General features: G+C 43.2%; 1 protein-coding gene across 4 annotated transcripts; it reads right to left on the minus strand.

Moving 5' to 3' along the window:
- Positions 1 to 321: 321 nt before the first annotated feature.
- Cpped1 (calcineurin like phosphoesterase domain containing 1) lies at positions 322 to 113,427 on the minus strand. Of its 4 annotated transcripts, none has more exons than XM_021658821.2 (4): positions 113,264 to 113,423; positions 93,654 to 93,872; positions 25,767 to 26,189; positions 322 to 2,355 (listed from the first exon to the last, which is right to left on the minus strand). In XM_021658821.2, exons 1-4 carry the CDS (start codon positions 113,331 to 113,333, stop codon positions 2,129 to 2,131), a joined length of 939 nt encoding a protein of 312 aa, XP_021514496.1. In that variant the 5' UTR covers positions 113,334 to 113,423; the 3' UTR covers positions 322 to 2,128. The 4 variants fall into 4 exon arrangements, with proteins under 4 accessions (XP_021514496.1, XP_021514498.1, XP_060220183.1 ...); XM_021658823.2 differs by lacking the exon at positions 113,264 to 113,423 and adding an exon at positions 112,897 to 113,038; XM_060364200.1 differs by lacking the exon at positions 25,767 to 26,189 and having other exon boundaries at positions 113,264 to 113,427.
- Positions 113,428 to 144,179: the final 30,752 nt, after the last annotated feature.

Below are 144,179 nucleotides of genomic sequence, written 5' to 3' on the forward strand. Positions count from 1 at the left end.
AGGTTTCTTGGTAGAGGATATCACAATGGCCAGAAATCACACTGTAACATAGAAAGTCAGAGAGCAACTGGGGCCCAAGGATGACCTTGGCCTTCGTCTAGGACTTTGTCACAACTTCATAATGAGGATCAAACTTCCCACTCTAGACTCATATGAGGACAAGCTGTATCCAAATCAAAAGCACAGCAACAGCAAAGAACAGCTCTCATCTACACAACCCTGTCCTTCCATTCCACGGATTGGCTGGTACCTGGGTACCCAATCTGGGCATCTGAGAGCTAAAATGCAGAAGACATTTAAGGAGCATTCAGAAACAGCACGTGTATGTAGGAAGGCTTTATTATTTTTTAATGAGTTTTTTTTAACAAGAGAAAAAGGAGTGAATGGAATAGTGGCATACTGCCTGAATTACATGGATACATTTGTGTTCCCTACAGCAGCAAGCCCCACCTGGACGCAGCTGCTCCACTGAAAACTTAGATGCCACGCCATTGCTCTCCTTAGCGTAGTCATGGGTTTCTGAACCAGCTCCTTCAATTTATGTGTTTTAGGAATAAGGATTTACTTACTTCATTTCCATTGCTTTATCCCATATCCTTGTCCTTATTCTGGGGCTGTGTCTTTTGTATGTAACTTGGACAAAGGGCATGCCTTCAGCCCACTTTGATTAAACTTTCTCCCATGATGGAGTCAAGCCCATACATGCTTTGGGCCCAGGGATCTCAGATCTAGATTTGGAACAGGTGGACTAATTTCATGCCCCTCACCCAAATCCTCTCTTGACTCCTTATTCTGCTGTAAAAAACAAACCAGTCAGGAACATGGCAAAGCACACAAGATCACTCCGGTCTGAAAAATTTAATTTTCTTGTGCTTCCTAACAATGAGCTCTGGTGTGTCACCAGTCTGTAACATAATTAACTTCTTGTATCTTTTGTTCCTTATGAATTTACATATCCAATTATCTTTTCATTTAATTTCTCATGGTTTTGCTATTTTGACTAAAACTTTTTAACATGAAAGTTTTTAATTTAATGGGCTTTGCAGTTCATTTTTAGCCAGTGAGTTTTTAAAGTCAGTCTGGGATTCCCCAGTGCCACTGCAGGGCACTGTAAAACTTCCCTGGCAGGATGGAGGGGCCCTCAATCCTGGAGCACCAGGACAGCTGATGCACAGAAGAAAATCCACAGAGGTCAGAGCTCCCAGAGGAGCAGCTGAGCAGGTTCCATGGTGAAAGGGATTTTAAGTAACTCACACTGGCTTCTCTCCAGGGATATTGCACATCAGTGGCATTAATGTGCTATAATTTGCCCACTGTCACAGTTCTGTGTTCTCAGACTTCTGTGTTCTCAGAAGTCTGTGTTGGTCCAGCTTTCCCAGCAGCCAGAGTGATCTGATGATGCTGTGGGCTGCCTGCAGCAGAATAAAGACAAACAGTGGGCTGTGCAGGTCTCATGCTACAGCCCCCACTTGGGTCTTCTGGAACACACAGTCTATACATGCCAGAAGGTGACGTTTGGCATCAGAAGGCAGGCACACGCTCACATGGACTACCTGCATCATGCTCATACCATTGGCAGTTACATGAGTCCTGACGTTCACAGCCAATGTGGCTGTGCAGTTCCTTGTTATGACCAATCCATGTGGCCCCGGGATGGAGTGGTGCTAATTTGGTCTGCCAGGAAGGAGGGGGTGCTTTGTTTTCTTAGCACTCGGGGAGTCATGACCACAATTTAAGAAAAGCAGATGCAGTTTGTTGGAGGAATTATTAAACATCACACTTGGGAACTGGGTTGTGATGGAGGGCAGTAGGTGGATATTGATTGTAAGTGCTCAGAAACAGCGGGATTCAAGGGCAGAACTGCGCAATGAGGAGAATTTACCCAAACATCCTCTGGAAAGTCTCACACCATAATTAGAAAATACCTACGGCCTTCATTTCTGGATTTTTAAAAGGAAAGACAGTCTTTTTTGAATATAATTGAGGACAGGACCACGTACTTTGATTTATGTAAAAGGACATCTGTTCACAAACCTGCCTGTCTACTCAAACATTTCTATAAGGGGCTATGAATATTTTGGCGAAATGGAAGACCATGAGCTTGAAAACTGGTGGATTTTGTGGGGAATCACTCCTTCAGCAGCTGCTTCAGGTCCTCATCCAGCCCTCTCTTGCTCAGCTCATCTAAACTATAGTAGCGGTGAACAATTTTCTCAGCAGTGATGACCACCACACGGAGCCCGTGGGTGTCTTTGCCTAGCTGGCACCCGATGGCAGATGAAACCACCATGTCAAGATCCTGGTAGGATCCTCCAGCATTCCTGTGATAGTGGCCTGAGAACACAGCTCTGATACCTGCAGGGAAGGGAAAAAAAAAACATTAAGGGGGCCAAGGATTTCCATGGTCACCTGTGGGCTTCAAAGTTGAATTCTGTGAGTGATATTAACACAACGCTGACAGCCAGAGAATGCATTGGTTGAACTTTTCATAGCAGCTAATGAACAAGGAGTTCACAAAGCTCCTTAGAGTGCACTAACAGTCATGGGGCCAGGAGTGAGCTCAACAGTAGAGCGCGCATATGGGAGCCCGGAGTATAATTCTCAGTGCGTACAGGGGCTTGTGTACCTAAGAGTTCTTCAGTGTACCTCTGAACTTGAGTATCAATCTGAGGAAAGGACAGCAGATGCAGGCCCTGTCCAGGAACCAATACAGAATATAGGTGTTCCCACATTTTACAGTGGATTGCTAAATGGCCATTAGGAAGTCAGGTGTGGATAATGGAGTGTGTGTGTGTGTGTGTGTGTGTGTGTGTGTGTGAACTAAACCAGAAGACAGGGAGCATAAAGCAAGAACAAAAACAAAGTCCTTATTACTCATACTAAACCAGAAAAAAAGAAACATCTTATAGCCTGTGAAGAAATCAAATGCTAAGCAAGGCTGTCCAGACTCCTCAGTCAGCAGTGTGAGTTCACCCAGGTGTAACTAATTATAAGAAAGGGTCTTGTAACTAATTACAAGAAAGTATTTAAAGCAAATGCTTTTTTGTATGTACTTAAGAAAGACTAAGAAATCTTTTGACAGAAAACAGGAAAAAAATTGAACAGCAGGAAGCAAAAAAAAAAAAAAAATCAAAACACTCAGAAATGGTGTTACTAAAATACACACTGAAAGTTACACTAAAAAAGCCTCAGTGAAACAAATGGAGCAAATTCTATTAGGTAACAACCCAAGAAGAAATAAGCAAACTGAAGAAAAAAATAAAGGAATGAATCAGAAGGCACAGTAGGTACAAAGCAGTGAGCATGCTGTCCTCAGAGCCCCAAGAAGTAAAGAGAAATTTGGGAGGTAAGTAACAGAAACTGGAAAAAGAGAAAGAAGAAAAATAATGCACAAAACAATGAGAATATTAGCTGAAAGTTTTCTAGAAAGGATAGAGACATGGGACCTCAGAGAAAAATGTCCAGTATAACAACATAACAACACAATTTCCACATTGATACACAGCACAGAAAACTGGAAAGAGTAAAAAACCCCGAGAAAGACAGCATGGTGACACTACTACAGCAGACCAACCAGCAGATAAAAGGACCAGCATCATCAAAATCCTGACAGTAAGGAGCCAGGAACCTCCCATTGTATACCTAGCTCACCTGACACCTGAGAGAAAAAGAAAAGACACTTCTAGAAATGTGGGTGAAAAATCAGATTTTACCATTTCCAAAATCTTTACTTATAAATTATCAAGAGAAATAGTTCAGCAAAGGATGAGATGAAAAATGAAAAAGAGAAACACCGATGACTGAGTCCTGAGAAACCACTTTGGTAACTACAAATTGTTTGTTGATTAAAAACATGCAACAAGACAAAACTCCAGTTTTTACTGTTAAAAGCTGGGCAATGGTGGTACACGCTTTTAGTTCCAGCACTCAGGAGGCAAAGGCATGCTGATTGACTTTGAGGCCAGCCTGGTCTTCAGAATGAGTTCTAGGAGCCAGGGATACATAGAAACCCTGTCTCAAAAAACAAACAAACAAAACCAACAGCAACAATAACAACAAAAAAATATGAAACTAAGCAATGTCACACGCAGTATAATAACGCCTATAATTAAAAAAGAAAAGACAGAAAGCAATAAGAATTCACGTCTTTCAAGATATGAGAACTCTCATGTAGTGCTGATGTGAAACACTTTGCAATTCCTCAAAAATGTTAGACATATAGCTAACACAGCCCTGAAATTCTGCTCTAGATAAAAACCCAAGAGAAATGAAAGCACACATTTATGCTGATGGCATTTACAACAGCCACTGGGAATGAATGAATGTAGGAATGAACTGAATGTCTGTCACACAACACAACGGTGCTCAGCCACAAAAGGAACAAAGCATGAGTACCTGCTACGGTGTTATGCACCCTGAAAACATGTAGGTGAATCACTCACAGAGGCTGAGAGTACTCTCAGAGCACAGACAGAATGTATGGGTACAGGGATTCTCTGTGAAATGGTTAAAAATGGTCAGCTCTTAGAAAATGGTGATGGTGAGAACCTCCTGAAAATATTTAAACCGCTGAATTTTATTTTGAAAGAGAGAATTTCATAATGTGGATTTCAGATCAAAACCAAACCAAACCAAACCAAAAAAGAACAAAAACAATTTATGGGAAAGACAGGAAGAAGCTGGTATTCCAGAGGCCCCCAGAGGAGGAAGCAAAGCTGTGTGTGTTGGGGGAAGCAGTACGATGCTGATTAAAGCTGCCTGTAATGCTCATTTTCAGGTCATGGTTACATTGTACACAGATGCCCCCTTTAACCCATGAGCAAGACAGCTACCATAATCCCCAGTGGGTACTTAAAACTAGCTGTACCAACCCTGGAACTCTTGTTTTCCCTGTATATATAGATACCACTAATATCATGATTTTCCTGTGTACACTGACCCCATGAACTCTTATGCTTTTCCTATGGCACCTGAGGTGTTGCCATACAGCAGTGGAGTTCGTCTGTCCTTCCCCATGTTCTGCCTCACTGCCAGTCTTGTACTTTGGGGACTATGAAGCAAAAGCATGGTTGCTTGAATGTCAGCTGTGATTCTGTGACAGCCAACTTGAGACTGAGAAGGCTACACATGACTCCATGGGTGGGTATGTAGTATGGATACTGCACAAAAAGGACAATCCGCAGGGAGACAGAGTCGGGTCACAGCAGGTGATGCTTCAGGATGTTACTCAGAATAGCAGAGTTTACAACTTACAAGCTGTTTATTCCTGGAACTTTGCAGTTAATGTTGATAGGAGGTAGCTGTGGACAGCAAGCCTCTAGATGGGGAAGGTTCCTGAGTATGTATTAAAAAAAGGAGGTAGTTTTACAGGTGTTGGTATTGCAAGGCATCCGATACACTGTGTGAGTATCAAGCTACAACAAAGAATTATATGCTTTTGTGTTTGTAGACTACTACGTAAGTACTAGGATAGGCATGCACTGCCCTTACTCCAGTGGAACTGGGGGCTTCTTAGCAAGGGATGCCGCTCTCCTGTAACTGTAGACAAGCACTCACAGTGATCATGACTTGATCTTTTAGTCAGGGGCAGCACATTAAGGAGATGTGAATGGGACAGTGGCCAGATGGACCTAGCAAGGGCAGTAGGGAGTCAGGTACTGTCATGCTAGGGTGAGTTGTGTGGTTCAAAAGCTCTAGTGGGACCCACTGGGCTACGCACCTGAAGAGTCTTTACTGTACAGAGAACCAAATGTTCCTGATTGTACTGGCCTGAGGCTATGGACATTAGTGCTTCCTTGAAATCTGAAGGCTCATGTCATTTGAGGCCTAATCAAGAGCTTGTGAAATTCACCTTCCCTTGGGGACTCTCAGAAGCTGCACACAACACACTTCACATTATTCTTTGTGTATGCTAAATGTTAATGAAATCTGACTCTTTATGCATAATTTACAGTTGTGAACAGCACTGTTTGGGGGGGTGCTTGGTAATTTTGAGAAGGGCTCACAGTAGCAATGGTTAGGTCTAAAGACTCATTTTGCTGAAGTTTCAAGCCATGTTTCAAGCATTCACAGACATGGGAGCAGACAGTCAAGGGGCCCATGTGACTTTCAGAGTAGAATTTACTGGGCCTCAGTCATCTGCTCTGCAACCTGTTTGTCCCCCTTTCTGACCCCCAACACCCTTAGGTCTCAACACTTACTATTAGTGTCTCAAGACAAAGAAAATGACCAAAGGAGAATTTTTACAGGACTAGAAATAAATTGTGTGAGAAAGAACACTCCTATGACAACAAGGAACTAATGTTTGGGGTCCTGAATGAGAAAACAAGCCATGGCAATGTGACGCTTACAAAGGAAGGGTCTGGAAGGCAGGTGAAGTCTGTCTTGCTGCATTTAGACTCTGGTGGCATTCTCAGAAGCTGGGGTCTCCTGGCTGGCCGGGTGACCACCAAGACAGGAAGGATGAGATGCGCAGTAGGCAGTGAAGGAGTGTCATGGATCAGAATTAGATTCGCAGGAAGCTGAGGGAGGCTGGCCAGTGGGAGATGCTGGGTCTCTCTGACTTTCTTTGCACGGCCTTGTTAAGGGGGTGAGGTGGGTACAGAAGAAAGGCAGGCCAGGTTCCTTTTGTTCTTCATCCTGGTGCTTCCTCCCAATGGTCCTGTGGCCACTCATCATTTCCACGGCCCAAGTGAAAAGAGAAAGGCCCAAACTGGCTAAGAAACCAACAGAGCACCAGCTCTAAGACACCTTTAGACTCAGTTTCATTTCTATATGGGGCCTCAGGCACATTTCTGACCTTTGTGGCTGATTCTTACCTAGGATGAATGCTAACAGCATCACCTCTGGGTAGGCCAGATGTCTAGAGAGAAGCAGGAATGTGTTAACAAGCTTACTGCTGCCCAGCTTCACCTCCTGCCCAGCAGCTGATCTTGCTGAGCCAGGGCCCAGCTCTGGGCTGGCATCTGAGCTCTGCAATGTGCAATCTGAGTGTTGACCTAACCACATTCATGTCTATAGGCTGAGGAGCCTAATCAGAAGTTTCATGGCCTTGGCTCTTGAGTGGCCTCTGATAGAAAAGCTTTTCCCATATGCAATGGTGCAAAAGAATATATGGATACACCCTAGTTTCCCTGACGTGGATTGATGGTAGTGGAGCTCCCAGCAGTTAGGCAGAAGCTCCGCTCTGCCTGGCCTTCAGCTGCCTGTGCTGACAAACTTCTGTGGTTCCTTCACTGGGAAGTATGGCTAGACTGATCTGAGTTATGAACCACCAGAGAAAGGATTCACCACAAAGGCACCCTGCATCTGTGGGGACCTCATGCGTGGGTGTTGTTGTACAGTTTATTCTCCTTGATATTAAGTTGTAAAAAGACAAAAAACATTTTTTAAGTTGCCTTGACACAAATTCATTTGGAATCAGAGGATTGGGATATAATCTCTGTATAATTTAATATGTTAACTTAATGTTGGAAACTTGCCATAAATTAGTGAGATACAACCAGCACAATTCTGGTCTGTAAGGTGTGTGCCCTCAAGCTGAGGTGCTGCCAACTTTGGTCTGAAACGTGCTGAGTTCTAATTGGGCAGCTTTCATTTTTATTCTGTGTTGAGTACATATTTATGAAATGCTATGCGTCTTTATACTGCTAGCTGTAACAGTGAAAACTGCATAAATCATCAGACACTCTTGATTTATTCTTCCTCGGTGGTGAGGAAAAATATAACAAGAAAGAGAGACAGAGACAGAGACAGAGATAGAGATAGAGAGACAGGGGAGAGAGACAGCAGAAGGACAGACATAGATGTGACCCTGCAGAGGGCAGGTGCGCATACATAATCTCTCAAGGAGTGAGGTTTCCTCAGCAAGCATCCAGGCTGCCAAATGGACAGTCATGATTGGTGACCCCACTCTGGGTTCTTAAAAGTAAGTGTTCCGGGGGTTTATGGTCTGGTAAGTCTCCACTTCTTCATTCTCATCTTTCCGGTTGGGGAATGTGGGGATGGGGGGGTGGTGGTTAACTACAGGCTCTCAGGGAAGGTAGTTTCTTCAGTCAGTCTGAGGCAGTTACAAGTCCCCTCTTGAAGACACACACTGGCAATGCACAACAGGACACTGAGATAGCCTTCCTAACAGTTGCTCAAGGTTCACACAGGGCCAGGTAGCAATGGAGGGAACTAACTGCCTGTGGGAGAGTGCAGGGACTGACTGCAGTTGAGCAGGGCTCCACTGACCTGCTGCTGAGTGGAGCACTCTGCAACAGACCATGTCACACACCATTAGGAGCCCCAGGGAGGACACCACGCAGGACACACAGCAAGGTCGTGGCTTGTTTGGGGTTCACAGCTCAGATATGAATCTGGTTCAGGCTGATGTAGGTATGCCCAAAATGCTAAAGATCACAGAGCTGGAATCCCCACGAGGCTTCGTGGAGACTGTGGATTTGACTTTTGACAGAGACTTTTACTTCTCTGATCCTGTCTGAGCTGGCTTCTGAAGGAAGAGACTGTAGTGACAGTGCAGAGGGTGAGTTTATGACAGACACTGTTGCAGGTACACAGTGTGCTTTCACCTAACGAGGGATGAGATGCAGTTATAAACTCAGGTTTACAGATGAGAAAAGGAAGACCTTGAAACATCCAGCATTTACTTAACTTGAATGAACCAAATTGTGACTGGTAGGGTATGGCTCAGGGACAGGCGCTTAACCACCACCAACTGGACCAAACAGATTAAGTCTGGGGAAGACCAGAGACAAAGAAAGAGGGCCAAAGAGGGCTTCAGAAGCCACAGGGACCACACCTTGACAAAGGCTCACTGGCCTCCTGGGAGCTTCTGAATGCCCTTCCATTTGGGAAAGGAGCTCTTCTGAGCAGGGCCAGGGGGTAGAGTCTGCACTTGGGTACAGCAGCAGCTCACCAGCTGGGATTCTGCGGTGCTGGAGAGCAGGGAAAAGGCTGGGGAAAGGCTGACTGCAGCAACCCACACCTGTCTTCTTGCCAGAAATATGGAAGAGGCATTGCAACACCCAGGTCAACCCCCCCTCCGCCTCCCAGAACTCTCTCCAGCCTCAGAGCTTCTGAGGATTGTCCCTAACTTCACTGACCTGCACCTTCCAGCATACGTAGGGATTTCAGCTTTTGTGGACCCCGTGGACCACTCCTTGTAGTATGGAAGCAGAGGACTTTTGGATGTGAGCCTGAGGGCATGGCTGTGAGCCAAGAGAACTAACACTATTAAAAAGATATTCTGTCCACTGAAGCTCAGCCAAGATTTCAAGATTCTGCAAAACCTGCAGGCCCCTGTGCTTCTCAGGACTAATGGAAATGACAAATGGAATACTGAGCACAGCTTATGAAAACATGGGTGCTGTTCATTAGGTGGTACTAGTGTACGAGGCCCACAGAGAACGCGCCTTCAGTGAACACACCCGTGCAAGCTAGCTCCCAAGGTCTATTCCCTTATTTGGCCCCTGACTTATCCCTGAGACTAAGCAGCAAGATCCAGCTATCAATATTCATTGTTTGGCTGCACTGGCTAACCTGTCCAATTAGGACTCACAACTCACACTACCACAGCTTCCCCTTTTCTCCTTAAAAACCTTCCCATAGAGCTGCCTGCTGCTTGCTGTCTGCTTTTGTCTGACCCAGAGGTGGCTTGCCTCCACCTTGCTTGCCCCTTCAGGGTGATAAATCTCTTTTGTGCTGAGAATTTGGTATCTGGGTGTGTCCTGCACAGATTCTGAGGGGCCTCCAACCCCTTCAACCTCATCCCATACCCATGAGCAGATCTGTTGGTTGTTAGAGAAATACAGAAATGTACAAAGAATCATAAAAGCTGGCTGGACTTGGTGGTGCACAGCTCTAACCCCAGCACTCAGAAGGCAGACAGATCTTTGTGAGTTTAAGGCTGGTCTGGTCAACATAACAAGTTCCAAGCCTGCCAGGGCTACATAGTGAGACACCATCTTAGAAACAATTTCCGAAATTTTGGCTGAATCTCTATACTAATTTTGGGAAAATGCCATATTGTCTGTCTACAGAGCCACGGACATGTTTCACCTTCCCGTTCCCTAAGCCGTCTTTGCTTTCACTGGGGTTTTCAGGCAGAGTCTGAGACATCATGATACTCTAGGGGCTGCTTTTCTTTCAGTGGTGCTGGAGATTAAGTACTTCCCACAATCTTACTTAGCAACTGTTTGCTAAGAGTATGTAAGAATACAATTGGTTTTTGCCTATGATTAGCCTTATAGTCTTGGGGTCTTACTAAATAAGCCACCAGTAACTGTTTTGTAGATTTCTGGGATTTGCTAAATTACAAAAAAACAGCAACCAACTGGCACTATTTTAATTCTGCTCTTTATGCTTTTCCTATTGTTTGCCCTTTACAAGGGTAAAGATGTCCAATAAAATTTAAAGAGATGTGTGTGTAAGAGCTTTAGCATCCTTCTTTGATGGGAACTTAGTCTTCTTACTGCTATTTTTGTCAGACTTGATACAATTAAAAAATTTAAATTATTCTTCAGAAAAATTAAATTAACTACAATTCCCAGCAAGGTTGTGATTTTGGTCACTGAGGTTTCTGTAGTGGCAATCTCACAAGGAAGGGATTCGAAGGACAGCACACAGCAGGTCCCTATTACCAGGGACAGGCACGTGCTGCTGCCCCATGGCCACTCCTGTAGCATGCTGACAGCCACTGTCTTACTCCTGGCAGAGCCCACCACTCACTGTGGTGGACACCATGCTATCCAGCTCCTGGACAGGCTGATGGCTGAGGCGTCCACTCTCTGCTGTTGGGAGGGTGGGCTGCTGAGAACACAAAGCCGCTTCTTTCTCAGGAGGTTCCCTTTCTTTGCAGGCCTGAAGGAGGTACAGTCATTCAAGCAGTATGCTGTGTGGAAACATTTAAACAAACTGTTCAGAACAGACCAATCCCCTGGCTGGGATTTCTAGAGCTGGGGTGAAGTAGGAAGAAATGCAGGGGTAACTGCCAGAAGGTTGCAAGGTTGTTTCATGGGAAAAAGAAAGTACAGAGAGTGGCATGCATAGACTTTTAATAAACTGAATTGCATGATATTATGCGAATATCTCACAGTGTTATCAGAAAAAGGGAATCAATAATAGTAGCTGGAGACACACTTTGGTCCAGGCACTGTGAAAAAGCTTCAGGACACGTAATTTAAAATTCCTTAACATTCTTTTTTTCTTTTCTTTGCTAAACAGTCTTAACATGTACTGCTATACGTAGCTTGAACATCTGTCTCTGCATGGGTCCCCCAAGCATCTGGCGGAGTCAAGTGATGGACAAGGCCATACCTTTCTTGGCTTTGCTGCAGTGCCACTTCACTTCCCTGGCCCCCAGAGCCATCTCTCATCCTTGTCCTGTGGTTTCCTGCTCAGGAGATCACCTAACACAGCCATCGGCTAGACCTCATGGGATCACCATGCTGTGAATGTGGGGTACACCCACAACCCACAGGAGGTAAGCGACAGGCCCAAGGGCTCTGAGGCCATCTGGCTTCTTCCTCAGCTAGGCCTCAGTTAAATACAACAGAGGAGGAAAGCTCTCCCTTTCAGTGGACTAGGGGAAGGGGATGGGGGGAAGAGGGAGGGAAGGTAGGACTGGGAGGAGTTGAGGGAGGGGGCTTCAATCAGGATATATGATGAATAAATTGTAAAAAAATTAAAATAAAAAACCTGCTGTCACTTCAGCCTGTTCTCTTCACTACTATTTTTACTGCCTGAAAAAGTAAACCATGCCTCAAGGGAGGTAAGTAAATCATGGCTCGCACTAGCGCATGCACGTACACACACACACACACACACACACAGCAGCTGGAAAACAGAAAAAGAACCACCACCATGGGTTGGTAAGGGAGTGACTGCTAAAAAACGTGGCTAAGTTAACAAACAGAAGATAGTGGACTCATAAGATAGGCTATTATTTTTGTATGATGCATGCAACTTGTTCTCAAATGGATTTGTGCCATGTATGTATATATATCATATAGATACACAATATCTTTGCAAAACAATCAAAATAATAAAGCAATGGGGTGCATGTTCAGGTCAAATCCCAGTAAAGGGTAGAGGCAGTCCTTTCATTACCATAGTCTAGCAACTTTACTGTAAGCCTAAGAGTATTTCTCGATGGAAGGTTAAAAAGAACAACAGAGGTCCATTAGAAATGAAAGCAAATATCAGAAATATCAACTGTCAAGGCAACAACAGCATGAAGGCACAAGGAAGCGATCTCTTAACCCCCCTCCAACTTCAGGAGCTCAGCATGTGCTTTCCAGATTATCTGACTACCTTAGGGGTGACAGGACTATATATGAAGACATAGAGATTTCACAGTGGGATATGCTATGTAGGCAGGAGTGACCTGGTGCCCTACATTTAACAAGGCAGTTTTTAGGTGCTCCATGCAGAACATACAGCTTATGTCAGAGCTACCTCTAAAATACTGAAAACCTAGGGAGTCAGGATGATCTTTTTGTATTTTAATAAAAACTGTCATCATGGAAGGCAGGTGGTCTAAGGGTCTTTTAGACCCTCAGGAACTACCCAGACACAGGAACCTATGTAGTTGGTGCCAACTCTCAGGGAGGCCAGGGCTCTTGGGTAGAAGTTCCTCTTTAGGTGTGGGGGTGGGGCCGTGTGTCAGGGAGGAGCTCCTTGTCCAATTCACTGATCACCATCAGCATAGGAGTCTCTGGGTTTCTGGAAGCACACCCCACCCAGCTGTTTCACTTTTGCATGACCGAGGGCACAGCAGAGGGGTGGGGGCAAGATGTACTGCAGAGACTGCAAGGCAGGTTCTCCAGTGGGTGCCCTGTGTCCCAAATGTTTATACTGGTCACATCAGGCAACTACTTGGATGTTGGGTCTGTGACATAGAGGTAACCGGCTTCTCTGGGACTCAGCCTCCTCTTGGCGGCATCCTCTCCCTCGCTCCTTCTCTATCTTCACCATTCTCTCCTCTCTTTACTTTCTGGCTTTCATCTTGGTAGGAAGAAATGACACAATTGTTGCAATGACCTTCACCCAAGGCCATCTCATCCCGTATAACCTACTGGAATTCCTTCTCTTTCTTTCAAAGATTTCCGCCATTTTTTCATCTAAGAATCAGCTATGGAAATTATCCTTATCTTGCCTCATTTAAATATTAATCAAGTTACATTTTTAATGGCTACTAGCCAAGGGTGACATGTTTCTTGGTGACAGACAAGCAGTGAAGAGAGAGAAAAGTAAGACCACTGTATGTACAGTTTACCTACGACACTGCATGTTCTTCTGTAGAAGTTTCTAGAAAAGAGTAGACAAAAGTTCAAGTTAGTGCCATCCCAGTGACCCTGGGGTGGTTACCAGGGGCTAATGCTCCTGTTTGTAGCATGGCATTTCCCATGCCAGGCCACAGTACACTTTATGATGCAGAATATAGCCTGCTCTACCCTCTTCTGCAGCCTGCAAACTGTCAGCTCCAGGGTAAAGAGTGGTGTTGGGAAATAATTACTCTCCAGAGCCCAGAGGTGCTTGGCAGCTGCCAAGAGTCTGCTGCCCAGGAAGCGTGATCAGCACCCAGCACTACTCCCTGGCCTGGCTCTCAGATAATTACAGTCCTGCAACCTGCAGCCTTGCCACCCTGAATCCTCTTCTCCACAGCAGATGATGCTCAGCTTTTAAACCGATTTCCTCCGAGATGAGCTGGGTACTCAAAACCTGTGGAGACTATACAAGAAGCTTCTTGGTCTTTTTTTTTTTTTCATTCATATCAGCACTCGATCAGTAGATTAAGCCGTGTCAGTAAGGCAGGCTCTCTGCTTACTTCTGTGGAGCCCAGCTGAATAATGTGGCATGTGCTTCAACATCTCCAAGCCTTGGTTTCCTCATTTGGAAGGCCAGCTCAGCACAACCACCCACTGTCACTGAGGAAATCAAGCAATAATCAAATGACATGTGGTTGGGGGTCAGGGGAATGTGTCGCACGGCAGGAAGCTATGTGTCACATATTTAAGCCTTTCTCAATAATTATATTTTTCATCTTCTTCCTATTTCCTATCTATCTGATCAGGAGATTTTTTTTCTTCATTTGCATAAATCACATCTTTCTCGCTATTCATAATGTCCTCTTTATTTTTAAAAGAAGATAGCAGGCTTGGGAGAGAGATGGCTTGTGGGCCAGGCATTAAGTTTCAACCCAGAATGGACAATTTCCCACAGTTGTGTTACGCTTCCCATGCCTGTCTTAAACACAGCTGTCAGGACAAGAGGCTCATTAAAAAGATTGTTTTGACTGATGGAATGTTCCTGTATCAAATTGGAAATCTATCCAAAAATACTAGAGGGAGGTAACAGAGGTGCCTGTGAGCCGTGACGGGAACCGTCTGCAGAGCGTGAGAGGTGCGTGTGCCAGATGTGAGTGCCCTGCCTGGATCCAGGGAAGCCTCTAGCCATGGAAGGTGAGCACCTTGGCTAAGTCCAGTTCAGTTTTAAAACCGAGGGAAAGACAGACTCCTACCAGGAGCCCCTTAAAGAACACATTACGATCCTATGCACTGGAGTGCCTACCACACAGTGGCTTGACTTAGGGATGAGAGTTATCCTAATGTCCCTCCCCGCTCCATTCTCCTGTTTGAACTCACTCACTAGCTTCTTCTTCATTCTCAGAGTGTTCCTTGTGAACTCCTGTCTGTGTTCTCTCTAACTCCAGATGTATTAGGATAATAGGCAGCTTTTAGTGGCTGTTGTGTCTCAACCAAAGCAAAGCTTTTGTCCGGGCTTAACTGTGATCTGTTTATCCCATAAATGAAAGGGAAGCAGGTGGGACAGCTAGGTTAGGTGGGTGCAATTTCTTGAAGATTTCCTCTGTGGACTCTGCTCACTGTGGGCAGAGATGCTAGGTTGTATAAAAGGAGAAAGGGAGCCAGGCACTTCTCACTCTGCTTCCTGATTGTGGACTGGATGTGGACGCTGTTCCAAGCTCATGTTGCCTGGCCCCCATGATGAACTGTCGCCCTGAACCAGGAGCCACAATAAGCCCTTTTAGTTGCTTTTGCCAGGGTTTTAACACAGCAGCAGATAAAGAACCTAACACACATATACTTGTCTCTCAAGATGTCTCAAGGCCACATTTTAAATTCTTTTTATTTTATTTCTATTTTCTGGAGCCACAGTTCCCATTTTAAATGACCTTTCCTGAAGTCCATAATCCTCAGCTAATGTAACCACCAGGATTTATACCACCCAGGAGGACCAGGCCTGTATCTATGGGGACTGGAATCCTGGATCCTTCCATTTCAACAGAAAGCAGCCCTAGCACAGCTTGTTCACATGCTCAAGGTGACAGGAGAAAAAGGTTCAATCTGAAGGGGAAAGAAGAAGAAAGAAGAAAGAAGAAAGAAGAAAGAAGAAAGAAGAAAGAAGAAAGAAGGAGAAGAAGAAGAAGAAGAAGAAGAAGAAGAAGAAGAAGAAGAAGAAGAAGAAAAAGAAGAAGAAGAAGAAGCAGCAGCTGCTGCTGCTGCCTGCTGCCTGCTGAGCCCACAGGGTAGTTACAAGTACCCACAGATATCCTAGAGCCTCCTCCAGTATAGTCTTTAGTCTTTGGAACATTCACACATTCACATGCTCAGCTTCTCTGGCCGGGTGGACCAGCTCCTTTCCTGGTACAAGAGCTAACCACATACTGCTGTGCCTCCTTCCCCACTCCTGCTGGCCACTGCCGTGCCACTAAAGATGCTCATTAATGCCCTTGGTATTCAAATTGACTCAGGGCAAGCCCCAAGTCCAGCCTTGCTACTTCCTTCCTAGAGAGCTCACTTGACCTCCTGCCCTTTAGGGTTTCCATGTCTGTATAAAGTCTCAATGGCACTTGCCATATAGCATTTATTAAATGGTAACTAGTAATATTCTGGTCATTGTTTTAAATGTGCACATTAGAACTCATCCTCAAGGCTGTCTATTCTGTGAATTTAACTATCCACTGAAGACACCATGAGGCCATTGCAGGGACAGGGACTCCCCCGACCCCAGCCAGGCAGTAGAGAGGGATAGAATCAACACTTTCAGACAGAGAAGTATCCAATCATTATGTCAGTATGCTAAAGGTAGTGAAAAGAAAATGTGTTTCCTAAGTCTCAATTTATCTAATGTTAAGTCATTTCAGTTGTTTCTCACTAATAATAATGAGGAGACTGATGAAAATGAGAAGGACAATGTTTACAGCCATAGTCTGCATTAGTGAGCACCAGCCAGAAGCAGACACTGGGTCAAGATATTGGATCATTTCACCAAGCTCAGGGACCAGCACCTCGCTCCACAGCTTTGCAACCTCAATGAGAATTCTGCCTCTAGGAGCTGAGTTTGCATGCCAGTGCAACAGAGAAAATGTCACTTCAGAAGTGGCTTGTGAGGATGTGCCAACAGTGACAGTAACATGCATACACTTAGCTATGGCTCTTAAGAAACCCATTCACCCACTGTACTTTTGGGGAGAAAAGTTCCTCCTTTAGGTGTCTTGGCATTGAGGAGACGAAGTTGGAAATTAAAGTCTCCCAAGTAAATGGGAAGTTCAGACTGAGGCCCCATCCTAGCAGGACAGACCAGTGCTAAGGTGTGCCAGACTGCCCTGGCAAGGCCTCTTCTACCTGAAATGCTGCTGCTACAAGGATGGTCCTCACCCAGACATCTTCACAGGGGACAGAGCCCTATGGAGGTACTGCAGGGAAAGTGTTTCCTTCTTCTGCACCTATGGAATTATAAGCAGACACAGGCTTGGACAGACCCTATCCTAATTATTGATGTGCTTTGGGTGGCTCCCTCACCTGTACTGTGGCATCTGATGTGTGGATGAGTGGGCATGGAGGACAGCCTTAGTTACTTTTCAGTTGCTGTGGTAAGATACCATGACCAAGGAAACTTATAAAAGAAACTTTAATTTGGGGCTTGTGTTTCTAGACGGTTAGAGTCCATGACCATCATGGCAGGGAACATGGTAACAGGCAAGTAGTCACAGTGTGTGCTTACATTCTGATTCACAAGCAGGAGGGAGGGAGGGAGAGAGACAGAGATGGAGAGAGAGACAGACAGAAAGGGACAGAGAGAGAAAGAGCACTAACTGGGAAAAGAGTGGGCATTTGAAACCACAAAGGACACATCTCTTAATTCTTCCTAAACAGTTCCACCAACTGGTGATGAAGCATTCAAACATATAAGCTTATAGAGGCCATTCTCATTCAAACCATGTCAAGGACCAGGACTGTGTCTGACCCAATTATGTTACTGTCGAACTATGCTGTTATCTCATTTCCAAGGCCATCATCAATGTGCAAATACTTTACATTTTGTACATTTATTTATTTAGCGTGTGCATAAGCATGTGTGCAAATACCATGGTACATGTGTGGATGTCAGAGGATGACGTCGAGTATTCAATTCTCTCCTTCCACCATGTGGGTCCCAGGACTGAAACATGTTATCCAGCTGGGTGACCACTGCCAATACCTACTGAACCATCCATCTTCTTGGCCCTGCAAATGCTTACATAAAACCAAAGACAAGCAGCAACATTTAAACAACTCTAGCTGATTCTGTGCAGTGGAGCCCTAGACCTAGGCTGTACTGCCAAGAAGCAGCCATGAATACAGGCAATGAAGGAGAATCTGAACTACAGAGGCAATTAGGGTATTCTGCTCAAAAAGGGGTAAAATTTCCCCACAAAGAAGTCATGCTATGGTTTCATCCTCATTTTGAGGTATCAAGAGAGTGGGAACATAAGGATGGGCCTGACTTTATAGGAGAGACCTGGAATGGGATGCTACAGCCATACTGCCTTAGGACTGTGGGAAATCCTTACCAGCAGTGAAGACTTTGGCAGATGTGGACCCCTGATCTTGAACTTACTCAATTTCAGAACTATGAGCCAAATGAATTTTTATTCCTTATAAATGTCAGCCTGTGCTGTTCATTTATGGCAACAGAAAACAGACTTTTGGATATCAAGATTTTATAAATGAGTCTCACTAATCATTTCAGAAGATGTTAAGTGCTATTTTAAAAGCATGACCTGAAAGAGCAGACAGAATATTCTTATTTCATAAATCTCAGAGTGTTTCTTTCCAGGTGTAACACGTTTACCTTGCCCTTTAGAATGATCTAAAGTAGGCTGGGAAGATGGCTCAGCCCCTGCTTGTTGTATAAGAATGAGAACCTGAGTTCAATCCCTAGAGCCTACATTTAAAAAAAGAATCCAGATGTGGTGGTATGGCTTTGCAATTCCAGAACTGGGGCTCGCTAGCCAGCTAGCATAGCCTGATCACTAAGCATCCAGGCCAAGGCAGACTGCGTCAAATAACATGGATAGCGCTTGAGTTCCAACACTCAGAATTGACCTCTGGCCTCCACATGCATGTGCATATATATGCACTCTACACACACACACACACACACACACACACACCCCTCACCCTCTCACACACATGCACGGAGAAGGAACCTTTTGTTTATTCCTCTGGCCTGAGGGCAACTGAGGAGCCTGCCCTGTTTGCTGACTGAATATGGACTGACTTAACAACGTCAGTAGAACACATTCACACGCCAGATTCTCGATTTATAAATATTTACCATCAAGACTCGATTTCAACTTTAATTAGCCCAACTGTTAAGGATACCTCCAAAGTGAGAAATGAAATCCACCACTTCACACCAGATGTAGCATCCGCAGTTGGTCTTTTATCGTTTATGGTGAAGGAGATGCAGGCACCAAATGATTAAAGTGTGATGTTTTATAGTGAATGGATCAAAACACAACTGACCAGAAAAATGAATGCATGACTAGATGGTAGAAGAAAAAGAGGGAAATTCATGAAGCTGATATGGTTCCAGAAACTTGGAGTTCTATGATGCTTTAAAAACAGACACTTGTTTGCTCCTTTATGAAGTTAGCAGAAAAGAAAAGCCACCGAGATAAAGTTCTTAAAAATGCACATCAGACAGAGGGCTCTGAGGGTCCTTCTTTATTTGGAAATTCTATGGAACTCTGCACCCAAAGGTTGTTCACTAGAACATTGGTGAAGTGTGTGCTTTAACGAATGGTCACATTTAGATGTTAAATTCCAAAGGAATTTTGAATCTACTTTTGTGGCTCGCCTCCTTCTAAACTAGCGGTCCCTTTTCATAAAACTAAAAACAGCATGCATTCCTTACCTATTCTAAAGAATCTCAAGCTCAGAGTAGTCTAACTTCCTACACACTCCAGGAGCCAAAGGGCTTTGGTATAGCTTTTGCATGATGCACAGACTGCAGGCTAGTCTCCTATTCCACCTGCCTCCACATCAGCCACCCTGGACCACTTTTGTAAGTCTTCCCTTGTTGGCATCCTAGCTATATTCATTACTTACTAGGACCCATGTTTAAATTATTAAATAGCTTATGTCTTTTTAGAATGTTAAAGTCAGCATCAACCACCACACACTTTAAGTGTCCCCATGGGTGTTCCCACCGCATTTCTACTCTAGGCTGCATCACAGGCCCCAGGCATAGTGCTGGGCTCACCCAGGTACGATCTACTGAGAAGCAGAGGAGGCCCTCTGAAAGCATGCTCCACAGTGAGGCAGCTGCATTACGACAGCTGCTCTCAGGAAGCACACTGCAGTCTCATGCACACTGTCTGCCAAGGGCTCAGAAAGCAAACGTGCCTGTTGCCAGGGAACATGTCATGGAGACAGGGGCAGGTCCACCAGCTATTTTTTTAATAGTTGGAACATGGCTAAAACCAGTTATATTACATGTTATGTCTTAATAATTCCATATTATAAAAGCATTGCTGATTAGCCCTATGGAGATCTCAGGTCAGTAAAGCCAAAATATTTATAGCCTAATGTTTTTCAAGAAAAGTCTTATAGATATCTACTCTAGGCTAGTGCTTCTTGACTTTTTCTACTTAGAACAGTTTCACTTGAGACATTTTTATACAACCCTGTTTTATACAAAACAGATATGCAAATAAAAATCGCTGAAAACAAAGCAGTTATTTATCATAATTCTTTGTATATGTATAATTTTATCATTTATTAAAAACAAAAACAAATCTACACACTAATGAGATAGATGTGCTTGCTTATTTAACATGAGGAATTATATCTTGGGGCTGGAGAGATGGCTCAGCTAAAGTTAAGAGCACTGGCTGCCCTTTCTAGAGGACCTGGGTTCAGTTTCTAACACTCACATAATGTCTTACAGCCATCTGTAAGTCCAATCCTAGGGCATCTGATGCCCTTCTGGACTCTGTGGACACCAGGCATGCACGTGATACAGACACACATGCAGGCAAAACACCTGCACACATAAAATAAATAAGTTAATTTTAAAGAGAGAATTACCATGTTGAAGAGATACGGAGAGAGTTAAATTTCTCTTTGTTTAGTTTGATGTTGGCTATAGGCTTGCTGTATATTGCCTTTACTATGTTTAGGTATGTGCTTGTATCCCTGATCTCTCCAAGACTTTAAACATGAACGGATGTTGGATTTTGTCAAAAGTCTCCATGGGGGTTTCCTAGTAAAGGGAGCAGGCCGTCTCCTGAAATCAGTTGCCTGCTCTTTGATTTCCTCCCCCTGGCAGGATGGCCTTACTAGGCCACAGAGAAAGAGGATCCAGACAGACCTGATGAGACCTGATAGGCTAGGGTCAGATAGGAGGGGAGGAGGACCTCCCCTATCAATAGACTAGGGGAGGGACATAGTGGGGGAAGAAAGAGGGAGGGTGGGACTGGGAGGAGATGAGGGAGGGGACTACAGCCAGGATACTAAGTGAATAAGTAGTTGTAATAATAATAATAAAAATTAAAAAAGAATTAAATACTGGATAAATATTTGATAGGGCATTTTACAGAGCAGACATTTTGACTTTATAACTATAATGCTGAGAATGTCAATTCACAGAAACATAAAGTATGAAATGACAGAAGCACACTTAGGGTCATTTCAGAAACTGCTACAAATTCTGTCCTAATTACAACCCAAACCATTAACATATATTAAAGGAAACTCAAGCCAGAAATTCAAACAACAGTTTTTAAAATAAAACATCCTAACACCATCCAAAGATATACTACTGTGGTTCTTGCGTGCTAAGGGATGACTGTGGGAGACATCGTCTTTGTTTTCTGCAATTAAGCTATGATGTTTCTACAAGAGCAGACATTTTGTATGTACATTTAAAAGCAACCTGCAATTCATAACATGTAATAATCTCAACTCTGAGGAAAGATACTTCAGGCAACAACACTTGCAGGTGTTGCATGGAGTGATGATAGATGCAATGCCGAGTGCACACACATTAAGTGTTTGGAAGCAAGGCTGCAACGATGCTGTGCACTGCAAGCAACACCACACAGTAGCAATGCTGCCAGAAACACTTCCAGTTGTGATGGGCTTGATTTTGAGTTAATTTTTGATCACTGTGCGTTCAGCAACGTTTTCCTGTCTCCCAGCCCCATAGCCAGTTGTGTGACTCCACATATGGGCATGACTCAGTTTAAGAAACAGAGCTCCAGGAAGTACGTTTCTATCTAGAACTCAACTGGCCATTACAGGCAGTGTGGCCATCCCCAGTAACACAGCTGTTGGGCTGCTCGAGAGATGTGAATCAAGCCAGGTTTCTCCCAGTTAATCAGTATGCCTTTTTTTTTTTTTTTTTTTTTTTTTTTTTTTTTTAATCAAGGGCTCACTACTGTGCAATAGGCTCAGGGGTGGCCTTCCATTAGTGAAGTAAGCTGGGACCTTACTTCCTGGTGGCACCAGGACATAAATTCCTTCAATCTAGTGGTGAGACAGAGGACACCCAACCTTCTCTTATTCCTGTAATGTGGACCTGGAAACCTAACCTCTATGTTCTTTAAAAACCTGAAATCCTAAAACCACAACCAAGGACTAAGAGCCCGATTGTTCTTTCTGTTTCTTTGTTAAAAAGGATACAAATGCTAGAGATGAAACTAATTCTGTGAAATTACCCATTAACTTTTGCAGGAGAGATCAACTTGCTGGACTTTTTCATAATTGCCAAATGTGCCCGGGTCCTTTAATACATAGCCCTTAAGCTCTGTACTGAGAATGAGGGGAAAGAAAGGTATCGAGACATCAAGGGGAAACACAGGCAGTCAAAAGCTTCCTTTTTTTTCTTTAAGATTGAAATTTTAAGCTGCAATCCACATTAACTGGGTCACATATTAACCTTCTGCTGAGAGAAGCCTGAGGGACGCGACTACGTCCAGCTTCCACCCAGATTTCATTATCTAACGATCCGTCTTTGCAACTCCAACTACGTATCAGGTGAATTAAGGGGAAAACCAATTTCTACATCCCTTGGATGTGATGAAATTGATTATCCCCAGGCAGAGAGAGAGAGAAAAAAAAAAGACTGGAAATAACCAGTGCTGCTTCGTATTTTGTGCATCTGTCCCACCTTGGTATCTGTTTATTTCTACCAGTTATTGACAATGTTTTTGTACCATACAAAGAAGCCCCCACCTCCACCCCCACTTTCACTGACTTCAAAAGTAGAAACAGGAAGCATCTGTTTCTAGGGAAACCTGAGGTTGGAAGCTCTTGGTTTTTGGATCACAGAATGCATTCCTACACAAATGGTGGTCTATTGTATGGTGACAGCCCTTCCTCCTCATTTACCTCATCCCATTTACAGAAATTAATGCAACAATGGGAGATGATTGTTGATGCTCATTATTAAATCATTTATTCATCCCACACAATGATTCAGAATTATTCATTAAACTTGCTAGAAGGAAGCAGGGTTTTATCTCCACAGTGGCTTGGGGAGGGATGTGTTCTTTAAAAGGATATTTTATAACAACACAATTATCGTAATTAAAAGCTACCCTGATCATCTGATGAGCTTCTGACATATTTTTGAGCACTGGCATTTTAGCACAAGGGGAAAAATGAGACTGAACTAGTATTAGGAAATAGTATTGCTGAGGGGGACAAAAGCTAGAGGCCACATTAAATACTACCTGCCACCATCATCCCAGCTTTATCAAGGTCTTTAAGTTAATTATTTTTACAAAAGATCACTGAACTCTGGCTTTCCAAAATGAGCTCAAGTCCTATTGCCACTGTCTACATTCCTGATCGTCCATGGCACTGGCCCCTGGCCTTGACACAGACACACAGGTCCTTAGCTCAGGTCTACTATCCAAGCTTCCCTATGTAGCAGCGGTTCTGTCCACACCTGAACTGCAAATGTAACTTCAGCTGTTGCCCATGCTTGATCTGAGTCTGGGCTTAGCATGCCATGGAAACACACAGTGACAGCAGTAGGGCTTTGATCCTCTCATTTTCCCTGATGAAGTAGGTTTAGGTGAGGATCCTCAGGCTAGGGACAAAGAAGATGTATCTCCTTACACAAGGAGATAGTGCCTAGGGGCAACACAGGGCTGGGAGAGGAACAGACTGCTAGGAGACAGGCAGGTGAATGAGGGCAGGGCAGACAAAGACCATGGTGCCCTATGACACATAGGAGGGCACATGATATGGGAGACAGTCTGAGTTGGAGTCTTCTCTGCATGTGCGTGTCACTCGGTGTGTCCTGAGCACCCACTGAGCTTTGTCAGCTGGCCACTGGGGGCTGCATCTGAGCTAATGACTTTGCTTCCCCCACTCTGTCCATACCACCGAGGCCTCGCTATGAGCCAGACCTAAAGGCAGGGACAGATGGACCCTGTCTCTACCTTCAAGGAGCTGACGGTCTAGTCAGTGACTCAGACACATCACCACTTGCAAATCCACAGTGACAAGGAAGTCAAGGGGGAAAGGTAAAAAGTGAGTTGATTTTACCATGTAACATGCAGGCAGCATGAGCAAAAGGCAAGGACTTCTGGGAAGGGCAAGCTGAGGAGCTGGATCTTGTGCTGGGGTAGAAGAGCGTATGTTGGCCCGGGCTATGGAGCTGCTTCAATATGAAGGAGGCAGAAAAAAGACCCATGAATGAACACAAGCCTGCCAGGCAAGGAGACCCTGCTGGCCTCAGAGCCCTCAGGATGCCAGGGCCTAATACCACCAAGAATGGAAAAGGAAGATGAACTCCTGTTCTGCTTCATGCTTCAAGCAATTTTCAGACTGTGATCTGGCTTCCCATTTAGTTCTGCCTAGGGACAGGGGCTGCATGGCCAGGGCTAGTCCTGCTCAAAGGCACCAACCAGCCTCATGGTAGGTATCAACTTTAACAAGATGGGGACATGGGATTCATCTCAGAAGCACACACAGTCCTGGGTGGATGTGCTGACAAGAAACCTAATTCCAGTACCTGTTAGAGCTGTTGTACGTCACGGGCAGTACCTGCTGTGCTCTAGGTGGTTGCCCTGTTAACACTGTGGGTCCTCTCAGCGTCTGGATATTCTCATAGATAGCATGTGCTCTGTCCTGGGATGGGCAGCCCAGAGCCATACAGAACTTGAGAATGTTGACACAGAGAAAAACAGACAGCAGGGAGGGACTGCATCACTTATACTGCATCCTCGTGCTGTGGAAGGGCTGGTTTTGGTGGCCTTGAATGTTCCACTGGTTTGATTCTCCATGGCAAAACAGTCGCTATGGTGGAGCAAATGCTGTCCTGACACTCACACCCCTTCCTTGGCATGAGAAATGTTTTCCACACTAACTCAAACCTTAATAGAAGTTTCCTACCTCATCTCTATGGAACAGTGGAAAATGTCTCAGAAGTACAGAAAGCCTATTGGGATTCACACTGGAAGATGACGAAAAGAGTAGTGGGATTTGTTTTTCTTTCTTCTTTCTCTCTCTCTCTTGCTCTCTTTCTTTCTTTTTTCTTTGTCTAACAAATCTTGGCTCCTGAGTGAGCCCACCTCCAATCCTTGTTCCTTCCTGGAACAACTAAATAAAGGGATTCATATATTCAAGTGTTTGATACAAATGAGACAGGGAACAGTCTTAGAGGGTCAACTGGGGGCAGGACACACAGAGGCTGTCACAGCTGGAGTCTTGACAATTACTGATCACTTAGGTGAGTCACCTAGAACACTCCATTTCTCTAGAGAGGCCCCAGCAGGGGATCTAGAGAGGAAAGAGGTGGCATGGGCTGGGACCAGGGAGTAGTCATCAGAAGCTAAGGTTTACCTTTGAAACAGGGCATCTTCATTTTGTGAATGTACACTTGTCATCACATGAATGATCACTTGAAGTCTTTATCACAGACATCCTATCCATTCATCTCTCAGCTCTAACTCAGGGAGGAACCATAATGCACCCCCAGTACAGGTGAACCCGTGGAGGTCCCAGGACTGGTCTACTGGAGCCTCACCCCAAGGTTTCCTTCAAGAACATGAGGAGTCTTGTAGGATGCTTAGTTCTTAAGGCTTATCTTTCCCTGAGCCAGTTAGCACTTCCCAAAGAAATGAAGGAAGCTGTCTCCAGGTCTCCTCATTGCCCAAGATACATGTAACCACATTCTGAGCTCTTCTGTTAGGACCCCTGACCTCTGAGGCTCCCATCCTCTAATACAGAAATCTGCTTACGGGTGGTGCACAGCAGGTTAGGGGCTATCCCAAGTGCTTCCTGGGATTACCACCCTTAACCATCCTGATGTCTGTAGAAACTGAGGCAGGAAGAAATCTATGTCCACAGCCATAGTACTAGTGAGTGGGGCCAGAACCAGTCCCGTCCAAAGCCTTGCCCCCTCTTCACTTTGCCTGGTGGCAGAAGCAGGTGGGCACACCCACACCCAGGAGCTACCTGCTCTAGTGAGCTTGTCTGCTAGCTGCTTCCGCACGGCTTTGGTGAGGTTGAAGTAGTCGTCATCCTCATCAATGCTCTGCAGGAACAGTGGGATATGCTGGAAGACAATGGCATGCTGGCACTGCTGCTGCTCTGCGATGCTTAGCTGCTGGTCCAGCCAGTGGTCCTGGGCCTGCTTCAGGTCAGGGCACCTAGAGGCATCGTACAAGAACTGGGAGTTGAGCACCAGGAACAGGACGCCCCCGACCCAGAAGCTGAAGTAGTCATCTCCCCACGTCTGGCAGAACTCTTCCACAGTTGCGGCTGTGGGGACATTGCCCAAGTCATGGTTGCCACTGACCAGCACCAGAGGGATGTCCCGATCAACGGCCTTCAGTACTCGCTGCAGGTCTTTGGTCTGCTCTTTCCGCCAGGGAGTTCCTAGAACAGAAGAGCGAGCACCTGAGAGGGCTGCAGGCTGTTTAACTATTCACTCACTAGAAAGTAAGATGGAGTAACTGAAAATGGCTGTCACAGAATGTCAGAGAGTGGACACCTACTGAAAGCAAATGGATGGAGCTCCTCAGAACCTGAGAAGCAATCCGAGAAGCTCAGTCTCCCTATGGTCACCTGCTAAGATGAGACAGCAGAGAAGCAACTTTATTGCTGCCTTCGGGTGCACCTGGCCATCCCCTCACTGTGTCTGTGTGGACCAGGTCTTGAACAAGACTGCAGAATCCATCAGTACCTTTAGGGAAGAAATCTTGGATCTAGAGAGTAATGTGCTAGGTGTCCCAGCACACATCTGTCTCCCTTCAGCTGCTCAACAAGGCACACAAAGGCTCAGCATCTTAGCACTCAGAATGTCCTTCCCTTCCACTCTGGCATGTAGGACCCAGAATGAAAATAATTATTTGGATAGAGTTGGAAAACATGTGGGCAACCAGTACCCTCCTTCTTCATATTGCTGGCCTCCGCACTTCCTGTAATAATGTATTAAAGCTTTAATAAGTGGATTTTGAAATAACCAATTCAATTCCACATCTGTTCTTCACAGCCTCTCTGTGTCAATTTATTTAACAAATATTTATTGCACACTGACTATGTGTGAAGTATCAATTTAATGACAGGGCTAAGCAGAAATTTTTCCTCTGAACTGGGGAGTTGGATAATGTGCTAGGTAAATTACCAACATACATTCCATCTGCCTGTGATGTCATGAGGAGTTACTGAGAAAAGAAAAGCAGGTTGAATATGTAACCCCAGTGCCATAGACAGCAGAAGACTTGATGGAAAAGAGCAGGCCGACTTCCCTGAATCCGATGAGACCCACAGCAAAGGGAATTAAGGCCCAAACTGCAAATAACTGGAAGGACAGTTTGAATATCCTTAACAAATGATGGGTAAACGTGAGTTGATGCTTCCGTGCCTATTACATTGAACTGGGCATTATACATGAGCCAAAATGTTGGCATATCCCATAAAACTGCACACTTACACAGATCAATCAGAAATAAAACTTAGAGGATGTGAAGAAAGCTCTCATGAAACAACTGAGCTAAGAAAGGCAGAAATGCAGAGATGAAGAAATTTAGTCATAAGGCAGCAAGTATGGAGTGGGAACGAGAAAAATTCAGCACACAACAGGTTGCAGAAATGACAGCTGCTCAGAGGCTACTGTTTTCCAGGGCTTCCCTCTATAGCTGCTCTGGAGGTACCAAGTGAGCGCCTCATCCCTAATGCTGTGCTTCACACCTCTTCCTCTTTTCTCTTACGAGATCTGAGGGGCTTGGTTAATGGCCACAGTGATGGTAGATTGAGCTCTTTCTCCTCCTGTTCCTGCTTTCATGCCACTTACTGTTAGCTGGACTGTTACTGTTTAAGGCCAGAATTTCAGAGTCTCACTGAAATGCTTTCTTCATGTATGGCCCTTAGTCACTGTTCTATTGCTGTGAAGAGACACCATGATCACAGCAATCCTTATAAAGGAAAGTATTTAATTGAGGCTGGCTCACAGGTCAGAGGTTTAACCCATTATCATCATAACTAGAAACATGGCAGCATGCAGACAGACCTGATGCTGGAAAATAGCTGAGAGTTCTATATCCTGATCTGCAGGCAGCAGGCAGAGAGACACACACTGGTCCTGGCTTGAGCTCCTGAAACCCCAAAGCCCACCACCCAGAGACCAACTTCCTCCAACAGGGCCACAGCTCCTAATAGTGCTACTCCCTGGAGACGAAGCATTAAAATCTATGAGCCTATGGGGGGGCCGTTCTTACTAAAATTACTAAATACTCAACACACATTTGGTTAAAAACATAAGACACACAGAGCAGAATCACACATAAAAATGTTAAAGGCTTCCAGATACATTCATCTATTACAGAAAAATTTCTCTATAGATTCAAGGAGTCTAATTCTGATTAATTATGAGAAGCAGATTCAAGGAGCTGGGGAACTTTATGTATCATTTCTTCTTCCCTCCTCTTTTCTTCTAGAAAACGGTGTGTGTGTGTGTGTGTGTGTGTGTGTGTGTGTGTGTGTAATAATAAGGGAGAGAAGGAGTAGAATGCAGAATTAAAATGGAGGAAGGAGGAAGGGCAAAAGAGCAGAAAGCTGAGAAGAAGAGGGGGGAGGAAGAGGGGTAAAGAATGAGGTGTGGAGGGAAGACGGAGTGGGGGGAGAGAAAGTAAGAGGGACAGAGGGAAAGAGAAAGGGAGAGAGAGTCAGAGAGGGCACACAGAGAGAGGCAGAGGCAGAAAGACAAAGAGAGAGACCTTTTTTCCTGAAGACCCCAGGCTTATTACAGAAGCTTCAGTAAGGTCACTAAGGGAGCTACACCCCAGCTCTTAACCTTTAGTAGAACTTCCCTGAAGGAAGCTGGAGGAACCACACAGCAGAGTTGAGACCTCAGTCTATGTGCACAGCTAACTGGCCTCAGACTGAGAAACAGCAGGTACTGCCTAGCACAGGGGCCAGGAGGAGACTCTGGTAATGGTGTTGGGATTTCACTTATAGTTGGCTTCTGCCTCGTGGATGGCCTGGGTTAACTAGTCCTAAATCCACATTTGCAAGTACCATGGACTGATACAGCTTCTTCAGTGGAATCCAGATAATGTGCATTTGTACTGATGACCCCCTGAGGTTCTGTTGGTTCTTTTTATGTGGCTAACCTCTTAGCTCATACCTTGATCATTGCACACCACTTCACACATGAACCACTGACCAAGGCTCATTGGTCACTACTCTCATTGCTAACCCTGGCTGTTCCTCCTCCTGTCACCCTGATGAAGAATGCTGTGATGCTTATGGATGTCCACCTTAGAGTCCCAAACAAGCCAGGGACTGTTCCAAGACTGGCCCACAGCAGACAAGGTTGCTCATCCAGAAGGTTATCAGGGTTTGAAACAGGCTGTCTAGTTATGAAGAAAGGGGCTCAGTCAGCTTGACCCATTGTCTTGAACTTTATGACACTAAGGACAGAGCATCTCCATTTTTAAACCTATTTGTATTTTTTACTGGAAAACATCAAGGTATTTTCTTTTTTTTTAAAGGTATTTTCATTTTCTTTATTGAAAATAATTTTTATATAATATATTTTTCAGTTTTCCTCCCTCACCTCCCAGATACTGCCCACTTCCCCACCCATCAACTCCACAACTTCTTTTTCTGTTAAAACAAACAAACAAACAGACAAATAAAAATACCAATTAGAATAAAAAAATGGCATAAGAAACATAAAACACACACACACATACACTCACACACACCTGCATGCACTCACGTACCCACACGATACTATAAAAATACAAAATCAGAAACTAACAAGCAAAAGATGAGTAAGATAAAAAAAAAATGCTCAAAGCAACATGAAACAAAATGTCAACAAAAAAATACCACCCTGATGGCTATTCTTGGTTATCAATTTGACTACATCTGGAATTTAAAAAATCCCAAACTGAAGGGCACATTAGTAAGGGTTTGATTTTTGTTATTTTTTGCTTAATTTGAAGTAGGAAGACCCACTTCTAATGCAGATCTTAAGGTAGGAAGGCACACCTTTAATCTGGGCCACACCTTCTGCTGGAAGGCTATATAAGGACATGAAGAAGGAAGCTTCTGCTCTTTGTCTTACCAGCGAGTCCATTCCTTGGCTTGCATTTTGGAGCCTACTTCTTCAGGAATTCAGCTTCTACTGAAGAAAAGCTGAGACACCAGCCTCATGGACTGAACAACTACTAGTCTTTTGGACCTTCTGTTCACAGCCAGCCACTGTTGTGGCTGATCTCCAATATCAACTGGAGCTTGCCTCTTGGTTAGGGACAGGAGCTCCTGTCTACTTCCACCTCTCAGCTCTAGGGCCCCATCTGGCTTCGGCCCATGCAGGCCCTGTGCTGCCACCACAGTCTCTGAGTTCATATGTGCATTAGTCCTGCTGTGCTTGGAAGACACTGTTTCCTGAGTATCTTCCATCCCCTCTGGCTCTTATTGTCTTTCAGTCTCCTCTTTCAGATAGTTCCCTGAGCCCTAAGGGGAGGGATTGGTGAAGACACCCTGTTCAGGGCCGAGTGTTCTAAAGTTTCCCACTGTCTTCACACTACCCAGTTGTGGATTTCTATAATAGTTTTCATCTACTGCAGGAAGAAGCTTCTCTGATGGTGGCTGAGCAAGATCTATGGGTATAGCAGAATGTCATTAGGAGTCATTTTATTGCTACATTCCTTTAGCAGAATAACAGTATGTGGTTTTGTTCTAGGCTTATGGCCCATCTAGTCCCAGCTTCTTAGCCATCTGAAGCGTGTCAGTCATGAGCTAATTTAGTGGAGTGAGCCATAAATATACAACATTGGTGCCACTATTTCACCAGCATTTCATGCAGGCAGGTCACAATTGCATACGAAGGGTTTACAGCTGAATTCAGTTTACCCTCTTTATTAGTGTACAGAGTACCTTCCAGTACCATGGGCACTAGTCAGTAGGGGTAAAGGCTCTATCTAATTAGGCACCAGTGTGGCTTCTCTGTGTTCACTGAGATGTATAATTGCCTTCAGCAATAGGGCCTTATAAGTTTGTGGACAGCAACCAATAGCCTTAGCAATAGCTGTGGTTTAAATGGAATGGGCCTCCTAGGCCCATAGCTTTGAATGCTAGGTCACCAGGGAGTGGCATTTAGAAGGCATAGCCTGACTACAGATAATGTTGCCTTCATAGAGGAAGTGTGTCACAGGAGGTGGGCATTGGGGTTTCAGAAGATCAAACTAGGCCTCGTGTCACTATCTCTTTCGGTTGGCTACCAATCCAGATGTAGAAATCTCAGCTACCCCTCCAGCACCATGTCTGCCTGCATGCTGCCATGCTTCCCAGCTTGATGATAATGGACTAAACATCTGACTCCATAAGCCAACTCCAACTAAATGTTTTTCTATATAAGAATTTCTATGGTCATGGTGTCTCCTCAGAAAAATGAAAACCTTAACTAAAACAATAGCCTACTTTGTTTGGGGGTTTCTATGGGGCCCTTTTGGCCAACAACTCAATTAGATGCAGCCCATTCCTAGAATTAGAGATTTCATTCAGTGGCAAAAGATGTCTGGTTGGGGCACCATCTTCCCTGTTATTTAATGACTCCCTTTAGGTTTCTTTCATATATGTCCATATTTTAAAAAGCTTCTATTGAAATACTGGCAAACTAAATCTAAGAACATATAAAAGACATCATCCACGATGACCAAGTAGGCTTCATCCCAGGCATGCAGGGGTGGTTCAACATATGGAAATCCATCAATCCATATAAACAAATTGAAGGTGAAAAACCACATGATCATCTCCTTAGATGCTGAAAAAGCATTTGACAAAATCCAACACCCATTCATGTTTAAAGTCTTGGAGAGATCAGGGATACAAGGCACATACCTAAACATAGAAAAGGCAATATACAGCCAGCCTATAGCCAACATCAAACTCAATAAAGAGAAACTTAAATCAATTCCACTGAAATCAGGGACAAGGCAAAGCTGCCCACTATCTCTTCAACATAGTTCTTGAAGTCCTAGCTAGAACAATAAGACAACTAAAGGAGATCAAGGGGACACAAATCAGAAAGGAAGAAGTCAAAGTATCACTATTTGCAGAAGATATGATAGTATACCTGAGTGACCCAAAAAATTCAACCAGAGAACTCCTTCAGATGATAAACACCTTCAGCAAAGTGGCTGGATACAAAATCAACTCAAAAAAAATCAGAAGCTTTCCTGTATACCAAAGATAATAGGGCTGAGAAAGAAATTAGGGAAACAACACCCTTCACAATAGCCACAAAAGACATAAAGTACCTTGGTGTGACTAACCAAGCAAGTAAAAGATCTTTTTGAGAAAAACTTCAAGTCTTTGAAGAAATAAATTGAAGAAGATATCAGAAGACGGAAAGATCTCCCGTGCTCATGGATTGGTAGGATTAACATAATGAAAATGGCCATCTTACCAAAAGCAATCTACAGATTCAATGCAATTCCCATCAAAATACCAACACAATTCTTTACAGGCCTTGAAAGAAAAATTCTCAACTGCATATGGAAAAACAAAAAACCCAGAATTTCCAAAACGATCCTGTACAACAACCGATCATCTGGAGGTATCTCCATCTCTGATCTCAAGCTGTACTACAGAGTAATAGTAATAAAAACTGCATGGTACTGACATAGAAACAGAACAGTGGATCAATGGAATTGAAATGAAGACCCAAAAATAAACTGACACACCTATGGATACTTGATTTTTGACAAAGAAGCCAAAATCATACAATGGAAAAAAGACAGCATCTTCAACAAATGGTGCTGTTCTAACTGGATGTCTACATGTAGAAAAATGCAAATAGATCCATACTTATCACCCTGCACAACACTGAAGTCCACATGGACCAAAGACCTCTAAAACCAGACACACTAAACCTGTTAGAAGAAAAAGTGGGGGAAGAGCCTTGAACTCATTGGCACAGGAGACAACTTCCTGAACAGAACACCAACAGCACAGGCTCTAAGAGCAACAATCAATAAATGGGACCTCATGAAACTGAAAACCTTCTGTAAAGCAAAGGAAACTGTTGTCAGAACAAAATGAGAGCCTACAGACTGGGAAAGGATCTTCACCAACTCTATATCTGACAGAGGCCTAATATCTAGAATATATAAAGAACTAAAACAATTAAAGAGCAACAAATCAAGTAATCCAATTAAAAAATGGAGTACAGAGCTAAACAGAATTCTCAATAGAGGAATATCAAATGGCAGAGAAACACTTAAAGAAATGCTCAACCTCCTTAGTCATCAGGGAGATGCAAATCAAAACAACTCTGAGATTTCACCTTATACCCATCAGAATGGCTAAAATAAAAAATTCAAGTGACAACACATGCTGGAGAGGATGTAGAGAAAGGGGAACCCTCCTCCATTGCTAGTGGGAATGCAAACTTGTACAACTACTTTGGAAATCAATCTGGTGCTTTCTCAGACAATTAGGAATAGTGCTACCTCAAGATCCAGCTATACCACTCCTAGGCATACATGCAAAAGATGCTCAAGCACACAACAAGGATATTTGTTCAACCATGCTCATAGCACCTTTATTCGTAATAGCCAGAAGCTGGAAACAACCCAGAAGTCCCTCAGTTGAGGAATGGATACAGAAATTGTGGTACATTTACACAATGGAATACTACTCAGCAATTAAAACCAAAGAAATCATGAAATTTGCAGGCAAATGGTGGAAACTTGAAAAGATCATCCTGCGTGAGGTATCCCATAAACAGAAAGACACACATTGTATATACTAACTTATAAGTGGATACTAGATATATAATATAGGATAAACCTACAAAAATCTGTACACCTAAAGAAGCTGAGCTAGAAGGAGGATCCTGGGTAAGATGATCAATTCTCACAAACGGGATGGACATTAGGAATGAAGGGGGAAATAGTAAGACCTGGAGAGGACAGGAACTTCACAAGGAGAACAACAGAACCAAAATATCTGGGCACAGGGGTCTTTTCTGAGACTGATACTCCAACCAAGGGCCATTCATGGATATAACCTAGAACCCCTGCTCAGATGTAGCCCATGGTAGCTCAGTATCCAAGTGGGTTCCATAGTAAGGGGAACAGGGACTGTCTCTGACATAAACTTAGTGGCTAGATTTTTGATCACCTCCCCTTGATGGGGGAACAGCCACAGAGGAGGACAATGCAGGTAGTTCTTGCCAGGCCATTTGACTGTCCTCTTTTGAGACTCTCTGTTTAGTTAGATCTGTATTTTAGTTTTTAATTGGATTGTCTTCTTGGTGTCCAGATTTTTCAGCTTTTTAAAAAATATATTTTAGATATTAACCATCTATTGGATATGTAATTGGTAAAGATCTTTTCCAACTCTGTAGCCTGCCATTTGCCAAATGACAGTGTCCTTTGTTGCACACAACTTTTTAGTTCCATGAAGTCACATTTATGGTTGTTCCTGGTGCCTGCTCTATCAGTGCTTTGTTCAGGATGTCTCCTGTGCCAATCAGTGGAGGATTATTCCCCATTTTATCTTCTATAGTATTCAGAGCATCTGGCCTTCTGTTGAGGTCCTTTTCTATTTGGAGCTGAATTTTTTTTTTTAGTTGAAATTTATGCATGGTGATAGGTATAAATTTATAAGCTTTTTTTTTTTTTTTTTTTTTTTTTTTTACACGTAGCCATCCAGTTTGACCAGCACAATTTGTTGAAGATGCTCTTTTTTCGCCAGTGTGTATTTCTGGCTTCTTTGTCAAAAATCAGGTGTTCTGGACTTATGTCTGGGTCTTCATTTCAATTCCATTGATCATAGTGTTTTTATTACTGTAACTCTGTAGTACAACTTAAAATCAGGGGATGGTGACACCTTCAACAATTCTTTTATTTTCAGGATTGTTTTAGCTTTCCTGGGTCTTTTTGTGTTTTCACACAATGCTGACAATCATCCTTTCAAATTCTGTACAGAACTATGTTGTAATTTTGATGGGGATTGCCTTGAATCTGTAGATTGCTTCTCATAAGATGGTCATTTTTACTCTATTTAACCCTAGTAATCCACAGGCATGGCAGATCTTTCTATCTTCTGATATCTTCTTCAATGTCCTAAAGTTTTATCATACAAATCTTTCATTGTTTGAGTAGAGTTAAACATAGATATATTGAGCCTCTCTCTATATATATTGAGGCTATTATGAAAGGTATTGTTATCCTGATTTCTTTCTCAGTCTGTCATTTGTATATGAAAAGTCTACTAATTTTTGTGTTAATTTTTTTTCATTTTGCTACTTTTCTGACAGTAACATATCATCTGTAGAAGTTTCCTGGTGAGGCTTTTAAGGTCTTTTATGTATAAAATCATATTATCTGCAAATAGATACTTTAGCTTCTTCCTTTCCTATTTGCATTCCATTTATTCATTTGTTTTATTGCTCTAGCTAAGACTTCAAGTACTATACTGAAAAGGTATGAAGGAAGAGCACATTTCCCATTCTTCATGTTCAGGTACATTCACCATGGCCTTTAACGTATTTACCCCAGTAGAAAAGTAAAAGTATTCCTGGGGTGTTCTAGTAATACTTTCAGGCATGCTGGAATGTGAGTTAATTTCCACATAGGACAGTTACAGAGCACTCCAAAGGAAAGGCTTAATCAAACTCTAGACAGATACCTGTAGCAAAGAGCTGGGAATCAAATGCAGTTATATGATGTGTGCTTCCAAACTGCATAAGGATGCTGCTTTGAGGAAATCACAGATATCTCCCTAAAAGCTATCAATAATAATGAGGCCAATCTTCCCTGAACCTCCTTAGTTACAGACAGAAGCTTTTCCAATGCTGTGGACATCTCTCCTATTGTTTCCTCAGATGTTGGACGAGTCAGTTGGAGATGAGTTCTTCTGAGCCTTGAGCTCCCCACATGTGAGATTGAGGTGATGATATCAAGAGGTTGGGCACAGCCGAAGATGTTTTGCAAAAGCATTAGCTGCCTTCTGTCCCCTTCACTAACCCGAATATAATGAATTCTTCCTTTTCAGCACTGATCTACTCACAGTATGCACATGGGAAACAATAAACAGTTAAAGCATAAAACATTCTCTAGGGACATATACAATGCTTAATTGAGTTTAGAAATAAAGGAGTAAATTACAGACTATGAAAGTCAACTTGAATGAAAATATTTCCACTTTGTTTAAGTGCTCACTGTGTATTCTGGAATCTTTTTTGGGTAAGGACATCAGTAAGACCTTAGCATCAACATGGCTCATTGTAAGTCTCAGCGTGGTCTTCTCAAACAGTCCTGCTACAGCAGCGAACTGAAGAGAACAAAGCTGGTGCCAAATTCTATCATCAACAAACACAACAAATGAAAACCTGGCCATGGGCATGGATTTCCAATGCTTCAAGTAGACTTTGCAATTCATAGAATGAATATATATAAGGAAAGGATAGGGAGGGAAGAAAGGAAGAAGGGGACAAACTGAAAAATCATAAAAATAATTTTTTAGAAGAGAGGTGTTTAGCCTCAAGACAGATGTGAGATGTAGGCTACAAATAGCCATGAAGGCCAGAGAAGGGCACCGGATCCCGTGGAACTGGCGTAACTGAAGGCTCTGAGTTGCCACCTGGATGCTGGGAACTGAACTTAGGACTTCTCTAAGTGCAACAAACACTCTTTTAGTTTTTTGTTTTGATATTTTTGTTTGTCATCGTTGTTTTGAGACAGAATCTATCTATGTAGTCCTGGCTGTCCCACAACTTGCTATGTAGACCAGGCTAACTTTGAACTTACAGTTGCTCCTGCCTCTGTGCTGAAATAAAAGACATGTGCCACCACACCCAGCTAGCAATGACTGCTCTTAACCACAGTGACATGTTCTGAGCAGTCTCTCCAGTCTTTACTGTCTTTCTGTATCTCAAAAATGAGATAGAATACAACTAGAAGAGGGTGAGAAGTATTTAGGGGGCAGTCATGTACTAGTTTTATGTAGTAAGGAAGACCTCAAAAAGAATTCTCAGCCATTTGACCAGCTGGGAGGTTGGTTAGTTTAACTGACAAGAAAAAGACACAGACAAACCGGTTAGAAGTAGGCTTAGATTGATCAATCTTTCTTCCTTCCTTCCTTCCTTCCTTCCTTCCTTCCTTCCTTCCTTCCTTCCTTCCGGTGGCTAAAATAAATATTTTATTAAAATTATTTTCAAATATTTTGATGATGATTTTCTCCTCCTTCAACTCTCTCTCCCAGATTTTTCCCACATCCTTACCTATCCAGCTTGGTTCTCTTTGTGAAACAAACAACAAATAAATACCTCTCTACATGCAAAAAACTGGATGCCATGAAGATTTTAACATTTTGGATATTTAAAAAAAATGGTCAATGGGGGATAGGGGGAAGAAGAAAAGGGAGAAAATATTTGTAAATTATGTATCTGGTAAGAAAAATATTAGAATATATAAAACTAAAGTTAAAATATTTTTGAAAGAGGGCAAAGCATCTAAACATACATTTCTCCAAAAAAGAGAAAAAGCAGCCAAGAAGCACATGAAAAGATGCCTTAACTAGGCATTGGAGAAATGCAACCCAAACACACAATGAAATACCACTTCATAGCCCTAAGAGGATAACAACATCAGAGATAGAAGTCAGTGATATTGGTGAGGCAGAGAAACTGGAGGTCATGTACACTGTCCATGGGAATGTAATGGTACCACTGACAGGACAAGAACAATGATTTCTCATGTTAAAAACAGGATGACATGATTCAGCAATTAATTCCCTTTATAGTTATATGCTCAAAAGAAATGAGAACAGGGTCTTATGAGCTATGTGTACACTTGTATTTACAGCAGCAGTATTCAAAATAGCTAAAACATGTAACACAAACATCCAGTGACAAATGCGTATGGATAAATGTGTGTGTATAAGAGAATATTCAGTCTTGAAGAGAAAGGACATTTTGGTATGTTGAAACATGGTTGAAGTTCTAGGACATTATGTCGGGTGAAATGAGCCAGTCAGAAAAGGCAGATGTTGCATAACCACACAATGCAGACAGATTCAGAGACAGAAACTAGAATGGCTGCTGCAGTCTACAGTAGGGAGAGACGAGAGGTGTTTACTAGGAAGAAAGCTTTGGTTTTCCAAGGGAAAGAGACTTATGAGATGAAAGGAGTTAGGTGTGGAGTTACGGGTGCACAACAATATGGGTACAGCTGGCACCAATAAACTGCACACCCAACACCTCTGAGTTGGGAAACTGACAGTGGCAGATGCGGGAAGCTGGAGTTCAGGGATGGTGGGGCTGGCTGCAGCCGTGATTCCTATCAGATTGCAGTGCTAACAGCTTTCCACCACTGACCTTTGGGCTAGCATTTCAGGAAGGAGCAGGTGAGGTCTCTGGATTCAGAGAACTTGAGTTGCATTTTGAGGGGTACAAGCTCCTCTGAGCTTTGGGTTTCTAGTTAGGCTCTAACACTCCATATGGAAATGTGGGGATGAATGAGATCTCATAGGCAAGTACTCAGCATGCAGAATGCATCTCTCCACTGAGAAGGCAGACCTGATGTTACCTGAGATTTCCTTGGTATTTCCCTTATGCTCCAGGAGCTTGGCTCCAATGTTGCTGCCCTGAGCCAGGCAAGGAAAGTATAGCCAGAGACAGGCACTTCTAGCCCAAGCCCTAAAAGGTGGGAATGGGGCCAGCAATATTCCTTTTTCAGTGTAGGTTGGAGACAGGACAGTTAAGTGGGGCACCAACTATACAGTGAAAGTCATAGCTTGACTTTGAAATTCAAGGGACCACTAAAAATATCAACTCAAAGTTTCAATGAGGGACCAGAATGACACCAGCCTGAAGCAGCATATACAAAAGCCCACAGCACACTTGTTCAGTGTGGTGTTAGCTGAGACATCCACTGTGGATGGTGACATGTCCTGAAGCAGTGATAAGAAGAGAGAAAGTCCACATTGAGCAAACACGACAACTCAAGCTCTCCTCTGATAGTTTTAGGGACTTAGACCTTGGACAGGGCCAGGGCAAACAGGAAATGGTAGGTGCTATATAAATGACACAATTTTGTTCATAAAAAATCGTGGAGAGTATCAAGAGATAAGATATCTAGAAAAAATATGACAAAGCTGAGAGGGGCAAAAACACTCCAGTTTTTCTGAATATTCTGAATGTTGCATGAGCATAAATTACTTTTATAATAAGAAAAACAATCAAGACATCTAAAAACTAACAATGTGCTGAAATTAGCTCTTGTTAGGTAAACAAGTATAAATATAATTTTTAACAGGAACAGACAAAGTAAATGCCAAGGCCAACAAGCAGTTCTAGCTTTTACTGTCAGAGAAACAGAGAAATGACAGAAAGGTGCATCACAAACTTAAAAAAAAACACAACATGGAGAGTAACTTCAATTAAAAAAATGTGCAACAGGATTGTGCTCAGAACAAACTGTGTTCTTTCTTTCTCAACAATTCCATTTCCATAAATAAGTTCAGATGACTTCCAGGATTCTGGTACTGTCATTTCTATGGCCCATCACCAGTTTTCTATATGTAAATGCTTGTCCTTCCTTACCTGCCTAAAAGATGAAGGTCAGGCAACCTATAAGACAGATTGGGCTTTGTCTTGCTGCTGATTGGTTCAGACTGGAATATGTTTTTTTTTTTTTTTGTATAATAAAGAGCTGACAGGCAGGCCTGGGGCAGGAAGGGTTGGGGCAGACTTCTGGTCAGAGAGAGCAAGGGGATATGCAGGAGCCTCATGACACAGGGGACATAGAAGGAAGAAGGGGTAGAATGGAGCTGAAAGCAGGCAGTGAGAACCTTGAGAAGAGATGGGATGTAGGGCGGAGAAAGTCAGTTGAGTTTAGAAGAGCTAGCTGACAGATTGCCCAGCATAAGGCCAACCGCTGCTTTATACAGAAGTCTCCTTGTCTTATTTAAACCACCAGTGGCTCTGTGAAAGCCCGCAAAACTACCTTCCAGTCGTCAGGGTAGTGAAAGCTGCAATTAAGTACTCATAAAGTACTAAGTTCTGTGGCTGGAAGAAAGGCTTGCTCAGGTATGGGGAGGAGGCTTGCTCAAGTGTGGTGACAAGGGCTCTGAGAAGCTCTCCAGCTCCTGACACTGCCTCAGGTCTGCATAGCCTCTTGTCTGGTGTTCCGCAACGTCTTCATCACTCATCCATCTCCCTGCTCCTACTTTGCCACTCCCCAAATGTGTCTCCACCCTGAAGCAGCTGTGTGATTTTGAAACCTCAGCTCTAACCAGGGGGCAGAGCAGAGAAGATCCCTGGGACTCCCTGGCCAGCCTATTGTACTTGGAGAACTCTGGGCCAACTGGAGAAGACTGTCTGAAAAAACCATGCATAGCCTCTATGTACAACACCTGAGTTTGTCCTTTGGCCTCTATATGAATGTACACACCTGTACAACCATATATTCATGCATATGTGAGCACATGTACACACACACACACACACACACACACACACACACACGCCATCCATTTCTGAGATCTTCAAAATATTGTCTCTTCTCTAGGAGGTTGTTGAAATAATATATTGCAAACAGGTTTCATGCAGGTCATGAATCTATTTACTGTTTCACTAACAAGAACAAGCAAACTAATGTTCTCTGTGGCAAATAGGCAAGACAGGATGTAGCTTAGTCACAGAAAATAAGACCTTCATAATCCCTGCTCCCGGGAGGCATGAGTGCTCAAGAGAACTGATCATAATATATTCAACTATTGCTGGAAACACTTTCAATTAAATAACAGGACCTCAGTGAGCAGATGAACATGATTCAGGGGGAGGAGGGAGGAGGGGTTCCCCACTCAATACAAGCCACAGTGCAAAGAACAGAGGAGTCAATAAAGCCTTCAAGTAAGCAGACTCCAAGCAGTTACTGGCTGGGCCGAATGCAGGGTGAGCAGATGAGTAGTGGTTTGTCCAGGGAATAGTTTCCAGGTGGCATCGCTGGGGTTGCCGTCTGTCCTGTCCCACATACCCAGTCTCTTTGCTGCCCCAGCTTCAGGAGCTTCTTCCTGGGTGTGACTTGAGACACCCAGGTAGTGTTGTGCAGGAAGCACTTTTCTTTGCACAGTGAAGGTGCTCGGTAGATGTGTATGAATCTGGTCTGCTTTGCAACGCACTTTGTGCGGAAATTAAGAGGCAGACAGCAGAATACAAAGTCTTTCTTCACCATAATTTCAACGCTGGGATGTCAACCGGGCCGTCTGAGGGTCCTTCCCACTGCTCAGCCTTCCCAATGAAAATAGCAGAGTCAGCAGCTTCTCCATGCCGCCCACCGCAATTCTGATGTTGTACACACATGTATGCATATGTACCCTGTACACACGTGGCTTCACCCTATCTTGGAGAGGTTCTTCCTCCAAAAGAACAACAGTCAAGCCTTAGGCTGACTTGGGTGATTCACCTCCTGGCTTACTGCAATGTGTGAGGTCACAAGGATCTAACTAGGGCATCCTAGTTACTGGGTGGAATGTACCCTCCCCAATTCTTCAGTTGAGGCTTAACCTCCAGAACTTTACCATGAGATGCATCTGAAGATGGGTTGTTAAGAAGATGATAAGATTAAATAAATCCATTGCAATGGGCCCCAATCCATGCAGACCTGGTTCTGGAAATTTAAGACAAACCAAAAAGAGAGGACTTGGAAGGAGCTAAGCCTGCTGAGCCTTATAAATTAAATTTCCACTATTGAGAACAAGTAGTCTGTAGTCCTTGTTAACAAACCGTTAGAGGTTACAAGTACAGTTTCCATGGGGTAGGACAGCAGGGTGTGGACTCAACAGCTGAGCTTCACTGGCCTAAGCCTGTGACTCGGGGAGAAGAAACCTCTGGAAAATCCAGCCAGCAAAACAGCATGGGATGGGTTTGTGACAGGCTTCATCTCCCCTCAATGGCATCTGCCCATGCCTCATCCACCACCCTCAGCCATTCTGTGAAAGGTACTCCACCCATCTAGCCACCCAGAGGGGTATCCGAGTATGCCCTGACCACTCATTCCTTCCTCTATTTCCCATGTCTAGTCACCGACAGATCCTAGATATTTTCCTCCCAAGCATCTCAGATCCACACACTGAGCATTGCACAGCAGCATCTTGCATCCTGACCCGAGGATGCAAGGCTCCCCAAAGAGGGCAGGCTTCCCCAAAGACCTGAAGACATGTTAACTACTGTCCTGCCTGGGTCCTGCTAGAGCTTCTAAAGCAGACTAACAGCAAGAAGGATGGGGTTGACATAGCGTCTCTTCTGTTCACAGTGAAGAGAAGAGCAGACAGGATTCTATTATACTTGGTGGCAAGATGTTTCGGCACTCCGGATACCTACCCTCCTCCTTCGAGGCTCTCCCCAGGGAGCTCAGCAGCTGTTTTCTGTACCAGCTTCTCTGAATTTGACTTCTTCCTCTGGACCACACTCTGCCCTTATCCCAGACCACTGTTTGAGGTGGCAATTACATCTATCTAGCCCTTCCTCCCACATATGTCCTGTTAGAATCTGCGTGCTGTACAAATTTCTGTAGCTATAACATAATTTGTGTCTACCTTTAAAAAATAAACAAAATGCAGATGACTGTTGTATTCAAAGCTTCAAGGGTGTTGAGATTGATAGGATGGCCTCTCCCCCATGATACACTCAGAGCACTCAGATACACTCAGGGTACACACTCAAGGGTTAGGCCAGAGCTGGGGCGGTAGGGTGGTGGATGCCCCCACTCTATTGCAAGTACTGTCCATACACCACCTATGAAGTGAGCATGTAGACCGAGGGACCTTCCTAGTCTTTCTATCACACAAAACTGACCTCTTGGCTTACCAAGCATGCAAAACATGCCCAATATAGTGGAATTTTAGATACTATTAAAAGGTACCTGGCTAATCATCCAGAAAGTGTTCTGATGATAGAAGGCAACAACACAACACTCACTGTTTGCTCTTCTGGCAAAATAGTTGACACTTCTGTTACTGTTGCCAGATTTTGTATCATTTCTCCTTGTCACAACTGCCCTGAAACCCAACCACTATGTATTCTCTGAGATAGCGACAGCATAAGGGAACTCAATAGGATAAGGAAAACCCACATATTAGGTAGAGCAATATATTGAGTAAAGATACTTATGTAGTTATTTATACCTAGAAATACTGTTTTTCAACTTAACCAACGGAAAATATACTGAACTGCTAGGTTTAGAGTAATGTGCCCTTATGTTATATTATGAGGCTGGAAGACATGGTTAATAGTATTCTTGAGATATTTCTACCTCTTCTAACCCAAAGAAGGTCTGACACAAGTCAGTCATGATTTGGCTTTGGCCAAGTGAAGTAAAGGAGCTAAGAGGCTGCTCAGAAACATGAGGCCAAATGCCATTCAGTTGTCCCAGAAGCAAAAAGACACACACGGTATATGCTCACTCATATAGACATGCAACGTAGGATGGACCCACCAGAATCTGTGCATCTAGAGAGGCTGAGCAGGAGAGAGGACCCTGGCTAGAGTTTTCGATCCCCACCCTGAGGGGCGGGGAGGATGGACATCAGAGGAAGAAGAAAATAGGAAACAACCTAGAAACCTGCTACAGAGGGCCTCTGAAAGCCAGAAAAAGAAATCAGGAAACAAACTAGGAACATACCACAGAGGGCCTCTGAAAGCCTCTGCCCTGCAGACTATCAAAGCAGATGCTGAGCCTGATGGCCAACTCTCGGGCAGAGTGAATGGAATTTTGTGTAGGAAGTGGGAAATAGTGGGAGCTGGAGAGGACGGGGTCTCCACAAGGAGAGCAACAGAACAAGAAAATTTGAACACAGGGAACTTCCCAGAGACTCATACTCCAACCAAGGACTATTCATGGAGATGACCTGGAACCCCTGCGCAGATGTAGCCCATGGCAGGTCAGTGTCCAGGTAGGTTACCTAGTAATGGGAAGAGGGACTGCCTCTGACATAATCTGATTGGCCTGTTCTTTGATCACCTTCCCCTGAGGGGGAAGCAGCCCTACCAGGCCACAGAAGAGGATAATGCAGCCACTTTTGACGAAAACTGATAGACTAAGATCAGAAAGGAGAGGAGAACCTCCCCTATCAGTGAACTTGGGGAGGGGCATGCATGCAGAAATGGGAGGGAGGGTGGGATCGGGAGGGGAGGAGGGAGAGGCTTATGGGAGGATACAAAACTAATAAAGTATAATTAAGAAAAAAAATTAATAAAAAAATGGGGGAAAAAATCCCATCTGTAACTGTTGTATTGCAGCCTGACCAGTTTATTCCCTAGAGAGAATCATGGCTTTGTTGGCATTTCTGCAGCACAGAAGGGACAGACAGGCTGAGTGCAAAAGGAACTGAACAAATAAGAGCTTGTGGGAGAGGGTCTGGGTGTTCCAGAGTCAGCCATCTCCAGAGCATCTTCATACTGAACATGCCTATGTCTTGTTTATCTGCTGGCAAAGCCCCACGGCTGTGAACAGAAAAGGAGCCTATGACTTCTTTGTCATCCCTGCTGGGCCTTCCAGCATCTCTGCACAGGAAGAAACACCAGGGAGAGTCTGGAGGCCAAGGGCATGGAGCTTTAATTATGCTTCTTTGTAGAAACCTGTCCTGACTGTTAATTCCAGGTACTGGGTATTCAGCTATGCTTCATAGCCCAGGTATAGTCAAACCAGCATGGTAGAGACAGCTTCAGAGAGAAGGGGAACCCCTAGGAAACAAGTCTGGAACATGACAAGGAAATACATTGACATACTACAAGGCTATAAAGATATTAAAATCTGTCACTTGAACTAGGTCAGCTTGAAAATACAGAAGGCCGTATACTAGGAGTGCTGAAAATATGGGGAGAAATATGTAAGAAAAATAATATCAGACTGTGCTTTTGAATCATGCTGCCTATTAATCACCACATCTGATAAAGATGCAAAGTTGGAATTACCTTGAAATTTTATTGGCAATGTAGAACTCAAGGATGATCTCTGGAGTGTCGGTGAAAGGCTGGAAGCATTAGAACCTTGCTTCCATAAAGCCATTAAGCAAAAGTGACTCAGAGGAAATGCCAGGGTAGTTATGGGCTGTGAAACAAGCAATGCTAAAATCCATTCTAGATTCCTCACACAGGTCTCCAGATGAAGATACTGGACTAAACACACCCTTCCCTCTATTCCTTCTATACACCCCGTTACAAAGACAGTCCACATGCAAAGACAGTGACAAAGCAGCAGAGAACTTAGCCACATACTCTGCAAAGCAGAAAGCAGATGAATATATGGCCATAGGCTTAGCTGACTGAGTTTATATAACCAGATGAGAAAAAACATAATACCCCTGGCATAGTACAACCACTCTCTATGTCTGTCGTGCTTGTTCAAGATGTTACTCTTGGTCTCTTGAAACATCCAAACAAATGGTTAATTACTCAGATCTAGTAAGAGACATATACAAACATGTCTAAGGCAAATTTATTTGTAAGGGTCCTCAAGTAGAAGCAATCTGTGCCCACTAGTACTGGAGACCCCTCAGGAGTCAGAACGCCACAGGCAGGAGTAAAGAACTGTGTGCTGCCATGTGCTGTAACAGGAAGGAATCTCAGTGCATGCTGCATGATTCCATTTTCACCAAGTTCAAGAACAGGCAAAACCAACTAACATAAAGATTTATCAACAGAGAAGGACATAAGCAAGAGGCAAATTGCCCCTTCTTGGGATTTACATGGTGGAGTTGAGGCTTTGCATTCAAAAGTTAATCACTTTACATTAAACTTGAATTTTAGGAAAAAAAAAAGTGTTTTTTTTTTTTGTTTGTTTGTTTTAATAGCTAAGAAGAAAAAAAAATATCAGCTTGGCCTGAGGTTGTGCCATGGGTGTCCTGTGAGGGGTTTTGGGGAGAGACAAAGGAAAGCTGGATGGCGGCACTTCACAGCATTTGTAAAGAGGAAACAGGGGTGTTTTAAGGGAAAGGCTTGACCCTGAACCAGACATCATTTCCCCTCCACTTGTTTTCTTCAGCAAATGGATCCAGCCTCCCATCTAGCTGGCCATCACTCTGCAAGATTCTGACAGCCTCAAACAGCCTGGAATGGTGGTACATGCCTATAACCCTGTACTCAGAAGTCTAGGGTAAAAGGGTCAAAAGCTGCAGGTCACCCTGTGAGCACTAGTGAGTTCAAAGACAGTTAGGGTACAAACAAGCAACTTAAAGGCATTAGTATTACAGAACAGGAGCCTGTAGCACCCATGTAAAGATCATGAACATTCAGCTTCTGCCACAGTAGTCAACCTTTCATGTCCTTTCTACATGCTTTAAACACTGCTCCCAAACTAGAGCAAGCAACCAAGACTGGCAGACACTAAGGAGTGTCAAATAAAAAATAAAACAAAGAAACAAACAAAAAGCAGACCCAAACAAGATTGTAAGGAAAAGAACTACCACAGAGTGGGGAAAAATATTAACATGCTTGGAGAGATAAGAAAAGATAAGAAAAGATTCAATTACAAAATGCTACTTTCAAAAGGTATAAAGTCCAAAAGAGAATTTGGAAATTAACATTATGGTAACAGAGGAACTGGGAAAATATCCCAGTGGCTAAAAACGCACACTGCTCTTGCAGAGGACCAGAGCTCAAATCCCAGCACAACAGGTAGGCCAGGTACACCAGCCAGATGGCAACTCCAGCTGCAGAGCTTCTGATGTCTCTTCTGGCCTTTGTGGGCACACAGTCACAGAAGTAGATAGACATATACATATACATATACATAAATAAAAACAAAATCTTATACAAATGGCAGCAGAAGAAGCTAAGAAAATAACTTTGAAAGATTTCCTAGAACAGAAGGCTATGAGCCTAGACAGATCACAGAGACTCAAAGTGTAGTGTGACACAGAGTTACGTAAGCATAAGTTGTAATGTGAAGTTTCAAATAAAAGGTCAAGAATGCAAATGGAACTGAATGACTTAAAATCCATAACAAAGGGGCAAGGGTGAGGAAGCACAGCCTGGTGGTGCGTGTCCTTCAGTCCCAGCACTCAGGGAGCAGAGGCAGGATCTCTGTGAGTTCAAGGCCAGCCTGCTTAACATAGTGAGTTCCCGGACAGCTGGGGTTACACAGTGAGACCTGTCTGAAAACAACAAAAATTCAGAGAGAACAAATGACTGTCATCTATCCTTCAATACTCAGCTAAACAAGGAAGGTATCAACTGTATGGGTGGCCTGAGCTGCCAGTCTGAGACCATGGTGATATCCTGGTCCTTGCTGCCACCTAGGGCCATATCTGGGTTGAAGGTCTTACTGTAACCACGGTTTGTGTTGATAATTGTGGCCTGAATTACCACCAAAGGCCATGCAGATTTTCGTGGTCTGTGCTGCTTCCTGAAGCCATGTCAATATTTGGGCCTGTCCTGCCTGGGTGACATATCTAGGTCTGCGGTCCTACTGTAGCCAGGGTCCATGTCAATGTCCATGGTCTATGTTAGCACTGGAGACCATGTGAGTGTCCACATTCTCTGCTGCAGCCTAAAGCCACACTGATATCCGTAGGCTGTGTTGCTGCTGGGCCTGTGTTGATGTGGGGAGTCTGTATTGTTACCTGAGACCATGTTCCTAGTCCTCTCAGCTTCCTAGGATCTTGTATAGGTCCATGGTCCTGCTGCAGCAGGGGGTCATGTTTGTGGTCTGTGCTGTCACCAGAAACCATATGCAGGCCCTTGGTTGTGGTCCTGCCAACTGCGAAGAGCAAGGAGGCCACTTTTGCTGTGATATCCATGACTACAGAGGTACAGCTAAGAGAGAGACATGGAAGGCTACTGTGACAACCTCTGCCACACCATACCCCAGCCTCCCCCCAAAGTAACAGCCTAGTCAGGAAGCCATCAAAGAGAACTCTTAGAAAATGTCACAGAGATGCTGAAGAGTCGCTCTCCACAACTGATGGCTTCTGGTGTAGGTGTGGTTTGGGGAAGACTCAATTCTACTTCAAGGGGTAGTCAGTCCACTAAGAATTTGACCATGCTTCAGTGACTACATAAATAACACAAAATGAACTTTCTCTTTTCCTTTTTAAAAAGTATTTTGAATCTTTTACTTCTTTTTTTGGGGGGAGCCACTAAGTGTGGAGAGGACATGGAAAAACTGGGAAGCGATTGTGATCATGGTGCATGATGTAAAACTCCTAGAGAATCAATAAAACTGTTAAGTGAAAAAAAAAAAAAAAAGGAAAGAAAACTATCAACTGAATGGGAGCAGGGAAGGAAGACATATAAATATAAATATAAATATAAATATAAATATAAATACCAGTGCCTTTCCTGAAGCTACAAAAGATGGGATCCATCTAAAAGGGAAGCAAATGGGGTTCTAACAAGAGACAAACATAAAGGAACACCCTGGAATAGAGACAAAGTTCCCAAGATGTTGGCTGCTGGCAGGCTAAGTGAGTATCCAGTCAGGAAATGGAGGGCTCTCAGAGAAACTGTCTCAAGATGCTGATGAGCACAGAAAACCTAAGACTTTCAATGTACTGACTGAAAATTGATATGGTAATCTCTCTAGAGGATTTTGAAGTTGGACTTGTTCATTTAAAAAAATAAAAGGGCTACACTGATTTTTTAAAAAAACATCAACAAATAAAGTATAGAAAAAATAAAACTACAATATATATAATTTGACTATGAATAATGCTTAAAATAATGAACATATGGGTAAGATGTTATGAACACAGAGTGTTCATGTAACCCAAATCAGAATTTAATGACTCTGGGGAGACAGAAGGATGCAGGAAGGATGGAGCTGTATCTTCATTTGACAAGTTTTACAGTTATACTGAGCATATGCAGAAATAGCAACACAGGCATGCCATTTAGACTGTGGGAACACACTAGAAGCTCCCTGGGGCAATTGGGAGCAGTGCTCAGGCAGGAGCTACTGCTTCTCACAATGGTGACAATGTTCATCCATTAGTCGGCAGGCATATGACAAAGACAGGAGAGTAAAAAAGTAAACCACGGTCCTGCTTTTTGTCTTCTAAAAAACAGCAACTGTGTCAATAACAGAAATAAGCATAGTTGTCTTTGTTTCAGGATGCAGGCCTCATAGCTGCCACACACCTGCTCTACAACAGACATACCCCCAGGTCAAAAGGTAATTTCTACAATTACAAGACAAAAGTTTCTGTTCTCACTGGTGTTTAAACACAGCCCAGCTGCTGTAGAGTCTGAGGGTGCCCCTAATACTGTTCACCACATCAGACAAGGCCAAACACTGGGAACCAAGGACAAGATGTGCACCTGCTGAAAACCAAGACTGAAAGGGGATGTGGGCACAGTGATAGTGGGCTCCTGTCATACTGGTGAGGCATTCATTACAGACATCTGAGGCCATGAAAGTTCTAGAGAAACTCTGGCTTATAAGCCAAGAAAAGCAGGTGAACCCAGCCAAGAGAAGTTGAGAGGACTATCTGAAGAGTCATCAGGAGAAAGTTAAAAAACAAACAAACAAACAAAAACACTTGCTGCCTCAAATAGTGTCCAGATATAAAGTGACCTAGCAGCATAATATGCTCAACTAGCCCATCCTGTTCACAGGACAGGTCAGAAATGATGTAGGTTCATCTCTGTCAAGCACAATGCCTCATCCACTGCAAGCCTTGTATAAATGTGAGTTACTAGAAAAGGAAACACAGGACAGAAAGTTGTCACCAGTGTGCTGTGAGAAGCTACTCTCTGTTCAGAAATGGCTTGTATGTTGATTAAATGCTTCTGCAAGAGACTAAAAGGGGTCCATTCCCCCCAATGAAGAAATGAAGTTATATTTAGATCAAGCTGCCCCCAATGGGGGGAAAAGGGGCAATGTATGGATGCCAGTACGGGTCATGACTTAAACCTGGAGAAGTGAATCAGACTCCCCACCAAGGAAACAAGATGCCCTGAGTCATCTGACTGAGCTTGATGCCAGCATTTCTGTGTTCTAACTTGGTCCACATGAGCCAGACCTGGACAGCCCCTATACGTAGGACAGTTGGGTTTTCAGAGGAACCCTAAACTTATACACCCTAAAGAAGTGGAGCTTGAGCGAGGACTTCTGGGGAGCAGAAGTCCAGGCACAGAAAAAAAGCATACGAGGAAAAGGAAGATGGAACCACATGTGTGAGAACAGTGTGTGGAGGGGACACTAAGTGCTGAGGACATGCTGCTGCTTGGTCTCTATTAGTCTCAAAGGCTGGGGGCAAGACTGATAGCAGGAGGTGCCTTGTGGCGATGACTTAGGGACTTCCTCTGGATTCTAAGAGCTATGAATTACCTCTAGAACAATGGTTCTCAACCTGTGAGTCACAGCCCCTTTGTGGGTCAAACAATCCTTTTTTGGGAGTCACATATCAGATATCCTGCATATCAGATAAGTACTTTAACATTCATAACAGTAGCAAAATTACAGATACGAAGTAGCAACAATGATAATTTTATGCTTGGGGGTCACCACAACATGAGGAAAAATTGAGAATCACTACTTTAGAGGGTGATGCTTCTCAACTTATGGTGAGGACATGAAAATATGATAAGCTGAAAATTTATTTGCCCCACCCAGTCCTTCAGAACATCCTTGCTTAACAACACAACATGTTGTCTTTGTGTATCCTTATGACCACAGGAAGAGTGAGAGCTCTGCAGCAGATTAGCAGCTCTGTAGAGCATGCAACGGTGTGTTAGCTCTCAAGAAAGGGGCTCAAACTTCAAACTCAAAGTATGGATTTTACTGCATATGAACTGCTTTTATTTTATAACTGTTCATTACACAGTCTTAAAATTGTAAGCGCAGGTGTCATAAGTGTGAGGGCTCATTGTGATGGTCAACTTAATGGGATATATTTCTGAGTGGGTCTATGAGGGGGTCCTCAGAAAGGATCAACTGAAGGAAGAAGCCCCTTCCTCAAAATGAGCATCATCTTCTAATGGGTGACCCAGAGAGAATGAAGGCCAAGGACAAAGAAGTGCCAGGAGCCATCACAGCCTACTGGTGCGTGTACCTGCCCTCCTGTTTTTGTTCCTTCTGCTGCCATCCTCTGCTGAAATCCAGCTTCTTCAGCTTTCCAGCAGGAATTAAAGATCAGGGAATCTTCAGGAGTCTCCAGGTCTTTAGCACTAAATGGGGAACTGCGGAGACACCAGCTTTGTGGACTATGCAGCTATGTGGTTCTCAGCCTTTCTAGCATGAAGATAGCCATTGCCAGACTATCATGGGAACTCTGGTGAGTCTCCTGCTGAGATGTACATACATTCTACCAGTTCTCTTCTCCCGGAGAGCCCTGTCTAACACAGTAAGTCAGGAGTGTGCACTCTTCCCAACTTCACCAGTAGATGAGAAGAACACAAGATCTTTGGGGATTTTAGCTCTCACTATATAGACACTCCTGATTGCTCCAAGAAATGGTTAACTTTTAACCCACAGGGCAAATGCAAAAAGAGAAAGGGGAGGAAAAAAAAGAGGGAGGAAGTCAGCTTGAGAATTCTTTGCACTGGCTTCACAGACCCTTGCCAGGATCCACCTGTGCCCAGCACCCTTCTGAAACAGGGGAGCACACACGCATTCTTGCTTATGTGGAGCTTACATTAGGAACTTACAGTGCAGTGACTAAGTGAAAAATTCAATAAATTAGATAGGACAGGGTGACAGGGGAAGAAAGAGCTGAGGAAGAGCCAGGAGGCAGCAGGAGTAAGCAGAATCTCAAACACCCTAAAGAAGTGGAGCTTGAGCGAGGACTTCTGGGGAGAAGTCCAGGCACAGAAAAAAAGCATACGAGGAAAAGGAAGATGGAACCACATGTGTGAGAACAGTGTGTGGAGGGGACACTAAGTGCTGAGGACATGCTGCTGCTTGGGCTCTATTAGTCTCAAAGGCTGGGGGCAAGAGTGATAGCAGGAGTTTATGCTTGGGGGTCACCACAACATGAGGAACTTTATTAAAGCATTAAGACCATTGAGAATCACTACTTTAGAGGGTTTTAGGCAAGGATGGACTTGATCAGGCTTGAGCTCTCCAATAACCTCTGACTACAATGTTTATTTATTGCTGTTATTTTATTCCCCCCACCCACCCCTTTTTGCTGGGCAGACAAGGTCTCAATATGCAGTCCAGGCTGGCTTCATTCACATGATCCTTCTGTCTCCACTTCCTGAATGCTGGGAATACAGGTACATACCACCCTGGCTTGGCTGCAACACATTGATTGGTCTTAGCTGCCAAGCCTTACCTGACTGTAGGAGTCTAGAACCCTGTTGGGCTGCACATCTGTGGAACTTTTTCTTGGTTTCTAATTGATGAAGGAAGCTCCAGGCCATTGTGAATGGTACAAGAAGAGCAGGTGAATGGGAATCTGGACATAAGTCAGTACACAATGTTCCCTCATGGTCTCTGCTTCCATTCTTCCCTGAGTTCCTGCTTTGACTTCCCTTGAAGATGGACTGTTACTTGGAAGTGGAAGATGAAATAAACCCTTCTTCTCCAAGTTCTTTTTGGTCATGGTGTTTATCATAGTAATAGAAATATAAACTAGAGCAGTTACATACCAGGAACCACCTCGCCAAGAATGCCCATGTGTTCATCATGAGAGAAATAATCAAGTAAAGTCCTCTCATGAAAAGGCTTCTTGCAGCCATAAACAGAGGTGCCTGCAGCAACAAGAAGGCTTGTGTGTGCTACCTTTTGCAGCTCACAAGATGTAAACAGAGCCTGAATTCAGCTATGAGAAATATATATATAAAGAGTAGGTAGGAAATATGTCATATGTTAGTCTTATTGCCTCTGAATGGTGTAGAATTAGGAGTGATTTTCTCATTCTTCTCCTCAATTTTTTTTCCAATTGCATATCTGCTACTTTTACAATCATATGTACCAAATCCCTGCACATTATTAAAAAAAAAAAAAAAAAACAAAAACAACATGTTGCAGGGACGAAATGTCTCTGAATATTTTAGTTCCCAAATGTGTAACTATAAGCTGTGGACATGAATATGGATGATCACTGTTTCATTTATTCTGAAACAAGGATGCTGGGATTTTCCAGCAATAATAAAAGGGCAAAGCCTCCTGGCAAAGTGTTTTGCCTCCTGAAACTGGAAAAGGTTATGCAAATTACTAAGAGCCTTAAGAGTGGGGACCAACCACTGGGTAAACACCTATTAAGCGACTCACCAAATGAGGTCCTATGTTAGAAATTATAACCCTGCTCATAAAATCAACACCACTTCGTTAGGCTGCAAACACAAAAATCACCTCAAATTATAGTTACATTTTTTTTCAGTTGCAATACCATTAGCAGACCATTTTGCCGAAGTATGTTTAATACTGATGTGTAACTGATGGGCAAGTAGAAAAAGACCCACACTGGGACTATACATGTGGTCTCAAGAGCCACAGAGGGCTCAGGTGGCACCACCTCACCATGGGAATCTGGCAGGTTTGCAGGGAGGGTGCTTTGGGTGTGTGTTATGATTTTGCCCTTCCAGAGGTAAACAGCCCACAACTAGGTCATTTATTCTTCCAGGAGCCATTTCTAATCACAAGGTAAGAATTTTAGTGTCTACCTTTTCAGACTTGAAACAAAAATAAGAAAGTTGTGTGTGTGTCTGTATGTGCATGCACGTTTTGGGAGAATACCTACAATAAAGCCTGGGCTGCAGTAGATGCTGAATGCATGACAGAACAAATGAATGATCAACACTGTTGAGTTCACTTCATCAATTCACGTGCTAGGAAAGTGTGTCTGGTTTGTAGTGCTTTCTCCAGCTGAAAGTGGCCAAAGGACAAAAAGCAACAAGCAGAAAACAGCTTGGGGAATTCTGGAGAATGCATGTGCTTTCTTACCAAAGGGTCAAGGATCAGTGTTCAGCTTCCCTTCTTTCTCCTGGTGTACTGTGTTTAACTCTGTAACCAGGAGGAAAGGAAGAAATTGGCAGAGATACTGATCATGAAGATGAAGTATTCAACAACTGAGACTATGTAAGCAGCTGACTCCTTTTAGCCTCGTGTGTGTGTGTGTGTGTGTGTGTGTGTGTGTGTGTGTGAGAGAGAGAGAGAGAGAGAGAGAGAGAGAGAGAGAGAGAGAGAGATTTATTAGAATGACTTACAGGTTGTGGTCCAGGTAATCCAACAATGGCTGGCTGTGAATGGAAGGTTCAAGAATCCAGTAGTTGTTCAGTCCACAAGAATGGATGTCTCAACTGGTCTCCAATATATGCCGGAATTCCAAAGAAATAAGCTCTAATGCCAATGAAGGAATGGACTTGCTAAGGAGGCAAGAGCCAGTAGGCAAAGAGCAAGATCTTCCTTCTTTCATGTGCTTTATATAGGCTGCCACCAGAAGGTGTGGCCTAGATTAGAGGTGGATCTTCCCACTTCAAAAGCTCTGGATTAAAAGTAAGTCTTCCCACCTCTAAGATCTGGATTAGAAGTGGTTCTTCCCACTTCAAATTAAGCAAAGGTATACCCCTCCATTTTGGGGTTTTAGTTAATTCTAGATGCAGTCAAGTTGACAACCAAGAATAGCTATCACAACTGTCATGCTAAGCCACGTAACTGAAAGCTGTCACATCTTCCCTTGGGTCTGCTGACTTGAGAGGAGAGCAGGCCCTTCTTCAACAACTGGCCAGATCATCATCATGGCAACCTGGTTGCTTTGGACATTCCAAGGTGAGGCCATTTTTGGGAATTCCACTTCAGCTGTAAACTATAGTCTTCACTGTCAACTCAACTTAACTTGTAATCACCAAAGAAGCAACCCCCCCGCCCCCCACCTGACATATCTGTGTTTCCAGAGAGATTAAACTGAGGAGAGACTCTCATGTGGGCAGCAGCATCCCATGGGCTGGGGCTCTTGTCAGAATAAAAAGGGAAAAAAGGAGAAAGCAAACTGAGCACTAACATTCATGTCTCTCTGCTTACAGATGCTGATACAATGTGATAAGTGGCCTTAAACGCCCATCACCACAATGGGCTAGACTGTCACACGGGAAGCCAAACATACTCCTCCCTTTCCAAAGTTGCTTTTGTTGGGTGTTTGTCACAGAGGTGAGAAAGTGACTACCAAGGAAGGCTGATGTAGAAAGCAGTTGTCATTGTGAAAGACCCATCCACATGGCTCCTGGGCCATCAGAAATGGTAGTGTTAATGTTTTCAGCTGCAAGCTACAGAACCTGCAGAATGCTGGAAGCAGACTGTACCGGGCCATTTAGGTGGGCATTTGGGAGATCAGAATACTGATAGAAATATGGACAGTAAAAACTGTGATCATTAAGTTTCAGAGGTGAACAAGGACTTTATAGGGAACAGGCTATTTGTGTCATATTCTGGCAAAGAATCTGGCTATATTTATACCAGTGTCCTGAAAACTGGAAGGAGGCTAAATTCAAAGGTAATGGACTAAGTTGTTTGCTGGAACAAATTTCAAAACAGCATAACATTTAGGCTGTCTTGGTCAGCTTATTGCATTTATTTATGATGTTTAAAAAAAAATGTGTGGTTTGAATGGGAAAGAATCATGATGCGAACATAGTGGAAAGTACCTGCAATCGCTAAACAGATTAGCATCATTAAAGTAAATAACTCTTCACTGAGAAAATAGGAAAGGGGCTCTGAGGTCAAGATCTCTCCCACTGAGTGCTCTGATAAATAAAAGTGAAAATGCACTTGAATGGAGAGATCCAGAATGGAAAATGCTACTGAAGGGGCTCCCTGCTTGAAAACCACCTGAGGAAGTATTTCCCATGTTCAGCCACCAAAGTGCACACAGGCCACTACAGCTGTGGTGGAAGGGGCCAGATGTGCTTTTAGGGTCAGTGTGCTTTAGGATGTATGTGCAAAACGCACGCTATGGGATTACACTTGTGTCAAGGTCCCAGAAAACATAGTGGTCAAGGCAATGTGTTCACGGAGTTGTCAAGACAGTTGAAGTCTCAGTGGAGACCCTAGGATACTGGAGAGGCCAAGACTGTAGAGAAAAGCTAAAACTTGGCTCAAGAGAGAGAGGATATGCATGCTACTGCATGCTGTAGAGCTGGAGGGGTGGGGGCTGCCCAAAATTGTTAGAACCCAAGTGATTCTATCCCAAGCCCTAGGCAGCAGATACGGAGCTGCAGCATTTGGTGGGTCTGTCTGGCTGGTCTTCCTTTGGTTTGTTCTTTCTCTACTGTCCTCTCATTTCTGCCTTTTGGAACAGTAATATCTCCTCCTCTGTGCCCTTGTATGCTGGAAGCATGTGGCTTTTTTGACATTTTATCTTATAGGGCCTCACACATAAGGCTCACCTTAGTCTCCAAAGACACTTAGACTTTGAACAATACTGGAACTGTTAAGATTTCGGGAACTCTCACTAGATGATAAACTAGATGAATTTTGAATTGTGAGATATTCATGAACCTTTGAGGAGCAGGGCAGAGTGTTATGCATAAAAGCGACGTGTCTGAGTATCAAGTTGACAAGCAGCAGACTTGTGATGACTAACGCTCCTGTAAACCTGACCTGATCTGAAAATGAGTACAGAAGAGTGCTGTTGGAGAGTTTAACTGAAGGGAAGACCAACACTGAATGTGGGCAGTGCCATTCCTTGGGCTTGGATCCCAGACTGAATAAAAATGAAAAAAGGAGAAATTGGGCTAAGCACCTCATTCACCACTCTCTACTTAATAACTGTGGACACAGTGTAAATAGCCACCTCACACTCCTGCCCCCATGCCTCTTCTCTCTTCTCACAATGGACTGTATCCGCTCAAACTGTATCCGAGCCAAGATGAGCCATTCCTTCCTTCAGCCGAAGTGTTTCGTCCCAGCACTGAGAAATGTCACTAATGCACATGATTTCTACCACAGCCGCTGCTGATGGCCTGCACTAGCTCCCAGAGCTTCAGGGCAGCTGTGATTATACTTCTGGCCATCACCATCAGCGAGATCCAGGAGAGAAGGAACAGTCTCTCCACTATGAACTCAGCACAAGTGTGTGATTCCTGGAAGAGTCTGGCTGTTCTCATGTGAGGCTTGTGATTAGAGTGTATACAAAATCTGTGCTTGGTATGTGTGTGAGGATCATGACTGGTGGAACCAAAAGTCATCCACATGCAAAGATATGTGACTGGTGAAACCAGAAGCTGCCCAAAAGCAGGCATGCCTCTCTCTGGCAATAAGAAACTATTTACCCTTTCTGATGATTTCTATATATTACATCTTTGTCTACCCTCAAGTGCTATAACATTAGGCTCCAATAAAGGTTCTTCCCAAATGGTCATTTATTACTCACTTGCCATCTTATCATAGTAGCGTAGATGTAGCTAGGAACACTTAGAACAGATGAAATCCTGCCTCAAGCAATAGCAGCTAGAAGGCAGCTGAGAGTGACTTCCAGACTCCTGGGACTGCTAGGGCTATAAGCCCTTGACTCACTCAGCAACTAAAAGGCAGTTGAAGATTTCCAGGAAGCCAGTGAGAGCAGAAACAGCAGACAGCCAGGACTGCAGAATGTAAGAAGCTGTGAAGAGCAGAGAGAGTTACAGTTGAAAGCACCAGTCACTAGAAAAGCTCCACAGAACCACCAGGGGTTAAGAGCAACCAGCTGCCAGGTTCCAAGCTATAGACAGGCACTCAGAGCCCAGAGCACTAATTTTCCATTGCCAGAATCCAGACATACAAATTTCTGGGTTTGGAAGTTTGGAGCTATGAGCCTCTAGCTCCTCTGGTTTTGAAAGCCTGGAGTTTTCAGGACCTAGAGCTATAAGCCTCCCAGTTTCTAAGCTGAATCTAGCTTGTAAGCCTCTTGCACTTAAGAACACAAGGCTAAGGGGGCTGGACAGATGGCTCAGTAGTTAAGAGCACTGTCTACTCTTCTAGAGGATCCGGGTTCAATTCCCATCATCCACATGGCAGCTCACAACTGTCTGTAACTCCAGTTCCAGAGGATCTCACACCCTCAAACAGACATATGTGCAGGCAAAACACCAATGTACATAAAATTAAAAAAAATAAAATTTTAAAAAAGGAACACAGAGCTGTCAACATTAAGTGACCTGTTCCCTGTCTCTGTGTAACTTTTACTTGAACAGAGCACAAGGACCCTCATCTAAGCATGTGACCAGGTCTCAGGATGTAGGTGGGCCAGAATTATCTGGACTTTACTTCCCACTCGGCTCCTTTCTCATGTTCTCAAAGATAGAGGTTATCATTGAACTCAGTTTGGCAAAGAGGAAGGCACGTTCCGAAAGGATTTTGGTGGCTGTATAAAAACTACTTGTGGGTGTGATTGGTGTATATGTGGGAGAGAGAGACAGAGACAGAGAGACAGAGACACACAGAGACAGAGAGGGCACAATAGAGACAGTGATGCAAAGGGTACTACTCTTCTAAAGGCCTGCACAGCCAACCATGAAGTGTGCTCTCTCCTTGTATTCTATGTTAGTTGCTTTTCTGTTGCTGTGATAAAACAACAACTTATAGAACAAAGTTTATTTTGGCTTATGCTGCCAGAGGAATAAGAGCCCATCAAGGCTGGGAAGCATGGCAACAAGCAGCAGGCATAGGGACTGCATCAGGATGCTGGGCCAACTGTGTAACAGTGTCCACTCTCCCTTCCTGCATGCCAACTGCACGCCAGTATCCACTCTCTCTTTTTCTGTGCCATCAGAAACCTAGCTTTGCACAGGGTATTGCTGTGTAATGATGACTGACTCAAACAGAAAGTCCAGGCAGGAATGCTTGTGCAGATCAGATGTGAACTGTGGGATAGTCCAAGCCTATCTGGTGGCAGATGTAGGGTTGGTAAAAGTCTTCTAATTAGTGTGTTTGCCTTCCTGGTCAAAGGAGACCCACACAAAGCCAATGCAGATATCTTTGGACCATAGACAGCAAGCAGGTAGAGGAAAACGAATTTGCCACAAAGACTGATGATCAAAGTGAGTCAGACCCTGTATCTCTAAGGGCTGTGATGGGCGGGTACACCACAGACACATGCTGCTTTAAGTCACCAGGACACTCATGAGTGGCCTACTGCAGCAAGCACCAGTCACTTAGAAGCATGGCATTCCAGCATGTTACTGCATACAGGGGACTACACACAACGATGAACTGCCAACAACACAGAGCAAAAGACAGGATTCTGAGTATTCTCCCCAAAGAGAAATGATAGCTGTTTGTGGAGATAGATATGTGTAGCCTGACTTAAACATGCAATGATAAATATCAAAAGATCAGGTGGTACTCCACTAACACATACAACTTTTCAGTACCAGTTAATGAAAAGACAATATACTTCAATACCCTGATACAGCAGCAGTTCTGACTGATGGGGGAGAAGAAGCTATAGTCCATGCTGCTGTCACTTATCCAATAGCTCTAGGAACTAGTGCTGCACTGAGACTATTTCCATTTCCGACCCAGGAAGATGGCCTGCCATGAGAATCTAATGAGGCCCAATTATGACAGAATATGACAATCACTCCAGGCCAACTGGCTAGCTGGTACCCATAATGCAGTGGGCAAATGGCAGAGAGGATAAATCAACAGACAGAATGGTTCTGCCTCATAAATGGCACCAGAGATGCTTGGAATGGTTTTACACCAGACATTTAAAAATCAAAAGAAACAAATTAGTCTCCCTTTAGATACTCTTTCTGTGGAACAAGTGGATGGAGACAGACTTGTTTATGGAGCCCTGAGGAGAATCACTGTGAGTGGAGAGACAGTCTGAAGCATTAGCAGTGGTCAGGAGACTGCTACGAGTATAATTCACAACTCTAAACTTGACTCTGAACAGTTTTGAAAATGGCTGCCATTGTTTGCTTCCCCTCATTAGGAGAGAAATTAGTTGGGCACTGCTGTTCTGTTTATGTGAGTACCAGAGGAAGTCTGCACCAAATATCAGGGTCGGTGGGTGCCTCTGCAAGCAGAAGACACTAAATATGCAAAGAGATGGCCAGAGTTTTGAGAGCAGGTTCAAGTTAGCTATGCCACAAGGCATACTGCCTGGTGTGGAGTGCCAGTCACACAGGCTACTTTCCTCCTCTCTATGGACAAAGACAACATGATTTAAACATTACAAAGAAAGGATGCTCTCACCAATCTACAAACTAATAAAACACTGTGGTGGGAATGCAAAAAAAAAAAAATGTATACACCAATCCAGACAATGTATATACAATCCAGACAATGTATACACTAATATGGAGGTTCCTTCAAAAGGCAAGAACTACCCCATGAACCAGCTAAAGTTCCCCTGGGTCTCCAAGTCAGCACACAACACAGATATGTATCTGTGTTTACTGCAATACTCTTCACAATCTCCCAGTTATAGAATCAGTCTAGATGTTCACCAACAGATAAAGAAGTGTGATACATACACACAATGGATTTTTAAGCAATAAAGAATAAAATTAGGACATTTGGAAGAAAACTGAACACACACGTGCACATAGCAGACATACACAAGTATAATAAAAGCAAGAAGGGAACTATTTGGGAAGACAAAGGAGACCAGCAGAAGGGGAGGGAAGGGGGTGGATAATGCAGGGACGATGAGGAAAGAACACGACATGAACATGTGACAATGTCAGTGAAACAACCCACCATTTTGTACAACAGATATATACTGATGAAGAAAAAAAGGAAACGACCATAATACTTTTAAGGAAAATTTAAAAATTGTGTGACATATCTTCAAGCATTATAATGTAACTGAATGTCCATATTGAGGGGGAAAGCAGCTATCAGAACAGTTTGAAGAGCCAGAAACCACATACAAAGGTGGAAGTGTGGAGTCTAGAATGCAACCCTGGGGTTTCAGGTTCTCAGGCAGGATTGGGATAGCAGGAAATGCCTAACTAAAGACATCATAGAAACACATGTTCCAAGATTATAAAAATTATGACTGCCAGTTAAAATAGGTGTGAAAATATTTATTCCACTAGTTGCAAAACACATAAAAATACACCCACTTGGAAGATTTACTGGTGGCCACTTAACACCTCCTCTGCCTCCCTGCTGGGCACTTTCACTGTTCTTTCACAGAGTCGGCACAACCATTGGTAGGTTCAGTTGTATGCCAGGTCCTTCCTAAAGCTCCTGAAAGGTAAGGGGTGGGATAAAGAAGCTAACATTTAGAGTAAAACTCTATCCAGAGAGCTACTTTTCAGTATAACTGGAACGTCAAAGGGGAAAGACATTATATGGAGGTCCTAAGACCAATGCAAATAAAGTGAGTCAGGTTATGAGGCTCAGTGCATAGTCATTCTCATGGCTCTGACTGATAGAGGCAAATGACATGGAACAAACCAGTAGAAGTACAAAGTACACAGAAAACTTGGCTCTGGATTCTTGAAGTCCCTTCTGTGTCCTAAACTTCTCCAGCAATGACCATGAAGACATGTATCATTGTACCAAGGATGCCCAAGAGACCCAGAGCCAAGGACTTTTCTTGGAGTTGGTCACAAAGACAGCCTTGCTTTTCCAGAAGGAAAGCCGAGGCTCCACACGAAGCATTGTTCAGCAGTCTTGACAGTGTGAGCTTCTGCCAGCAGTGCTGACAGAACTCTGGGAACCCAGGATTCTAGCAGTCCGCTGAGGGTCCACTGGAAACAGGCTTATCCTGGGCTGAGGTGCAGGCAAAGGATGTGGTGCTGGGGCAGCCACCAGAAAGAGAAGCCCTGCTACTGCTGTGGGCTGAAAGTCATTTCCAGATACATAAAAGAACAATCAGGGAAGGCAATAGGGAGGGCAGGATGAAATGATATTTATGTATGAAGACATTATGAGAGAGCCCCATTGTTGTACATGATGAGCCAAAATGTTAAGGACAAAGAGTGACTTCTTAGGGCTGCAGATGTGGCTCAACTTGCCTGGCATGCATGAGGCCCTGAGGTCCATTTCCATTAAAAATTTAAAAAAACATACTTTTTGTTTTAGAGACAAGGTACAGCTACGTATCCTACGCTGGCCTAGAACACTCCATCTTTTAGCCTCAGCCTCCTGAGAGCTGTGATTAAAGGTGTGTGTCACACTCCTCACCAAGAGCAAGTTCTTGAGCCAAAAAAAGAAAATGCACCAGTTGTAATAGAAATAGACAAATTAGGCATCTTTAAGGCTAAAATTCCTATTCATCAAAAGAATATAACTTCCATCCAAGAAAAGTTAGATCTAAGAAAAATAGCAATAGCCAATAAAAATGGATCAAAAATTACTCTGTAAAGAAAGGACAAGGATATGCCTACTAGGAAAGAGTGGCTGGGGTGAATGGAAAGTTCAGAGTTGCAAATCTAGGTCTCAGAAGATATGTAAAGTCAGAAGTGGTGGCACGTGCCTGTAATCCCAACACTTGGGGCGTGGAGACAGGACTGCATAGCAAAACTGTCTCCAAAAGAGCACACTGCAATTATGTCTGTCTCTCCGAGCTTGGGATGTGGCCCTGAACACACTAGGCAAGTATTCTACCTAACCCTCAGTCTGATTTTTTAAAAATATACAGTATTTTTATTAACTTTCAAAAATTCATCCATGCATACAATGTAGTTTGATCATATTCACCCACTCTCCTCTCTGTGATGCCCCTAAGATCCATCCCTGAACCCTCCCATCTTCATATCCTTTTCTTTTTCTTTTTTAAGGATCCACTGATTACAATTTGTGCTGCGTATACACTCATAGGCATGGGCTCATCCAAGGGAGCATGGTGGACCCACTTCGCCACACACCCTTAAATTGGCTGATTTTTTCCTCTCCTGCAGTCATCAGCTGTCAACAGTTCCTCATAGGAGTGGGGACCCCGAGACCCTCCTCCCTCCATGCTGGAATGTTGATTGGCTTGATCTTGTTGGTAACCACAGCTGCTGTGTTCATGAATGCAGTGGTCCTGTCATGTCCAGAAGACACTTTTGTCTGGTCCTCTCTGACTTCTGGCTATTGTGATCTTTCCACCCCCTCTTCTGTAATGGTCCCTGATTGGTGTGTGTGTATGTGGTGTGTGTGTGTGTGTGTGTGTGTGTGTGTATGTGTGCATGCATGTGAGACAAATGTCCCATTTGTGGCTGAGCACTCTGCAGATACTTATTCTATCTCTGCATTTGGATCAGTTTTGAGTTTCTGACTAACTGCCAACCACCCCACAAACACATTTCTGATAAGATCTGAGCCGCACTAATCTATGGGTAGAGAGATATGAATTTAGAGGGCAGTTTGATACTATGTCCATTTAGCAAAATAATAGTAATAGGTTCTCCTGTGGCCTATGAGCTTCCCAATCACAGATTTTTGACCAATTTAAAACACTAGGCATGCATTTCTTCTCTGTGGACCTAAATAGAAAGAAGGTGGTTACCCCATAGGTAACATTCATGCCACTACTGCATCCATGGGAATATCTTGGCATGGTAATAATTCCTGGAGTTCATAGCTGAGCAATAATTCAATAACGTGCTTGGGAGAGGGTGCTACAGCTGAGATACAAAGTGAATAAACTGTAATTAATAAAAAATAAAGAGAATTCCGCAAGATGCCAGCGCTGGGACGACTCTCATTCTGATCAGCAGCACAGCAGGATCAGCACAGTGACCAGCAGTCAGAACTCGCAGCCATAAAACACAAGTGATTGTGTTTCCCAGGTGAGAGGATACCCCACAGTGGGGGATTCATTCAGCTTTCACTCACCCAGCTAAACCGAATAAGAGATCCTGGTTCCGCCAAACTCTTGGTCACCAGCCCAGAGCCACATGCCAGCGTGCTCTGATCACTGTCCCAGGCTGAACTGTGGTAACCACAACATCAGAGACTAGGATTTCCAGTCAGGAGATAACCCCACGGTGGTTACGATTGGGACAGACCTTAGGTCACCCAGATATTCCCTGGAAAAGACTTGGGGTTCTAAGGGTGCCCAGGAGCCAGCCAGAGCCAGAGCCAGGGACCCAGGCACCAGCACAGAGTCCTAGCTGCATGCCTGACTTGCTGCCCCAGATAGAACTGTGGGCCCCAGGGCACCAGAGACTGAGTTTCACTGTCGGGTGCAAACCCACAGAAAGGGGAACGGCTGGTCTGATCTCAGAGCAATCAGCTGATACCACCACCCCAAAAAGGTCTGGGGTAAAAATTACCCAGTTTTGGCAGATGCCCAGGCACCCAATAGCCAGAAAGGCAGAAAGGCAGAGCCACGTAAGTCTGTGCCTGTGGGTAGTACTCACCATCACAGACAGAACGTCTATCCCCAAAGCAAAGAATGGGTGTCCCTGTCAGGAGGAAACCCCACAGCAGAGGAATCATCAGGTCCAACGTTCAGGACACCCAGCTCCAAAGGACTTTCTGAATTCATGCAGATTCTAGTCTCTAGCCTTCTACTGCAGGCAGGAGCGCTGTGCTCACCCACCATTATTGAGTACCAACAGGGCACTGGGGCACACAGCTGCATCCTCAGACCTACAAAAGCCAGAGAGCCATTACAGCAGCCCTCAGATACTGCGCCAAGGTTCAATCCATTAACCTAGCTAAACTGACAAAACTGTGGGAATCCCTGGTTCTTCAAGAGGGCTGCACCCAACAATTACACCTTAAGAGCAACAGCTGCTGCTCACTAAATTCAGAGCAAGAAACCCAGCAGCAGGGGAGCCATCACCAGGAACTCTCCTGATGAGAGGAGAGCCTTCCTGAACACTGAACACGAGAGCAACCACACAGGTCCATATGCCTGAGGTGAACTGTGACAATTCCTGAGAAGCACCACCATTCGTTGACCATACCCCAAAAGCAGAGGAGAACATCAGAACCCTGCCAAGTGGATTCTCCCCATCCCAGGACCCAGCAGGCACCAGAAATTGACAACACCTGAGACAGAGAGATAGGTAGAGGCCAGCGAAAAAGCACAACCAACAAAAAGCAAAGCAATATGGCATCCCCAGAACCCAGTTATCCAGGGGCAAAAGGCCCTGTCTACCCTAACATAAGTGAAATTCAAGAAGATGACCTTACATCTATGGGTTTGAAGAGGTTAATGGAGGAAGTAAATAAAATGTGTAAAGAATTGAGGGAAGATATAATAAAACAGATTATGGCCATCCATAAAGAAATACAGGAAGATGCTGACAAACAGTTTGTGGCTTTCAGAGAGGAAATGAATAAATCACTGAAAGGAATGTTCAAACAAACAGGTGAAGGAATTGACGGAAAATACAGTCAGACAGGTGAAGGAAATCAACAAAACAGTTCAAAATCTGAAGATAGAATTAGAAAAATTAAAAAAAAAAATAAATGGAGGAAATCATTGAGAGGGAGAACCTAGGAAAGAAAACAGGAACTACAGAGGTAAGCATAACCAACAGACTACAAAAGATGGAAGAAAGAATCTCAGGGGTGGAAGATACAATGGAAGAAATCGATGTATCTGTCAAAGAAAATAATAAATCTAAAAAATTCCTGGCACAAACCATCTAAGAAATCCAAGACAACATAAAAAGACAAAACCTAAGAATAATAGGAATAGAGGAAAAAGAAGATTCCCTCCTCCAAGGCTCAGAAAATATTTTCAACAAAATCACTGAAAAAAATTTCTCCAGCTTAAAGGGGAGGCCTATAAGAATACAAGAGGCCTACAGAACACCTAATAAATGGGACCAGAAGAGAAAATCCTCCCATTACATAATAATCAAAACAGTAAGTATACAGAACAAAGAAAAAATACTAAAAGCTGCAAGGGAAAAAGGCCAAGTAACATATAATGGCAAACCCATCAGAATCACACCTGACTTCTCAACAGAAACTGTGAAAGCCACAAGAGCCTGGACAGATATCATGCAGACTCTAAGAGAACACAGATGTCAGCCTAGGCTACTGTACCCAGCAAAACTGTCAGTCCTCACAGACGAAGAAAACAAGATATTCAATGACAAAAACAAATTTCAACAATACGTACACACAAATCCAGTGTTACAAAATATACTAGAAGGAAAAATACAACCCAAGAAAATGAACTACTTTCAAGAAAACACAGGAAAAAAATAACCTCACTACAGCAAAACAAAAAGTAGCCAAACAAACAAACACACTGCCATAGCCAACATCAATATCAAAGGATTTAACAGCCACTGGTCATTAATCTCCCTCAACATCAATGGACTCAATTCTCCAATAAAAAGACACAGACTAAAAGAATGGACGCATAAACAAGACCCAACCATCTGTTGCATACAAGAAACACACCTAAATCACAAAGATATACATTACCTGAGAGTAAAGGGCTGGAAGACAGTTTTCCAAGCAAATGGACCCAAGAAGCAAGCAGGAATAGCCATTCTAATATCTAATAAATTAGATTTTCAACCAAAATTAATCAAAAGAGATAGAGAAGGACACTTCATTCTCATCAAGGGAAAAATCCACCAGGAAGATATCACAATCCTGAACATTTATGCCCCAAATTCAAGGGCACCCACATTTATAAAAGAAACTTTAATAAAACTTAAACCACACAAAGACCCCCACACATTAATAGTGGGAGACTTCAACACCCCACTCTCAACAAAAAACCGTTCAACAAAACAGAAATTAAACAAAGAAACAATAACTCCGACAGAGGTCATGAATCAAATGGACCTCACGGACATCTACAGAACCTTTCACCCAAACACAAAAGAATTTACCACCTTCTCAGCACCTCATGGAACATTCTCCAAAATAGACCATATAGTTGGTCACAAAGCAAGACTCAACAGATACAAGAAGATTGAAATAATCCTTTGTATCCTATCTGATTACCATGGACTAAAGCTGGTCCTCAATGACAAAAATAGAAAAGGCCTACACATACATGGAAACTGAACAACTTGCTACTAAATGACAGCTGGGTCAGGGAAGAAATAAAGAAAGAAATTAAAGTCTTCCTAGAATACAATGAAAATGAAGACAAAACATACCCAAACTTATGGGACACAATGAAAGCAGTGCTAAGAGGAAAGTTCATAGCACTCAGTGCCTTCAAGAAGAAATTTGACACATCTCATGAAAGCAACTTAATGGCTCACCTAAAAGCGCCCCCCCCAAAAAAAAAAAGAAAGAAGCAGACACACCAAAGAGGAGTAGAAAGCTGGAAATAATCAAACTCAGGGCTGAAATCAATAAATTAGAAACAAATAAAACAATTCAAATAATCAATGAAACCAAGAACTGTTTCTTTGAGAAAATCAACAAGATAGACAAACCCTTAGCCAAGCTAACTAAAAGGCAGAGAGACACCATCCAAATCAACAAAATCAGAAATGAAAAGGGGGACATAACTACAGACACTGAGAAAATCCAAATAATCATTAGGACTTACTTCAAAAGTCTATATGCCACAAAATTTGAAAATCTAAATGAAATAAACAATTTTCTTGATCGATTCTACATGCCAAAGCTGAATCAAGACCAGGTAAGCCAAGTAAATAGTCCTATATCTCCTAAGGAAATAGAAGCTGTCATCAAAAGTCTACCATGCAAAAAAAGCCCAGGGCCAGATGGTTTCAGTGCAGAATTCTACCAGACCTTCAAAGAAGAGATAACTCCAATACTCATCAAACTATTCCACAAAATAGAAACAGAAGGAACACTACCAAACTCACTCTATGAAGCCACAGTCACCTTGGTACCCAAACCTCACAAAGACCCAACAAATAAAGAGAATTTCAGGCCAATCTCCCTCATGAACATGGATACAAAAATACTCAACAAAATACTTGCAAACCGAATCCAAGAACACATCAAAGATATCATACACTATGACCAAGTAGGCTTCATCCTTGGCATGCAGGGGTGGTTCAATATATGGAAATCTGTCAATGTGATCCACCACATAAAAAAACTGAAGGAGAAAAACCACATGATCATCTCCTTAGATGCTGAAAAGGCATTTGACAAAATCCAACACCCATTCATGTTTAAAGTTTTGGAGCGATCAGGGATACATGGCACATACCTGAACATAGCAAAGGCGATATACAGCAAGCCTATAGCCAACATCAAACTCAATGGAGAGAAACTTAAATCATTCCCACTGAAATCAGGGACAAAGCAAGGCTGTCCACCCTCTCCATATCTCTTCAACATTGTTCTTGAAGTCCTTGCTAGAGCAATAAGACAACTGAAGGAGATCAAGGGGATACAGATGGGAAAGGAACAAGTCAAAGTATCACTGTTTGCAGATAACATGATAGTATATCTCTGTGACCCCAAAAATTCTACCAAGGAACTCCTTCAGCAAAGTGGCTGGATACACAATTAACTCAAAAAAAAAATCAGTAACCCTCTTGTATACAAAAGACATAAAGTACCTTGGTGTGAACCTAATCAAGAAAGTCAAAGACTTGTATGAAAAAAAATTCCAGTCTCTGAAGAAAGAATTAGAAGAAGATATCAGAAGATGGAAACATCTCCCATGCTCGTGGCTTGGCAGGATTAATATAGTAAAAATGGCCATATTACCAAAAGCAATCTACAGATTCAATGCAATTCCCATCAAATTACCAACACAATTCCTTACAGAACTTGAAAAAAAAATTCTCACCTTCATATGGAACAACAGGAAACCCAGAATTGCTAAAACAATTCTCTACAGTAAAAGATCTTCAGGAGATATCTCCATCCCTGATCTCAAGCTGTACAATAGACCAACAATACTAAAAACCGCATGGTCCTGGCATAGAAACAGACTGGTGGATCAATGGAATCGAATAGAAGACCCTGACATGAATCCACACACTTATGGAAACTTGATTTTTGACAAAGATGCCAAATCCATTCAATGGGAAAAAGACAGCATCTTCAACAAATGGTGCTGGTCCTACTGGATGTCTACATGTAGAAAAATGAAAATAGATCCATACTTATCACCCTGCACAAAACTAAAGTCCAAGTGGATCAAAGACCTCAACATAAAACCAGACACACTAAATCGCTTAGAAGAAAAAGTGGGGAAGAGCCTTGAACTCATTGGCACAGGAGACAACTTCCTGAACAGAACACCAACAGTACAGGCTCTAAGAGCAACAATCAATAAATGGGACCTCATGAAACTGAAAACCTTCTGTAAAGCAAAGGACATGGTCGTCAGAACAAAACAACAGCCTACAGACTAGGAAAGGATCTTCACCAACCCTATATCTCACAGAGGACTAATATCCAGTATATATAAAGAACTAAAGAAATTAAAAAGCAACAAATCAGGTAATCCAATTAAAAAATGGAGTACAGAGCTAAACAGAGAATTCTCAATGGAGGAATATCGAATGGCAGAAAAACACTTAAAGAAATGCTCAACATCATTAACCATCAGGAAAATGCAAATCAAAACGACCCTAAGATTTCCCCTTACACCCATCGGAATGGCTAAGATCAAAAACTCAAGAGACAATACATGCTGGAGAGGTTGTGGAGAAAGGGTAACAACCTTTTGTACAACCACTCTGGAAAGCAGTCTGGCGCTTTCTCAGACAATTGGGAATAGTGCTTCCTCAAAATCCATCTATACCACTTCTAGGCGTATACCTAAAATAGTCTCAAGTACACAATAAGGGCATTTACTCAACCATGTTTGTAGCAGCCTTATTTTTAATAGCCAGGAGCTAGAAACAGCCCAGATGCCCCTCAGTGGAGGAATGGATACAGAAATCATGGTACATCTACACAATGGAATACTACTCAGCAATAAAAAACAAGGAAATCATGAAATTTGCAGATAAATGGTGGGATCTGGAAAACATAATCCTGAGTGAGGTATCCCAGAAGCAGAAAGATGCACATGGTATATGCTCACTCATATAGACATATAATACAGGATAAACCTACTAAAATCTGTACACCTAAAGAAACTAATCAAGAGGGAGGACTCTTGCTAAAAAGCTCAATTCCTATCCAGAAAGGCAAAGAGGATGGACACCAGAGGAGAAAAGAGGGAACAAGTCAGGAGCCTGACACAGAGTACCTCTGAAAGGCTCTGCCCTGCAGACTATCAATGCAGATGCTGAGACTATGGGCAACCTTTGGGCAGAGTGCAGGGAATCTTAGGAAAGAAGTGGGAAACAGTAAGATCTGGAGCAGAGAGGAATTCCACAAGGAGAGCAACAGAACCAAAAAATTCTGAGCACAGGGGTCTTTCCTGAGACTGATACTCCAACCAAGGACTATGCATGGAGATAACCTAAGATCCCTGTACAGATGTAGCCCATGGCAGTTCAGTATCCAAGTGGGTTCCATTGTAATAGGAACAGGGACTGTCTCTGACATGAATTGATTGGCCTGCTCTTTAATTACCTCCCCCTGAGGGGGAAGCAGCATTACCAGGCCACAGAAGAAGACACTGCAGCCACTTCTGATGAGACCTAATTGACTAGGATCAGAAGGAAGGAAAAGAAGACCTCCCCTATCAGTGGACTTGGGGAGGGGCATGCATGCAGAGGGTGGAGGAAGGGAGGGATTGGGACTGGAGGAGTGAGAGAACCACAGGGGGGATACAAAGTGAATAAAGTGTAATTAATAAAGAATTAAAAAAATAAAGATAAAAATTAAAAAAAAAGAATTCAATAACTTTTATTCCACCCCCTAGATACCCCTTCAGGTTCTATGAGAGCTAGCCAGGAAAGTGGACGCTTCCGAGTCAGTATTATCTTGATTTCTCTGAGTTCTAAGACCAAATTTTTCCACCCTAGACTTTATTTTACATGTATGTCAACCATATGTTAGTGAAGCTAAAAGCAAAATGCAATACAGTGCTAGTTCACACTCCAGAGACTGGTGCCAATGAGAAGCCCAGCAACTCCAAGTATTGGTGAGAAAACAGCTAGTGTGTACCCTTAGCAACTTCTGCCATTTTGTAGAGAAAACAGTGATATTCAGGAACGCTGAACTGGGAGGCATTGGCCCAGCATCTCCACTCCTGGTGATTATTCTAGAGGCTGGAGCTCGTGGATACAGGGACAAATGAGTGTCTACAGCAGCACTGTGTGGCATGCCAAGTAGCAGCATAAGGGAATTGCAGATAGTCCTAAGTGGGGCCACAGTGACAAGAACCCGAGTAACACTGACAGAAGCTGTGGAAGAACACTGATGCTACTAATTCATTGTTATGAGGTTTAAAATTAACATAGAACAAGCCTGTCTGTTTCCGCGTCATTCCTATACATATAATAAAAATATAGTTTAAAAATTGCTTACCATCAGAAGGAAGCCCTGGGATAGGGGTGTCAAGCACACCATCCAATGACCCTTCTCTTCACCCTTACAAATAGAATCTACACTCTGTTGGCAGCAGATTTCTGAGAGTTAAAACATTTTCCAGTGCAGTTCTGGGTTGGAAGTCATTGGATAAGACTACATGAAAAGCCTTTTGCCATTTCCACTTGTTCTTTGTAGAATGCAGGTGTGATGGGTGTAGTTTCTGCAACTGTTGTGTAGTCATGAAGACACAGGCCATACCCCAAACATAAAGGAACAAAAGCTTAAACAGCTTGGCTTCCAGGAATAGCTGCCTCCAAATTTCTCATTACCTAAGGGGAAATTACCTGTTTTCTTACATGTGCCAATGTTATTTGGATTTTGTCACATGTCCTTAATCCTTAACTGAAACTGGCACACAGGAGGATTCAACAGAACTGATGTTTTATTTCCTGAGCTGGCTGATAGATACATGTGTATTCATTAATCTATGCACCACTTTTGGTGTTCTTTATGCTTTTCAGTTTTTCTAATACGCTGAAATGTTTGAAATTCTTAAAGAATGTTGCCCAATTCCTCACAGTAATATCTGGAGGAACTGTTAATTAAATATACGAGAAATGTCTGCATGTTGGCAACTCAATAATAATAATAGTGGGGATAAAATGTCCTAGATTATTAAAGCAAAACACCGGTGCCAGAATTCAAACTCAGGCTACTCATTGTCATGTCTCCAAAAGTCTAAGCCCCAAAGCACAGCTTTGCCCTGATTAAAGTTCCTTTTTGCAAAATTCCAACACAAAGGGAGTGCAGCAGAACTCCGGACACTATCTAAAGCTGGAGTGTGCTCTTCAAGAGAGTCTGCAACAAGAGCATCAGACTGGCCAGGTTGTGGTGAGCAGCACTCTTGGGCTGTTTGCAAGTCTCTTTGATGCTAGCTGATTGACAAAAGCCTGCATCTGACCATGTTTTAATGGGTGGCTGAGCTTCACAGAGATCACTCCCATTGTCTATCACCACAGAAAACAAACTTTTCTTAAACCCCCACAGTTCCTACTCGATCCTTACTGCCTGCCTGCCTGCTTTCTGCTCACAAGGTGTAGTCAGGTTGGGAAATGAATCAATTTATATCAATTCTGAGTACACTGGATTGATTAAACTCTGAGAATCAGAGCCTGTCCCATCAGGGAAACAATTGAAGAGCAAGGACAAGGCCATAGATAATGCCCAGTCTCTACTGTGTGGCAGTGCCAATTCCAGGCTCTCTTGTCTTGTGGATTTACAAGCAGAGACTGAGAGCAGAGTGAGGTCTCATTAAGCAAATCTGTATCACAATCTGATTGTGATCAGTTCCTTTTTCTTATTCTACTGCAATGCTGTGTTAGTAACTTCTATCTTGACGCTCTGTTATTCTCCTGAACACTACCCCAGTGTGGCACTTATATTCCTCACTAGCACTCTCTCAGGATGAACCTCTCACAGAGCTTCAACGGAAGCTTCACGTGTAGCTTTGTGAGTTGAGGACACTTCTGAAATACATACAAAGACCTTTGAGAAGGTTAAGGTGATATAACAGCATCAGTTTACTCATTGTATAGGCAAACAGATGGACACACTCAGCAAATTTGGAAGATACACTTGGGATATTGTGAGACAAAGTCCAGGTTCAGCGGCATATTGTCAGCCTTCTGTAGATATGGCTTTAATATGACAGATGCACCAAACACATCCAAAAAGGCTTTGCTTAAAATAAAGTTTAACCTGAATCTGTACCAATATCTACCAACTTCTGTCCACCTGTCCTTATGCCCCACATGCAGCAGAGCAGGAGTTACATAGCACTTTCAGAGCACTAAACATGGGTGCACTCGATTGTCACAGCATGAGGAAGACAGGCATGGGTTACCAGAAAGCAATGTGCCACTGTGTATACCAGGGGAATGAGCATCCCAGGATCTGTGAGGAGAGGCAAGGGTAGAGAGTATCTTCAATTACCATGTACAACTCAAAGACCTCAACTTGGGTACCCTACTAAGTACATCCCTACAACATGCTGAGCATTTATCTTTCTTGGCTCATAGCTATCATTTTTGGTTCAATGTTCTAAAAACCAAGTACCATCACAAGTTACAGTGTAGATCCAGAAGAGCCTTGTTATTTACATGAAGAGTGGTCACCTGCCTCCATGTACCCACAACTAAGGCATTTTATACCTTTCAGCCATAAACCATAGTGTTCCCTAGCACAGCAGGCTAGAGTCACTGGATTTGGAGGAGGACAGGATTCCACAGGCCAAATACTAGTAAGCATCACTGAGCAAGGAATGACACACTATAATGCCAGTCTGCTTACGAAGTTTGCCTACTTTAGCATGTTGGGGAACTGGTGGGCACTATGCAGAAACTGCAGTAATGACTGAGCTTCCTGGAGATGGCCCACAGTTCTGCACGGCTGGGATGGGTGTAACCTGAAGAGGCATGGCCGCTGGGGCTTCATCTCCAGACTGCTTCTTGCTACTGGTGTCCCTTCTCATGCTGTCATTGCTTCGTTTCTCAAATATCTGGAATGTTGTGAGTAGACACGGGGAAACCCTTACTGCCGGCATGATTACTTTCTGGATATTAGCCCACTCTGTTGGGCAAATTTCCTGCAGATCAACATGAAGATGTACTTTCATGAAATAATGCTTTCATGAAATAATAGATGAATTGATTTTATAATTCCTAATAATGATTATAAAAATCCTGAATTGACTCAAGTAATTTTACTTGAATAGCAAAAATATTATAATAGGAGTTTGTCACAAGCATGTAAATTGCACCAGGAAGAAAAACAGGCTTGGGACAGATTTATGGTCAATAGGAACATTCATTCTAGGTTAGATCCAGAGATGAGGTCACAAGTCTTGGTGTGCACCATGATAGGAAAAGCCATGAATAACTAAACAAGACTTCAAAAACAAGATGTGAAATAGATGACCTATTTCTTGGTAAGAACCCAAGGCATATTATCATGCCAGTCTGCCCACAGAATCTGCCTACTTTACCATGCTGGAAAACAAACACCCACACAGCTGAGTGTCCTGGTGTCTTTCCTTTGAAAGTCAGGGATTTTCTAGACAGAGCCTCAGACTTACACATGGATCCATCCAACTTACACGTCTCACATCTGCACTGAGGAAACTGCCAAGGAAAGGCAACTGAGCTACAGGAGGCTCTCGACCTGCCCACCCCACCCCCCTTTTAGACTGGCTCTCTGTGGCACAGGTGTACAAGCAACAGTTTATATATGTGACAGGCTTTCTTCCTTGAAGATAATCTGTAGATCAGTCCTAATGCCAACCTTTTAAAGAAGGAATAATGAGTCCCCATCACAAACTGTTCGATGATGTCAGGAGAAAAACACTGTGTAATTATTTACAGGAGCTGGTGGTGTGTCAGAGCATTTGGCTGAGGACTGTTTCCAAATAAATTTGGATGATAGCTGGCGCTGGTTGAAAACAGCAGAACAGTTGCAACACAAAGCAGAAGAAGCCATTTAGGTGAGCTGTATCAAATGGGTCACAGGGCAGCCTCCTTGGTACTATTTCTTCATGTAAAGCTTTTGGGATATCTGGAATATAAACTACAGGGACTAACCGACGATAAACACCCCTTTTATCCCTCATACCTATTTCCTGCAGGAAAAGGGATATGGTGGAATATGGTCCAGACGGCTGTCAAATAAGGATAAAAGAAAAAAATGACATCACCCCATTGCTGCCACCATTCATGTACATGCCAGGTAATATATAATCCCACTGAGTTTTCTGTTATTCCAGAGATGTGGACAGTAACACCTTGGTTTGCAGATAAGGAAACTGATGCTTAATTAAGTCCCACAAACTACCCATGGCATTTACTCCTAAATGACACTCAACTTTAGGCCTGCCTGTCCCCAACAAGGCTCTATGCTCTATACCTATGCATCCTCAGGTACTGGCCATGGTACTGTGGCCAGTAAAGAAACCATTAAGAATGTAATACTTGAATCTTACCACTGTTTGCAGCAGCTCTCCTCACACAAATACTGCCAGGCAGTCTCCTGGACATTTTTTTTTGCAGCCTTGCAGATACCATGACATCTCACTTGGGAGTAAGTTTATATCAGAGGGTGCCACATTCAGTTCCCTACCTGCTTCCATGCTCTCCCCCCACCCCGGGAATCGCCCAGGTTCTTTCTATGAATGACCCTAATCCTCAAAATGGGAACAGGGACTTCCTCTGACATGAACTCAGGGGCTAGTTCTCTGATCACCTCCACCTGAGTTGGGGGGCAGCCTTACCAGTCTACAGAGGAAGACAATGAAGCCAGTCCTGATGAGACCTGATAGACTAGGTTCAGATGGAAGGGGAGGAGGACTTCCCCTATCACTGGACTGGGGGAGGGGCATAGGTAGAGAAGAGGGAAGGAGAGTAGGGTTGGGAGGGGACAAAGGAGGGGGCTACAGCTGTGATACAAAGTGAATAAACTGTAATAAATAAATACATAAAAACATTAAAAAATAAGAGGCTCCCTCTTCTGCCACATGGGCTCTGTCTCTCCAGAGACCTGCCATGCCAGCTACCTGGTGTTGTCCTTGGAGCCCTCACCATGCTGTTGCCTATCTGCCATTCCACAGCATTAATAGCTCTCCTAATAAACTCCTTGGTCCCTACCTGCCCATCCTAACCCAACAGAGACAAAGAGAGAGAACTACCCCAGAAGCATTCAGGCTGGAAAGGATGCAAGAAAGCCCATTGCTGTGGCTGTTACGGTTTCTGAAGGGCTCACCGCCTACCAAATATTGTGCTACATATCTCCCAGTCATTATTTTGGCTAATCCTGCCACCTGCCCATGGATGAAAGAAACTGCTTTTCATGTTTATTCACTCAGTACCGTGTGGTGCTCATGTTGCAGTCTCATCCCACAGCATGTCTCAGATGCAGGCACTATTGTTAGCTCTGTTTTGTTTCTGGGCTCTGGAGATGCTAACATGATGGGTGATGGGTTTGGCCATCAATCCTCAATAGGCCAATTAAACAGACAGGTAACACTGGGAGCAGAGAAAGAAGATTTCTTCAATATGGTCACATCAGGAAGAGAAGCAAATGACCTAGTGATCTTACTCCTTGCCCCAAGTCCATCTTCAAGGTCCTGCTGTGAGACTTAGGTTTATACAAGACAAGAAATATGCATGGCTAAGCAGTCCTAGCCATGGTATGGTCCTGCCCATCATTCTCTGGCTCCACTCTTTCTGCTAGGTGGTCTGGCAAGCTGTCAGTGCTGTATGAAATACCTTCCTGGGAGACAGCCCTATTTCTGGCTAGTATACAACTTCAGACCTACCTTTCTCTCAGGAGAGGTACTTGGAGAATTCTAATGCTTGGGGTCCCTTTTTCAATAGTCTGGAGGCCAAAGGGAGGAACATCAAGTGTTTCTTTGGAATATCTCCACTCCTGTCATGATGATAACAATTTTCAGAGGTGACTGCCCATCCAAGAGGAGAGGATACTAGTGTGACCAGTGCTCTGGGTCCCATCTCTATAAAGGCAATAGGAAAGGCCAACAGTGGGGCTTGTCTGGTGAATGAGGAGGACCCCTCACTCCTCAGAAGCCCAGTGATTCAGAACATCTTGGCATAGGCTGGGTAGGATGGAAACTCATGTTTCCATACATATAGCTCATGTATGACTTAAAAAGCCAACAAACTGAGCTGGGGTGTGGCTCAGTGGTAGAACACTTGCCATGTACTGGTATAGAGCCCATGTGCCTGGGCTTTACAAAACAATACTGGGTGAGGACAAAAAGGATGCATCTTTGTGGTTCAGTATGTGGCATCATGACTGCAAACAGGAAGAAACTCTTAAGAGAAGAGTAAGCTTGGTGTAATTGGCAGCTGCACGGGAGCAAGAGCTTGCCCTGTAAGGTAGTTTAGGATGTGATCAGAAGTCATGGCTGGGGAGTTTCAATTGGTCAGGCTCTCTATTGCTGACTCTGGCTAGTTCACAGAGAAGCAATTTATCAAAGGAATACTAGGTATGAGTATAAGGCTGGAGAGCCAAGTTGAGGCTATGAGGAGAGAGGTAGTCCTCCCAGCTCTTCCAGCTACGTGAAAAACTATCCCAGAGAGAAATATGGTTGGGCACAGAGCCCTGGCTTGTCCCATTGACTCTGCAGGAGGCACATGCTGAATGCCGATCCTGGCCAAAGTGATCTTGGAAAGCAGAAGTAGCTGCCATGTTCCTCCATGATTAGGGATGGATCCTTGCCTTTTATTCATCACCCTTATATGGGACTTGAATACAGTTTAGGTGGATCTGGCTGGCTATGACAAAGTCACAGTTCTGAGCCATGTCTTGGCTAAAGAATGCCAGAGAGATAGCAGGCCATCTGGCTGCCAACCTAGCAGGTGGTCTCTGCTTCCCTCCCAGACTATACCTAGAAGAAAACTCTTCAGATGGAAAAGGAATAAATGTACTGGGAAGTCAAGGACAAATATCCTCTATGAATGTCATTAACAACAACAAAAACTGACTGCTAAATTTGTTCTTCACAAGTAAAAATGATGCTGTGTATCTCAAAATGGAGTTTAAGATGGCAGCACTGCGGTAGGAGATGGTCCTTAATGGAGTCTGGGGACTGTTACAATAATGTGGTCAGGGATTTTTCTTTGTTTCTTTCTTGTTTTATGTTGGGGTTGGGGCAGGGCACTCCCTCAGCAAACACGGACACAGACAAAGACAAAACTACTTTTCATCACAAGTGTGGCCAATGTGCATACCATGTAAGAAATGTTTAGAGAGTCCTAGATTAGGGACTCTGGAGGATGCTTTTAATTTACTGGTAAGTGAAAAATTTAAATGTGCCAACTTTGAGTACGGCTGTCCCAGTCTATTAAACAAAGAGCAGCAACTCCCAAGCCACTATCTTCCTATTAACCAAAACCTGCTGATGCCCATGAGGCGAAGGAATGGCAGAGTGGCCCAGATCACAATAACACACCCTTTCCATTTTTACCACAGTGCTCTCTACAGTGCTGTAGTTGGAGGGAGAGATCACTTTGCACTTGGTGGTCTAGATCCAAAGGATCATCTTAGACACACTGTCATCAAATCCAGGGAGAAATACAGGTCTTTCCCACACTGGTCCCTCTCTACCTGTCTCCATGCACACTTGGCCCAGTGGAGGGCAGCACATGAAAGGACTTGTCCTGTAGAAACTGTAATTCGCCAGTGGGCACAGGGACAGGAAGTCCAAGCTGTGACTACTTAGCTGGGCTGCAGCCCTAGAGCTTCAAGCTATTTGCTGAGTGGTGCTGGGCAGGGTGAGCTAATGGTTTGCACATCTGCACAGAGGGACAAAGGCACCATTTCCTAACAGCACTGCTCCCTTGGCAGTATTCCAATGGCATGTGTATCACTTAGCTCTTGTCACGGCTGTGACAGTGTCTGACAGGAACAGCTCAGAGGAGGACAGGCTGGTTTGGTCCACAGATCAAGGCACCCAGTCCATCCATTGTGGTAGGGAAGGTGGAAAGGATGGACTGGACTGGTCATGGAGGTGGGAACTTGTAGCAATGGCTTTTCCAACCATTTGAGGAGACCTGAAAGAGGACCAAGGCCAGAAACAGATGGCTGGTGTCCAGCACATTAAGCTACAGTCCTAAAGCTCTATAAATTCCCACAAAACACCTTGAGCTGCAGACCCACGTTCAAACACAGGAACCTGTGAGAGGCACTTCCTACCCAGTCATAACACCAGAGAATTCTGAAACAAGTCCTTCCCAGATTCTTGTAGCCACTCAGGATTTTGGACAAGGAATCAATCAGGGAAGATTGCATTCTCTGAAATGACTAAATGACTGCTTAGGAAGCATCTGAAAACTATGAGTAACTCAGTAAGTCAGTGTAGTAAGCTTACTTCTAGTTTCATTTTCAGACATAATACCCCCCCCCCCCACCCAAAGAGAAATGAAACAAGGAGTTAACTATTACAGCAAGCAGATGCTCAGCTCTTTGAGCCACAACCTATGGCCACCCATAGGCGACAACTCAGGACACTAGTAGACCCTCCTTCTACTTACTTCACTGGGACCTTTTTCCTCACATCAATAATCTCTCTGAGCTGGAATATAACTCAGTTGGTAGGGTGCTTGCCTAGCATGCTCCTTGGGTTCAGTCCCCAGCACTGCATAAAGCTGGGCATGGTGACACATATCTGTCATCACAGCACGCACAGAGCAGACACAGGAGGAAGTTCAATGTTATCTTCAGCTACATCGTAAGTTTGGGGTCAACTTGAGATAGATAAGGCCATGTTTCAAAAAACAGAACAAAAGCAAATCAAAATAATAGCAAAACCCTCGCTCTCATTTCTTTCATTAGGAATATATACCATAAGGAGATGAAGAATTTGATTTTTGGGCCATTATAGGAATTATTTAGTAATGGCGTTTAAAAGTACCAAATTGTACTATTTATATTATACCACATATCAGGGAAAAAATAAACTTTTATTTTCTTTAATATTATTATTTGGTCAACATCTACCAAAGATTTACCTCATGAGAAAATAAAAAATGTAGTTTCAATAGGTTATTAAATATGGCATATTCAAAAAGTAAGTATTTATTCAACAAAATAACAGCATAGACGAATCAAGGAAATAGTGTGCTAAGAAGCCAGGCACTCCAGAATGCAGAAGTCTACAGATGAGGAGTGAGTGGGCAGGTGTGTGGGGTGGGAGGTAGTGTGGCATGGATGTGGGCTTTCCTTTGGAAGTTGATCAGAGTATTGTACTGCTGGTTGCAGTAATGGTTTTATGCTAAAACTATGAATTCAAATAAAATGTAATAAAATGGGGGCCTGGAAGATGGCTCAGTGGTTAAGAGCACTTGTTGCTGCTGCAGAGGAACTGGGTTTGGTTCCCAGCTCCCACATGGTTGGGTATAATCATCTGTAACTCCAGTTCCAGAGAATCCAGACACACATGTGGTACATATACATACATGGAGGAAAAACACATGTGATATAAAATAAATCTAAAAAAATTCTCATAAAAATAAAACATCAGCAACTGTGGGACTAGAGGGCATTAAAGGCCAGCCAGAGCCCTAGAACCTCTTACAGATTATCTCACTGGATTCTTGTGAGAAACATGAAGTTGGTGAAGTCTCCTTTTTCTAAAGCGTCAACTCAGTTAAGGAGGAAATGAGAGCCTTACCTGGAAGGTAAGCAAACAAGCCAAAATTTGAATATAAATCATGTGACCACACAGCCTTGTTCTTTTAACTGATTCACAATGTACAGAGGTGGGCTCACAGAGGGTGACTTGTAGTCGTGGTTACCATAGGACCTAACATAAGTGCCCACCAGCAGGGCCTGTTTAGATACCTACAGGGTTCTGCTCATAGAAAAACAGTAAAATCTATCTAACCCTACTCCTTCAGTCATGAGTCCCATGCTTGGTGTCATGCTTCTGCCTCACCTGCAAGCTTCCTGTGGTCAGACTGCCTGCTTCTTGTCAACAGTGTTAGTTACATGAGGACAAGTATTGCTATTACCAACTAGAAAGACAAATGAGCAGATCTGATGACCTGAGTTCCAGCAGGGAAGGAAGTAGCTGTAACTACAGGACAGGAGGCACTTCTCAGGAAATGGCCTTCTGTTACAGGAACTGCATCCCCAGTAGGAGTGGGGACATGGCTACACAATCTGTCACAAGTGGGACTTGTGGGACTGATTTACCGCTTTGATTAGACACATTTGCTTTCATCTAGTCTTGTTAAATTTATGGAGCCATAATCCTTTCCATCGCTAATGCTTTCATTATCTTCCCCTAATTACTTGAGGTATGTAAATTCACTGATCTTAAACTTTGCAGGCATAAACATCACTCACGTGGTGACCTGACACCACGCTGCTAACAGATCAAACTTAATCAGATTCTACCAGTTTTCAAATTATACATGTTATTAGGCAAGATTAATTTAATTTTGCATCTCAAAGCTACAGCTTATTATCCTGGCAGCACCCAGGCGCTCCTAGCTGCTCGCTGTACCTCTGTATCTATACCATTAGCCAGTGAAAGGAACACAATTAATAGAATGGAACTGGCTGACATAGCAAGAAGCTTTAGTGTGCTATCAAATGTACTCTTGTGTGTGCTTGAGAAAAGAGAAAAAACATCCACACAAAATTCCTAGTCATAGACTGATACAAAGTCCTATCTCCTACCTTCCCACCAACCAGGACTGGCCCTGGGCCACACAGCCAAGCAGGCACACAGCTACTCAGAGCCCCATACCTCTATTGACTTTTTATTTTGAGAAGGAACCTTATTAAGTTGCTTGGGCTAGCCTGAAACTCTCTCGATAGCCTGAGAAAACCCTGAATTTGAAATTCTCTTGTCTCAGCCTCTTGGCTGGTTGAGTTTGCAGGCACCAGCAGGCTTGGCTTAATACAAAATTTCTTCACAAAAATATTTAGTCATAAGAGTAGTATTTCACTGAAGTAAGATAAAACAAATCAAGTCCAGGACCATGAACCCCAGGTGGCCACACCACTCCATGCCGTATGACCGGGGAGAGGCAAGCCTGAGACATCCATCAATCCAGCACCATGGGGTCCTGACATGGGCAAACCTGAGACAACCCATACAGGCCCAGGCAGGCAGACCACAAACGAGATGACCCCTGCTGGTTGGCACCTGGCATGGCATAGCACTCCTGAGATGACCCCAGACATCCAGAGGACCCAGGCACCACTAAGATGAGCAAGTAAATGGTGAAGAGATAGAAGAAAAAGAAGCAAAAGGATGTGGGCACAATGAAGAGAAGTGGAACTAGAGACACATGAGGAACAGCCTGATGTGAGTAGCCAGTGATGCCACCTAATGCCATGGTGAGGTCCTGGTCTGTCCTGCCACCAATGACCATGTCTGGGACCATGATCCTATAGTAGCAGAGATATATTACCACCAAAGAGGCCAGGTAGACATCCCTGATCTGGCCTGCTACCTGGAGCCATGTTGATATCTGAGGGCTGTGCAGACCTGGGCCCCCTTACCTGGACGTTGTGGGAGAACTGGCCTCAAAGGTATGAGAGCAGAAGAGGTGGCCCATCCCTTGCCAGCTGCAATATTCTGGAGAATGGCCTGGCACCTCACATAGAAAGCACAGTAGAGCTGGCCATGGTTGCAGAAGTTGTGAGCAAGCCAGTCCCGAGGGTGTGAGAGTGGCAGAGTTGGCCCTGACACTCATCTGCAATGTGGTGGTTGGGCAAGGGAGAAATGCTCTCTCTCTTCCCCACTGTGGAGAGTGGGAGAGCTAGTCACAGGGTCATGAGAGCAGGAGAGCAGGCCCTGCATCTTACCTGGGAAGCATGATAGAGTTGGTCCTGCTGGTGTGGGCTCAGGTGAGCTAGCCCCAAGAGAGTAAGAATGGGAGACTAGCTGAGTATTGGATGAGCTAGCTGAAGCAATGCCGGAGAGCTCACTCTGGTGGTATAGGTGCAGAACTGGAGAGCTGACCAGCTCAGATACTACCTAGGTCCAGATCCAGACCTTTGAGTTGACCCACTCCAATATCTACCCCATCGATGAATTGCAATCCAGTGTGTGAAGGGACTGATCCTGCGGATCCAGAACTGCAGGAGCTCCATGATACAGGGCAACAACAGGATAGCTGAGGAGTCCCAGTAAGGACCTAATACTGACAGTGTAGTAGAAGCCAGAGGCCTCAAACCAGATCACTGACTCATTGCAATGTGCATTGGTGAGTAAAGAATTGTAGACAAAGTGTATACTGTGGTAAACACTGTGACACACTACAGCTTCCACAACAAGATTTTTTTTTGTGGGGAGGGGAGAGGTTGTAAGGGTGAAGACCAGGTACAAGGGGATGGGAAGATGAGTGGAATTAGGATGCATGATGTGAAAATCACAAACAATTAAGTTAACTATAGTTAAAAGTTAACTATAACTGGGCACAGTTGTGAACATCTATAATCTTGGCACTTGCAGAGGCACGTGGATATCTGTGAGTTAGAGGCAAGCCTAGTCTACAAAGCGAGTCCAGGATAACCCAGGCTACACAGAGGAACCCTGTCTTGAAAAACAAAGTTAAATATAAAAAAATAAGAAAGAATAATAAAGTTGTATACAAATCAAGTAATATATAGTAAATAATACCTAAGGTGGCTTCCCAGTAGACTACAAAAGGACACAATGAAAACGGAATCTAAAACATACAGGAAAGCTTCTAAATCTTGAGAGTCTGAGAAATAAACTCCTCAGCAGCTTTGGCATTTAAACTTCCATTTTCCAGCTTCTCATTATTTTGTTCATTTCCCATTCTGATCACTTGACCAATTACCCGGTAATTGAACCCCTTCAGGATCATGTTCCCTTTTAGTACCTCATTTAGTTGCAGAAAATAGGCCAATGAAAAGGTAGAAGGTTCTAATTCCAGAAAATGAGAGTGGAAATAACACAGGAAAGATGTAAATACTCCAGGTAGCTAAGCAGAAGCTGGAAGGCATTAGCTTTGTCCACTCCATGCTGCTGTGCCAGGGCCTCTTCAGGTTTCTGATGTTTCCATCCAGGGGCTCCAGAAAACCAAAGGAATGGTGTGAGGGTGAAGGTGCCCCGTGCAGCTCTGCTGTGGGGATGGTCTGGCACCTCTGAGCAGCAACACAGCTGCTCTTGCCTAAAGGCTTCCAGGGTATGAGCTTCTGTGAGTCAAGGTCCCCAGGAGGGAACAGAAATTAGGAACTAGATCATAAGCATATCTGCTGCTAGAAACCTTGGGAGCTTGCATCCTTCTGAGTCACAGAGCCAGTTATGGGTCAGGATTCTCCAGAGAACAACAGGAGATCCACAGAAATATTACCAGAGCAGGTTCATTATGAAAACTGGCTTGTATGCTTATTGAGACCAAGCAATCAGGCTCAGCTGCCCATAAGCTGTGTCACAGGAAGGCTGGTGGTATGAATTCCCAGCCTGAGACTCAGGAGCAATCATGTCCAAGGAGATAGTCTCAGCTCAAAGAAAGGACAAACTTGCCCTTCTCCCACCATTTTGTTTTCTAGTGGCCTCTGTATTGAATGTCACATTCAATACACTGGTGAGATCAGATTGATATCTGAGGGCTGTGCAGACCTGAGTCCAGGTCTTCAATACAGACTCAATGCCTATCTCTTCCAGAACACCGCTGTAAACAAAAGCAGAAATACTCAAACATCCCTAAGCCCAGTGAAACTAAGCCTCAGGAACCCTTAAAAGATTTGATGAAAACCAAGGACCCTTTTCCCATGTTATTCCCTAAGGCATCTATGCAAATACTATAAACTCCACCAGTTTTTCAGGGCTTACTAGCTAGACAAAAACATACTTATGGCCAAGCACTTGGGAGGCAGAAGCAGTGGATCTCTGAGTTTGAGACGAGCCTCCTCTACAGAGTGACTTCCAGGACAGCCAGGGCTATAAAGAGGAACCATGTTTTAAAAAACAAACAAACAAACAAACAAACAAAAAACCCTAAAAACCTACTGATGACCTACTCAAGTTAAAAAGCTGGACCCAAAGATTCATTTTAGACCTGTGTTACAATGCACAGAAGAAATCCTTGACTTGTTATATGAATCTCTATTTGCCTTTGGTCTGACTTTTGTTTCTTATTTATCTTTTCCTATAGTATGCTTAGCTTCTTTAAGCCTTCTTTAATGTGCCATGGACAAACACAAGGGACATTTCTTTCAACTGGCAGGGGTTTGTTTGTTTGTTTGTTTGGATTTTTTTTTTAAATTTCAATGATGAAGCCAAAGACAAAGAATATGAAAGACTTTTTTGTGTGTCCTTAATCAAAAGGCAAGTTAGTCTCTATTACTTAACTCCAGTCATTTCTTTTTATCAAATAATCAAATGTCCATCTTTTCCTGGCTACCATTAAGAAACAGTTAATTAAAAGTAAGATTTCTGTCACTGAGTTTCTACTTTGGCTAGTTTAATGTCCACACTGTCACTATGAAAAGGCAGCTCTGAGAAAGAACAAGAGAAGTGTGCTACTGTGTGGGGATACAGGTTCTGAATCTGGGGCCTGCAGGTGGGGTAAGAATTTCAGATGGAAGAAAACTAGATTTCCACTAAATTCATGCTTTTACATCAACAACTCATGAAGGTAGCAAAAAACTCTGACTTTAGCATCAGAACCTAAATGTTTCTGGACACGTTTCAGCTGCCACCCATGTCACATGAAGTCCATCATAACTATACAACTTTGTTAGCTATTAACCACGCTGTCAGACTGTCAGATAAAGGATAAACAAAGAAGCGTGAAGCTCTCATACCACCCAATCATATTATGTACCAGTATTTTTTTTCTATATTAATTGGTTTCATTGGAAATTCTCTGTGTTTAAAAACATTACTTCTGTGATGTGGTCCAGGGACTTTGCCAATCTACCAAAGGGGTCCCAAGGTACAAGCAGGATTCCGATGCCCTGATAGACAGGGAACAGAGAGAGATGACACTATTCCAGCAGCCATGTGTGTATGCAATAGATGATGGCAGGGGCAGAAATATAATCACACACCTAATCAGAACCAGCTATGCAAGTGAGGCCCCACGTTCTCCTAATTAGTAATATTTGGTAAATTAGTTCAAACCTCTTTTAATCAGCCTTAGCAGAGGGAAGCTTTGTCCCTGATTGCTTGGATGCTTTCATGGGGTTTATAATGGATGTGAAAGAGAGAGGGAGCCAAGGGCCTGAGCTGATTACCCTCTGCTTGCTTCTTGGCATAAAACTGAGTGGAGACAGTTTTATGCCTTCCCCATCCCCAAGCCTGCTGATGTTTTGACTGACATATCACACCTTTGCATGCAAATAAATCCTATTCTGTTTCTATATATCAAACTATGTTAAGTTGTCTTTAAATCTTACATTTGTTGGAGTAGGCACTTAAAAATGAATAGCTAAGTACACAGTGGGGGAAGTGACTGTGAGGTGACTGAGTTTCTTTGAAACAAGAAGATCCACTTTGTGATGAACATGGGGCTCCCACGTAATGGAAACTTTGAGATGTGGCACATGGCATAGCCACTTACTACCTGTATTGCATGGACCAAGGCTTTGGGTGGCGCAAAAGGGATCACGTAGAAAGAAAGTGCGTTCAGTCTGTCCCATGAGAGGTCCTCCAGGGACCCACAGAGCAGGGTGGCTGGTGTGGGCTCAGTACAGACAGCACAGAGGATCCCAAGCCCAGCACATCCACTTAGACTCCAGCAGGACCTAGGTCACAGGAGCACAAGTGGGGCTATTTGGCAGCACTATTTAAATTCACTCCCACCTTCAATTATCTCAGGAAGATTATTTCAACTAGTGTGACTGGGAAGGAAAGGTAACAACTGTAAAATTCCTACCTGTGGACTCAGAAGTATGAAATAATCTGTATATAGCAACCCAGAAAGATTTTTCAGACAACCAGAAGGGGAAAAATAAATCAAAGAATAATGTGCATAATTGTGTTTATACTTTGGAAAAGGTTGTTGCACATACACATAATTTGAACCACAGTGACCCTCAAGAACTTGGGAAGGAGTCATGGTTGATTCTACATTAACATTTTCAATCTCTGCCAAGTAATCTATTCACACATTGCTTGCATAATTTAGAAAGTTAATAAAACAATAATAATAAAAGGCCCAGATCTATTCTAGCTTAATCCTTCAACAGAATAGAGTAACAAGAGAGAAAGAGAGATACAGAGAGAGGCAGAAAGAATCATGTCTCTATATATTCATACCCTTTACTTCCAGATAAAACACAGGTTCATCCATTTCATTCACTGTCACAGTTAGAACAGTCTGGTACAGAATAGGCACCGAGTATGAATTTGTCAAATTAAATTTCATCTATCCTAGACATTTGTCACTTGCTAAGACCCCTGGGAGGCAGGCACAGGTTCATCTGACCTGCATTCCCTCCCATGTCCAGCAGTCAATAACCCTCCACACCCTCACATGCACACAGCCCTCCAGGACCTTAGAACTAAGCTTCCGGAAAGGTGAATTTGACAGTGTTGCAGGGCTAAGATAAGGCCCTGTGCTGGACAGAGCCTTAATCCTGGCTTTGGTTTTAAATCATGCCTTCGGGGCTTTGCTTATCAGAGTCTGTCTTGTACCAGAATTTTATTCACATGTTTGTGTCTGCCTGGCCTAAGAAAAATGAACATCAACCCTCTTGGACTGTGTAAGCAACAGACAGACAAATGGTTCTATTCCTTGCCTGGAGCCCAGCACATCAACACATTCCACCTTTGCTCAATGCTCTCCTTTCCTAACTATTCATTCTTCATAGAATAAAAACTGCCAATTGGGGAAAAAAGTCTGGATGTCTACTGGGTTGTGACAACGTTTTCTGGACATTAGCCCATCCCTTTGCACCCAGTTTTCGGTGAAGGTTACCAAGCCAGAAGCAAGTTTGGCTTGTTTGTTTGTTTCCTGGTCTGTTCAGGCCTTTTACCTAAAGGAAAAATATAATCCCACTTATCCATATGTAATCCATGTTACATTCCCAAAGTAACAGCACTCCTCAATACCTGGGTGTGGAAGGACTCCACCTCCTCTACACCCTCTGCAGCCATTTCTACTAAAGCCCAGCCCTTCACTACCATGAAGACTTTCCCCCTAAGTGGCTAATTCTGCACTTATCCCTAACAAACCCCAATTCTGTACACATCCTCACCTCCAATTTGTTCCAATCATCTCTGGAATCAATTCTATCTTCAGACTGAGGCCATTGGTTCCAATAGAAATGAACCCCAAAATTCAACCTTAAAACACCAGGGATGGCTTAAACTTTGAAATCATACATGGTTGCTATGTAAAAGACATGTGAAAATTGATGGGAAATCACACAATTCAAAACAAGAAGCTTCTGGTTCACTGATGACGTATTGCTGTGTAAGTCGCAAGCATCTGTTCTGCAGATCCATAAATTCCTATGGAAAACCTCCTGGGATAGATCATGTTTAAAACTGTATTTTTACAAACCTTAGAGGGGAACACAGGGGACAGGCTATGTAGTGACAAGGTGGGACTGTGAGAACAACCCACTACAGAGCCCAGTGATTTTCTACTAGCAAATGTGTGGGTCTCCCATCAGATAAAGACTATGAACAGTCTAAGTCAATTCAGGGCAGTTTGTTACCAATCAAGTCAATTTCAAATGTAAGAAAAACAGTCTTAAGTTTCCGAGACCCCTGAATGATGGAATGGCAGATAACAAGTTATGTGCATGTATGTGATCCAAATTAAAACAAACAAACAAACAAACACAAAAACAAAAACCCAGTCATGACTATTTATGTATAAATCCAGTTAAAATGCTATACCTGTTTTCTGAGGCACTTTGCCAGCATGCTGCAGTGGGCGTTTTATATAGGAGAAAGCATCCTACGCTAGTTACTTATGCGTATTTAAGAATGAAAACAAACCTACACACATAAAAGCATTTCCCTGAAACCTGAGCAAACGTATAAATGAGTGGTGGTTCTCCTGCTTAAACCCATCACTGATCACACTGACCTGTGGTGGACTGACAAAAAAGCCCCCTCTGAGGTGTCCACATGCTAACTGCCAGTACTTGTAAGGACCTCATCTTCCATGCCAAGGGGACTTTGCAGATAAAGAGATTACTCTCAGTTATCAGGCAGGCCTAGTATAATCTCACAGGTCTGTGTCAGAGGGAGGGAAGGAGGAAGGATGGGAAAAGGCCAGTTAGATTGAGGAGGAGAATCATAGGGGCTGGAGAGGGGACAGAGAAAAGCCACCACACTATATGCTTTGAAGATGCACAACAAGCCAAGACATGCACACAGCCTCTAGATGGGAGAGGCTTCAGAGGAGCACAGCCCTGCAGAGTCATACTGTACTTTGAGCCTCTAGATCTGTCAGAGTAAGTGTACATTGTTTCAGTAGCTACAGGAGATGTGAGCGCAAGTTTGCCTCCCTGTACAGAACAGAAGCTCCTGAGGCTAATGCTCACAGAAACTCTAGCATGCCACAGTTGCTCAGGCAGAGGTAATGCACAAGCACTCTTCCAAGACATTTTATACCAAGGAAAGAATTGACCTGTGTTGCGCATTTCACAGAATTGCAGCAGTCCAAATACACGGGGATGGACACATGTGTCAGTAACTAACAAGAGGCTCACTGGAATTTCTTGTTCTTTAATTATACCATCACGTTCTGATTGCTCATACACATGGAACTGTGGGATTCTAACAAGACTCCTGGGGACGTTCTCAGGGGGTCGATGACTCAATGTCAGCAGGGCTACACAAGTTAAGTTACCCTGGGCTTGAGAGCTAAAGGACTGAAAATCAATGGTCTCAGTAACATGTACAAGATCTTAATTTGCCGCTTTTAATGTGGCTAATCTCACAGAGAAATTTTATTAGAAAATTAAAATACACTTAAAAAACCACACAGGTTTTCTTAACCTGTAAAATGAAGACACGTTTGCCCAAAATCATGCTGGGGCCTTGGCACCAGTGACTCCACCACCTCCGAATCTGTCTCCCCTGCTGACTCTCAGCACTATTATACCCACAGTGACCAGTGTTGGAACTGGCATTTATTCTGCATTCAACGAATATTTGTGGATGAATGAATATTACAACAGATAGTTACAATGAAAACGGACATTATTACTTTCATTAAAAAACTCATTATTTGGAAAGTTCTTTTATTTTGAGTTAATATCTACTTGACCCAAGATACTATTTATAGTAGAATTAAAAGCAAACTTTCTGATTTTATTTGCTCATTAATATATGCATTTAGTCATTAACAATGTGCTAAGCAGTCAAAGCAAATAATTACTTTTCTAGTCAGCCCTGGTGGATGCACTAAATGAGGGGAGAAACTTATTGCATGTTAAAAAATGTAACCAGCTTTAAAATGTTCTGCTTAATCTCAGACAAAATATTCACAAACAGTTAAAGTCTATCTGGCACAGCTTAAACCCCTGGAAACAGCCCGAATATTCAGAGGGATTATACATGCTGGTCTAGTTGCATTGAATATACTGTATAGTGCATGTTCACAAGTTTGCAGGTTCCCACTTTTAAGGTCTTCTGACTAAGAGTTAGGAATGATCATAAAAGTGTTTCTTTTCAGTTATTTGTGTTCACTATATTCTATTTTAAAAGTAACATAATTGCAAGAAAAGCTTTTATTTTACATTTGATTTTGAAATGTGGCTGAATATATTAACTTAATTCAGAACAAGTTGGTAAACACACACAAGATATTATGTAATTCCAGGAAGCCTCAGGAGACCCTGAAGCCACTGGACAGAAAAATGCTAATTCTGTAATCTATGTTCATGGGTCAATAGAAGCAGACCTTTGCCACTATGTGGTCCAGAGCAACAGTACCAAGCTGATGGTACGTGGGGCCATGTCATTTGAAGACAGCGGCTAACTGCAAAGCATAGCACTGGGAAACAGCAGTATGCGCTGGGTCACTGAGCACACCCCCTCGGTTTGCCTTACTATGTCAGGAGCTACTTCATCACAAGGTGCAGGGAGCTGGCGGCCCAGGCTCCTAGATACTAACTGAGGTGACTGTCTTCTGTTCTTTCTTCCTGCCACTCTTTTACAGGCTCAGTCCAGGACAGGTGTTTCTACAAGGTATATCCATGGGCCCTACTTGGAGGAGTCATCAGTGCAAACATGGCCACATGAAGGACTTTGTCTAAGACACCAGTGAACAGGCATGAGGACACTCCTGAGAGCTCACCCTGCCTGTTGTTCTCCATGAATTTTAAAGAAAACAGTTCCACTTATAAGTGATTATATACTATGTGTTTCTTTCTGCTTCTGGGATACCTCACTAAGGATGATCTTTTCTAGATCCCACCATTTGCCTGCAAATTTCCTTGTTGTTAATTGCTGAGCAGTATTCCATTATGTAAATGTACCACAATTTCTGCATCCATGCCTCAGCTGAGGGACTTCTGGGTTGTTTCCAAATTCTGGCTATTACGAATAAAACTGTTATGAACATGGTTGAGCAAATGTCCTTGTTGTATATTTGAGCCTCTTTTGGATATATGCCTAGGAGTGGTATAGCTAGATCTTAGGTAGCACTATTCCTAGTTTTCTGAAAAAGCCCCAGATTGACTTCCAAAGTGGTTGTACAAGTCTACATTCCCACCAGCAATGGAGGAGGGTTCCCCTTTCTCCACATCCTCTTCAGCATGTGTTGTCACTTGAGCTTTTTATCTTAGCCATTCTGATAGGTGTAAGGTGAAATATAGGATAATCATACTAAAATCTGCACACCTAAAGAAGCTAAGCAAGAAGGAGGACCCTGGGTAAGATGCTCAATTCTCATTCAGAAAGGCAAACAGGATAGGCATCAGAAGGAGGATAAAACAGGACCAGGACAGGAGCCTACCACAGAGGGCCTCTGAAAGACTCTACCACCAAGGTATTAAAGCAGATGCTGAGACTTATAGCTAAACTTTGGGCAGAGTACAGGGACTCTTATGAAAGAAGGGAATGATAGAAAGACATGGAGGGAACAGGAGCTCCTTAAGGAGAGCAACAGAACCAAAATATCTTGGCCCAGGGGTGTTGTCTGAGACTGATATTCCAACAAAAGGCCATTCACGGAGACAACCTAGAACCCCTGCACAGATATAGCCCATGGCAGCTCAGTATCCAAGTGGGTACCCTAGTAAGGGGAACAGGGGCTGTCTCTGACATGAACTCAATGGCTGGCTCTTTGATCACCTCCCCCTGAGGGGAGCAGCCTTACCAGGCCACAGAGGAAGACAATGCAGCCAGTCCTGATAATACCTGATAGACTAGGGTCAGATAGAAGGGGAGGAGGTCCTCCCCAATCAGTGGACTGGGTGGGGAGACATGGGAGGAGAAAAAGAAGGGAGGGCAGGTTGGGAGAGGGTAAGGGAGGGGGCTACAGCTGTGATATAAAGTGAATAAATTGTAATAAATAAAAAGTAAAGAAGAAAACATGTGAAAGAAAGAAAGAAAGAAAGAAAGAAAGAAAGAAAGAAAGAAAGAAAGAAAGAAAAGAAAACAGTTCCAGCTGCCCCCTTTCCCATTTTTACATCTTCATTCGGGGTTAGCTCTGGATACACAAGCTGAGTATGGATAAGTGAAATGTACCCAGCCTTTGTAAAGTGTCTCAGCTTCTAGAGCAGTTAATACGTCTAGCTTACAAGTAAAGTTTGACAAATGCAAATAGTCCTAGACACTGTTTGTTTTCTACACTGGTCTTCAAGTCATTTCTGTTACACTAAGCAAAGACAGGGGTAGGGAAGGACCATGGACACTAACTCTGCTTCTCTAGTAGGAATGACCACTTCACACTGCCTACATCTGATCACTGGGCTTGTGGACCTGTCTGAGACAGAAGGATACTGAGTGAGGATGTCAAGGAAAAGGAAGAGAGTTCCTGCTAAACAAGTTCCTGATAAACAAGTATCTGCTACTTGTTTATCCAAGCACTTCTTCCTACTGCAGCTCATCACTTGCTCCTTCCTCTTCCCTCCCACCTTCCCCTTCTCCTCCTGTAGGCAAAGTAATATAAACCATGAAAATACAAAGTAAGGGAGTAGGTGGGCCACACGAGCAGAGATGCTTAAGGGCCAGCATCTTACTTTCCTTTAGGGAAACCATCCTATTCTTCAGATCGTGTGACTGAGGAGGAGCTAATCTCACAACCTGGCTTTGGGCCCGTGTGAGTCTAGTAAATGTGGTCTGTGGCTCTGATGGGGTTACCCAGAACAGGCCACTGTTTCTATTGTGATTTCTGTACAACACCTAAAACTCCCTAGGTTTACAGACACTATATAGATAAACACTATTTAGACAGCCTGGATGCAAATGAAGTCAGCTAGGAGGAAGGCGTACTGAGCGACAGACAGATCAAGTTCAAAATAACAACTTTTGAGTCCCTGAGTCCAACTATACCTAAAGAACAACAAACATGGGAAAATAAAAGTGGAACAAGTAAAGGTAGGGTCAGAGAGATGGCCCAGTGATTAAGAGCACTTGCTGCTCTTACAGAGGACCTAGGTTCAATACCCAGCACCCACACAGTGACTCACAAGGGTCTGGAACTCCAGTTTTAGAGGATCTGATGCCTCTTCTGGTTTGTGTAGGTACTGCCCACACATGGTGAACATACATACATGAAGGCAAAACACCCATACATATAAAATAAAATAAATTAAAATTTTTAAAAAGAGAAGCAACAAAGGAAGGGACCAGATTACAGTTATAGATATGATGTTTGGATGTCATAATATTTGTCCCTGGAAATATAGCAAGGTGACACAGGAGGTGTGTTTTCCTACTAAACTTGGATCATTAGAATTGTGACACGGCCTAATTACTGTAATTAATCTCTCCAAATTCTAAATAAAAAGTGAGTATGCATTTTCTGATATTCAATAATATCACAGTCACCTTGAAGAGTAGGAACAATACCAAACAGAGTTGTCTCTGGAGCAAAATCTATTTTTTCCTGCCTATACCTGGTCAGGATTAGCTCAAGAAAAAAAGCGACCCCCCTCCCTTCCATGACAACCCCAGGCTTACCTGGCATGGCATGGATAAGGTCGCCACAAAGAACAAAGAATTTGGGTTTGGGGTTCAGCTTGTTGATGGCTTCAACAGCTTGTTCAGTGAGAAGGATCTCCTGCCCCCACTCATCACCGCCATTGTCACAATCCCCAGTGGACCAGGCCTTCATCAGCCCAAACTGGGGGTCTGCACCTTGAATGAAGTAGAATGGGCCTTTCCATTCCCTTTCTTTTTCTATGGAAAAAATAAAAAAGGAAGGAGTAATGTGATATTAAATCTGTCAATGAAAGCATCTAGGTTACCATGCAAGTAGAAACAATATTTTTCTTAAATTAAGTAGGTCATTTTGATAAGTTGCTGTCCAAACATACCGTTTTCCTGTCACTATCTAGAGGATTTTGATTTACACTAATTATGCTGGGGACTGATGATTCCCAAAGGCCATGGAAAACCATGTGGGTTGCTATCACCATGTATCTAAGCTGTTTGTTTAAAAATTAGATATCCAAAATGAACCAGAGACCACAACGGAGCATAGTGCAGAAGATATTAATGTTCAGTAATAGTGTCCTAATTGGAATTAAAAATACCCAAACTGATGCTGCCAGAGCATTATATTTAAATTACTAGGTAAAGTGCTTACGAATCTTTTCTTCCAGGCTTAATGGCACCATTTGTGCTGTTTTGGGGGAATGCAAGAGAATTTTAATTATAAAACTTGGCGCTCAAAGCTCTGGCTATCTGGTGGGAGATGTGGTGCCAGGAATAAAGTCTTGAAATGAGTACATCAATGTGAAAGAAAAAAGGAAAAGGAAAGGAAAGAGAAAAACAATGCTAAGAATTCAAAGGCAGCATGAACTGGGGGTCAACACACTGATACTGAACATGGGAAGAGATTTTTTTTTCCCAGTTTAACTGAGGTAGAACTGACAAAACACAAACACACACATACACACACACACACACACACAAAGTACAATGTCTTGTAATACATACAAAAGGTGAAATAACTATCACAGTCAAACAAATTAACAGACCTATCACCTCAACCTTTATGTGAGGGTAGTGAGAAAAATCAGTATCGACTGTTGGTAAATTTCAGGACTATAACACATTATTATAAAAGTCACAAAATTTATAGAACAAAGGGCACCTGCTTGTTAACCTTAGTCCTGATCTACATCGTGGCTGTTAAGTTCAACCACAACCAACCTTAGCTCACTGCAAACAAGGAATGGCTGGGACTCTGATGCACATCTTGCTGTACAGGACAGAGAGCAAATGCTACTGAAGGATTCAACACATTCATTCATCCCTTATTGTTGGTAAGAAAAAGACTAAGGTGGTTTCCAAAGATACTAGCCAATAATATGCACTCGTTGAGTAGAGACTGCACCTGCGGCCAATGAACAGAATACAATTAGCCGTATTTCCCTTCAGATAAAGGCTGGAAGAAGATCATGCTCATCTTCTTCCTTCTCTCTTTGCTACATAGTCAAAAGCTGTCATATCAAGCTGGGCACAGTGGTGCATGCCTTTAATTGTAGTGCTCAGACAAATTCCAGGTCTGCCAGGGGCTACATAGAGAGACTTTGTCTCAGAGGAAAACAAAACAAAACTGTCATATTGTAAACTGCCCCAGGGAGTGGCCGATGTGGTAAGGAACATAAGAAAGAGCACGGCCAACATCCCAGGAAGAATTACACCCTGCCAATGACCATGTGAGTGGGCCAGGGAGAGAGATGTCTGCTACTGAGCTTTTGAATAAGAGCATACATAGCCTTAGCTGGAGGCTCAGGAGTCTGTGGCAGCAGAACCCGCAATAGCATTCTATGACAATACAAGCTTGCTGCTACTCACTGCTGAGTTTCAAGGTAATTGTGTGTGTGTGTGTGTGTGTGTGTGTGTGTGTGTGTGTGTGGCAATAGATAACTATAAATCAGACTGGAGAGACAAGAGTCAAGGAGAGAGATTCCTTCTGGAAAGCTGAACTTATCTCATAAACCAACCAACCAACCAACCAAACAAACAAACAAAACCCTACCAGATTCTGCTTCATGGTTCTAAAGTTAACTGTTAGTAATATTTTTATTATTTCAATAGTAACCTTTGTGTGCTACTGATCGCTTTTAGCTATGTTCCAATTTCTGAGACCCTCTGCAGAGCTATTTAAAACATATAAATTAATCAGAAGCAGATCCAGGAGGTGATTGGCACCCAAGGTCACAGAATAAATCAACCTACTATGACACAGTTCAAAAATAGTTCCCTGCAGCAAACATTTTAACAAGTGGTTTCCTATGACAAAGTCAAAAGCCTCAAAAAAGTCAATACTCCTTAGAGCTATTAAAATAAATCTTTTATTACACATTTATTTAGTAAAAACTTAAGAGTATCAATTTTATAATGATGAAACACAAAATAGATTCAACTTGTTGATACAAAACACAGCTTTCTCCTCAAAGGGGATAAGAGAGCTTATTCTGGAGCCAAATATGAGACCGTGCCCTGGGAACACAGGTTTGGGTTACTCCAAATTCCATTTTCCAATATGGAAACACTTTACTGAAGCTTTTAAATAACAGAACAAAGAAAATCATAAACCCAGACATTCTTCAAATATGTTGGTGGAAACATTAGGCAGACAGTCACAGTTATGGAGCTCAGGCAGTGTGATAGTATTCTAAGCCTTTTCACTGCTAAAAGCTATCGCTGTTTGTACATTCAAATGATTTAACTAATGGCCACAAAGACCTCAGGTCATATATCCAAGAGGTTCTAAGTGAGCTAAAGATGGCCCGAGATAATCTAACTGAGCTTCTGCCATTACTGAAAAACACACATGTAGAGACCACATTTCCCAGTAACTTTTCTTAAAGAGATTGTCTTAGACACTTAAGAGGGTAAATGCCTGCCAATTCTATTTAAGGAGAATTGCCAGGAAATGGAGGCTCGAGAAAGGAGGAAGAGGAGACGTAGGCAACAGTGAATGCTGTGCATGATTAAGAGGGCTCTGCTGGGCTCATGGTAATGAGCTGGGGCCCAGCAATATCAGCAGAGAGAGGGCAAGACACAGTGGGATAGAGTCATCGGCTCCCTTACTGCCTGCATGCCCACTGATACCTAAGCGGAGCTGGCCTGCAACCAGCCAAGGAATGTGGATGGAAAGTGACTCCGGTGTTCTGGGTAAGGAGCAGATACCAAGAGACTTAGTTTCCCAAAGCTGAAACGCCACTCTGAGGAGGATTTTTTTGTTTTAACTATAGTATTTGGGGTTGTTGGATAGTTGTATATTTTTCTGCTCTTTTTTGGAGGGGAAGGGGGTGTCTGACTTTATTTAGCTTAGGTACTTGGTCCTAAACATTTCTCAGTATTGTCCATAACAATCTAATTATCACATTTTAAACTGCTTTTAAAAATTAACTCCTTTTAGGACATTTGATCACTCTGTGAACCCCAAGATTATGTTGTTTATTAAAAACCTGTTTCTAGTTGTTGGGTGGCTCAGCCCTAGCACACAACTTTAATCCATTCACTTTCTGTAAACAGGACTAAATAAAATCAACTATAGGTCAAGAGGCAGAACAAGCACCCAGTTGACATGGAGTGAACATAGGAAAAAAACAGAGAGGAAAAGGAAGTCAGGAGGGTGCATAGAGAGATTCACAGGAAGTAGAAGGGAGGAACATTGAGTTTGAGGAGTTTCTGAGACAATGGAGAAGAAGAGCTTCCTTCTGGGATGTCAGCAAAGGAGGAAGGTCAGCTGGGTGCTTTCTCTGCCTCTCTGAACTTGCACACTTTCACCCCAGCATCTGCCTCCTGAGTCTTTGTTGGTAAAATCAAATGATTGAGATGTTGTTAGAAGCATTAACTCATGGTTATTTGAATGGTAAAAGCTTAGTTGAAGAAATATTTAGTGAGTCCTAAAACTTTATTATATTTTGCTTACTTATTTATTATTGGAAGAGGAACATGTGAGCATGTATGTAAAGGTCAGAGGACAATCTTTGAGAATCAGCTTTTTCCTTCCACAGTGTGGGTCTCAGGAATTGAACTTGGGTCATTAGACTTGGAGGCAAGCACATTTTCTCACTCAGTTGTCTCACTAGACCTGGTTCTAACATCTCAGCTCGTGTATGACATGGTGACATGCAATGAGAACAGCCATAAGCAAGGACCTGTGAACCACTCAGTCACACAGCAGCATAGAGAAAGGTGTGATTTTCTTGTCGGAGAATGCAGTCAGGAGGCCTAACTGATGACTTTGATGAAACCATGGTCAAACTTGGAGACTAAGTATGTGTGAAATAAGCAAAAGAACACAATGTGCTGATTAAAATAAAGTCTCAGATCTGACCCAGATGGCACCAAAACAAAGCCATATAGTCCATACGCGTTCTTGGCACAAAGCTCTGGACATGTCTACAAAGTATTTAGTGTTAATGCATAATAAAACTCATTTATTTAATTGAAACACATAAGATTGTCATGAATAAAAATGTCCATAATTAATGTAAGTTTTTTATCTCATGTTCAAATGATGAGTAAGAGTGTATATGTGTGTGTGTGTGCGTGCGTGTGTTCCTTTGTGTGTGTACGTGTGGAGGTCAAAGGACAAGCTCAAGTATCATCCTTGCCTTCTACTTTCAGGCAGGGTCTCTGTTGTTTATCTGTTCCATAAACCAGGCTAGGCAGGCAGGGACTTCTGAGGATTCTCCTGTCTCTGCCTCCTATCCTTCTATAGAAGTGCTGTGACTAGACACATGCACCAGGTTTATATGGGATTTTGGGACCCAGACTCAGGTCTTCACACTTTATAGAGATTGCTTTATCTACTGGACCATCTCTCTAGCCCACTCTTTAACAAATTCATTAGCTAGCTACTACTAAGTAGCAAGTTACCAGAAACACAGCACTTTATCTATTATCTTGTAGTTCCTGGGGGTTGAGAATTAGGCTCAGTCTGCCCTGTGCTCATTGCCCCTCATAAGCAGCAAACAGGGTTACTGTTTGGAGTGGCCAAACAACTGGCCAGTTTGGAGTTCTCAGCTGAAAACTAATGAGAAAGTTTCTGCCTCCAAGCTCCACAGAGCCTGCTCTGTGGCAACTGAGCTTAAAGAGTTTTTAGCTAGCTGTACTGGGGGGGGGGGCATCCTTGGTTATTTGGAAGCTCACAGCATGAGAACTTGTGTTAACAAAGTCATCAGAAGAAAGGACTGTTAGTAATGGTATGTTATAACTGTACATGACACAACCATAGATGTGCTATCCCCTCTCTTCCCACCATTGCTTCTGGGGAGCTCTTTATCATAAGGAAGTTGCTAGTTCATCCAATACCAAGGACAGGGGATCATAATCCCACAAGGTAAGAATTCCAGGAGGCATAGACTAATATAAAGCCCAGGACTAGGTGGTGGCATATACCTGTAATTCCTGCACCGGGATGTGGCATTAAAAGTCAGGCTCAGCTACACAGGAGTTCAAGGGCAGCCTGCGCTATATAAGATACTGCCTCAAAAAATGAAAACAAGCAAGCAAGCAAGACCCATGCCTAGCTTTCCATACACGCAGCCCGATTGACATCAGGCTTGCTACTCACTTTCTGGTTCTGACCTGAGTTAAGCTCATGTATTTTGGCCCATCCACAGAATGCTGGAAAGCTTAGCCAGAGAAGTTTCTAAATGATGATTAACCAACTTTTTATTCAGCCACGGTGATACTGAGAGTTAGCTAGTGCTTTCAGGACTTGAGTTCAGGATCACACAGGTCACACCTTCTGTCTGAGAGCTGCTGAGTATCTCTGGCTGGAGAGATGCACAAATCTGCAAGGGGCTCCTGTCTGCCCAAAAGTTGTTGGTCTCCAAAGAGACATCTTTGTCTCCAAAGTTTTCTTCAGATGGAGTGACTCAGGAAATGAAATGAATGCATAAAAATAAGTCTGGCAAAAACCAGTACTTTCTCCCAGGAGTCTGTGATGCCCATAGTCTCTGCCAACAGTATGGGATTGACTCAGGGTTCGGCTGCTGCCCAGACACCCAGCTTCTGAGGCTATTAATTGGTGATCTCCTCCAGACATGCCAAACTCAAGAGCTGACTAGCAGATGTGTTCTGTTGGACCCACACACTGTTTACAAAATTTGAAGTCTGTTGCCAACATTTTAAATTCATGATATACATATGTGTGCCCAGTTTTCTGAATTCTCTTGAAAAATCTGGCCACACTGTGCTCACATGACACATACCAAGCATTGGCTGCAACTGTGTGATCTTTCAACATGCTCTACCCCACACATGGCCAATTCACCACCTGGCTCCAATCTATGAAAACCCTTCTGTTTGGCTCAAGGTGAGAAAGAGAAGATCCAGAAACTGTACAAGGAGCACAAGCTGGTTCAAGCTGTGAGGTGTCACACAGGTGAGATTAGAGAAGCCACATGCCCATGTCTCAAGGTTGCCACTGATTTCTAAGTCAAACTTTTAATTTAAAAACATTTTTTTTAAAAACTTTTTCTTTACCAATCCAATTCATCTATTGCATATAGACTTACAAGTTCTGGCTAAGTCTAACTTTTTCTGCCTGGTAAGAGACTATCATGGCAACCATCTTGCAAAATTGAGGGATTAATAGTGAATCTCAGGTGATAATAAACTACACACAGAAAAAAAGCCTCTGGAATTTTTTCAGCTATTTAATCAAGTGCAAGGCTAGTGCAAGGGATGAATCTTAAGCTGTAGGAATTCACATGCTACTTCCTTATTAAGCTTTTCTATGAAACTGTTTATGTGCTAAATCCTGCTGAAAAAACAGCCATTCAAATTGCAATTCTCTTTACAGTTTGTACTTTCTCAAAGTAAATGTCTTCTTGGACCTGTTTCTGCCAATATATTTCCTCTTGCTCACTTTTATCACCTTTGGGGCTTATTTGTCAATTGTTTGTGGAAGCTGACTTTTAGTATATATTAAAAATTACAAACATCATAGATTTTTTTGCTATTGCTTGCTAGTTACTGACTATTATAATAAATGCAATCTCCAAAGCAAATAAACCACTATTCTTATCCCATGACTAGCAAAAGGCTAAGAAGTGTCATTGCGTCATTAATGTCTAATACTATTATTTTTAATAATTTATTTATTTTTATTGTATGTACATTAGTCTTTTGACTGCATGCATATATGTATGAGTGTTGGATCCCTGGGAAAGGAATTACAGACATTTTTGAGCTGTTATGTGGGTGCTGAGAATTGAACCCAGGTCCTCTCAAAGAGCAGCCAGTGCTCTTTTTTTTTTTTTTCAATGCAGTTTATTCAGGAACCTTGAACAATCCTCGGACCCTGGGGAAAGCCAGCCCACAGCTTAAATAGCCTCTGGGTAGCCAACCCAGGCGTGCCACGTGGGCAATGCAGATAGGTCCACATACATGGAAGCAGGCCAGATCTTCAGCCTTAGCCAAATGTGGAATTGTTCGTGACAGAGAGCACTCACCATCGGGAAGGTGGAAGGCGGAAACCAGCTCCATCTTTAAGGCGCGGCATTACGCAGCTCTCTACAGTTCCCCCTTTTTGTTTTAGACGCATCAGGCAAGAGTAGAGGTCTGATCTCTGATATTAGAAATAAATTGTTCATTTAGGTGTCATCCACCCAAAGAGCATCAGACCCGTCCGATACCTTTTTCTCAGAGGCGGGACCTGGGGCATCAACCTGCATGCAACCAGACATGCTCTTCTCTGGGTCCAAAGCGGCTGACCCTGAGTGCAGTGCTTAGCCTCGCATCCTGAGCGTAACATTTTAGCTTTTTATGGTATCCAACCATGCTTGGGGCGAATGTCCTGCTTCAATGCAGCCAGTGCTCTTAACCACTGTGCCATCTCTACAGTATTATTATTATTATTATTATTATTAATGCACTCATGATATGTTACTTTAAAAAGATCCTCAAATAAATGAAGGTAGAATACACTGATAAACAGATCTCTTAACTTACCGAGGGGGAAAAGGACATATTTCTAATCTTAGGATTGCTATTGCTGTGAAGAAACACTGTGACCATGGCAACTCTTATAAAGCTTCATTGGGGGCTGCTTACTGTTCAGAGATTTAGTACATGTCATCACGGAGGGAAGCATGGTGGTGTGCAAGGGAACATGGAGCTGGAGAGGTAGATGAGCATTCTACATCCTGATCCTCAGGCAGCAGGAAGAGAGAGAGTCAGGGCCAAGCTTGGTCATTTGAAGCCTCAATCCCCTAGGGACACACCACCTCAACAAGAGCACCACTCCTTCTGTGCCTATGGAGGCCATTTTCATTCAAACCACCACACGTTCTAAAAGGAGTTCGCTTAAACACAGCAAAGCGCATGAGACCCGGTGAGCAGTGCTGTTAAGAGGCTTCAGGCAGTCACCTCACATCATTACCAGGAACAAAGGTATAAGAATTCAAGGTGTTGGCTCCTGTTAATTTAGCAAACTCAAAATAACATGTGACTAGACAGCCAAAGAATTAACTTTAAAGTGAGCCGAGCACAGTAGGTAGATTTTTTTTCTGGGAATGTCCAGTTTTGATTCAGTACCTTAAATTTAACATTCCTACAAAACATGCATTTCACTTACCATTCATGTATTTCATTCCTCCTACCTCCTCCCCCCAGGTGCTCTAAATTCTGCTACCATCACTCCAGTCCCCCAGTCTTTGATCCTCACTTGAGTTCACACAGTCAACCAAGCTGCAACATTGTTTTTCTACAGCATCACCTGCCGGAGCCTTCCAGTCTTCTACCACTACCTCCCTGGGTCAGCTAGCTCTCTGCTGCTCCAATTGAAACAGGGCTTCAAGGGCAGCTCTGCAAAATCCCTACTCCAGCTCACCCAGGCAGTAGCTGCTACTGTGCAGTGCCAAACTCCCTCTCTCATTCCCCCATCCGGTGCAGAGATGCTGACTCTTCTCAATGGTGGGCCCATGCCTGCTTCTCCAGAACACACGTGTCACTTGGCCAGTCTTGAGGCTGGCATGTAGCAAACACACAGCGTAGGGGTAAGTGGAGATGTCACTGGCCCTGGCTCACTCTAACACTGGGGGAACTAGGATGAGGCTTTTCCAGATGTATCTACTGCAGGTCCAATCAGACTACCCTCAATAGACCAGTATGATTTTTGACATTTTAACATAAAATGTCTAGAGACATCTTTGGATGTTGCACTGAGAAATGTGGGTCGTTTTAGTGACTTTTGTTGGTGCTGTGATAAAGCACCTGACCAAAATAACTTAAAGAAAGAAGGGTTTATCATGGATCACTGTCTGAGGGCACATCTCATCATGGCAGGGGAGTCACTGTGGCAGAGGCTTAAGGCAGCCAGTCACATTGTATCTACAGTCAGGAAGCAGACAGTAACAAATGCTACTGTTCAGCTAATTTCTCCTTTGTATTCAATGTGATAACCCAGCCTGCCATGCTTCCCACAGACAGGTCTTCCTATCTCAATCAATCTAATGTGGTTAATACCTCAGAGGCCTGTCTCTGTGGTGATTCTAGAGCCTTTCAAGCTAATCAATCTTAACTATCCTAGTGGTGCTACTGGACCCCTGTCAGTAGGAGCTTAGCATACTGCTGATATCCAATACACAGGCCTGTCAACTCTTCCTACTGAGAAATATCATTTACCCTAGCCAGCCCAGCTCCTACTTCCAGCACTGCACCTGACTCCCTCTCAAGACTCTTTCTGATGAAATTCCTTCTATCTCAGCCAGCCCAGCTGCTGCCTCCACAGGGCCTGCCTGCTTCTCCTGATAGATGCCACTCTGGCTCCCTTCTTTCAAACACACAAGAGGTGAGCATGATTACACATGACGGTACACACCTGTGACCCAGATTACAGATGGCTGAAGCAGGATGGACCATTTGATCAGGGCACAACTCTGAGGTGCAATGCCAGACTGCCTAGGGCCTCACAGAACAGGAAGCAGGGAAGGTGGATAAAAATTTAAAAAAAGGGGGGGGGCTGTTATCTGATACCAAGTTGATGAGGATCTCATGTGGAATTAGGAGAGTCCCAAAGCACAGTGCACAGCAAGGTGCTGGGAGGGTCACACTACAGGAAAGGATAAAGCAAATGGCCCCATGGCATATCAGAGGCTGGGGTGACACCACACCATGACCTCCCCTTACCTGGTCTACATAGCCCAGAATCTGAGTTTCAAGAGTTTTTGCCCCAATCCATTTACCAGCTATACACATTCAAGCTCCTTGCCCTCGCTGGGGCTCAATCTCCTCACCTGGAGTTAGTTAACACGAATAGCATCCCAGCTAGGCTCAGCACAAATGGACCAGTGTGAGCCACCCATAGTTACCATGGTCACCATCAGAGTCATTTTAGAATAAGTATCTACATGGTTTGTCCCAAAATCTTTACCTTTCTCATATCATGGATACTGTGTTGGTTACAAAACAGCAAAGACAGGAAAGTCTTACAGCTGCCCAGAGAGTGTTAAGCTAAAGAGCAAATGCCAGCAAAATACAATTTTTTTTGTAGCTCCTCCCGGCAGCAATCTGCACGGTGAATTGCAATCTAAATGTCTTCAGCAAATCCTTTTTCTTCTCGGGGGACTAATCTTATTTTAGTGGGGGAAAATGGTTGCTAAATAATATTCACTACTCTGGGACTCTTTCTAGTCTAACAATAGTCCCATCATAATGGCCAGGCTGAATGTGGCAGGTGATGGTGTCCTTCCATAACAGCTACTCAGCCCTGGGGGCTGGTGACTGCCATGAGGGTGCAGGTTCCTTTTCAGGGTGGTGGGGATCTAAAGTGAACTAGAGCAACACTTACACAACTCTGTGCGCGTGATAAAAGGCACCAACCACACACCTAAAAAGGGTGAGCTGTGCTGTATTTTAAAGTGTCCTTTAAGAATTGTTCTCCTCTCCCCAAAGGATTAACATAACAGCAATCTGCAGAATTGCCAAATTACTTGTCCTAGGCACCAGAGAGAATTCACCCAATTTTCAGTTCAAATGCACTAAAAACAAAAAAATAATTTTGAGACACAAAGACTTCTGAGTCATGGCTTGGCTCACACACTTAGCACTCGAGAGGGAAGACCTGCCAAACTCTTTGGAGACAAGGCAGCAGATGGGTGAGGACTTCTTGGCCAGGTGGCTCACACGATGGCTTTGGCCAGCAGTTCTTAGACAAGTTACAGAATAGGAAGATATCTCCAGGACCGTCTGGAACCATTTTGGGATGCCTGTTTTGGGTAGGTGTTGCCTATACCTTTGCCCATGTCCCTGTTTCCCTACCAAGAGGCTGGCAGTTGCTGACTCATCTGAGCTTGAGGGAGACCTGGAAGTGGTGCCTTTTCTGGGCAGATGTATCCCTCAGGCACCTGCTGGGCAGAGTCCTTGAATACAGAGAGAAGGTAACCATTCTTCCTGCTGAGGCACCTGTCAGACGGGAAAACTTCATCCTGCAGATGCTTCTGAGCAGTACACACTGCACAGCTGTCTGGTGTGGGCCTGAGGGGTATTAGTGCTTTGCCTAATACCTTGGTTTCAGTTTGGTTTTGTTGTTGTTGTTTGTCTAGGGAATGCACAGTATGTGGGGCAGAAACACAAACAGGAATCCATCAATTTACACATCATAATATGACTGCTGAGTGTGCTTGACCAACTGCTAGTGTCCAGAGGTAGGAAAAAACAGTAGAATCATATGAAGAAAGTGCATTGCGAACTACCCTAAGTGACATCATGGAAAAGAATGAGTTAAAGCAAATGTTGGGGTCTAATTTGTAAAAAGATGAGCAACACAGGCTTCTTCAACTACAACCTAAAGGAGAAAGCACAAGGGAGAGAGACAGAAAACCTAGGCTGGGGTGACAGACCCTAAGCCTGTTTGAGGCAGTCTGCCACAGGGCTAGTGCTATAGCCCCATGGAAAAGTACCAGTCTAACATGTGGAAGCTGTAGATTTTACCCCAATACTGCAAACAACAGGAACAAAACAAAACAAACAAACCAAAGGTTTCCAAAGTGGTCACCAAGAAGACTGCAGGTCGAGAGTGAATAGGAGTTTGTTGGAACTGCTCAAATGTGAGTTGGGAGTGGCCAGTGTGCTTGTGGTGGCAACTGGGTAGCAGAACAGTGGACTAAGTCAGTGTGCCTCCAAGGATGAATGCACAAGAGCAGGGATAATTTGAACAGAGAAGGGACAGACAATAAAAAGACCTCTAATGATATCTCAGCTTCAGGTCAACAAATGAGCTGGAAAGCCCTGGAGAGCAGCCTGGACAGGTGAAAACCTTGCTCTGGTCCTAGGTCACCTGGCAGCAAAGGTAAGGGGCTGGTCACCAAAACCCTCTGTCCATGAAATGCCTTGGTGCCCCTAGATACAGGAAGCCAGCACAAACCAAAGTCAATGTGTATGTGATCACAGCTGTATCTTAAGGCAGTAGATCCAAGCTCTGCCCCCATTTTATAAATGAGGACAGGTGGCTTCAGCAGGGAAAGAAAATTTGTTTTTTGTTTTGTTTTTCCTTTTCTTAAAGAAGGCTATGCAGAGTGTGGTCATTCAATCCCTGGGTGTCTGACTCACCTGTGCAAAGTTGGCTGGGGCAAAGAGCCAGGACTTCCTAGGCTGCTATAGTCTGCTATGGCCCCAGCCCTGCATCAATGCCCCTGCTTCACTGAAGCACTTGGCAAAGCTAAAATGTGGGCGGTGCACAGACATAAAAGTTGTCTGTCAGCCTCCTCTGTAAGAAGATTGTATTCTCAACAGACATCCAGCCTGGAAGGTCTGGCCAGCATTCTGGAAACCTTCTGCAAAAGACAGTATCATCAGCCAGTGGCTCAGCCCTGGGCAACACTTCACCTCCTACACTCTGCACATCTCCGCACCTGGCCCTGGTGCTCTTGAATGCTCACTGCATGTTTCCTGCGACTTCTCCCCAGTCTGCTGGTGCTGCTCCTTATTTTGAAGCTGCCTGCTTGAAGGAAATGTGCAAAGCTGAGGAACATGAAGAGTTGTTTACAGCTCTGCATGTGTCTCTAATAAGGGTGAAAGTTTGGAGGAGAGACTAAAGTGAGCTGGTAAAAATAAAACATCGAATTGGGTGTTGGGGAGACAAGTGTCAAAAAGAAAGAGTATGAACCTAAGAATCCCCCATATAGGGTGCTTCTCAAGTGATTTTTAACTGACCACATGTCAATGGGGTAGAGGTGGGGATACATGCAAACTGGAAAGGATTCCTTTGTTAGTACTTATGCAATAAAGTCACACCAGGCCCATTTATATGTTCAGGTCAAGCACTTTCACCAAGGTTTCATGGTGAATGTTTTACCCACTAAACCGTTTCACTGGCTTGCTATAAACTTAGAAAGAAACACTCCTTGCCCTAAATGTAAGAGCTCTTACCATAATATATATTAAATATTGGATTAAGTTTGTGATCTGCAACTTAGGCAAAGAAATGTTTTGCAGGTATGACATGATTTTAAAAAAAAAGCTCATCATAACTGAACACCTCAATTTGGAAGACAATTCACAGGATGGAATGAGGTATTTGTGCATCATACCTTCAATAAAAAGGGGGCCTGGTCCAGAAACAAGAACTCTTTTGGCTCAGTTACAAAATGAGAACACAATTCTAAAATGGCTAATAATCTTAGTACCTCTTCTGAGATCTACCAGTGAACAGTAAGTACACAAAAGAGCATCCAATACAATTCGTTGTGGCTAATCCACTGCATTGGATTTAATAAATTGCCTTGGAGACATACCTCTGGTCGTGTGTCTATGAGGGTGTTTCCAGAAAGGTTTAACTGATGAGGAAAGAGCAACGCTGAATGTGGGTGACACCATTCAATGGACTAGAGACCCAGACTGAAGAAAGGGGAGAGAGCTGAGCATATATATGCATCATCCATCTCCCTCTGCTTCCTGAACACAATACAAGCAGCAATACAAGCAGCTGCCTCACACTCGTGACATCCCCTTTCACCGCCCTATCCCTGCCCTATCCCTGCCCTGAAGAAGTAGACCTCTCCAACTGTGAGCCAGAGTAAAGCTTTCTTCCTTGAGTTGCTTTTGCTTGGTGTTTTGTCCCAGCACCAAGAATGACTAATATAATCAGCCATTAGGAAAACACAAACTACTACGAGAGCTCACCCTACAGTCATCTGGATGGCTACAATCAGACAGATAGCAAGCACTGCAACGAGGCAGAGAAACTGAACCCCATAGGCACCACTGGTAAGGAGGTAAAATGGCAGCTTCTCAAAATGTTAAGTATAGCTACCGCATGACCCAGAAATTCCTATGTATGCATCTGCTGAAAAGAAATAAAAATACAGGAAGACTTGTATAGTCTGTTCATAATAGCTACTCATTTAAAAAAAATGCCTTAATGAATATGAATCAATATAAAAAATCTAGATATTTATCAATGAAAGGACGCATAAATTTGGTTATTTACATAATGAAATGTGATGCAGTAAAAGGAGGCAAGGCACTAGCTACTTGCTACAGTGTGGTTGAGCTTCTGTAACATTCTAAGGAGAAGCCAACCAGGAAAGGCCACATGTAACTCCATTCACAGGAGCTGTCCAAATAAGACATATTTGTCCAAGAACACAGTAGCTGCCTGTGACAGGCAGGAGTGGGGACACTTACAGACTGTGGGTGGAGACAATGATGCTTTAAACTACCACGTTCCTGCATCACTCTGGAACTTTATTGAAAGCAAGCTGTGAGCACAGTAGGAATGGATGTTTTGGTAAACGAGTTCCCAATAAAACTTTTAAAAATAAAAACACTACCAGGTTATGGTGGCACCCACCAGTAAGGCCAGTACTAGGGAGACTGAGGCAGAAGGCTCATTAGTTCCAGATCAGCCTGGGCTACAGCCTAGATCAAATATACAAACAAAACAATTCATTTAAAAATTGGGTTTTTTGGCCTAGCATAGCTGTCCTCTGAGAGGCTCCACTCAGCAACAGACTGAAGCAGATGCTGAGACTCACAGCCAAACATTGGGCAGAGGACAGGGAGCATTGTGGAAGAGTGGGAGGGAGGATAGAAGGACCCAGAAGAAACAGAAGCTCCTCAAGATCAACAGAGCTAACTAACCTGGGCCCGGGTAGGCTTGAGGAGACTCAAGCACCAACCCAGAACCATGTGTGGACTGGACCTAGGCCCCCTACACATATGTACCTGATAGACAGCTTGGTTTTCATGTGGGTTCTCTAGTAAGGGGAGCAGGGGCTGTCTCTGACAGGGACTCTCTCGAATGCTTTTTGATCACTTCCCCTTGGCAGGGGTGCCTCAGTCCTGATACAACTTGTTGTACTGGGATGGGTAAGTGGGGGGAGGGGTAGATACAGGGAAAAGGGAAGGACAGTGGGACCAGGAAGGGGGGGCGGCTATGGTTGGAATGTAAAGGGAATAAATACATTTTTTAAAGATTAGTTTTTTTGAAAAGTGTGATCTTTTTAAAGATGTAAATATGCACTAAGCTGGTAATTACAATGAGAGTGAAAAAGGACCAACATTCCTATTTAGTCACAGGAACTATTAAGAGGGAACTTCCTTTGGCCAACTGAATTTAGTTCAGTTATTTGATCAAAGCCAAACAAAGCAAAAATGTCTTGTGAGTAAGCAGCTCTTAGAGCCAGCAGTAAGAGCTGCAGCATCAGGCCAGGTAGCATTTAAGTGAGTAACAGAAAGCAGAAGCAAAGAATAGGAAACAATTTAACTGGCTACAATCACTTATTCAACAGTCACTGAGTTACAGCTTACTAGTTAATTGCTTCTAGCTCAGTTATCACCACAGGGCCTTCCACAACCAACCAGAGTTCAGCTGCTTCGATTAAACTCCGTATTGATTTAGGCTGTTGGGCCAAATCTATCTATTCCCACAGCTTTTATTGAACAGATCCCTCTTCAAATAAGAAGGAACTAATTTGTGCTAAATGAAAAGGCACAACTGAAGCACTCACTTCATCTCCTGCCCTGTTACAACTGTTTAAATTTGATTATTTCTACTGAGAACCCACTTATTTTCTCCAGTGAGAGGATTTACAGGGAAAACTGAGAAATGTCCAAAATTAACAAAACCCCTCAGTTCCTACAAGGCAGCTGCAGAAGTGCAAAGTGTTCAGAAAGACAATCCTTTATTTATTTATTTTGTAAATGTACTCCTTTAAATTTTTTATTTTTTTATTTCTATGTGTGTGCTTACCTGTGTGAGTATGTGTGTCTGGGTGTCTGTGAGGAGAGTACCAGATCCCCTAGATCTGGAGTTAAGGGTGGTTATAAGCTACCTGACCTGGGTATTGGGAATTGAAGCCAGGTCCTCCAGCATATTGGAAGTGTTCTTAACTCCTGAGCAATCCCTCCAGCCCCCAACCAACCTTTTAAAGAAAGTTACCAAAGAAGGTGGAAATATCCTGATAGGAAAAAAAAAAAAAAAAAAACAAAAAAAAACTGAGGAAAAGTAAATTCTGACCCCAGAACAATGAAATCCAATTTTACTATTTATTTTGCACATGCCACAGTGCATACCTGAGGTCAGAGAACAACCTATGGCAGTTTGTCTTCTCCTACCACGTGGGCTCCCATAATTAAACTCAGGTTGTCAGTCTTGGTGGCAAACATCTTAACCCTCTGAGCCATCTTGCCAGCCCTTAAACACAATTTTAAAAAGCACCTATGTCCTAATTTCTCCCTTTCAGAATTCCCTCAGAACAAATTCGGTAAACCACTGAAGAAAGTTACACGCTAGCAGAAAGAAGGCCTAATTAGGTTATGTGTCAAGGAACTATAATTACCAATTTGCCTAATTAAAATGAGTATCTGAACATGCCTTAGGAATGTGAGCTTTCTCAGGTGAGACGTTTACATACCTCGTCAGCAGAGCAGGGCAGATTATGTTAACAAGGAATGGATGGTTGAGACTGAGACTCACTTATCAAACTCCTGGAGAAACAGAAGCTCTGTCTCTCAGACATCACCTCTGGTCAGGGACAGGTAGCTAATTCCAGATGATGACCACAGTGTAAACTAGGAACAGCTGCTTGAGTTAACTGAACTCCTTTGATGGTCGTGTGAGATCTCAACCTAAGGCTCTACTTCCCAAAGTAACTGGACTGCCCTGGGAGAGTCTGAGACAGCAGCACCTAGAAGCACTTGGGAGTATATCCATGTACATACCTGTGACATCTGACACAACAGGCCTCCCTGCCTGAGCCTTCCTGTTAAACGTTGGTGCCAAGACTGGCTGCTGGCTTTTTCAGAAACTCTGGCTGTTTCGGTTCTTGAATCTTCTGTGTATGCTACATTCATTTAAATATTAAAAACATGCTAAGAAACACACACACACACAGTACAGTCAATGCACAGGAACATCCACTATGGTACACTGTTCCCTTCAGAATAATGTCCCCAAATCCTAAGGCACCACTATTTACTCCCTACTGCACTGCACACACGTCCAGTGTTCAGAAGATTATCTCAAGTCTATTTCATGAAATATGATTCTTTACTTACTCTCTGATGTCAGTGAATGGCCTGCCCCCAACAAGCATGGATTGTACTTACAGTCCTGACTCCTCCCACTGCAATGGCCATCAGGAGCCAAGGATTACTATTTTGTGCCACAGTTCTAAGGCTGAGAACTTTCCTTCTCTATTCGCCCTTTCCTTCTCTATTCTTCACAACTTACTAGAGTGTGTAAATGAAACATGGTATTTCTCAGACTAGAAAGAAGCCTATAGTAGGAAACACTCCTGACTGCTAGAAGGAACACAAACAGATACAGCCCTTCTGGAAGGTAATGTGATGATACCTGGTAAATCTGGATATGCTTATACCCTATAAACCTTGCTCCTGGAGAAATTCTCCCACGTGTCTGCAGAAGGCAGTTTTATGAAAAGGCTTATTACAACACTGTTAACAGAATGAAAAGCAAAGAACTAAGATCATTGTACCAGTCAGGATCAAAGAAGAAATAGTTAACATATTAAAATTAGAAAAACTCCTGTGTCATGTTCAAAGAGATGGGATGGGATGAATATAAAGAAACTATGAGGGGACATTTTAGCAGCCAAAATACAGAGCCACTGTCACTCAGATACCTCAATTTTTGAAAAAAAAAGTCTGAGAAAATAAAGATTGTTGAGAAAAGCAGGGTCTTCAGGAGAGGGATAGAGCTTGCAAAAGGGAACCCTGAAAGGGCATCAAGTACAGGAATAAATATGCAGGTGTTTGTCGTCCCCCCTACCCCCATCTCCTGTGGGAACTTCCCATTGGCTGAGGCTCCTCCTTTCCCAGCTCTTCTGCCTTTCTAAGGAACGGGGCAAGTAGTTCATTGCTGCGAGTCCACAGCAGTCACTCTCCTAGAGCACTGTGGGAAAAGAAATCTGGAGAAGCAGAGAAGACACCAAATTGGAGAAGACTCAGCATCTCAATTAACAAACTATACAACACATGTACTTAATCAATGGGCCATTGCCCAGAAGGAAGTAAGGAGAACTACTTACAGTAATACGGATGCATCTCAAAAACATATAGGGTTAAACACACACACACACACACACACACACACATTAAATTTGCAGAAATATACCGCAGATTTTTTTCCCCAGTCCACAAGTGGATTTTTGGCTGTGCACAACCTGTGCAGAATCTTGAATTGTAAAGAGGGAAAAGAACCAAAGGCCTAGCAGAGAATTGTAGTGTTAATCTTCTTTGGCTATAGCCAGAGTAAGTCTGAGGAAATGAGGATGTGAAGGTTGAGAAGGAGCCAGACTTCCCAGTCCCAACGGGCTGTGAAAGAGGAGAACAGGTGCCAAGGTCCTCCAGGGTTTGGAACCGGCCTGCTTCTTTTTCAGAGCAGTTCAAGCAAATTAGAGGCATGAGAACTGAGTAAGAAAGGGTAAACATGAGTCAAGAAAGATAAACTTTCCTGTGGTTCTAAACTAACAGCTTGAGAGAAACTGACCCCTAAGTTCCCAACTGAACAGAGGGGAACAGGAACCAATCGCGTTCCTTCTGAGCAGCTCTAGCCCAGCATTATCTTAACACCTAGCATATGTTCCACCCTGGGTTACAGTAATATTCTGAATGTGCTAACGCTCCCTTTGAGACCAGATAGAGGGCCAGATTATCTAAGACCAAAGTCCAGGAACGCTACCCGGACCCAGCCTGCCTTCCCCCTCTACTGTTACAATAAACAGCCGGATATAAAATACAATCTTTCCACTGTAACAACCTCTGACACGCATCCCTCGCTTGTCAGGTGCCTCCCATAAGCTCGTTGTGGTCGGGTTCTACAGATGAGGAAACTGAGGAAGTCGGAAAACTGGTCCCACGGCAGAGCCCAAGCAGTTATTCACTTCTCTGCCAGCTCCGCCCGACTTCCGTTTTTTGTTTTGTTTTGTTTGCTGTTTGCAAGGTCAGGTCAAGGCCAGTGAAGAACCAGCACTGCGAGGGACCCACACATTGGTCCCCCGTGCGGTGCGGTGCGCAACCCGCGAAGGGGTCCGGCTGGCAGTGCGCGCCCGCGACCGGAAGGTTCCCCGCGCGGAAGGTTCTGCAGCTCTGGAGTCCCCCTTCCCGGGCGAAGAGCCAAGCAATACCTGAGGAAAATGCGTCCAGGGTCCTGCCCCTGGCTCTGTGGAAAACATCCCCCGCCTCTGCAGCTGACATGGCGAGCGGCTTTCTGGCCTTGCCAGGGCACGTTCTGTGGGAGGAGGAAGCGCCTCCACACCGCCCCGCAGCCCCGCCTGAAATAGTTTCTGGAACCCGCCCTCAGCTCCAGGAGGGACAGGCAGGGCGGAGCTGCCCCGGGTGCTGCTACTACTGCGTGGGCGGGACTAGGGAATAAGCCACCCCTCAGGTCATGGTTCCACTTGCGCAGGGACAGACTGGGTGTTAAGGCTTTGACGCCTGGAGTTGACAACCATAAGGCAGCTTCGTAATTTGGGATTTCAGACTAACAAAAATAGCAAAAAGAAGTTTAGTATCTCCCATGCAATACTTGGGAGATACTTATGCTGTTATTTTATTTTTTTAAATTTGTTTATCAGAAATTCCATTTCAACCTTATGCCCTAAACTTTATGTTGCAACCCTTCCAAACTACCTACCATAATCTCGGGAGCCTTTAAGAAATCTGGACTGCCTGGACAGAACCACTGTTACTATCACCGTTTTCTCTTGCTGTGCAGCGGGTATAGCCCTAAGCACTTTGTGTTTAACTCAATAACTAACTCATTGGCTACACTTGTCAGATAGGGAAACTTATGCTCAAGGAGGGACACAACTCTTCAAAACTAAGAACTGCAGGCGAGCAAAGCAAAATGGAATCTGTCCAGCTCAGAAGCCCTTAGACTGAACTACAACCCTCATACTTGCTACCAGTCCAGATTTCAAGGTAGAAATGTTGAATTCAGATCTCCCAGAAGAGGAAGTTTTGATTAAGCACTACAGGGAATTCCTAGGATATGCCAAGTTTGTGAAATTCTCTTGTGCAGTTTGAACACTTCTCTTTTCAAGAAGTGTATTAAAATGTTTGTGTGGTAAACAGAACCAGGATGGCTGTTCCGTGATCTTGAAGTCATATACAGGTCATAGTGATTTAGAACAGAAGTGCAAAAGAGCTTATGTCTCACTGCCTGAGTTCATCCTAATACTACCACTTACTTGAGGTGTGATCTTCAAAATTAGTTTCTCTGCATCTCAGTTTCCCTACCTGTCAAACGAGAATAATAACAATACCTAGGGTTGTAGGGTTAGTAAGAATCTTAGACAATGTGGTGATTTGCACATAAAATGTCTCCCATGGGCTCATGTTGGACAGTTGGCCCCAGCTAGTGGTGGATGAAATAAAAGAAATAAAGCAGAAAGTAAAGGACATAACTGCTCCTAGGCATGGTGTAGGAGAAAGTTTATTATTGATACGTGGGAAAGCAAAGCCAGAGTCAGACAGCTATGAGAGTCCAGAGTAGGCATGACCAACTGAGCTGGGCCATGTGGGGAGAGAGAGAGGGGAAGGGAAAGGTGGGAAGGAGGAATCAAGGGCAGCCACTAGGAAACCAAAGCAAAATGTCTGGAATATATAAGAAGGAGCCTCTAGATGAAGGGCAGGCCAGCCCTGTGCTGGAGAGTTCAGGGTAGAGGGCTGGCTATACCAGCCAACCCCGTAACGGGTAACTGAAGACTGCTGTGGGAACCTGAATTAATAGGTACCTTAGCTGTTCTTCCTGGGTTTGAAACTTAACAAGTGGCAGTATACGGAGGGGGGAGGGGTGCCATTGAGAGAACTATAGAAGGTAGTGCCTGGCTGGAGAAAAAAGTTCTTCTGTGTCTTGGACATAATCTTGCTCCTAACCACTTCCTGCTTCTCAGTCCCTACTTCTCAGGCAGTAACTTTTTTTAAATTTTTTAAATTTTATTAATATATTTATTTATTACAATTTATTCATTTTCTATCCCCACTCCAGCTCCTTCCCTTGTCTCCTCCAAGTCCCCCATCCTCCCTCTTCTCCCACTAGGCCCCTCCCCTAGTCCACTGATAGGGGAGGTCCTCCTCCCTTTCTATCTGACCCTAGCCTATCAGGTCTCATCAAGGCTGGCTGCATCATCTTCCTCTGTAGCCTGGTAAGACTACACCCCTGAGGCAGAGCTGATCAAAGACTCAGACAGTAACTTTTGCAACCACAAGTCTCTCAATTCAATAAATATGTAGATCTAGTTCTTTCTTTGCACAGCACATTTGAAAGGAGCCTTTTAAAAAGGAGAACTGTTAGGCAGGTGGTGGTGGTGCATACCTTTAACCCCAGCACTGGAGAGGCAGAGGCAGAGGCAGAGGCAGAGGCAGAGGCAGGTGGATTTCTATAGTTTGAAGCTAGCTTGGTCTGCAGAGTTCCAGGACAGCCAAGGCTTCACAGAGAAAATCTGTCTCAGAAAAAAAAAAAAAAAAAAAAAAAAAAAGATGGAGAAATATCACCAGGGTTGGGAGTAAAGGGATAAGGCATAGATTTTAGAAGAGTGAAGTCACTGGCTGGTATGCCACCCCACCACATAATCATTCTTACAGGGGAATGGAATAGATAATATATTTGGCTGTCTTAAACAATAGGCCATCTATCAACCATCTTTCTCAGGCAAACAGTGTTCAGATCTCTTTTCTAGAGAATGGACTTTCCTGTCCTCAGCATGGAGTTTGCGTGACGGTGATGGCAGTTCTTCCTGGGGGCTCCAACGCTGGAGCCAGTACAAGCATGCCACTTGCTCTGCTCGGCTTGTGTTGCAGTTTTGTCAAAGTTGAAACACACTTCCTAAACAGAAGTTCCTGTCCTGGGCGGTACGAGTGCCTCCCTCCTCCAAGCAAGCAGAACAATTGCCTTCATTCATCCTCTAAGATATGAAGCAGCTGAGCTTTTGTCATTCTCTTTCCACTTTCTATAGATGTCTGTCTCCTCCTTGAAACTGAATAGTCACCGTGCAGTTCTAGCACCTGCCATAGCAAAGCCCTTGTGCTCATTTCCCTCCCTTGCGTCTCAGTTTCCTCGCCTGTGGGGCCGACCGAGTTGGTGTGAGCCAGCGAGGCTTCTAGATTTCAGCTGTGCAGAAGAGGCTGCTACCTGTACAGAGAAGTGCCTTGCTCTAACAGACAGCAACGTTCTTGGTGAGACTCTGCAGAATTGTAATCATATGTCTATTTTATTGGGCAACAGAACCAGGATATTTGGTTAAGCATTGCTCTGGATATTTCTGAATCGATAATTTTGAATGAGTTTTGTGTTTACCTATGAAGTGTGAAGTTTCACCTTCCTTAGTGTGATGGTCCTTGTAGTAGTTATTGTCTTAGTCACTGTTCTATTGCTGTGAAGAGACTCCATGACCATGGCAACTCTTACAAAGGAAAGCATTTAATTGGGGCTCATTTACAATTTCAGAGGCTTAGTTCATTGTCATCATGACAAGAAGCACAGCAGCACACAGGCAGATATAGTTCTGGAGGAGTGCCTGAGAGTTCTCTATCCAGATCTGCAGGCAAAAGGAAGAGAGAAAGAAACTGGGCCTGGCTGAAGATTTTGAAACCGAAAAGCCCAGCCTCATCGGCACATTTCCTCCAAGACCACACCTACTCCAACAAGGTCCCATCTCCTAATCCCTGTCAAATAGTGCTACTTCCTGGTGACCAAGCATTCAAATATACGAGCCTGTGGCAGAACATTTCTATTCAAACCACCACAGTTACCTTTCTCCTTGCTGTAACAAGTACTGGATATGATAGTTGAGTGAGAAGTGTTCCCCACAAATCTCAGACACCTGAATACTTGGTCCCCAATTGATGGCTCTATTTGGGAAGCTTAGAAGATGGGCCTTATTGAAGAAAATATGTCATTGAAGATGGCATTTGAGAGTTCAAAGACTTGCATCATTCTAAGTTTTCTCTGCTTCCTGCTTGCCATTCCAGATGTGAGCTTGCAGCTGTTTCTGCCACATACTTGCTGCCTGCTGCCATGATGTCTCTCAGGAAATGTAAGCTCAGATAAATTCTTTATATGTTGCTTCTGGTCAAGGCATTTTATCATGGCGACAGAAAAGTGACTAATACACCAAACAAGAAGCAATTTAAGTTTTTTGTTAATGTTTATTTTGACTCGCAATCTGAGACAGGGAAAGCATGATGGCAGGAATGTTGAAACTGAATAGTCACCGTGCAGTTCTAGCACCTGCCATAGCAAAGCCCTTGTGCTCATTTCCCTCCCTTGCGTCTCAGTCTCTGCAATCGGGAAGCAGAGAAAGGTGAACGCTGGTACTCAGCTTACCTGTCCTTTTCGTTCAGTCCATGGATGATGGTGTTCAATATTTAGCTCAGGTCTGTCTTCCCACCTCAGCTAACCCATGCTGGATCCCCTCACAGCCATGCGCAGAGGCTTGTTTCCTAGAAGGCTCTAGATCATGTCAAGTACTGATTATCATTGGCTTCATTCAGTTGGTTGAAGAGCTTTATGACTAAGAGACTAATCTTTTTCCAAGCAAGAGTAATTGAGCCCAGCAGACAGCTTGAGCCTGAAGTGAGAACCAGTGTTCATCCAGAGCCTTCCATGCTCATCTTGGTGGCACCAACCTGCCAATCTTCACTGTAGATTTTGGACTTGCTTGCTTCCATAATCACATGAGCAAATTCCTTCAAACAAGCCCATTTATGGATATAGCTACATGCTATTGGTTCTGTTTCTTTCAGTACAGACTATAGGAGTGAGAGATGAAAAAATTAAAAATCAGCGGCTATTATTAAAGTTTAAGGCCTGAACTAAGTTTCGCTGGATAGAGACTTGTCCAGTAATGCCCTGAGGGGTAGAACTTCTCTTAACTGCATTCTTTTCCTGATTTCTAATTACACAGTTGCTAGGAAACTAGCCTACATGACCAGGCCAGAACTGTTTGTAATCTTGGCGCCTAAAGTGGACCAATCATTTCAAAAGTCATGTAATACCAAATTTACCCAATCATGTGATGCCAAAACATGTACGTCACTGCTTGTGTTTTTTTTTTCCCTTAAAAACTCTGTACCCCTAGACCTTGGGGCCACATTCCTTTTCTATTTCCACAAGAGGTTTGCCTCCTGTGTTCGAACACATACACAATTAAAAAACCTCATGTATTTATAGCGGAGTCTATTTATTCCTGGTCTTTGGATGTTGAAATCCCAGAGTTGGAGACATAGTGCAAGCTGATGTTGTCTGGAGGCCAATATCCTCACAGCAAGTTGAAAGCACAGCGTGTCTCCTCAGGGCCCTGCATACAAACCAAATATCCCTCACCTCACTCGGTCCTGCCTTACACAGGGGCGGTTGGAGTCAGGGACAGAGGGAAGTCCTGTGTGTACAGGGTTTTCACTTTTGCAGATTTGGTCTCTGCCATGTTCTTGTGTACACATGTGTATAATCCTGTTTGTTTCCATGTAGATGGCCACATATGCATGGTGGCCGGAGGATAACAGTGTATTTTTAAATAGAGCTCACCAAGTAGATTAGGCTATCTGTGAACCCCAGGAATTTACTGTCTGTGCCTCTCCAAGCACGGAAGTACTAGGCCAGCATTTTTATGTCAGTGCTGGGGCTTGAATTCAGACTCTCATGCTTGTAAAGCAATTCATTAAGCCATTTTCACAGCCACTGACCTGTTTCTGCTTTTGTTTGTTGTTGTTGCTGTTTGGTTGTTTTTCTATGTGTGTTTTGAGGGAAAAGGACATAACTTGTTTGTTGAGGGTTGGTCAGGTGCCTATAATTCTGATGCTAATTATTGGCCCCCAAAGTCTGGTTGCTGCCCAGATGAGCATATCCTCTCGTACACCTGTTCTTGTGTAAATCTTGCCCAAGAAATTATACTTGTTTGACCTTAGCTGGGCAGGGCCAAGGGAAGGCAGTGTGGTAAGATTTGTGGGCTTTGGGGACAGAAGAAAGAGACAGGTACAGGTACGGGAGGAGGGATGGAGAAAGCGGGGCATCTCGGTGGGTTAATGTACAGAGAAGCACATGGCCAAATAGGCCAGATAGGTCAGGGCTTGGCTGTCTTCTCATGGTTTTGATGTCAATTTCCACACCAGTGCTCTTTAGAATTTTTGTTTTTAGACTGACTTTCTTGTCTACTGTTTGTTTGTAAGAGTTTCTTAGGACTTTTTATTTTGAGAGGAGGGATCCCACTATGTTGCCCACACTGACTTAGAACTCCTGAGTTCAAGCAATCTTCCTGTCTCAGCCTCCCAAACACTAGGACTACACTATGTATATAAGACCCATGCCCAATATAAGATTCTTAAGCCTTGCTTTGCGAATGTGTGTCCACCTGACATCCTTGTTTAATTACCGAGCAGCAGCTGACTTACCTCTGGGCTGCTGAATCACAGAACCTAGAGTACGGATCACATGGCAATATTTATTCTATTTGCTGTTAGTACTTTGAACTGAGACAGTGTCATTAATCACAGCAAGTTCTGTTTATCTGTTTAACTACAGAGATCCTTGGAGAATTTGGTGACTTGGAGTATTTAATGCATATATCATTATATATAGTAATTGTTCAATAATGGGCTTGTTGTGGTTGCAGTTCTGAAATCCACCAATGAGCTTTCAGCAGGGCACAGTCCAAAGGTCCCTTGGGCAGAGAGGCTGGAAGAATCCTGACATTTAGATTTTTTTCATCTAGTAACTTGAATTTAACCAATCCGTGTGAGTTTGTATTCATGCATTGTTTTCCTTTCCCTGCATTGTGAAGTACTCCCTTGTAGGTTATCATGCAAGGATGATTAGAGGGGCTTCTGGTTACCCACCAATCTACTTTTTAAAAAACATGAATAGTGACTCCATCCTCCTAAAATGCATCTTAGTGTTATTACATTTATTAAGTGTAGTGATAGAAAGGCCTTGCCTCCTTTCTCAATAAGAAAAAAGGAAATCAAGTTTTCACCTTAAATTGGTCCTCTCAAATATCCATTGAATGTATAGTCTAAGTTCTTTGTAGAGATACTAGCTCCCAGGATGCTTAGAACATAGCAAGAATCCAGGACAGATCATCATGACACTCAGAGTCCTTAGTCAACACAGAAGAAATCAAATTGAGTTTTTGTCTTGATTATACTTGCTGATGTTTACAATCCTGAGGCAGACAGCATACCTCATATGTCATCAATTCCATTTTCAGGATCCCCAGTGAGAATAATTTAGACTGAACTCATGTCAAATGATATGTTCAGAGACTTTGAAGAGGACATAAATAAACACTTAAACAAAGATGAGAGGCTAAATCCCTCTGTGAATTCTAAGAGAACACAAACATCCTAATGAAAATACGAAAGAAAGTTCAGGAAAATTGAATTCAATAGATAAAAACACTGAAGAAAATGCAAATACAAATGAAGCTGGAAAGAAAAAAATCAGTAAGTCAGTTAAAAAAATTCAGTGAAAAGTCTCACCTATAGAATGGGCTATTTGGAAGGCAGAATATCTGGGGTTGAAAACAAAGCAGAAGAATTGTATCATTTACTCAAAGAAAAATGATTTTTTTAAATCCTGTGAATGACAGGCTGATCCCTGGAATTCCTTGGTAGAAGGAGAGCATGGATTCATGGAAGTTGTTCTTTGGCCTGCATATGCTGTGGTATGCATATATCCTGCTAATAATCAACTATTTTATAAAAGAAAATAATTTATATCTCTATGATCTCCTTTGGTTGTTTTATTGCTCTAGCTAGAACTTCAAGTACTATATTAAATAGATACTGAGATAGTGAACAGCCTTGTCTTGTCCCTGATTTTGGTGGAATTGATTTAAGTTTTTCTCCATTTAATTTGATGTTGGTTAATGGCTTGCTGTATATTGTCTTTATTGTGTTTAGGTATGTGCCTTGTATGCCTGATCTCTCCAAGACTTTAAACATGAAGGAGTGTTGGATTTTATCAAGGATTTTTTTCAGCATCTAATGAGATGATCATGCTTTTTTTTTCTTTTCAGTTTGTTTATATGTAGATTACATTGATGGATTTTCATATATTGAACTACCCCTGTATCCCTGGAATGAAGCCTACTTGATCATGGTGGATGATGTTTTTTATGTTCTTGGATTCGGTTTGTGAGTACTTTAGCTGAGACTCCTAGCAGCAGGGGTTAAGGAGCCTGAAGTCGCTACCTCCTGTACCCAGAAGGGACTTCCAGAGGAGGAAGGGATATCTCAATCCACCCATAAACCCTTCCATCCAAAATTTGCCCCTCCTACAATAAGTGTAGGGATTAAGATGGAGCAGAGATTGTGGGAATGGCAAACCAGTGACTGGTCCAACCTGAGACCCACCCCATGGGAGAGAGCCAGCCCCTGGCACTATTAATGATGCTCTGCTATGACTGTAGACAGGTGCCTAGCATAACTGTCTTCTGAAAGGTTTCATCCAGCATCTGATAAAAATAGGTGCAGAGACCCACAGCCAAACAATAAGCCGAGCTCGGGGAGCTTTGTGGAAGAGTGGGAGGAAGGATTGAGGGAGCCGGAGGAGTCAAGGACACCACAAAAAGACCTACAGAGTCAACTAACCTGGGCCTTTGGGGGCTTACAGAGGCTGAACCACCAACCAAACAGCATGCATGGACCTAGGACTCCTGCACATATGTAGCAGATGTGCAGCTTTGTCTTCATGTGGGTTCCCTAACAACTAGAGCAAAGGCTATCTCTGACTCTGTTTCTTGCCTTTGGATCTCTTTCTTGTGGCTGGATTCTCTGAGGAGAATTAGTGGAATGGGGAAAGGAGGGCTTAAGGAGGAAGCTAGGATGAGAAGAGAGAGGGTGGCATCAATCTGGATATAAAGTAAATAAATTAATTAATGGGGAAACTTAAAAATAGGTTGTGAAATTGAAGTTCTCAAAAGATGAACCATGAATGACTATGAAATATAAATAACATTTTAAAAAAATGTTTAACATTCTTAGCCACCAAGGAAATACTGAACTGCTTGGCAAAAAAGTCTCCTGGTGCAGCGGTGATGTGACTGCCTTGGGGGTGGGGGGTTATCCAGAATATTCTTGACACTCAACAGGAGAGAAAGCATGCCTGGCACTGTAGAACTAGGCAGAAACCCATGCCCAGGTGAGGGTCCGAGGCTATGTGAGGACTTACTACTGAGGCTTTGCCACATGGACATGTAGTTGAATTACCCTTTAAAATTTATATTAATATTCAAAGGCTAGTATAGTTCTAAGCCTTGGTCACTGCCTCTGAGGCCCATGGGACATTGTAAAAGAAGGTGGAAGTCTGTAGGATCTGAAGGATGGGGAAGAGGGCAGAGGGGTAGTGTCTTCTGGATATAACAGGGGCTATTGAAATCATGGACACATTGCAGCTGTGACTGCCTGTGTAGGAAAGAAGGGACATAAGAATAAAATGGGGACTAGCTGAAAGGAGGCAGGAGGTGGGCGTGAGAGGAGAATGAGGGGTAGAAATGGGTGGGTGAGTGTAATCACAGCACATTGTATATGAAATTGTCAAAAATTCTGGTCAAATAAAAGTATTTAAAAGGCAAGAGAAGAATGCTATTATATACATACAGCCACATATGCAGTTGTCCATCAATATTCTCAGAGGACTGGCCCCAGTTTCCCCACAAGATGCCCAACATTATACAGAGTGACCTAGCATTTGCATATAATCTACACACATCCTCTTCTTTTTTAAATTTATTATTATTTATTGACTTTGTATCCCAGATGTAACCCCCTCCCTCGTCCCCTCCCTCATCCTTTCCCAATCCTGCCCTCCCTCCATCTTTCCCTCCCATGACCCTCCCCATGTCCACTGATAGGGGAAGTCCTCCTCCCAGTCTATCTGACCCTAGCCTATCAGGTCTCATCAGGACTGGCTGCATTGTCTTGTGGCCTGGTAAGAGTGCTCTCCCCTCGGGGGGAGGTGATCAAAGAGCCAGCCACTGAGTTCATATCAGAGACAGCCCTTCTTCCCCTTACTAGGGTACCCACTTGGATACTGAGCTGCCATGGGCTACACCTGTGCCAGGGTTCTAGGTTATCTCCATGAATGGCCCTTGGTTAGAGTATCAGTCTCAGAAAATACCCCTGGGTATTTTGGTTTTGTTGCTCTCCTTGTGGAGCTCCTGTTCCCTCCAGGTCTTTCTATCTCCCCCTTCTTTCATAAGATTCCCTGTACTCTGCCCAAAGTTTGGCTATCAGTCTCAGCATCTGCTTTAATACGCTGCTGGGTAGAGTCTTTCAGAGGCTCTCTGTGGTAGGCTCCTGTCCTGTTTCCTGTTTTCTCCCTCTTCCGATGTCTATCCCATTTGCCTTTCTGAATAAAAATTGAGCATCTTACCCAGGGTCCTCCCTTTTGCTTAGCTTCATTTGGTGTACAGATTTTAGTATGATTATCCCATATTTTATGCCTAATATCCACTTATAAGTGAGTATATACCCTGTGTGTCTTTCTGCTTCTGGAATACCTCTTCTATACTTTAAATCATATCTAGGTTACTCCCAATGCCTAATTCAATAACATATTATGTAATAATGAATATTATTGTTTGTTGTCTAGGCCATACAATAAAGTTGCAAAATAGACACAAAATTCAAGTATTTTAATCTATGGTTGAATCTGAAGTTATGAAATCCAGGGATATAGAGACATAACTATATGTACATGTATGTTTGTGAGTGAGTGTGAGGTGAAAGTTTGGCTGATACATACTCCCACTGGGATTTTAAAATTATCTCAAATGCTGTTCTTTTAAGTAGAACTATATAAAATTGCAATGTCTGTAAGTTAAAAATGGTTAAATATCAGTCATTTCTTATGGTTCTTTGTAGAATTAAGGGCTTTCTATGTCTGCCCTTGCTCTCAATAATGACATGGAGACTTCTATATTTATTAAAAGCTTGAGGCAATATAGCTGAGCAGCTACTGAACTATTCCAAACTGACTATGCTGGCCTGGCCTACTTCCTGGCCATGCAGCCCATTACCTACCATCTTAGTCTTGCCTTGGCTGTTCTTTCTCCACCTACATCTTCATGGTGACTCTCTCTCCCTGTGATCATAAGTCTCACCTTAATTCTCACCAGCCGTTGTCTGTTCAGCTCTATCAGAGGTGATGGAGAACAATTTTTATACAACATTGAGACAGGAGATACTTTATAAAAATTACAACGCCAAAGTCTGGTCTGCAAACAGAACTTTAGATACAGAAATCAGCATTTGAATATGCAGTGCACAGAAACATCCCCCAACAGTTTTAGTTCATGAATGGAACAACTGAAAACTACTGGTGTCCCTGTTTGATAACTTACTAAAATACATGCCAAGAAATGTATTGAAGAGTGCCCTTCCGCGCCCACCAATGACACCCAGGCCTTCTTAATTACCAGTGCTTTTGCCAAACTGTCCTGTAAGCCACAAGGCAACAGTTGACTAGCTAAGTCCGTATGCTCTTCTCTCTGTTGGGATTTTCTGTGGGACTCTTGCTTTTAGTCGTCTCCCTTTGGGACCTCCTTTCTCCTGGCAGCTAGCCAGATGCAGCTCTCTCCCTCATCCTCAGTGTACAGGATATGCAGCAGAAGCCTGCCTGTACCTACAGTGGCACACAGAATCACCTGATACGTGGTTTCTAAACATTGGCTTACATAAACATGCACTGTGCCTACATAATGTTGTGAATAAAATAATAGTACAGTTTAAACTTCACAAGGTACCAGATACAGTGTTAAGCATTCAGCATATTGATGTCCTCTCTTTACCCTAAGATCTAGGTATCATCATTCCAACCTTCAGATAAGGAGATGGCACAGCTGCTGTACTAGTTGCCCGCTGCTAGGAAACATGATAGCAGGATTTAGAAGTTTAACACAACACATATTTGTTTACTCTTTATTGATTTTCTTGTTTAATGCATTTAATTTTAAAAACAGATTCTTGCTATTATCACACTGCTGGCTTCAAACTGCCCATCAGTCTCTTGAGTGTTGGAATTACAGGCAGACATCATCTTCTGTTTTGGGGCTTGCAAGAGGCCAAGATCAAGGCACCATCCAGGGCTGGGGCCTCCTGTTAGGATTTGATAAGGAACAGATCTGCTTTCAGGTTCACTTACTTGGTTGTTGGATGTTTTCATTTTCTCAGGGATTGGTTCCCGAGAGCCTAAGTCACCTGTTGGCTCCCTGTCCATGGAACACAAATGCTCACTCCATCAATGCCAGCAAAGAACCAGAATGAACTTCTTGTACAGCCTGATCACAGAAGTGACATCCCATTATCTATGCTGTATTCTTTTGGTTAGAAACAAGTTACTAGGCTAGCCCACTGAAGTGATTGATATTGATTACCTATGAAAAAGGATCCAAAATTGCCTAGGAGACAATTTTGTCTGGGCATGTCTACAACAGACTTCTAGATTAGGTTAAGTGAGGTAGGGAAAGTCATCCTAAATGTGAGTGGCACCATTCCATGGACTGAGATATCAGACTGAATACAAAGGAGAAAGAAAGCTGAACACCAGAATTCATTGCCCTCTGTTTCCTGACTGCAGATGCACCGTGACCTCAAACTTTTGCTGCCCTGACATCCCCACCATGACAGACTGCCAGTGCTCTTGAATGGAGATGCAAAATATATTATTCTTCCTTAAGTTGCTTTTGTTCTAGTTAAATAGCAGAACTGGGGGTTGAACCACTCCCAGAAACCCCGAAGCTCCCCTCTCCCCCAGTTGACTGCTATGCTCTATTGTCTTTAGATAAATTAGCCTGATTATTTCCCTAAAAGATTGGTCTGGTTAGTCTCACACAGACTACAGTGCTTTTCAAATGTATTACTCTTTTAAATTTAATCTCCCAAGCCAGAAGAAAGCTGAACAAGCCAGCAGATGAGGGCACACTTACTAGTCCTACAGAATTCATGAAGGAATAACTTAATGATAAGACTAATATGGCTTCCAATGTTAAGCCTTGACCACCCCCCCCAGCTAATAAACATAACCTTCCACATGAGTCTTAGACCATCTGACCAATCTACATAAAGAGAAATAAAAGTCTAGCAAACTCGGTGCAGAGAGGCAAAGCTGCCTTGAGAGACAGAATTGAGATTTTTCGCACAATCTTCCCTTCTCCTTTGTGTTTAGCATCTGTAACTGAATTCAGAATCGAAATGACTAGCCTTGACAAACATCTTTAGACTCAGTCATATATCTGTGTGTAATTTGGTTTTCAAGGGAGCACTTCTGTGGGCAGAGGTATATCTTCATTTTCTGAAATGTTCCTAGCAACAGAAGTTGTTTTCTTCTTCGCCCCCAAGTCCTCAGAGTAGAAACAGGCAAAACTGATAACAAGAAATCTAGAAAATGGTCGATGTATTTCAGTTTCCTGAGAGCGCAATTTGTGATGTAAGTGTATTCTGTTGCATTTACCAACATGAAGTCAAAGTGGTATGTTTTTTAAAAATCTAATGACAAACATGAGTTATTGTGGGGCTTTTTTTCCTTTAAAAGCTAACATATGGAACAGCAGGTAAATGCGATCCTGTCATACTGCCTAGGGATTGTTCTGGCATTTCAATTGCATTTTCCTTGCAGGATGATTTTTCTTATTATCTGTTTCCATATTATTTAGCTCTGCATGTATTCAGAATTTATCCAGCTCGGTTCCTTCTGGGAAGTAGCAGTAACAATAATAGCAGTGATTAGCATTTTTATTGATCACTCTCTATGTGCTCAGTCTCTCCTCTGCGTTTTATGCATGTGTGGCCTGCGCTGTGCGCACAGAGCACAGGAGCACTGACATTGACTGAGGCACTAAGAACCGTGCTTTTTCTTTTGTGAGTGATGGAGGTCAGCATTCTTACCCATTGAGGCCCCTCCTCAAACTGTATCCATACATTTTCAACACAACATATCATTTTGTTTTCGTAATAATCTTAAGAATGTGCTCATTTTTACTGGTGAGGGAAATGGAACTTGAGGCTCAGAGAATATACATAGTTTGTATATGCACAGGTAGGCATTGGGAGAGCAGAATGTGAGGCCCTCCTCTTCAGAGTGTGGTGGACTGCCTCCACATGATGCAATTAATAAATTAGTGAGCAATGCAATTTGGATGTTTCTCATGCTTTCCCACCCTTCCTTGGCAAAAAGTACAGTATAGCCAGTCCTCAGTCTTGAACAATGCTATTGAGAATGCAAGCAGTGGGATCCAACAGTCCAATTCAAAATCACAATCTCTTAGCTGTCTAACTTTGGCCAAGGTCATGAAGGCTTGATAACTTTGTTTGCTCCGATGGAACCCAGGAGTTATGACTGTGCCTTCTTCTTGCAGTAGATGTGAGACTTTCATGAGGATATACATGTAAAGAGCTTGGCAGGACATCTGATATTTAAAATTGTGCTTGTTGACAGTTTCTCTGACCAGCATGTGGAATTCTAAGCAGGAGTCCTGGTTCTGTCGTTTATTGTCTCTATGACCAGGAATAAGTCATTTAATCTTCTAAGGCTCAGGTTTTCTGTCTGTTAACTGGGTATCATAATATTGTCTTGACTCAGGAATATTTTAAAGGGTTGGATGGAAGATGTTCTCAAGTGTCACCTAGCAGACATTTGGCAATGCCTGGAGCCATTTTGGCTGTCATAGCTAAAGGATACTCTTGTGCTGTGTGTGTGTGTGTGTGTGTGTGTGTGTGTGTTACAGCTATGGCTGTTGGATACTACTGGAATCTAGTGAATAGACACCAGAGATGTTACCAAAGATCTCATAGGAACAAGACAGCCCTCTATAAAAATAATAATAAAATCATCTGAAATGTCTGTAGTTCCAAAATCAAGAAATCCCACAGAAGCTGGGAGCCATGGTGCACACCTGTAATCCCAGCACTCAGGGAGGCAGAGTCTGTGAATTAGAGTCCAGTGAGTCCAGTGCAGCCAAGGCTACACAGAGAAAAAACCCTGTTTCAAAAAGACAAAAAAAAAAAAAAAATCCCACCAAATGGACATTTCACACACAAGGCCCAAGTAATGCTAGCAGGGATTATTTTCTGTCTTCTAGAGTTTCCATTTTCTAATTACTTTTAAAGGTCCTTCCAGCTTTAGAACTCTCCGATTCAGCACGAGGTAGAACATAGACCCAGCTCCATATACAACTGAAGTAGGGTATAAATACTCCGTCTGAGTAGGCTTTCATCAAGATGAGTTGGAAGCAGTGATCTATTTTGGTGAGACAGAAAACACTTCTTTAAAGCTGAAGGTTTATAAAAGTCTTACTCTCAAGTGGTGGTTGGAAGCAGTCCTCACTGCAGCACACTCCCTGCTTCACGTTAAAAGGACAGCTGTTGGCTGTCGATTTGTGCTTTAATTCCATTCCTATTTGCAACAACATTTAAAGATAAAATTCACTGCTGTTTCTCAAAAGAGAAATGATAAATTATCATGGATTTTCTTTCTAAAACATTGTGGCCATGGACAAACCCATATACTTGTCTTAAGAGTTTTGGGAGCCAGATACAGTGAAACATGCCTGTAATCCCAGCACTCAGAGAGGCAGAGGCAGGTGGATCTCTGTGAATTCTAGGCCAGCCTGGTCTACAGAGAGAGTCTAGAACAGCCAAAGTTACACAGAGAAACCCTGTGTCAAAAAAAAAATGAAAAAGAAAAATAAACAACAACAAAAAAAATATGGACCACACTGAAGATGGGTCAGAAAGATGGTAAGAGACATAAGCCAGGGAGGACAAGAGCAAACAATGCGTTCTGGACGTGACAGGATAGCTACACTCACGAGCCCACTGCAGCTGTGCCTGAACAAATCCTACACAAGGTCAATCCAGTCATCATTCCAACATGGAGAGGGTTGAGACTCATTAACCCTCCTGCCTAATCGGCTTCTGGGAAAGATGGAGTCAGTTCATTGAAGGGTGTGTTCCCTAGTAGGTGGTTCATGCTTCAGTGGATGGCCCCACACCCTTGAGTATGTTGAACTTAGTGTGATACATATGACATGAGGTTGGGAGGATAGGGTAGGGGAAATATAATCAAAATACTTTTATAAAATTCTTTTAAAATTAATAGAAATGTTATATATATATTAAAGCTCTCTTCCAAATAAAGTTATGGGGCCTGGCAAGATGGCTTAGCAGGTAAAAGCACTCTCTAAACAAACCTGATTATCTGAGTTTATTCCCTTCGGTGGTTTGAATAGGAATGGCCCTCATAGGCTCATATATGTGAATGCCTAGTCATCAGGGAGTGGCACTGGAGAAGAATTAAGAGGTGTGGCCTTGTTGGAGTAGGTATGTTCTTGTTTGAGGAAGTGTGTCGAATGAGAGTAGGTTTTGAGGTGTCAAAAGCCTAAGCCAGGCCTAGTGTCTCTCTCTTCCTGCTACCTGAGCTCCAAATGTCAGACTCTCAGCTACTTTTCTAGTGCTATGTCTGCCTGTGTCCCCCCACGCTCCCTGCTATGTTGATAATGGACTAAACTTCTGAAATGATATGCCAGTCCCAATTAAATGCTTTCCTTTATAAGAGTTGATAAGAGCTGCCACGTATCTTAGGGTTTGTATTGCTGTGAAGTGACACCATGAATACTGCAATTCTTAGCAAGGGAAATCTTTAACTGAGGCTGGCTTACATCTCAGAGGCTTAGTCTGTTATCATGATGGGAAGCATGGCAGCATGCAGGCAGGCATGGTGCTGGAGAGGTAGCTGAGAGTTCTACATTTGGATTGACAGCATCAGAGAGAGAGAGGCGGACAGACAGAGACACAGAGAGAGAGACTGGGCCTGGCTTGATCATTTGAAACTTTGAAGCCCACTTCCTCAAACAAGGACATAAGGTATGGTCTACTTCAGTCAGACCATACCTCCCAATGGTGCCACTCCCTGGTGCTATGAGCATACAGGGTCTGTTCCTGTTCAAGCCCTGGTCCCCACAGGCTTGTAGCCATATCATAATGCAGAATTGTATTGAGTCCAACTGCAAAAGTCCCCTTAGTCTATCAGTCTTAACCCCGTTTAAAAGTCCAAAATTCAGTCTCTTCTGAGAGTCAAGGCAATCTCTTAACTGTAATCCTCTATAAAATCAAAATCAAAAAGCAGATCGCATACTTCGAAAATTCCATGGCACAAAATGTACATTACTGTTCCAAAAGGGAGAAAAGGAAGCATAGCAAGGAAATCGTGGACCAATGCGAGACTAAAAACTAGCAAACTTCAAACTCTGTATCACGATGTTTCTTCACAGCAATAGAACACTGACTAAGACAGTCCCCAAACCCAGGGAAAGGGCTGAATGAGGTGTCAGGAGTCATATTCCCAGCATCTCTTCAGCAGGATAGGAGACTGAGGCAGAAGAACCCCCGTAGCCAACAAGCCAGCTGGCTTGAAGTATGCAGTGTGGCAAAACCAATAAGAGGGCTCCTGCTTCTACACCATAGAAAGAGAGGACCTACTCCCAAATTTAGCCTCTCCCACTCATTAGCACACATGCATATCACAACAAAATAAGTTATAAAGAGTTAAATTGGACAGACTAGAGCATTTTTTCCTTTAGAGGTGAGCCTTTCTAAAGTTTTAATTCTTTTTTTTCCCCATTCATTTGCCTTTGTTAATACTTCTCATTTTTAAGTCAAGTAACATAGTCATGAACCGGTAAGGACTTTCAGCTGGTCGCCGTGCAGTGACCAATGCTATGGACACAATGGGAATGAACTACTGAGCTACTTAGCTCTCAGAGTAACACTGATCACTAACAAAACATCTTTTCAGTCAGAATTCTTACCAGAGGGCTAATAATAGCAGCAGCTAATCATTGTGAAGAATTCACAGAGTCTAAAGAAATATTGAGAAGGAGAAGAAGGAGACCAGGAAAACAGACATAACTGTGCCACTCAAATATGCCTAAAGCAACACGGAATCAACATGGCTAATATGTGTCACATTTCTTCCTCTTGTTTGGTCAGTAAGCATGTTTACAGACCATCAGAGTTCTCTTACCTTTCCTGTTTAACCCCATAACCCTCAAAATGAATAATCCCTTCTAAATGTTTCCTCAAACTATAGAATCTGAAACTATAGAAGAATATAAGATACTGATACCACTTATATGTATACACAAATTCTGTATGTGTACACACATATTCTTGTAAGTAGGTGCATATGTGTGAGTGTGTATGTGGAGAGCACAGTATGATGTTAAGTGTCTACCTCAATTATTCTCCACTTTGCATTTTGAGAAAGGACCGCTCAATAATTACAGAGCTCACCATATCAGCTAAACTGGCTGGTCAGTGAACCCCAGGGACCCAACCATCTCCACCCCTAGTGCCAAGAGTACATGTGTGTCACCACACCTCAAACTCGGGTCTTCATGCTCATGAAGTCACTTCCCTGACTAAGCTGTCTCCACAGCTTCACAAAATGCTGTTATACGGAATAATGCTTAAAAGTAAAGACACTGTCTTTCTGCAGCTTTAGTTGCTCCTTACAAACCCATGTGTGTCTTCAAAGCTAGTGTCTGTGGCAACCATTAGTTTCACTTGTTAAGAGTTTCCAGTTTGAGTATCCCAGACATACAGCCTGACTGTTTACCGCCTGGTTTATAGTTGGCTTAGATCATGTGACTGGCTTTGGCCAATGAGCTGTTTTCAGTTTGAAACCTGTATAAGGACTGTTAGGTTTTACTATGACAACGAGCAATGCTCCAATTAGTAGCTTCTTGCCAGAAAAGTCTCAGAAAGAAGTACATGGAACAGAGCCTCCAGGCAACTGTGAACACAGAGAAGGAGAAGTAGTCCTTTTTGAACTACTTGAACCAAGATGAATTAGTGCTCTCCATATGTACATGCATGTAGATCATCCACCGGAGTGTGGGCAGCCTATCAGGGCCCACTTCCTTGAAGAGAATGGACACTCCCTTTCCTGCCGCCATCAGCTGCAGTAACTGCTCAGCTATGGGTAGGACATGGGAGCTCTCCTCAGTCTGTGCTAGGATCTGTATAAGATTAAGCTAACTAAAATTCCTTCCTTCCTTCCTTCCTTCCTTCCTTCCTTCCTTCCTTCCTTCCTTCCTTCCTTCCTTCCTTCCTCCCTCCCTCCCTCCCTCCCTCCCTCCCTCCTTCCTTCCCTTCCTCCCTTTCTCCCTCTTTCTTTTCTTCCTTCCTTCCCTTTTTTCTTCTTTGTTTCAGTTGGAAAATCTTTTTGCTTCAGACCTCTTTTGTAGGAACTGGCTCGTTCTTGACTTGTTCTAAAAAAGTTGTCACAGTGGACACATTTCATCTGAGTATACATCAGCCTTAGTCCAGGGAGTCACTCTATGGGTTTCTGTGGTGGGCTTCCTTTCACTAGCCCCTCATCTTCCATCAACACACCCACTGAATCTACACCCTGTGTTAGTAACATTTTTAGTCACCAGAACCAAGTATCTGACAGGACAATTTGGGAGAAGACCTGGGTTTCAGAGAGATTTCACTCCACCCTAGTTGGGAAGACCGGGCAGCAAGAACTGCTCTTTCTGTGACCTCAGGGGCATGCAATGGAGCAAGTGCCTCTAGACCTGAGGGCCATTTCCAGGGATCTACTTTGGCCAGTCAGGCTCCATCTCCTCAAGGCTTCACAAATAGCAGAATCTGGGGACCAAACTTCTAAAGCATGAGCCTGTGGGGGACATTCAGATTCAAACTATAACAACCAATTTCTTCATCTTTCCAGTGACGATGTGGGGACAGCCACAAGAGCTAGAGTATGGTTCCTATAAAGTGTGTGTGTGTGTGTGTGTGTGTGTGTGTGTGTGTGTAGGTGCTTGTGGATAACAGAAGGGGCATCAGGTAACCTCCTCTATCACTCTACATCTTGTTCTTTGAGTCAGGATCTCTTGTAGCACTCAGAGCCCATATTTTGAGCTAGGTTGGCAGCCAGAAAGCTGCAGCAATCCTCCTGTCTCCACCTGTAAGAGACACAAAGCTATACAGAGTTCCACATATTGAGGGACTACACTTGGCTTCCATAGGTGCTGGTACCCCAACTCTGGTTCTCATGCTTGTGCATCTAGTGTGATAATGAATGAGCCATATCTTTATCCCCATTGTGTAAAAAGTCTGTTGCTGTCTCCCTATCTACTTTGTGCTAGGCATGGGCTTTGGGCTTTGAGAATACTTGAGTGAACAAAGCAGATACCTGTCTTCATGAGGCTTCCATTCGGCTTCTATTCCTAAAGAAGAATTTAGGAAAACAAATAACTGATAGACATCTGTGTGACATAAGACAGTACTTACTATGAAACTAGGAATTACAGCAAGGGAGGGGCAGGTGACATTATTAAATTGGGTGGTCACAGTAGCACTCTATAAGGAAACACAATTTCAGCAATGGTTTGAAAGTGGTGAAGGAGTTAACCAAAGAGATATGGGGGAAGATTTGGTAGAGATAAATAATCCAAAGGGGTTGTGTAGAAATGCATTCTGGGTAGCCTAAGGAGCCACAAAGACATATATGTGAAGGAACAGGTGGACACAAGGGAAGAAGGAACACCTAGAGAGAAGGTAAGAGTTCAGCACCACACAGCAGCCTTTAATTCCATGGTGCAAGCTTTGGTTCTGTTTTGAAGGAAATGCAGAGCCCTGGCAGGTGGTGGAGTGGTGCCATGGTCTTAAATTCTGAAAGGTTTACTCTGATTGATGTATTAAAACCTGGCTAATGTTTGAAGGAGAGATGCCAAGAGTCTTGGTAAGAGGGTATTGCTATAATCCAGGCAAGAGTTGCTTATGGTTGAAGTCAGAAAATACTGAAGATAGAAAATGAGAGAAGTGGTTAGGTTCTAAATATACTTTGAGAATGAGGCCAGCGTGATTTTCTGAGTGCTTAGAAGCTAAGAAGGAGGCAGAGAAAGTTCTAAGAGTCTGTCCTCTGCTCCTGGAAGGGAGAAGGTGTTGAGAGGGAAGATGAGAACAAAGGCAGAAAGGTGGTGGTTATGGGCATGAGGTTGATTGGACATATGGAATTAGGGAGGTGTCTAGAAGTTTAGGCAGCGACATCAGTGAGCAGCTGGATAGTACACCTGGAGTTTCTAAGAGAGGTCTTGGCGTCAGAACTACAAAGGACTCAGGTTATTTCTTCTACAGTTTTGGGAGCCATGTTATGCGTTACTCAAAAGCTTATGTCTGAATGTCCATGTACCTAGAATCAGTAATTGTCATGAATCCTAAGATTCTCAAATGTCTTCTGTTTTATCAATACAATAATACAGCTTTGTTTTAGAAAGGACTTCTGTTTTAGTTTAGATGTGACAGTTCATTATCTTTTAAATAAACATTTTATTTTATTCACGTGTGTGTGCTTATGCGCCTGTGTGTACAAGTCTGTGAGTGTGTATGTGCTCGTGCACGGGATGCCTTTAGAGACCAGAAGAGGGCTCCAGATTTCCTTGAGGGGTTCAAAAGCTACCTGACATGGCTGTTATAATCTGTAATCTGGTCCTCATGATTAAGCAGCAAGTATTCTCAAACATGAGCCATCTCTCCAGTCTCCCCCAGTATCTTTCCGTCTTTCCACAGCTTATATGGTAGCTATAAGCTGAAGGCTATTTGCTTATTTTTAATTCATTGTGTGATTTGTATGTGTGCATACTCATTTTCACATGTCTGGGTGTGCTTACACAGGCCAAGAGTCTGTGTAGAATGCCCCCCACCTTTTTTTTTCTTTTTTTAAAGATACTCTCTCCCTGAGCCTGTAGTTTGACAGTTTGCCTTGATGGGCTGGCCAGTGAGCCCCAGGGGACCTCTTGTCTCCATCTCCCCAACATTGGGATTACAAGCCTGCATCAGAGCAGCTGGCTTTTCCGTGGGAACCGGTATTAAACTCAGGTCCTTCTCCAGCTGAGTCATCTCTCCAGCCCCTTATTTTTGTTTTTAGCATATTGTAGTCAAGCATCTTTAGCAGCTATAGTGTAGCAATCCACACACACTCATTCATAAAACATATCAAGCAAATCAGGGTAATTAGAGCAGTGAGCACATTAAACATTGAGCATTTCTTTGTGTCAGGAATATTTAAATCTATGGCAGACATGTGAATTCACTATACCTTTTACCAATTTTGTCTGCACAAAAAAAGGGCACATTTTTAGAGCCAAACAGGCCTGAGCTCAAATCTCAGTGCTGGCTTTTTTGTTGTTGTTGTTGTTGTTGCAGCATAATTTAAGTTGTCCTAGCTTCCAAATCTTCATCAAATTGGAAAAATACTAACCTGGTCCTTTAAAGTTATTATCTTTGTCTTTCTCAGAAGGTGGCACCCACTGGACATGCTCGCTCTACCTGCCCGCTCCCCTTTCCCCACAGCAACATGCTTAGCTATAATCAGTGTTTGAGAAATGCTTTTACTTCATCACTTACACTCTCAACTGAGTGAAAAGACTTTTTTAATTTCGTATTTTCCTAGCATCTTTCTCCATAGCTCTTCTGGCTCTCCTAGTAAACCCAGTGTTTTCTGATTTAGCTTGGTAGGCTGGCTGTCCAGCGAGCTGCAGCAATCTGCCTTCTTCTCTCTCCCAAATAGAAACTCAGGCTTATGCAGCAAGCACTTTAACTTAATATGCTATCTTTTTATTTTCTGCTCCAAGATGGCAGAAGCTTGCATTTTTCCTATTCCTTTATCTTTAATGCTTGGTACTGATTTGGGTCACTGTAGGGGCTCAAGGGCTGGCTATTCAACAGTCAAGGCGTGAATGGATGAGAGGAACCATGTCACATAGGAAGCAGAATTTTAAGGACCTTAACCGAAATCACCTTGAAAAATCCACCACACAAAAGAAGACAGACTGACATTATTTCCAGCAGTAAGGTTTTATAAATTAACTGATTTATTTCAATGTGTGGCCTTAAACCATTTATCTGAATGTTCCACAATATATTCTCTGAATTATTTTAAAAGGAATGGCAGGAAAGATGAAATAACGAGTTCAGCATTCTGCAGAGCCTTGTTCCATCAGGTTGTCCTCTCACCTTTCAGCTCCTCTGCTTCTTGTAGAGAACTGCTTGGTGACCCCTTCCCCGCCTGCAGCCTGGAGGAGACAGAAGTCCTGCCTGCTGGTGACATGACCTCCTTTTAGACCAGCAGTTGCCTGCCAGACCTTCAGAGTCAAGCCACCACCTTGTCCTAGCCCTGACACCCGCCCGCCCCTGCAGCAGCAATATTTAATAATGGAAAGGATACAAAGACTGGCTGGATGAATCACCGTGGGGAGTGACCAGCCAAACTGAAGTCTCCTCTAACAAAAAGGCCTTGAGATCCAGGAACAAAAACACATTTCTTTAATTTCCAGCTTTGATGGCCGTGTTCTGCATTTTCAGGGGCAATGTCTGTACTTTGCTCTTGTATGATGCTGTAAAACACGCCCGAGTTTGTGTCAGGGTCAAAGTTGTTTCCTAGCTCAGTGTTCTGAAAACTTTAAACTGCAAACATTGTGTATCATACCATTCACATGTGCATACACGCGTGTGTGTGTTTGTGTTGTTGTACCTGTGTTTGTGTGTTTACTAGGAAGGCAGAGTTGATATTGTGTCTTCTTCCATTGTTTTCCATCTATTAAAAAATTGTGTGTGTGTGCCACAGTGTTCATGTGACATTCGGAGGACAACTTTTGCTCGTCAGCTTTCTGATTCTACTGCCTGTGTTCAGGGGATCAAACTCAGGTTGTCCGGTCTGGTGACAAGTGCCCCTAACCAATGAAGCTACTCACTACCAACAAGGTGTGTGTGAGACAGAGCTAATTGTGGAGCTCACTGGCTCGGCTACACTGCTTGTCCATAACCTCCAGGGATTCTCCTGTCTCTACCCCTAGAACACTGAGATTCCAGGCTTGTGCTGCAGTGCCTGGCTTTTTTATGTAGGTGCTGAAGATTGAACTCACATCCTCATGCTTGTCTGGCAAGCACCTGATCCAATGACTCATGTGCCCAGCCCCTTGGATATCAGGATATCACCTTCTTTAATTTCTTTGCCATGTCTTCAAACCATTTGCATTATATCTCACTGGATTTTCTCACTTTTGTTATTCTCAAACATTTGCTTAAAAGAAAAAAATCTCAGTGCTCATAGTCTGTAAAATTAGTATCTCTGTGGCATGGGTAAAATGGAAGGAAAACAAGTTATCAGTGAATGCCAGCAGATTCCTGCTGTCTGCTCTTAATGCTAAGGCTGAGACTGGAGATTTTGTTGGTGAGGGAGAGTGCCAAAGTGCTATGTGGTAGATGACTAATGAATGCCAAATGGTGAATTCAATGAATTCAAGGAAGACTCAACTGTGTGAAGTACCTATGAGGCAGCAACTTATAGGAGGAAGGATTTATTTGGGCTCGTGGTTTCAGAGGCTTTGGTGTATAAGCTGGCTGGCTCCCTGTTTCTGGGCCTGTGGTGAGGACAGGGAATCAGAGTACAGCTCCTACCCCGTGTAGCCAGGGAGCAGAAAGGATTCCAGAGCTGGTGGGCTTCTTCTTCCTCTGTCTGAGGCTGCAGCCTATGGGATGGTGTCACCATATTCAGGGTGAGTCTTCCCCTAGAAGTACCTCCTCAGACAGATACAGAGATGTGTTTCACTCATGTCCCAGGCGTTGCTCAGCCCAAACTAAGTTGACAATCACGATTAACCATTGCAGAGCTCCTTTGTGGAGGTCTGCTCTGCAGCAGGTTTGTGTAGACAGTTAAATGAGGTAGGAATAAGCAGAACTACATACACAGAGAAATCATACACACCTACACATATGCATACATGTATACACACACACACACACACAGGAATATGTGGGAGCTCATGAGACCTAAATATTATACCAACTATATATTTATATCAACTATATATTTAGACCTAAATATTATATCAACTTCCTGAGTTTGATATGTCATAGTTGTGTCAGATATCAGCATGTGGCAGGGCGAAGTATACTCAGAACTTTTTGTCCTATTTCTGGAGCAGCTTCCTATGGGCCCATGTGATGTCAGAACAGTGTTAGAGAGTATATTGCCCCCACCCTTGTGTAATCTGTGTCTGCGCATCACCTAAAACTAACCTGCACATTGTTGCTTGCCTTGCACAAAACTGAGTTCGTCAGTTTCTAGAGGTATAAGCTTGGGAAGATTTTCTTATCAGACTCTTTCACAGTGGGATGGTATATTCGGGGCCTGGCATCCCAGATTTGAATCTCACATTTGTTTTGCCAGGTCAATATTGACTGAGATATTGACTAAAAAGCCTTAGCCTCTCAGAGGCTAGGTGGTGGCTTAGAAAGTGAACTCAGCAGGAAGATGGGATGTGGCATTTCCACAGGACTGCTCAGGGTGAAACAGCATACTCCATGCACTCAATAAGACTAGTGTCATTTTCTTCATCCCTTTTCCATCCTTCTTGCTCGTTTTCATCATCACCATCTTCTCACTGGACTTAATTGTCCTTCAGTTGGCATCTATGACTGTGGCCTTGTTTGGAAACAGGTTCTTTGAAGATGTGAACACATTTAAGTGAGGCCATGCTGGAGGCTGGTACCTCTGTAACAGAGGAGAGAGAGGAGTCCTAGAGATGGGGCACAGACAAGGAACACAACAAAGATGGTGTTTTTGCCCCAATAGAGGAGAGCTAACTGGGGAGAAGGAGACAGCTATGACCCAGAAAGCAGTTCTCCCAGACTGTGAATCTGCCAGTGCTGTGGTCTTGGCTCACTGTGAGCCTCCAGAAATAAATTCCTGTTGTTTATAAGCCCTGCGTATAATATTTGTGACAGCATCCCTAATGAACTAAGACATTCAGAGGGTAATTGACTATGGCTGCACATCACAGAGTTAAATTAATGTCATCTCTGGGATTATAACTAAATTCTCTTCGTTGCCCTATCTTAAAAATACCACCATCTTGGGCTGGAGAAATGGCTCAGCAGTTAAGAGCACTGGCTGTTCTTCCAGAGGTCCTGAGTTCAATTCCCAGCACCCACATGGTGGCTTATAACTATCTGTAATGGAATCTGATTCCCTCTTCTGCTGTGCATGAAAACAGTGTTCATATACATAAAATAAATAAATAAATAAATCTTAAAAAAAAAAACACCAACTTAAATCATGAAACATTAACAGTTATGACTTCAGAGCTCTTCCACTCCAAACTCTTTCTGAAAGAACTGAGGTCCAAAGAGAAGTTACAATGCAAACTACAGTGTTTTTCCTACATCTTACCCAACCACCCAACGCCTGTAAAATAACAGCTGTTGCTGCTCCTACAGGCAGAGATTGGCATTACAAACCAACACAGCAGTCCATTCCTGTGATTTTTAATAGACGGAAGATGATTCATTTTAAAATGTAGACATTCCTCAAGGTAGATTTCCTAAGAGAAATAATAAACCACAGATACATAACTTCTCAGGGGGAAAGTCAGGTTAATTCTTTAATATATTAGATTAAAGTTTATGATTAGTGTAACTTGGCTTTGGAACATTAATCACTGATGGGAACATATTTCTTTCAGTTGATTATATATACATATATGTGTGTTTTACTAGGTTAATGCAATATTATTGCACATTTGCAGCTAATAAGTTTACTGGATTTTAATGCACCGTGAAACAAACTTAAATAAACCAAAAGTAATATATACTCCGTCAAAACTTTTTAAAACTCACTTTCAATACATATGCATGAAACACATTTAGAGTATTCCCCAAAGATTTAATTATAATTTTGGGACATATTTTATATACCCACATAGCTTATGTACCAGCAAAAATGATAGTAACCCCAAACAACCATTTTTAATATGTCTCAATGGAGGAAATTTTTTTTATGTTGCCCTGAACTTTTTAGCCAATGCTCATATAAGTTTCAGCAATATTGGGAATTGAAAACATGGTGCTCAAACTTCCAGGCTCTGAGGTGCAGTTAATTGAGACATGGTTTCAAGTGATCTTCTTTGGGGAACACTTGGGGATAGAACAGATTTAAGGGCTCACTTTTCTGGAAAATCAGAAAGTACTCATTATCTTTGGCTCCTCAGCTGCAAATAGGATTACCATGGGTTGTGCCATGTGTTTGGCAAATGTCATCAGAGACAAGTAAAGATTCTCCTACGCTTTTCCTCCTCCAGCAACAGCAGGAGAAGGCTCTTAGCCCAAAGGGAAGGGCACACTAGTGTGTGTGTGTGTGTGTGTGTGTGTGTGTGTGTGTGTGTGTGTTGTGGATGCTTGTTGATGCATGTGAGGATATGTGTGTGCATGTGCATGCATATGTGCAAAGATTCCCCATTGAAACATATTAAACATGGTTGTTAGAGCAGTTATCACAAACGTGAGGGTCAAATCACAATGTGGAAAGTTGGTTGCCAAGTAGGTTGGCAGAGTGCCAGCCAAGCATGCAGGAAGCACTGGGTTCCTTCCCAGCAGCACATAAACTGAGCATGGCAACGCATGCTTATAATCCCAGACTTGGGAGATGGAGGCCGGGGGACAGAAGTTCAAGATTATCCTCAGCTACGCAGAAAGTTGGAGGCCAACGCTTGCTACATGAGACCCTGTCTCAGTGAGGTGGGGGAGGGTGGAAGAATTGGCAGCTGAGTGAAGAGTCAAGGTCACACAACATGTAAGCAGAAAAAAAAAAAGGAATTTGATCTAGCCCAGTTGCTTGTTTACCACACTGTGTTGTTTTAATCCTTATTCTTTTTCGTAGAAGCAGTGAGAAAACAAGTGAATCTTACACAAACGTTCTTCAGCTACATCCTCATTATCAATAGAAACTTTTGTTCCCAGAAGACACTATGAGTGGGGGTAGGGCATCGGGAAGGCAAGGGGCAAACATTTCAATTTACATCTCAGTCATAGGCCCCTACCTCTTCTCTCAGTCTCACCCTTCCTTCTATATCCCCTCTCCACTATTCTGAGGAATAGGGGAGCCCCTACCCAGATACTCCAGCTTATCTATCCACATGAGCCTTATAAACACAAAAGGCAGCATCTGTAGAGAGGACTCCCAGTCTTGTGGCCCCTCCCACCTGAGGGAGCAAAGCAGTTGTGTTTACTTTCCCAGCCTGGTGTTCTATCTTCCCTGGTGTCAGTTCTGCTCACATATTCCCTAGACAGCTGGTGGCACTCCCTTTAGGGTGAGTGGTAAAACTATGTTACTGGAGGAGGGGGAGGGGAAAGAAAAGACAGTATCTATTTAACAATGCTCCTCAGCAAAACTTTGCAAATACAGTTGCAGTTGACAGGATCCCCTTTGCTTGCCTTTGTCTTCCAAGTTCTGGAATTAAAGGCTTGTGCCACCACAGCCTGGCCATGCCATATAAAAGAGAAGGTTGAGTCAGTAGAGAAATAAAGCAGAGAATCTTCCCACTTTTCAGTGAGGATGGCAAGAGGCATGATCTGCCAAAAACATCACTCCAGATTCTTCAGGAGCAGTGGTTGAGCTTATGGGGAAGTTTGTGGCAAGTGAAGCCATGCAGACCAATGTGCTAGTTTAGGGTTCTGGAGGTCAGAAGTCTGACACCATGTTCATTGGACTAAGACACCAGTGTTCTTCCATTTCTCACATCTTCCTCTGATTCTCCTCCTCTGTGTCCCTCTTCCATCCGCCAGGACTCTTTAGAGTCCTCTGCTTCGGATGTCCATGCCCTACTTTAATGTAGATAATACAGCATCCATCACTCTCTTCATTCCCCTTTGCTATGTATTTACACACAGCCTTCAGGGGCTAGGGAGTGGCTATTTGGGTGGGCACTTGTTACCTTGTTACTTGTGATGCTATATGTCAACTTGTCAGGATGTAGACTCTGGAGAAAACTCTCTGGGCATGTCTACGAAGGCTTCTCTAGATTAGGTTAAAGAGGTGGAAGTCCCACTCTAACTTCTCCACCAGCTTAAAAGGTAGAGAGGGAGCTGAGCACAAGCATTCACCTCTCTCTGCTGTCTGGGTGCAGATGCAGTGAACCAGCTTCCGCAAGTTCCCGTTGCCATGACTTCCTGCCATGATGACTGTACTCTGGAACTGTGAACAATAAACAGCTCTGTAAGTTGTTTTTGTCAGGGATTTTGTTGCAGCAATGGGCAGGTAACTAATACTTCTTTTACACAGGCATTCAATTACATTAGTCAGTCAGCAATTCCAGATGCAGTGGGTGAGGAGAGATTTTCAAGAAGTAAACTGTTGGAAGAGGTGATGCATAATTTCAGGGGACGAAAAGGCTGCCAAGCAGACACAGACAAGCAGGCTGCCATGAGCAAAGTCAAGGTCAAGGCTTCTTTGATGATTCTTGTTTTTATGTTCCACCAGTTGTCTGGTAAAAAGCAGGAAGAAACTCCAGTAAAGTGGATTTGTATTGGTGTGTGAATTACCCAGAAATTTCTAAAATCTCCTTCTCAGCTATTCTCTCATAGCTTTTTCTTTTCAAAATGTAGAGTGGAATTCATAGCAGTGGCTGGACGGGAGCTCCATCACATTCATACCTCTTTCTGCTGTGTGGAAGGCAGTGAAGCAACCCAAAAGTAAGTGCTTTCCAGTTCCTCCTGGACTTAGCTGTCAAACTCTTTACCCTCATCACAGGGGTCCACGTATCCTGAAAGTTCCTGGGCAGATCCATTCCTGTGGGTTAGGCACAATGGCAAATGCCTTTAATCTCACCAAAGAATCTGTCTCAGTTCATTAATTAATTAAAAATAAATAAATTCTGAGTTTCAGAATCTTTTCTCCCCTATCCTGGCTCATTCTCAGCAATTAGCCAAGAGTTACAGTTTAGTGTGCATACTTTTCTATGTTGTTTTTCATATGCCCATATGTGGGAATATATATATATATATATATATATATATATATATATATATATATGAAATTTCTTTTTTCCCCCTCATAGTAAAACATTAGGACAAATAGCTTTACCTGCTATTTGGAAAAGATCATTGCCAAATCTTCCAAATGCCTTAATGGAAGTGTAGGCTGAAGTTCCTGTGGAGAAAGTTCTGCTTACTTCATTGTTGTTTATGTTTTAGCGGCACTGGAGGCCAGCTGTGTAGAAGTATGTAGCCGTCACTGAAATTCTGTGGTGGGCCCATCCTGCAGACCACTGGTCTGAAACATGTATACAGGCACACTGCTCAGTGTCACCCCTCAAGCACAGAGCTGGAAGAATCTGAAGAGATTCCAACCCAACAACCATGTCTGAGGTTATCATTGCTCATGCTTCTGTTCCTTCCTCAGCACGCAAAGGTGCCTGCAGCCTCCTTTCCATGAGGTGGGGCCATGTGGTCAGTTTTAGCCAGTGGACTGTTGCTCTATTTCTATAGGAAAATAGATTCTATATAGAATTTGTCTCTGTCTCGTGAATGATGAAGTTGATCTAACCCTGGAAATGCTGGTGCTGGGAGTGGGGAAGCTACTAAATGGGAAAACATTTTTCTATTAGTTTTAATAAGAAAAATTATGAAAAGTGTTCTATTTTAATCCATAGTGTTCTCACAATTGTCAAAAGAAAACATGTCAACTGAATGTTGAAAATACAGGTACATAGGTGATAATAAAAAAATGGAAAGTAGGCATTGGAACCCCAGCATATCAGAGCCCAGGTAGGAGGGTTGAGAATGCAAAGCCAGCCTGAGAAATATAGAAAGACCTTGTCTTAACAACAACAAAAGCTAAGAGGAAATGAAAAGTGAAAAAATAGTTTGTGGACAAAAAAGGCTTGTTGCTTGTTGTACCTGTCAAAGAGGTATGGGTACAGAGAGGACAGGAAACATGGCGACCAGTCGGGGGAAGGCTCAGCTGGTGACGTGCCTGCTGCGGAAGCACAAGGACTCCGCGTCGATTCCACACAGAAACGCCAGGCACGGTTGTGGGCATGTGTGCACAATTTTTCAGTAACTGTGATGATATAATCAATCATAGCTGTGACATCAATATAGAATTCGGATCCAGTCTCAGAGTTATGTCTTAGGAACCTTCAAAATACACAATCTCACAGCTGGTTCCAATCGGTTTAAAAATGCCTGTTCTGGCGCCTA

The sequence above is a fragment of the Meriones unguiculatus genome, chromosome 11 (genome assembly GCF_030254825.1).
Source record: "Meriones unguiculatus strain TT.TT164.6M chromosome 11, Bangor_MerUng_6.1, whole genome shotgun sequence".
NCBI lineage: Eukaryota > Metazoa > Chordata > Mammalia > Rodentia > Muridae > Meriones > Meriones unguiculatus.

Bases quoted from the DNA above. Each gene is read 5' to 3' on its own strand.
- Cpped1 (XM_021658821.2), bottom strand. From the start codon at position 113,333: ATGTCAGCTGCAGAGGCGGGGGATGTTTTCCACAGAGCCAGGGGCAGG. The intron at 26,190-93,653 runs GTAAGCCTGGGG...CTTCTGTTCTAG, and splicing joins CCTTATCCATGCCATGCCAG to GAACTCCCTGGCGGAAAGAG. The intron at 2,356-25,766 runs GTAGCTCCTGGG...CCTTCCCTGCAG, and splicing joins AGACAAGCTCACTAGAGCAG to GTATCAGAGCTGTGTTCTCA.